General features: G+C 43.0%; 2 protein-coding genes and 1 pseudogene across 4 annotated transcripts; 2 read left to right on the top strand and 1 right to left on the bottom strand.

Annotated features, from left to right (window-relative positions):
- The first annotated feature begins 14,831 nt into the window (after positions 1-14,831).
- On the top strand, positions 14,832-84,961 carry LAMB1 (laminin subunit beta 1). Of its 2 annotated transcripts, none has more exons than XM_064487696.1 (34): positions 14,832-14,981; positions 18,122-18,244; positions 19,348-19,523; positions 22,117-22,252; positions 25,313-25,386; positions 32,158-32,346; positions 32,433-32,496; positions 36,511-36,713; positions 38,961-39,081; positions 40,573-40,761; positions 41,000-41,179; positions 41,314-41,426; positions 43,095-43,174; positions 51,781-51,916; positions 53,203-53,361; positions 54,835-54,962; positions 55,166-55,289; positions 55,719-55,923; positions 56,501-56,644; positions 56,861-57,092; positions 59,814-59,977; positions 61,035-61,259; positions 62,348-62,562; positions 63,297-63,393; positions 71,944-72,313; positions 74,761-74,945; positions 75,887-76,128; positions 78,349-78,552; positions 79,176-79,320; positions 80,715-80,922; positions 81,127-81,268; positions 82,829-83,005; positions 84,305-84,464; positions 84,651-84,961. In XM_064487696.1, exons 1-34 carry the CDS (start codon positions 14,960-14,962, stop codon positions 84,785-84,787), a joined length of 5,469 nt encoding a protein of 1,822 aa, XP_064343766.1. In that variant the 5' UTR covers positions 14,832-14,959; the 3' UTR covers positions 84,788-84,961. The 2 variants fall into 2 exon arrangements, with proteins under 2 accessions (XP_064343766.1, XP_031310542.2); XM_031454682.2 differs by lacking the exon at positions 14,832-14,981 and adding an exon at positions 17,910-17,989.
- DLD (dihydrolipoamide dehydrogenase) lies at positions 79,492-114,127 on the bottom strand. Of its 2 annotated transcripts, none has more exons than XM_031454685.2 (14): positions 113,988-114,127; positions 112,449-112,527; positions 104,682-104,761; positions 104,134-104,202; positions 103,284-103,353; positions 101,796-101,896; positions 101,345-101,488; positions 100,873-100,974; positions 90,974-91,164; positions 90,140-90,310; positions 89,645-89,834; positions 89,086-89,223; positions 88,158-88,247; positions 79,492-85,295 (listed from the first exon to the last, which is right to left on the bottom strand). In XM_031454685.2, the coding sequence occupies exons 1-14, from the start codon at positions 114,024-114,026 to the stop codon at positions 85,233-85,235; spliced, it is 1,527 nt and encodes a 508-aa protein (XP_031310545.1). In that variant the 5' UTR covers positions 114,027-114,127; the 3' UTR covers positions 79,492-85,232. The 2 variants fall into 2 exon arrangements, with proteins under 2 accessions (XP_031310545.1, XP_031310544.1); XM_031454684.2 differs by lacking the exon at positions 79,492-85,295 and adding an exon at positions 87,347-88,068.
- Positions 114,128-128,145: 14,018 nt separating this feature from the next.
- LOC105093057 (protein S100-A10-like) lies at positions 128,146-128,524 on the top strand (annotated as a pseudogene).
- Positions 128,525-134,936: the final 6,412 nt, after the last annotated feature.

Below are 134,936 nucleotides of genomic sequence, written 5' to 3'. Positions count from 1 at the left end.
GCAAACAGCACACGGAATGAACCAAAGTCGAAGAACATAGCTATCACAAACTATGATTGTTCACTCCACTGCAGGGGGAGAGCACACTCCAGCTTTCCCACTAGGGTACTGACTTTCGACTTTGCACAAATGATTTTACAAAAGTGTGGTTATTGGTTTGCAATAGCTACGTTCGATAGTTCTGCCTTTTTCAGGGGGCAGACTGTGCAAGTAATAGGCAAGAGAATGTGGAAAGGGTTAAAGAGACAAGAGTTTGTCCTCTGACTGAGGCTGTTGAGTTCCGGAGAGACAGAAAATTCCCCGGCCACGGCCACGAGGAAAGCAAGTGATCTGGGGAATCGTTTGCAAGGGCATGATAAACCCATCGTCCCTGTGCGCCTCCAGGGACTGCAGTTTGATGAGTTTAGGCAGTGTGTGATGTACTTTGGAAAAACTGCAATTAAAAAGTGGTTATGCTTTCTAAGCTTTGGTGTTGAAAATAATAAGCTTTGGTTATCTTTTTAAAAATGTACATGTGTGAAAAAATCTCATTCTGCAGTAGCGTCAGATAAATCGTCTTAACTTCTGTTCCTTGGTGTATCAGTTGTTCAAGATGTGACCGAGGCCAAGATTCAGTGAAACAGTCTCTCTTATACATTGCAAAGTAACTTGGCAATGGATAGTGAGATCTATCGTAAGACCGCTTAAACCTGTATATTAAGAAAATAATCTTAAACATGGAGGACCTTGTTGTTTGTCTATTTTTTTTAATGTAGTAGTATGTATCTGTGAATCCCAGACTCCCAGTTTAGCCTCCTACCCCTGCTGGCCCCACCTATCAGGTAGCCATGAGTTTGTTTTCTATGTCTGTGAGTCTGTTTCTGTTTTGTAAATAAGACTGTAACCCTCCTACACTGTTGGTGGGAATGTAGTTTGGTGCAGCCATTATGGAAAACAATATGGAGAGTCCTTAAAATACTAAAACTAGAGTTACTGTATGATCCAGTAATCCCACTCTTGGGCATATAACTGGAGAAAACTCTAATTTGAAAAGACACTTGCACCCCAATGTTCATAGCAGTACTATTTACAATAACCAAGACATGAAAACAACCTAAATGTCCATTGACTGATGACTGGATAAAGAAGATGCGGGTGTGTGTGTATATACACACACATACATATACACACACAAATACTACTCAGCCAGAAAATAAAATAATAAAATACATCTCCCTTTCTCTTCCACAGATAAAGTTTGCACCATTATGCAGCAACATGGATGGACCTAGAGATTGTCATACTAAGTGAAGTAAGTCAAAGACAAATATTATGTAATATCACTTATGTGTGGAATCTTGAAAAAATAATAACACATCATAATACATTCTTCATCCCATCTTTTCTTCTAAAACAAGAACAAGTGTTTCCACCAAACATAATGCTTCATTCACTCAGCCGTCTGAAAGCACATCCACCCTGTCTTCAGGGGAACCAGCCCAAGGTCCCAGCACTCAGTGCATCCAGCTCTAAGACCGGGTCTCCAGCTGCACTCCGCTCCTTTTCCCCTTCTGTTAACAAGTCTCCCCTGATGTACCGAACTCATAATCAAAACAGTACAATTCACTACCAACATACACCAAGTATGGAATAGTTGGGCGGGGAAAAGGGAATAAAAAAGTTAAATATATTTTGTAATGAAAAATATAAGTACATATAAAGCATCACATATTGAGAAACACAGATTAAGTTTGCAGACTTCCTTTCTGCAACACCTCAAGGAGCTCCAGCTGGGGTTTATGATCTTTCTTTACTACTCATTCCACGTCCTGTCTTCGGCAAGCACCTCTTTGCCAGGTAGAGTTACTCAAACCTTCCTGAGGATTCTAAGCCTTGAAAGGTCCTGCACGTATGGGGCAGACTGCTCCTACGTTATATTTTCCCCTTGGACATGGCAGGACTAAAGTCTAAACCCCAGCCACACCCCTCCCAGCTGCCACTGTGTACCAGCAGCTCCGTGTCCCTTTAAGAATCAAGATCCATTATGCCACTTAAAATTATAATCTCCCACCCCCTATTTTTTGGCCTGTATCCTTTAGCATGAGGAACCTGAAAAACTAGCAATTGGTATGTATTCCGACTCAGTGGAACAACTGCTGTGTCATGAAGTTAAAAAACATACATAGAGACAAGAGCCCAAAGTCGTAGGTACAGGGAGTAAAATGTCACCTGTGAGTATTTGGCGATAATTGTGAGCAGCAGCACACGTATCTCCACTCTTGGTTTTAGATCTGTAGGATCCTTCACCAGCTTTCATGGTAGAAAGCATGGCTCTGTCTTCCATCTAAGAAAGAGAATTTGATGTAAGTAGCCAAAAACAAGACAAATTAAATAAATGAGAGTGTGTAAAGCACCTACACGTGTTAGTCAACCGAGACTATGATTAGAAGATACCTTTTAACTCCTCCTATAAAATACTTCCATGCATCAACATGCATACATTTCCTTTGCCTCTATTTTAATTATTCCTGTTATTTCCTGAATTTGAGTTGAGTGAATGCTGAGTCAACTACCCAGCGCTGGGCAATCTGTCGAGGTTTATGAGAGACCAACAGAGAGAAGTCTAGACTGAATTCTGATATCTCAGAGCAGAGGTTGAAGAAGGGCAGGAGCCAGGCGCCAAGGTCACTGGGAATAGTGACCAGGCGAGTAGAGGCTGAGACAGGAAGATTCGATAGCGGGGGGGGGGGGTGGGAGGGGGGCGGGCAGAGAGGGCTTAAGACACCGAATGCGAATAGGGAAGGCAGAGCAAGATGGTGCAGCGAGCCAGGCGGGTCACAAGGGATGCGGGTGGGCCAGTAAGTGTGGGGAAACCCTGTTACCAGAGACTGGGTAGAAACATTTGCAACTCATCTATGAGTTCATTATGCAGATCAGGGACATCATTAGGACAGTCATTATGAAGATCAAGAAACAAGTAACTATGAAGTAGCTGCAGTTGTTCATTTAGGAAACAATTCTATGTCTTCTCCTAAATTAGAAGCCAGCCCCAGGAGAAGGGCTGCTCAGGGCTGGTGGGGGGTGGGCTGAGCAAAATTAGCCAAAGCACCTGGGGGCTAAAATGAAGTGAGGGAAAACCCAAAGTAGATCCTGGCGAGAACAAATGAGCCTGGTGGGGAACAGGCTAGAAATTGCTCTTTGACGTCCCACTTCTTTCTTTAGGTGGTGGAGCGCCTCCTGGGTTTCACCAGGCGCGGGGCTGCCTCCTTAGTCTGTTTCTCAGCCTCCTTTGCAGTTCATTGGGACCGTGTGACTAGATTCTGACCAGTAGGACGTTAGTGAGCGTGTTGTGTGCAACTTCAAAGGCACAAGCTTAAAGGAAGCCGTCCTCCTCTGTGGTAGACAGATTAATGCCCCCTCTAAAGGCATCCACAGCCGAATCTCCATAACCTGCTGAGTATATTCTATTACGTGGCAAAGAGCAATGAGGGTTACAGGTGGGATTAAGGTACCAATCTAGAAATCAGCTGACCTTGACAGGCCAATGAGCCTGGATTACCCAGGTGGGCCCAGTGGAACCACGAACTCTCATAAACGTGGAAGGCAGCGGCGAAAGGGAGAGACGCCAGCGGGAGGAGCTCCGGCGTGGGTGTTGGCGGCTTTGAAGCTGGAGGAGCAGGACCCTGAAGCAAAGCAGGTAAGTGGGCCCTAGAAGCTGGTAGAAGTCAAGGAAAGGGATTCTCCTCCACTGGTTCCAGGAAAGAACACAACCGTGCAGCTCCTTGATTTTAGCCCGATGAGACCTGGGGTGGGGCTTCCAACCTGCGGAACTGTGAGGTAAAGCCTTGTTGTTTTAAGCCCCCGTGTTCGTGGTGTTTGGTTGTAGCAGCAGAAGGCAATGCGTATGCCTTTCATTTGTATTTTTCCCAGTCATTTGGGCCAGAATACGGTGAGCGAGACGTAACCATGGAGATGAGGATAACGCTGGTGAAGTAACAGGACCAGTCAGGGTCCCAGCAGGAGACAAGGACATGAATTGAGACCGTTCAGTAAGGACTGTCCGGTAAGGAACTATTTACCAAGATGGGGACAGGGTGGAGGAAAGCCATCAAGCATCAGGCAGGGCTCTCACCGCCCTCGGCGGGGTGAGAGGAGAGGGTAGAAACCACACACTGAGGACGGAGTGTGTAGGAGGGGCCCTCAGCAGGACCTGTGACCCTTGGGGGACAGATGCAGCCAACTCTGCCAGCCCTGCAGGCGGTCTTGGGGCATAAACGCTCTGCTGTCACACTCCTGCCCATGTCCCATCTCTGGCTAGTGCTTCCCATTAGCTAAATCAAGGGAGAAGATTAATGTGACCAGGTAGATCAGCCTCCCAGGGCACAGAGGAGGGGCAGCACCATCTGGAGAGGCCCAATGACCTTGGGGATTAGAGCTGTCTAGGCCTGCCTCCCCTGCGCTGTTTGCCAGCTTGAACTTGTACGTGATAGAAAAGCAAGCCCCTACTATTCATATTACTGTGACTTTGGCCTCTTAAAGCAGCTGAACCAACTTCCTTATTAGTACCTCTGGGATGCTAAGGGGACTCCAGCCCATCTCCGGCAGCTACAACAGGCCCCTTTCTGCCCCACATGATGGGGTCAGCGAACCAAGAGTCCAGTGACAAGTTCAAATCCTGGTTTCTCCCCTACAACCCCCAAGGTGATTCACAGCCTCTCTGAATCTCAAGTCCTCATTTCCTTCAGCTGTTCAATGCCAGCAATTATACCTGGCCTACCCTCCCGGGTCACAGCCAGCTCACGTGAAAGGGCTTTGAGAAGAGTGGGTATTACGAAAATCCTTTAAAACATGCTTATTATCACATTGTATGTGTTACACCTGCATTTCCCTCCTGTAGCACTGCCCTCCTTGAAATCCCAATTATCTCCACTCAACCTCACCTTCCCTTAAGGGAAGCTTCACTTTACCCTGAAGGTCTCTGTTTAGCCTAGCTCAAAGCCCTTTCTCTTACGTTGCTCTTACGAAGCTCTCTTACATTGCCAATTGGCTAAGATACTTTATCTAACCAGATAGTAAGTTCCAGGAAGACCTAGAGTATGTCTTCAGCCACTTCTGTGTCCTATATAGAACTTGGCACAGCGCAGAGCCCTCTAAACACTTGCTCACTTACATATTAGTTCCATAAATTGACTCTAAATTGCGGCGACTCGGGTAGTCCTTGGACCACTGCTGAATTAGACATTTCTCAACCGGAATATGAAACCAGCTCACCATATGATTCAACTCTCTAAAAATGTATCTGAGGACAATTCCAATCTTTAATATGTGGAGGGGAAAAAAATGTCACATGGGAATAGAATACAAAGCCCAAAGAATCCTCTCCCCCATCGCTCCCATGCTCAGTAACAGACCACACTCTAGAGCAGCTAGTAAAAATCCTCTCTGTGGAAACTCTTCCCCTACCCAGTCAAGCTCACACAACCCTCCACTCTTGTGTTCCTTCCTCTTGCCTCTCAAATCTAGTCTCTTCTCTTTGCTCTTGGTCACTCTGGCTTTTCCTCTGCCACGTTTGTTCACAAGGCTGTTAGTATTTTCCAAGTCACACGGCCATCAATTAGGGTGAGCCTCTCCCCCGTGAAGGTCCTGGTTCAGACAGGCAGCAACAGTAGTGTACAGGCTGAGCTCATTGAGCCGAGGTCAAGGACAGCCTCTACTTTCCATTCAGTTAGGCTTTGTCTAGAAAAAGCGATGAGTTCATAACTCACTAAGGGACACGTTTGAAAACATAATTTTATAAATACTCAATATATAGACGTATTTACATATACTTAAGATGTACGCAAAATTTATATAAATGCAACTAGAATTTGTAGGATTCTCAGGAATCCTTAGTGATTAAGCAAATTAGTTTAATCAAACCCTCCTGTGTACAAACTCCTGCACATACATGCCCATTCTCCTTCCTGCCCTGGCCAGCCCCCATCTCCCTAAGTGCTGCTATGGACTTTGAAAAAATTTTTTTCTTTATGCTTCTAACTAAAAATTCTGGGGGACAGGGTAGAGCTCAGTGGTAGAGCACGTGCTTGGCATGCAGGAGGTCCTGGGTTCAATCCCTAGTGCCTCCATTAAGGGGGAAAAAATTAAAAATTTTAAAAAGTTCTTTCCCAGCCCTGACTGTTGCTTCAGAAAAGTGAAGAATTTTAAAACTTTGACCACATTTCTCACAGGCTTTTTCCCTTATAAGCTTTAAGGCTTTTAGTAAAGAGCTGCCTGCTCGTAATTTACCAGGAGACCATCGCTGTCCTCCTTTCCTGTTTTCTCTCTCATGAGAGTAAAAGGAGCATTTTTTTTTTCTGTCCAAAATAAAGCAGCCTAAGCAGAATTTCTCGAAACACCTACTCATCCATCAGCACCTAGCCTTTTCTTTCCTGGGGAATAACTTGAACCTACATGTACTCATTAACTTGACTCACCACAGCTCTGAGTGGCCGTGCTAAAGGGTTCTGCTGCTCTAGCAGCGTGCCTCTGCCTGAGCAGCCTGCCAGCTGAGTGAGCTTTGTTACACAAAGCAACTTACCACAATTGATATTAAACGTACTCATCAGAACATAGAGGGTTTTTGAACAGAGATGAAAGTGTTCTCTTCATGGTCATGGAATTGGTGATTTTTTTTTTTTTAAACAGTCAAGTGTTTGGGTAGTGATATCCAACACCGTTCCACAGGCAACCAGAGTTCTTAAGTGCTAGGGAGGCGAGGGAGAGGCGGTTGGTTGCGTTTTCTGTTACATTCACCAGTGGTAATAGATTAGGAATGACATTTCAGAGTGCTCTCTAGTCATCCCAATGTGGCACCAAGAATTAAAATCTAATCTTGAGTCCTGGTAACTTCCTTGCAGTGAAGACTTTGAAATATTGAGCCCACAAAATGCTCAGTTAATAAAATAAAATAAACAGTAAAACCTACCAGGGGAAGATACTGCCTCTGATGGGAAGAGACAAGATGACAATCAGAAGTGCTAGCCTGTCTCTGGACCTCTCACACATTCTATGCTCCCTGATGCTGCCTCTTGCTCAGGAAAAGGTTTAAGAAATCCAAAATGCAAGGGACTTAAAGAATTCCCTAGTCCCATTCCCTCATTTTCTGAGGAGGACTGAGATGAACTTACCCAGGGAGACAGCGCAAAAATGCCCAGGTTGGTGCTAAGGGAAATAGATCCTTTCACCCCCTTTCCAGACAACTTGCTCTTTTAAGTGGTCTTAGGCTCTATTTAATGGACCATGAAGTACAGCAGGACATTTTCTTGAACTGGACTAGCCCGTCTCTGTATGTAAGTGGCTTGTCTTAGAATATTCATTTTAAAACAAATGAATTTTTTTACAGAACAGACTCACAGACATAGAAAACACATATGGTTACAGGGGGGGGAGGGGGTGGGAAGGGATAAACTGGGAGTTTGAGATTTGTAGATACTAAAATATATAAAATAGATAAACAAGCTCATACTGTATAGCACAGGGAGCTATATTTAATATCTTGTAGCTTACGGGGGAAAAATATGAAAATTAATCTACGTATATCCACGTATGACTGAAGCATTGTGCTTGACTCCAGAAATTGACACAGCATTGTAAACTATATCTCAACTTAAAAGAAGTTAAGTATTTTTAATGTTAGTACTTCATAGAAAGTCCTGCTTGAAAGAAAACAAAGGTCACAGTCGCTAACCAAATAGGAATACTTTATCCTTAATGTTAGTGAACAAAAATGTGTACTCGTTTTGGACTGGTGTGTCTTTTGAGAATAGCCAATTACATGAGCATGTATTTGTCGTTGTTAAAGGCACTCAATTCAGTTATTTTCATTCCTCAACTTTCCATGTGGTTTAAAAAAAAAAAAAGGACTACAATGTAACTTGTAAGTAATAAGGTTAGGCCTGATTTTAGATATGAAGTTTTATATCAAATTTATTATAATATATATTTAATAAATTCATTTGGTTATGTAAGAAAAGAGAATAAACCTTATTACTAACAGAAATACTTGGTTGGAAGCATTAGTTCTCCATGGTAGAAACATTTCTAGGACTCTAATAATAACCAAACAGCCATCCAGATTATTACCTCTCTTAAAGTCAGTATCTAAATTAGTCTGGGTTTTTGTTTTTTTTTTTCCTTGATTCTCAGTGAATTGACCCTATTAAAGGTATCACCATACTGTGAACTTTCTAGAAAGGAGTAGAAGTTAAATGGAGCCTGGAAATCTAGCAACCAAACTGTAGCGTCTGAGGAATTCCAGGGATTCGTACCATGGGAAGAAGCTCCGATCCTGGAGAAGCTGTACAAACATTTCATATCAAAGGATAAGCATTTGGGATCTTTATGACCTCAGGTTTAGCTCTGTGTTGGCCATGACTGCATTATGACTCATCTAGGGAAGGCAAAATATGAATGGGAAAAATCAAATATTCAGGATGAAAGAAACAATCGCTTTCCTTTGGAAAGAGGGGGCTCAAACATTTCTTACAAATCAATGTAAAGAAGTCTATTTATTTAGATAGCTGTCTTTTAAAATTTTTTGAAGTATGATTTACAATGCTGTGTTTAGTTTCTAGTGTACAGCAAAGTGATTCAGTTATACATATATTTTTTTCATTATAGGCTGTTATAGGGTAGTGAATACAGTTCCCTGTGCTATACCATAGGACCTTGTTGATCTATTTTATATATAGTAGTTTGCATATATGATATATTTTGGAGGCGGAAGTAAGTTAATTTTTTTAGGGGAGGTACTGGGGATTGAACCCACGACCTTGTACATGCTAAGCATGTGCCCTACCACTGAGCTATACCCTCCCCTCAGATGTGTTTTTTCTTTTTAAAATCCCAGTTCTGTTCAACCCTTCAGACCACCATCATACATGCTCTACAGCAGATGGAGAAAAATGTGTATATACTAAATTTTCTCAACTGAAATCTTACAACCTACTCTGGGAGGCATATTAATACACAGACAATTTTAAAGATTTAAGCATTTACATAAACACATTCCTCTAAGAAAAAAAAAATCAGTTTTCAACAGAACAACAGCTTACCATATTTTGATTAGAACATAGGAGCCAAGGAAATGGTTAAAAAGCTAATCATGGAGGGGATGGTAATAGCTCAGTGGTAGAGCACATGCTCAGCATGCACAAGGTCCTGGGTTCAATCCCCAGCACCTCCATTTAAAAAAACAAATTCAGTCACTGCTCAGTAATCCTCATGCAGGTTTACACTCTGCACATTACGGGACAGAGCAAGTTTATTTATATTGAGTTATACTGTAAATTTATTAACACTTCTGTCCAAATCACAGCAAACTGCTCGCTTTTTTATATTTCCAATGGAATAAAATTAAATGTACTATGTGCTCTTTTAAAGTACTAATGGGTGTTGAGTATGACTCATTCTGGCTAAAGAACTACCTGTGAATGATTTCTCCCCAGAAAGCCCGCTGGGCATGGTGCCAGGCACTTACTGAGAGAATGCATGCAGTAAATACCCGAGGAGGTCTGTGCTCAGCGCTGGGGAAGGCAGGATGCTCTCAGAGAACTTGGAATTTAGTGCACACAAAATATGTTAATAGACCAACCATTTATTTCATGCATACTCATTTGCACACCCGCAATGTTCTCTGTGCCATGCTGGCGTTGGGGCTATGGCAGTGAGTGAGAGAGAGGACGTGTGTGGCCTCATGCGTGGCTCATCTGTTCTAGAACAATCTAGAAAGACCTGCAATAAGCTCATGTCCTAGTATTGTACCTGGGCAGTGGAATTGAGAAGATTCCACATGTGAAGTAGCATCAGAGGTGGATTTTGAACACAAGTGAAAGCTGGCTTGGCAGAGAAGAGGGAGAAAGCATTGCAGGTAGAAGGACCTGGATGAGCCACAGAACAGGGTTTGGAGGATGGTGAGCATATTGAAGTTAGAGCTTAGCGGGGGTGGGATGCTGATAGGCTGAGAATGCAGCGAGGAGGTTATGTAGGGGCCAGATTACAAGGAGCCTGCGCACGTGCTTAGGCATCTGAACTTTGTACCCCTTTCACAGATAAGGAAATGGGCACACAGAAGTGATGGACATGGTCCCAATTTGTTAACAGCGCTGTAATGTCATTCAGTAAATCCATTAGTGACAAGAAATAATTTTAATTCTATAGGTCTTTGAATTTACATTTCAAGAGAAGAACCCAGACTTACAGATATAGCATACTTGACTCAAAGTATAACATCTTATACTTGCAAAAGAGACTGTTTTAATTGAAGTATAGTCGGTTTACAACATTGTGTTAATTTCTGGTGTACAGAATAGTGATTCAGTTGTACATGTTCATTTTTATATTCTTATTATGGGCTATTACAAGATATTGAATATAGTTCCCTGTGCTGTACCGTAGGACCTTGTTTGTCTATTATATATATATACTATATATATATATAGTAGTTAGTATCTGCATATCCTAAACTCCCAATTTATCCCTCCAGCCTTTTCCCCATGGTAACCATAAGTTTGTTTTCTATGTCTATGAGTCTGTCTGTCTTGTAAATAAGTTCATTATCATTTTCAAAGATTCCATATGTGTGGTATCATATATTTGTCTTTCTCTGTCTGACTTACTTCATTTAGTATGATCTCTAGGTCCATTCATGTTGCTGAAAATGGCATTATTTCCTTTTTTGTGGATGATAAGTATGGCTGTGTGTGTGTATACACTACAACTTCTTTATCCAGTCATCTGTCCATGGACATTTAGGTTGCTTCCATGTCTTGTCTATTGTAAATAGTGCTGCTGTGAACATTGGGGTGCACGTATCTTTTCTAATTGGAGTTTCCTCTGGATATACGCCCAGCAGTGGGATTGCTGGATCATAAAGTAAGTCTGTTTTCAGTTTTTAAAGAAATATACATACTGTTTTCCATAATGGCTGCACCAAACTACATTCCCACCAACAGTGTAGGAGGGTTCCCTTTTCTCCACACCTTCTACAGCGTAAGTCATTTGTGGACTTTTTAACAAAAAAGACTTTTGATTAGATTTTTTTGTCGTTCTTAATTAAACCAGTTATAGACACACATTTTCTTACTAAAAAAAAAAAAAAGACATTACAAATGACGGAGAAGTTCCCTTTAACTCACATCCCAAAATTCTCTCTGAAATTTCCTTCACGTTACCCACTAATACCCATTTGCTCTGTCTCCTAGAACTTTGTCCTTGTCAATTCATGTATATATGTTTACAGAAATAGAGAATTGTAATGTTCTTCCCTCACCTTAGACTTGAACCCTTGTTGATCTTTACCAGTAGTGCCTACGTCCAAGACCACTCTGGCCTCCTCTAAATGTAGAATACACACCATTAGTGCATAGTTGTGCTTGGCACACAATAAATGCTCAAGAAATCTTAAAGAACAACTGATGCATGTCGCTGCTAAGGCTTAAGGTCATAGTCAGTCAGATGGTGGGGTTCCCAAAGTCAAAGGTCAGCCAATTAGTGGGGATTATCCCCACCTGGATTAAAAGGTCCTCTGAGTAGATGACTCCGTTGTCAGCTCCATATTCCACAATTTCCAAACAGGGTCACTGAGAGACCATTCCATCCTGCAGGTTGATAGCATTTATTAGCCTTGTGGAAAAGGGCAAACACATCCTATAACTTCTCTGCTTGGCAAGCATCCCATTATGTGAAGCAGCACCCAAGCCTGGAGTGAGACCTAGTGCTGACTTGTTTCTGACGTGATCAAAACGCAGCCACTCAGCTCTGGGTGGGCCGGCCTGCATAAATCTGATTAGCAGCCTTGGCAGCAGCTGCGGTAAAATAAATGCTCTTTCCAGAAGAGCAGGCTTACTCCTTTAGAGGAGCTGCAGTTGGAACGTTAATGCTTCTAGAAAGCCAAGGGTGGGGGCAATGAGGCAGGACCACTGCTCGGGGAGTGGGGCTGGCTTTTACTAGCATTTCCATCACTTCTGAAATGTGCTCAGAGCATAGAGCTCCTCTTTCTTTGGTAGAAATTCTGGGTTGAGAATTAGGATCTTTGCCTAGTCCTAACCATGAATATTAGCCATGAAATGTGGACCATTTAACTTGCTGATGAAATTCCATTTCCTGGATCACCCTATGTAATAATTAACAACCCAGAACTATGAGATAGGTTTGCAGCCAGAGAGTAGACTAGTTTATCACTTCAAGCCTTTGGTACAGAGATATTTTCTGAACCTTGCTAGGTTTAAAAATAAAGGTTAAATAAGAAGGGCTTTTCCATTCAAGCATTTCCTAAGGAACCACTGTGTGCCAGGGATGGGACTAGAAACCCGTGGGGAGATGTAGCAGGGACTTCAGAGGCTTATAAGGAGCTAAACTTGACTTTTCAAATGGAGAAGGAATCGAGTTTAAAAAAGAGAAAAGGAGGATTTAGAAGTTAAATGACTGGAACACAGGAACTCCTTTTCTCCTCCTCTGGCAAGTGCTGAATTTCAACATCGTTAAGCTGAGGGAAGTAACACCACCAGCTGAAATAAATACTTCAAAATAATCCTTAAAATACAATTTTAGGTAGATTGCTATAAGCAAAAGCGATGGATTGACTTTAATGAAGGAAAATTTTTCTAAAACTTAATAACCATCAACCACTAAGTGTTAGCTGCCTACTCAATTTGACATACATGATTTTTCAATAAAGATTTGTTACTGTTATTTTTTTAATTGAAGTATAGTCGATTTACAGTGTTAATTTCTGGTATACAGCAGAGTGTTATATATATTCCTTTTCATACTTGCTTTCATTATAGGCCATTACAAGGTATTGAATATAGTTCCCTGTGCTGATTTTTCGACACATTTTTTTTTAAAAAGCAGTCAATACATATCATATTTTAGATGCTAATGTGTTTTGTCCAAGTGTCTGATACAAAATATCTTAAATATTTCTGTAGTAAATAGTCATTTCTTAAAACTTCCAAGTACACAAATAAAAGTGTTTGAATATAAATATTATAGGTGACAGAAGCTGACCAGAGAAACAAGCCAAAACCTTTACTTTGGAAGGCCTTAAATCTTCTCTGTGAATTGGTAAGTACTTGTGTTTTTTAAGTTCTTACTGCCCGTCTTTAGGTAGAGCAGTTATGAATTAAGGTAAAGGTAGAAATATGCCAGAAAAATGAAACTTCGGCTCATGAATAATATTCAAGTCTTACGATGTTTAATTGACTACATTTAAGTTAATCCTACTGTGAATCTGATTTTAAAAAAAATTTAAAAGCTTTCCTGAGGCTCTCCAGGCTTACCACCTCAGCCATTAATCTCTCCTACTCATTTTTAAATGAGGTTAGCAACCAGATGCTAAAATCCACAAACAGAGAATAAACAGTGAACTGAGAGAACTTGCCCCATTTAGAGTTGTTTCTATGGCATTCCTGTTAAATATGGATAACAAATATAAACAAAAAAACTTTGCAATTCATGGGCACAGATAGGGAGGCATGTTGTTTCTACCCTCCTCTCACTGGATGTGAACCATCATCTTGCTGCTCTGTTGCGAGATGAAGTGCAGTGGGTGTGCAGCCTTGCAGAAAACCTGTAAAAAGCCTGTGAGGCCTTCTTACCCCTATTTTAGTGACTACCTTAGCACACTCAAACTTGGGGATTCTCTCACTTCTGACATTTCTTTTGAGATATTTAAGAACAGACAGATTTTACTATTTTTAAGACAGTATTGATAAAGACCTGCCTGAACCAATCAGGATAAACTAGTTATTTGCAGTTAAAACAAAAAGAAAAACCTCCCAGATCTCGGGCTAAAAACAACAAAGGTTTATAACTCTCTTCAACTACATAGCCAGAAAAAATGTATTGGCTAAAGCAGTACCTGCTGCCTTCAGGCATAGCTGGATCAAGGCAGTCTTGAAGGATTTGCCCTATTGCTTCCCTTAGTTCTGCTTTCCTCTGTGTTGGCCCCAGTCTCCAGCAGCCTCTACCAGCTCCAGGCTGACATCCATATAATTCTAAGTCCAGGGAGAAGGAGGATTTCTTCTCTCCCAGGAAAATCCCCGTGATGCCCACAAAAATTCCAGAAGTCACTCTAACTGGAAAATTTGAGTTGCATACTCATCCCTGAACCAATTACTGGGAAGAGGGAGATGGAAAGGCACTGATCAGCCTGGAGCCCATAGAGGGATGAGCCCCATCCAGTGAGGTGGGCTGACTGTGCAAAAGGACTGGTCACCTCAAATCTAGGTGGAGGGACGTTAGTGCAAGCCCGCACAGCAGTTTCTGTTGTGTGGTCTGAGACTGAGAATGTCGGACTCAGGCCCTGATGGTTTCATGTTATATGACTGGTGACAGTAAGGACCCCTCTGTGCTCTCTTAATGGTTATGAGTGAAGTTTATTCGATTATATTATTAATGCAACAAGTAGATACTGAGTATATACAATACCCCAGAAACTCTGCCACCTTATAGGAATACAAATTCCACTAAAATACAGTCTTTGCCCTCAAAGAGCTTCTGAGAGGCAAGGACATTTAACACAAAACTACGAATTACTGTCCTACATACTCATTTAAAAAGTACTGTGACATTTGTCCTGAAGTTTACTGGTCATTGAACTTTTCTAGATGAATTCCGAATGTCACAAAGCACACTGAAATCTAATTTTCAAAATTTAGTATTTTTCAGGAGAACAATGTTTACGTAAACAGCCAGGTTTTAGGACCTAACGATCAAAGTCTAAAATGTGACTTCCTTGTTTCACTGTCAACCCAGGATTTAAAATGAGACACACAGGTGATCTTGAGAGCAGTTCTTGGTTTTGTTTTTGTTTTTTCCAAGCAAAAAATAATGCCTCAGGGAGATGATTGTCACACACTCTTTGAGAAGATACAGCCAACAATTTGCAGTCCCATCTGCCGCTCAGAACGCTGTAGGACTCTCCAGGGAAGACTGACTTATGCTGAAGGAGGTGGCGCCCGGTAGGTACCGGTGGGGGACGGGAGGCTTCTGTCAGCAGGAGTGAAGAGTGAACCAGCTTCCCTAATAAAAGTGAGTCGTTCCTCCTAAACTGGTAACATCTTCAGATGTCAGAGGAAGTTATATGAAATAGAACAGCGAGGAAAAATCTGTTCATGAGTGAAATTTGCAAGGATCCCTAACATGAACGCAAGTCTGGTGGTGATAGTCTTCTGTCTTTGACCGGAGATTTGTTAGGTGAAAGTAGACATTTAAGATAGAAGAAACTTTTCAAAGCATGGAGAATAGTCTTTATTTTCAGCCAAGAAACATTTCTTGAGCACATAAGATGTGCCCCATGTCACATTAGACAATGTTTAGACACAAAGGAATGTTACACAACACTGGTCCCTGTCTCACTGTCTGTTGGGGAGATAAGGGCACAAACAAATAGTTAGAGCATTAGGTCACTGATGCTGTGACAGGCTTTTACAAGGTGCTGGTGGACAGAGTCGGGTGGAGAAGGAGGGAGACGTCTTGTTTAAGTGGAGGCTTCAAAGATGCATGGTAGCTCACTAAGTTGATGAGGTCAAGGAGGGGCCACGTAGCAGAAAGAAAAGGGAAGTAGAAAAAGTCTGTTATGTGTCGGGGACTTCAGGAGATTTAACGTGGGCAGAGGGAAACCACTAAAGCCTTTTGAACAAAAGACTCATATAATCAAAGCTGTGCCTCTGAAAAATCCTTCTGGCAATGTGCTGGAGGGTTAGACTGGAGAAGGGAAGGGTTTGGAAATAGGTTCACCAGTCTGGAGGCTCCTGCGGGCTTTCAGACCAGACATGAGGAGAGACTGAACTAAGGGCAATGAGGTTGGAGCGATGGGGCCATGATAGCTAGTTGCTAGTAAGTAGAAAGGACAGGACTTGAGGAGGCAATAGTCAGTGCAGACTATCCTTTCAAGAACTTGGGCGATGAAGTCAAAGGGAGGAAAGGAATAGAGAGTGTGCAGAATAAAGCTTTTTTTCCCCCCTTAAGATGGCAGAATTGAGCAGGTATGTGTGTGAGAGCATTGTTCTCAGGAGGTAAGAGAAGGGGATGTCTTCCAGGACAGGAGTACAAAAGATAAAGGTGGCATGGAGACAGACAAATCCTTAGATGGAGTGGTAGAAGGTGAGTGTTAAACAGACTCCTCCTCTGCACATACACGGGCAAAACCAAAATGGCTAATTTTCTCAATGGTGGTGCCGTTACTGAGACTGAAGAGGTCAGCAGAGCAGCGGGGCTTTAGAAGATTATTGAAGGTAAGGCCTTGCGCTCTAAGAAAGGAGACTGACCAGGGACAGATCCAACTGCCATATAGCAGGAAGGCCTCAGCTGCTGTGAGAACAGAGGCCAGTCTCCAAAAGAGGCAGAGCTGAATGATGCTTGAGATCTGTATGGCTGAAAAAATGTTAACAAGCAACTTTGGACCAGGGTATCAAAAGTTCCACAAACGGGCAAGATGGTGACCTGTGAATATTTGTTTGCAATTAAGTTCTGAAGACTCTCTATCACAGCATTGGACTCTCACAGCAGCACCCTCCTTTCTTAGGGTTTCCCCGCCTGCCCCAAGCACCCCAAGTCTCTGAGTCTGTGCAGGTTTGGTGAATAATTAATGTCTCACCAAGACCTGAGGCCCCTGCCTCCCTCAGTGGAAAAGATGTAGATAAACTCAAAAAGCAGCTTACTCTATGGTCTAATGATTAATCTTCCCTGGGCCCTATTTCATTGCAGCTAAGTTAAAAGCTGACCAACTGGACACTTAAACCCTTCTCCCTGGGTGATTAATTACAAAACAAAACCTCCTGACTGGAGGAACAACTAACTCTACTCTCTCGTGGGGGAGTGGAGGTGGTGGGTAAGGGCAGTTTTGCCGGGAGAACTAAAAGATGAAGCTTTGAGTCCACCAACTGCTAAGGCAGCAGAATTGGGCTAATTCACAGAAAAGTTGATAGACACCCACCACCAGCCTTTGCCCTCTCCAACCCTCAGGAGCTGGGTGAGCATAAATTAACCCCTTATTTAACCAGTCAGGTCACCCACAGTGCTGCTGGAGACCCGTCGCTAGAGGCTCTCTGGCCCACCTCACCGTTTGTACACTGCGGAGTTCCTGTCTAGAATTTGCAAGGTTGTGCTTTGTGCAGATGGTGTGGGTGTGAGTCTCACCAGAGACCTCCAGCTTCGTGGCTGAGACAACTCTTTTAAGGTGAGAAGGGAAAGGTGTCACTAACAATAGTGTCGTTCGAGAAATTACCTGAATTCGAGCCATTGTCTGGATATGGGGGGAAATACAGGCTTTAAAAACAGACGGGAACACAGTGATGCCCTAGCCACCTGTGGGCAGGGACTCCAGGCAGGTCCCGAGTTGGTGCACAAAGGCAGCGTCGGGAAGAACACTTCGCTTCCTCTGAACGAAGGCGTCACAGGTGCCGCGCCCAGCCGGGGCTCAGCAATACCGGGGGCTTGGCTTCTTGGGAACAAACCTGACAGATCAACCCTCTTTCTAAAGGGTTAACTCGTCGTCTCCGTGAGCTCCGTGCGGGAGTTTGCAGCCTTGGGCACCTTTTCGTGACTCACTCTTTACAAATGTAAATGCACGAGCTCGCGGGAGGTCTGGACCAGCCCCCTCGCCCGGAGACCTGAACACCTACCTCCGAGACCAGCCCCAACGCCTCCCGTCCCCCGCGCATCGCTCCGGACGCGCGCCCGGCGGCGGCCCCGCACGCAGCCCAGCGCTGGGAACAGGAAGGGCCACTACCCCGCCGCGTCCGCAGAGGCGGCCTTAAAACAAAAGAGGCTGCAGGGGGGAGGTGGGACCTGGACCTCACCCCCTCCCCGCCAAGTTGGGGCCGCCCGCTACCCGCCCCCTCCGCCCGGCTGCCCGTGTGCGCATGAGCAGAGGCGCCTCCCTCGGTTCCTCCCAGGGCGAAACTTTCTAATTCCCTTCTTTGGGCTCGGGGGCTGCCAGGCGCCGGGAGAGCACTCGCCCCGCCGGGTGAGCAGAACAAAGTGGCGGTGCGATTTTTCCCTCCCCACTCTCCCACCCGCCGCTTCCGTGGGAGCGGCAGGAAATGCGAGGGCCCCTTTCCTCTCTGAACATTTGCCTTTTTTCTCTCCACCTCTCCAGAAAGGAAGACGGGGGAAAAAGAGCCGGGGGCTCGGTGGCTGTGCCCTCCCCTCCTCTGCCGTGTCTTCTCAGCTACGGGGACGGACATGGGGCGGCTCCAGGTGTTCGCGTTCAGTTTCTTAGGTAATTTCGGGGAAACGGTGCCCTGAAGGGGGTGGGATTGGGCGAGGGGGAAGAAAACCCGAGGCGTCGGACTCAGATTCGAGGGAGCCTGGGGGATGGGGAGGGGGACCTGGTGGAAATTCTGCACTGGGATTAATCGCCAGCGCCCTCGGTTGTGGCCGAAGACTGCGCGCGAGGATCGCCGTGGACCACATCCTGGGGGGCTGTGCCCAGAGCTCCGGGTGCTCCCGCAGCCGCCGCCCGGGGCTTTGCACCTTCGGCCTCCTGTTCTCGGTGGATCTCTCCATTGCGGGGGGTCAGATTTCATGGGGCGACGGCTCGCCTTCCGCCGTGGAGGGCTCTCTGGCAGCCTATTTCCCAGGAAAGTGCCTAAGCTGAGCGAAGGCTTCGTCCTGGGAACAGATTGGAACCATGTGGCTTTAATTAACCATCACTGTTTGCCCCCGGATGGCGCCAGAAACAGCTGGACCGGGAGCTTCCCTGGAATGACGAATCGTTGAAGCCAGTCCAAAGCCGCAGGGACTGTCCACTCGCCCCTCGCTCGGGAAAGTGGCGTCTCCCGCGAACCCCACTACTCCCTACCCCTACCCCGCAAAGCGCCTGCGACCTCCAGGCGTGCACGCGCACACACATTAATGCGCCCCCAGGCTCACAGATTTCCGCGCGCACACTCGCACTGTCACACTGAGGATGCACAGGCTGCTGCGTGCACGCGGGTTCACAAGACATACACACGCAAGCGTGTGTGCGGCTTTTGGCCACCTGCCTCCCTCCCTGTGCCCAGTTCCAGGCAAATCGAAGTGGCTGGTCTGCACTTTGGTGATTTTGGTGGCCGGAGCTGCTTCTCAGGGCAGATAAGGGTGGGCGCAAGTGTGGGTGGTTTTCCCTGGAGTGATGCTGTCGGCTGTTGGACAAACCTGATGTATCTGTGTTGCTTTCTGAACCCTCCTCTCCATGTCCTTGCCTCCCTCATGTCTCCATTGTGTCTCTTCTGTGTATTGTGCTTTTTTTTCTAAATCGAATCTGCCCTGGCTCCTGCTTATTCCTTCTGTTGGGGTCCGCTCCCTACTTGTTCCCTACCCGGTTGCGTGCCCCTTCCACAGCCCTGTGCGGAGCCCGACTGAGCGCCCAAGAACCCGAGTTTAGCTACGGTTGCGCGGAGGGCAGCTGCTATCCGGCCACAGGCGACCTTCTCATCGGCCGAGCACAGAAGCTCTCAGTGACCTCGACATGCGGGCTGCACAAGCCGGAGCCCTACTGTATCGTCAGCCACCTCCAGGTGAGGGCGGAGAGAAGGCTCCAGGCTCTGCGTGCGCCTCCTCCAGTCCAGACCTAAGGGGAAGGCCCAGGGGACCTCGCATCCTCCCAGGTCTCCAGATAGGAAGCGCGGCAGCCAGGGAGTCCGGGATTAAGCTGGTAGTTCACTCTCTTGCCCCATCTCAGTTTGCACAGTTGCATCCGCCGAACATTTCCTGCCGCCACCGCCGCCGACACGGTCAGAATTGAAAGGCAGGGCTGCAGACAGACCTGGCCCCTGCCGGGTGCCCTGACCCAGGGCTTCCAAAAGTCCCATGTCTCGTTTTGTTTTGTTTAATCTTTTCTCTTTGGAAATGTGTATAAAAGGTGGTTTATACTCTTCTTCTTTATATACTGAGTAGCAATCTTGGGTTTTTCCCCATCTTTCCTTGGATAAAGGATGTTCCAGCACTGATGCCTTGCAAGGTCACTGCAATTACTGATCCTGCTTTTCTCTCATTTGGTGCCGTTCCCATCTACCTCCATTAGATACCAGGATCAGATGCTCTCTTCAAAGTGCCCTGGTTGCCATGGTACCCCGATAGCAGAGGACCAAAATGAAATTTCAGAGTGTTCCGTTTCTGCAGGTAGACCCAAATCTTAGATTTCGAAGGTCCCGTTTTTAATAAAACTAATTTTAAAAGGCACAAAGCACGAACTACCCAGAATCAGAATCCCTTTCCTTGATTTTTAAAAAAGGAAACTGGTATTTCTGGCCTCTGAAGCAAGCCTAAGGGATGAGGCTCCCGTGCATAGTAAGTTCCAAGACATTTGCTCTGACTTTGGTGCCTGCACCCACCTATGTATCTGCCCTTTAGGAGTGGGACAGAATGTTGTGTGGTTTGCACCCAGAAGCCTTAAAATTGAGTCACTTTTATTGAGCAGAAAGAGCCCATTATGAGACCCGATAAATTAAACCAAAGGAATGCGGTAAAGTGGATTCCACTCATTTGCTTCCAGGTTTACACAGAGATGTCTAGACTGCTTCCTCCTGATTAGATGCAAAGCTATAATTAAACTTTTTTTTTAAGTTCTGGTAATTGTTCTCCAGTCGTAGTTTCCTTGACTACCAGTTAATGAAGGCAGTTTGTTACCTTTTCTAATATTAATGTTTAAATTTTACCTAAAATGTTACACTAACATTTACCTCAGAGGCCAGAACATCCTGTGAATGCATCGCCAGATCCTGAAACCAGCTTTGACCAGAATGAGAATTGGACTATGTATCTTAAAAGCAAGTAGAGCCAGACTCTGGTTTATATAATGAACCTTGAAATGGTGGAGCGCTCTTCACAGATAGCAGAGCCTCAGAAAGGGCTGGGCAGGTACCTCTCACAAAGATTTAACAGGTGTGAAAACTGAGGCAGGATGCGTAAGTGTTTTGTCCAGCACCCCATTGCATCCCTGACTTCTGGCCTCTATTTCTAGTTAGTACATCTTGCCAGTCTCTAAATCCTTGGGGAGGAAGGTGATAACTTGTAGCTAGCTAAGTAAATACAGATGTAAAAGTACAGTAAGTTGACACTGCCCTTCTAAGGATAGCGCTCTTACATAAATGTTGTTCGCAAGATGTATATGAGTTTCTGTAGATTCAGTCTCAGTGTCACTTTCATACTTGAGAATAATATGCATTTCAGAAAATGTAGGTAGAGAGCAAAGCTTCGTGTAGAAAAGGGGACTGCTAAGTGATGCTGTTTAAGATTCACCACGATGGAGTGCAAGGAGGGCTCTTTAACTTTCCTGGCCAACTGCCAGGGTGCTGGGACCCCCCATTTTAGGGCGAATGAAAATGAGAAGAGAGAAGTTCAAAGCTACTCTAAAACCTGAAGTGTATATCTTAATTCCAGTTCAGATCCAGTTGGGCATTCTTTGAATTGGTCCCAATTCACAGAGCTCCCAGCACCGCAGGACAGCCTGGTGCCCCCTTCCCGAAATTCTGAGCAGTTTGTAGGACAGCCTGCTTGCCTCCACACTGACTCACTGCTTGGGCAGAGTAGAAGCTAAGAAATCTTGCTCTGTGGTTCCCAAAGCTTTTTTTTTTTTTTTTTTTTTTACATTTTTTTATTGAGTTATAGTCATTTTACAATGTTGTGTCAAATTCCAGTGTAGAGCCAAAGCTTCTTAAATACTTCTGCCTAATACTTGGTTTCTGCCTTCTATAGGTTTTAGAAAATCAGGCCAATTGAATTGTTGGTTTTTTCCTTTCATTTTCAGTTTGCTTTATGTCAGCAGAAATTCTCTAACACCTCCTCTGCATTTTACTTCAAGAGAAAGCTTCTCTAGCAGCTCATTGAGATTAAGGCTTAAGCCTAGAAGTTTTATTTTGATTAAATTAATAGCTTGTGGAAACAATGCCTTCTTTCACTTCGACCTTGAATTTGCAAGAGCAGAGGAAATTTTCAGGAGTATTTCATACTCAGTAAGTTAAAAAGTGAAAGGCATAGATTATGTCATTTAAGTAATTTTGGCACATTCATTTTTCTTGAAGCAAGTAAGTTTGATTTTTGTTTTGGGAGCTTGATTTTTGGTGTGTATATGATTACTTCCTAGACTCATGAAAGTAACTTTGCTTTCAGGAGGACAAAAAATGCTTCATATGCAATTCACAAGACCCTTACCATGAAACCCTCAATCCTGACAGTCATCTCATTGAAAATGTGGTTACTACATTTGCTCCAAACCGCCTTAAGATTTGGTGGCAATCGGAAAACGGTACGTGGTTGGTGTAGGAACAAGTTCCGTGGAGTGACTGGTCACTTGGAAGGAGGGTTCTTGGGTGTTTGTAATTACGATTGGTTTCTCTATCCTGGAATTATGGTCTTTGACAGATTTACTGCCCGAAGCACTAACTTCTCTTGTTAAAATCTGATCCTTCTTCCCAAAGCATGCACTTCCTGTAAGAAAGCAGTTTTTCATGCTCGACCAAAGGAGTATTTCGTAGTCTTCATCCTGAGGGGGGCTTTAGGGAGCGCGGGCATGTGCTGGGGGCTGTCTGGGGAGGGCGTGGGAAAGCCCTGCCCTATCTCAAGCTCTTCTTCCACAAAGCATAGCATCTTTCGTTTTGATCAACCCTAAAGGAAAGGGCAGAATCAGCGCCCACCACCACTACCACCTTTCTTCCATCTGGAGAACATTTAATAATCGTACTATGAATACACATTCAATGTAATTCTTTAGACTCTGTCATGACGGATAATGACCCCAAGTCGATTTTCCCAGTGAGTGGGTGAATCCAACCCTTTTTCCTTTCTTTGCCTTTTGGGTTTTGGTTTCATAAGTTCATCAAAAAGGATGTTGCTGCTGTGGTGAAACTAAGGCCAGATTCGTTCTGCATTTGTTCCAAACTTGGATGCTGAAATTTGGAGACTAAAGGTAGAGTTATTGTGCTTGTTAGCTAACAATGTACCGTAAGGTCTTTTTTAAAAAGCATTTATGAGAAAAGGTTCTCAGAGAAGTAAGGCTTAGTCTGGCCAGAGAAAGCATGGGCACTACTGGACCCTTTTATTATAAGCCCTCCACCCAGGAAGCTTTTGGATGCTTGTGGTCACTTGTTCTGTAGCGAGGAACTCCCTTAATAGATATTTTTGTCATCAATTATGAAGTCACACATGGTTCCTAGAAGACTGCTGGTTTCTGGAGAGTGTTGATTATTCATTGGCCTTGGGACTCCACTGGCGATCAACTTGATTGAGGTAGTCTGGGCTTCAGAGGGCGCATATCCATTAGAGCCTTGTTATTTCTCCTAGGAGGGCTTCTTGGTTGATAGTTCAGTATCAAAGAGAAGGTTCTGTAAACCTGCACTTGAATCACAGAGGACTTCTGAAGGAGCATAGAGTGGACACTGAGAGTTAGTGTCCACGTCCTTCTAGTGGGACAGAAAGACAATTCCAAGAAGGAAGGAGCTGATAGACAGTAAACTAGTTTATCATGTGCTAGAGTTCTAGAGGCGGGTTTGTCTTGGTTACATAAAGAGTCAGTCAGTTTCTATAACTTTGAATTTGTGGGGGCAAGAGAGTCCAAATGCCAGAAAAAAGGGACTTTCAGATGGAGGGGCGTGAGTGCTCTGTCACTGTGTCACAAGAGATTAGATGAGATTAGGCTGATGGAACTTAGTCTCTGGAAAGCCAGACCCATTGTTACTGTGCCCTGTCATCTCTCTGTCGTCTGATCGTTCACAGTTGAAGACTTTCTTTATGAAAGTGGTTTTTTGCCATTTTCTGTGTGTTCTGTCCAAGTTGAGCTGAGCGCAATGATGTTAAATTGTCAGTGTTGAGGCACAGAAATGGGCTTGAGATACGCAGCTACTTTAACTTGCCCTTCATAACGCTCTTCCTCGGTTTGACAAATCAAATACGCTGTAGAAGAATCGTCTTGTTTCTTTTCTCCGTGGATTTTTCTTTCCGTATTTAAAACAAACAAACAAACAAACAAACAGTGTTGCTTTATCAGGTCAGAAATCTAAAATGGAATGTGTTTTAAAGTCCACATGGCCACATACATTCTTACGTTACCGAACTGGTCCTAGGCTTGCTCGTGCTTTACATTATTTTGTTATCTCTTTATTTTAAACAAACAGGGCAGGTTTTTAAAAGCCTGAGAAAAGAGAGAAATATAGTTGCTTAGGTAACTTTTCACTCAGAAAGAACAGTCCAGCATGGGCTGGTAATATGGTCCTTTGTAACAAGTCAGATAAGACTGGTCAGTATGATTATAGTGTTTGGCTTTAGCATTCCAACTAACTCATATCCGTTCCACTGACCGCCTTCCCCCATCCCCCACCCCCACCCCCAATTGACCTGGCAGTTTTCCAGTGGGAGAGTTTTTCAAAAGTCCTACTGATTTCCTGAAAGTACACCAGCCTGTGACATGATTCATCCTGACACATTCCTGTCTTCCTGCATGTTAAGACTTCTTAGGCTTCGGGAGGTGGACCCCAAAAGCTCTCTCAAGCACTGGAAACAGGGAAGGGTCTCCTTTACCAAACAGGCAGGCTCGAGGGCCCCGGGGATTGGGGAGGAGGTAAGCTTTCCGCCTCTGGAATTCCAGTGGCCTTTTTAGCCTGTTAACGTGGGACGATCGACCCCCAGGGCATAGTGCAGAGGCCCATCTGTTTGTTCAGGCTTTCCCCTGAAAGGGAAGATGTTAGCATTTGTTCTGGGCCGGTTTGTTTACTTGACCCATTCTTTGTCTCTTTGGCATTACTTCTTGATTGTGGAAATGCATCCAAAGGTTTCTCCAACAGGGATCAGTTTTTCTAAATTGGAGTGTAATTAACATAGATGGTGGACTCTGATTTGTTTTCTTGGCTGCATAGAAAAAAAGGAGTATTTGTGTTTCTACTGGAAAAGGACCACATCCCTGTGCCTCAGACTCCAAGCTGAACCCCTACTGTGCACAGGAAGCGCCCCCTCTTGTTTCCCCTTTGAGAGTCCCTCAGCTTAGAGGGTTGGGAACACTTCATTTTTTTCCTAAGCAAAAGATGTCTTTCTGAACAGCAACGAAAGATTTTCTGCCAAATGTCTTGTTCCAGGGAGCAGATTCAATACGTTGAACTCCAGAATGATTTGTGGACCATTGATTTTGCTATGTGCATTATCCCCTCAATCAAGTCGGGGGTTTATTGTTGTGTTATCTTCAGCTCCAGCTTAAGATAGACCTCAGAGAGAATTTCTATGAGGAGCATAAAAGATAGTTTAAGAAAATGGTCTCAATTGTTCACAGATGTTCCTGTTGACTGTTTCCTTTTCTTTTCTTTTTTTTAATCTCCTATAGGCGTGGAAAATGTAACAATCCAACTGGATTTGGAAGCCGAATTCCATTTCACTCATCTCATCATGACCTTCAAGGTAAGGAATCCATAACTGTCTCACAGATGAGAACACTGGGTCATTCCCCTTTCAGAATGGACGACTTTTGTGAGTTCGCCTAAATGGGAACTTAAACATGATTGTTGTTATAAATTGGGATATTTGAGCAGTTTTTAATCATAGGCGTGATTAAGTCCGCTTAACACTCTATATCTCCATGGCAATAAGTAGAGAGAGCCACTGTTTTAAGGTGATTCGACTGTAAACTTTTCATTAGAAATTTTTCATTTCCCCACGGAGAGAGGCAGCTTTGACTCGCTCCCAAACCACAATAAAACGTCTGGCGAGTAAGTCCCCGGCGCCTCATGTGGATGTGTTACTGCTGAGTTTGGTGACTGACGAGGAAGTGTGTTATCATTAGTTTTCAAGGTTTTGCAAAATTTGTGGGAAACTTTTTACGGTTCCTTAAGAAATGTGCCTGCCTCCTTAAATGTAGAGTTTTCCCATCCTTTTTCTTTTCGAGATGTAAAATGACTCCCGGACTAGGGAATGTCTCTGTACAAAGTCCCTTTGTTTCTTCTTAAGCAGCTGCCTGGAAATGACAGACTTCACAGGGCTTAAAGTACACGTTGCTGCACAGAAAACCCATAATTTACCTATTGCGTCTCAGATTAAAATCACTTCTGAATAGTTTTCCATTGGAGTTGGGGGCCTTATCTGTACCCTCTCAGGTTGGGGGAAGGTGCCGGGTAGGTTTACCATGTGGGCAGGTAGCCGTGACAGTCTCGCTGGTGTCCTCTGCCGCAGCCCGCGAGGCCAGGGGGCAGCACTGGGCGTGGAAGTCACGTGACTGGGAAGGATGCTGGACTGCTGGTTCCCAGGCCTGAGCTCTTCATCCTCTTGCTTCTCCCCAGGAAGCTGCTGTTGCTGCTGGGGGCCTGGTGGTGTGGGAGTGGCCCGGGGGAAGGTTTACCTGTGACAGCTGCTACTGAGAGGGTTAAGGAGGGCATTCACGAAACACCTCCTTGTTCCTTCGTGGGCCATGCACTCAGTCTGGCGGTTGGAATTGGAACTCAGCCTGGGATGTTGCCTTCACGTGATGCATCACCTGCAAATACTCAAAGGCATCTTTATTAATGTTGACAGTCCTACCTTTTGCTTTGGCAAGGCATCTGTTTGCATCCATGGGTAGTTCTGAGTCCGTTGACATCCACAAGTCATGTGGACATGTATTCTGTAGCTGAATACTCATTCCAGTGAATACCCTGGGCCAAAGATGACAATCTGCACAGACGTGCAGGAAGTCAGAGGAGGCGGTGATTAAACCGAGATGTGAGGACTGGCTACGAGTGGTCAGACTTTGTGGGAGAGAACTCAGCCTTTGGGTTCTAGCTCATGGGTGAACAGCAACATCTGTGTATGGGGTTGCACAGACCTGGGTGTGAATCCTATTCTGCCCCTTGCTGGCGTGCTGGGCCAGAGCTCTGACTTCCTCCTCTGTAAAATGAGAAGAGACCACTTACACTGCAGGTTGTGCGACACACCCCTCTGCTCCGGGGGGAGGGATGGAGGGGTGATCTTACTGCCCTGACAGAGGGTGGGAACGTAATCGCTTTTATAAATGTTGATGCTTGGCATGTCATAATGGCTCTGCAAATATTTACTGAATGAATAAGTGGCTAAATGAATTCAGCCATCTTCTGTTTGTAAGAAACTGCCTTAGATTTTAAAGATAGCTTGTGACTGCTCTCCGCTGTCAGAAAGCTTCCAGTCTTCTAGGGGAGAGACCTAGGCTTGGAAATAACTTAAGACCCAAGACAGGATGGCTAACTGGTAAAGCAGGAGTTCAGACTCTGTCCATCAGCATGGAGGAGGGGAGATGAATTTTAGCCTGGGATAAAGGACAAAGCTTTATGAGGAGAGGGCTGGATTGCAGTTGACCTGGGTCAGGGAGAGTGAGCAGGATTTTAAGGGAAGGAGGTAGAAGAAAAGCCGTTTTTGGCAGAGGAAACAGTTTGAGAGCAAAGTACCAGTGGTGGGATGGTCTGGGCAGGGTTTGTTCACATTGCTATGTAGACCTGCCCGGAGCTTGGGGTACTTAGGGAAGGAAAGGGAAGTCGGATGGTAAGGACCTTGCATCCTTGCTGAGGAATGTGAACTTGATGGGAAACAGGGAGCCATCTGTGAGGAAATGAGACCGGTGTTCCAGGAAGGGAGCCAAGAGGAGATAGATGGGCCTGGGGATGGAGGAGAGAGGACGGAGCAGTGGGTGGTCAGCATTAAGGCAGCGCTGACTTGGGAAGGGCTGGTGTTCACGCACAGGCTGGCTGTGCTGCTCAAGGAGGAGGGGGCTGCCTCCTGCAGCCCGGAGCCTGGCAGTCTGACTTGGAGAACTTTTTCAAACCCCACGTCTCCCCTTGCTGCCAGCCTCTGAAACTCTCTGCTACGCTTGCCTTAGGGACCTTTTCCAAAAGGAGGAGCCCCTGTTTTCTAAGGGAGTCAGTCCAACCCTTTAGAAACAAAGGTTCAGCTATGAATTGGAGAAAGATTAGAAGCAGAACGGTGGAAGACAGGGTCAGGAGGGGGATGAATCAAAGACTACTGAGATATCCCAGCTGTGGAAGTAGGAAGGTGGTGATACCACGAACGGTGGCGAGGACAGGAAGGGGACAAGGATGAAGAGTGCGTTCGTCCTTCCCCATGTCTGTGTGGAGATAGGCTGGTGGCTAAGTGGACTGGGTTTTCTTAGGCTGGCAAAACCCATTTAGCATACTCACAGTATGTTTTTTGAACATAGCCAGATATTTCCAAACTCATAGCTCTTTTATTTAGGATAAATTCAGAGGCAGCTCTGCAGCCATGTGACGCCAAGATTTGACGAGTCAGCAAAGAGCGTTGGAAAGGCATCCGCTCTGTAGGTCAAATGTGTTGTCCTGGTTTCCAGCAGCTTCTTAGCTACACAGGAAATTGGATAACTGCTCAATGGCCCTTTGGGACTCAGAAGGTTCCAGAAGGGAGGGAGAAGGAAACACAGCCCAGACGGGCTGTAGGGCTTTTCCTCTCTGCTCCATTGCGACACAGAGACATCAGGCTTGTCTCTCTCCAAGTGTCGCCACCCAGGATGCAGGTCCCTTGGGGAGCTGACCCTGGTTCAGTTAATTATTGGGTTTTTCCCTCCCCTCCTTTAAAATTCTTAGTCTGATGCTCTCTTGGGATGAATAAAGTATCATTTTCTCATGTTCCTGAATAGGTCACAAAATAAAACTTGAGCAATGAGTAAATCTATCAGTCAAAGAATCTGTCAGAATGTAACCTTCCATTTCCTTCCCTTGTTCTCCTTTGATCAGTGAGGAAAACCATTGGGATGATTAAGGAAAGCACAGGGAGGTCTGGGCAGGTCCTGGTTGTCACCATTAGTCATCACCCAGGTTTCTGTCATGCATGGGTTTTCATTCAGAAGTGAGTATCTTTCATGCACCCCAGTGTTCACAGCAGCACTGTATACACTAACCAAGACATGGAAACAACCTAAATGTCTATCAACAGATGACTGGATAAAGAAGTTGTGGTAAATACATATAATGGAATACTACTCAGCCATAAAAAAGAATCAAATAATGTCCTTTGCAGCAACATGGATGGACCTAGAGATGGTCATTCTAGGTGAAGTAAGCCAGAAAGAGAAAGAAAAATAACATATGATATCACTCATGTGGAATCTTAAAAAAAAAAAAAAAAAAGACACTAATGAACTCATCTATAAAACAAACAAACTTGCAGACAGTAAACAGTCTTATGGTTACCGGGGAAATGGAGTAGGAAAGGATACATTTGGGAGTTTGAGATTTACAAATGTTAGCCACTATATATAAAAAATATATTTAAAAAATTTCTTCTGTATAGCTCAGGGAACTATATTCAATATCTTGTAATAACCTTTAATGAAAAAGAATATGAAAATGAATTTATGTATATGCATGACTGGGACATTTTGCTGTACACTAGAAATTGACACATTGTAACTGACTATACTTCAATTTAAAAAAATTTCTTTTTAATACACAAAAACGGACCCCTCCCCAAAAATGAGTATCTTTGTTCAGATTCTGTCCACTGGATCACCTGAACTTTCTTGATCTTCCTCCATCGTACTCTGCCACCTCCCAAAATGCACTTGTCCTGTTGAAGCATCTGCCTAGTTTTAGTGCTCATTCTGCTTAATCTCTTATTTCCAGTGGACCCTACTGGCCACATCCTCCTAAGCCTCCATCCTGCCTCATTTCCAGGATCCTTGTCTTTTTCCTCCTTCCTCTCTGACATCCATTTTTCAGGCTTCTAGTATGCTGTTAGCCAGCGAGGCAGAAAGGTCTTCATTCTGCCTGGATTGAAATCTCTCCACCAAGAGCTAGCAAGTTAGTCATCACTCTGAGCCTCAGTTTTCTCATCTGTCAGACACATGGGTTGTGAAGGTGTATTTGTGCGCTCAGGCTGCCGTAGCAAAGGACCCCAGACTGGGTGGCTTCAACAACAGAAATTTATTTTCTCAGGGTTCTGGAGGCACAAAGTCTGAGATCAAGTTGTTGGCAGAGTTGGTTTCTTCTGTGGCTGCTTTCTTTCCTTGGCTTATAGACGACTGTCTTCTCCCTGGGTCTTCAGACAGTCTTTCCTCTGTGCATGTCTGTGTCCTGATGCCTTCTTATAAGGACGCCAGTCACATGGGATTAGGGCCCACTCTAACAACCTCATTTTACTTTAGTTACCCCTTCAAAGACCCTGTCTCCAAATCCAGTTTTACTCTAGGTACTGGGGGTTAGGTCTTCAACATCAGGACGTGGGGAGGACACAGCTCAGCCCGGAACGGAAGGTGACATGAAACCCCGTGGTTAAAGTTCCCGGTGCTGCTCTCTTGCCTTCATCTAGCCCTTGGCTGATGCATTTTCCTGGACCACCGACCTGGGCTCTTTTATCTTGTCCTTTCCCCTCTCTTTTTTGTTTTGGTGGGGAGGAGTAGAATTAAATCTTTGGAGGTTTCAAATATTGTACGTATACAGTGACTCCCAGATCCATGTTACAAGCCCCATTCTCGCAGCTGTGTCCAGACCACTGTTTCCAGTTGTCCAGGGAGCGTCTCCATGTGGAGTCCTTGCACCAACTCGTCCAAAACCAAATGCCTTCACTTTTTTCTTGCGTCTCTGTTAGTAGCAGCACCACCTTCCCCTCCAACTCCCCCACAAGCTACCCAAGCTCAGGGATTCCTGTTTCTCTCCTCTCCCTCCCTTTCTAATGAAATCTGATTGATCATTGAGTGCAATTCAACGTATTTTACTTTCACTAAATATTCAGGGCCATCAGTTTCATCCCTTTCTTCCAGCTATACTGTGATGCTTGAGTTAAGACCTTCCTCTTTTTTTTTTTTTTTTTTTCCCTATCACTTGGTTTCCCTGTCTCTGGTTTTTTCCGTGTCCAAGAACTTGGCCAGAGTTATTTTTTTTAAAGTGCAGTCTGATCACTTCATTCTGTTCACTTAAATGTTTGTGTTCCCCTTCTTTGCATAAAAATGAAGTAAACCCCTCAGCAAGGCAACTAGTTCCTTTCTGCCCTGCCCCAGACACCCCTGCCACCTGCAGCCACCTCTGACTGCTGCCTGGAAAACACCCAGTTATGTATTCGTGACCCAATTTGAGACTGTTTCTCTCTGAAGCATTCCCTAGCTATGGGGGTGTGTATGTGTGCACTAAAGTATACACAACATAAAATCTGACTTTTTAACCATTTATAAATACAGTTCCAGTGGCAGTAGGTATATTCACAATGTGTGTAACCATCACCACTATCAACTTTCAGAACTTGCTCATCACCCCAAATAGAAACTCTGCCTGTGTTGAGCAATAACTCATCATTGCCCCCCGACCCCAGTAACCCCTAGTCTACTTTCTGTCTCTATGTACTTGCCTATTCAAGACATTCCATGTAGTAGAATCATAACATTATTCTTCTATGTCTGGCTTATTTCACTTAGTATGTTTTGCAGGTTCATCCATGGTGTAGGAAGTATCAGAATTTCATCCCTTTTTATTGCTAAATAATACTCCGTTGCAGGTATGTACCACCTTTGGTTTATCCATTCAGCCGTTGATGGACGCTTGGGTGGTTTCCACTTTTTGGCAGTTGTGAACAATGCTGCTACGAATGTTCACATCTGAATCCCTCTTTTCAGTTCTTTGGGGTACATGGCTGGAATTACAGGTTTCTCCAGCATCTTGAGTTAGTAATTCCTTTCTCTTGTTTTCCCAAAGCACACCACATGTAACTCTCCCATGGTGTTTGACATATTGTATAATAAATGATTTCTCGCCATACCTGCACCTCATGGGACGACTTCCAGCATGTAGACCACTGTCTGGTACTCGGTAGCATTCATCACACGTCTACTGAATGATTAAGTGAACGAATGAAAGAACGAGCCCTCAAACTAACCAGTCATGCCGTGGGCATCATGACTGAATAGACCAAACCTTGTCTGCGATGAGGGCTTGTTTATAATCAGCTTCTAAAGAGAAGCAGCTTACTGATCTCTGTTAGGGCGGGAGAAAGTACAAAACTTAGAAGCTGGACACTTTCCGCACAATAATATAGATGCTCCATAGAGCAGCTTGAAGGGTTTGAAATCCACCACAGTGTGAAATCCCAGCCACGTGAAGTCGGGGTTGGTAGCACACAGTCAAATGATATTTTCATCTGGGATTTTTAAAAATACAGATTACCAATAGAAAAAAAACATCAAATGCATCTTTTCCACTCTGCCTTTAGACATTCCGTCCAGCCGCCATGCTGATAGAACGATCGTCTGACTTTGGCAAAACCTGGGGCGTGTACAGATACTTTGCCTACGACTGTGAGAGCTCGTTCCCCAGCATTTCCACCGGCCCCATGAAGAAAGTCGATGATATCATTTGTGATTCCCGATATTCTGACATCGAACCCTCAACGGAAGGAGAGGTTTGTTTGCTCTGTTTTCCCTTCTACTTACAGATCTAGTGTTTGAACACTGCGAAAATGCCCATTACTCCTCTGTCTATTTTTAGGTGATATTTCGTGCTTTAGATCCTGCTTTCAGAATAGAAGATCCTTACAGTCCGAGGATACAGAGTAAGCTTGTTTTCAAATAAAAGCATTGATGGAAAATAGCAATCATGGAAGAGCTCTTACCCAGAGCCCTGTACCCAGAATCTAAATATCCACTGCTGAATCCACCCTCTTCATTTCCCTCTTTGTCTGCAGTACTCTACTGGAAGCTCTTGAAATTGTCAGTAATCAGAGTCCTCACTGATGGGGAACACGTTTTGAAAACAGTAAAAGATTTATGTCATAAGTACTCAAACAATTATGCTAGCCAGAATACCTTGTTTTGTTGCTCAATATCACGTATGCATATATATATATATAGTGTGCGTATATATATGTGTATGTGTATATATATATAATAAATTAAGGTGTAGATTAGGCTGTTGTAACAAAGTAACCCCCAGAATGCAGTGTCTCAAATAAAATCGAAGTTTATTTCTCTCTTAGGTAATCGCCCAGAGGGATTTCCAAGTAAATAGACAGTTCACTTGCCATATGCACGCTCACCGGATAAAATACAGGGTGACACCCAGTTCAGTGTGAATTTTTAGACAAACAATACTTTTTTTTAGCATAACTATATCCCATTTAATGTTTGTGACTAATGCACATGCAATATCTGTGGTTGGTGTAACTACGTCTCGTGGGATCTTTGGGACATACCTGTACGAGAAAGTGATGATTTATCTGAAATTCAAATATAACTGAGCACCTTGTGTATTTATTGCTAAGCCTGGCAGCCCTAGCCTTTAAGTCACCCAGATTCCCACGTTCCTTCTGTCTTATAGTCTGTTTCCCCATAGCTAGAGCTGGACCAACACCCTATCCTTGTCCCACCCTAGGGGAGGGGACGAGTAAAGGGCGGGCAACCTGGAAGCCGTCCATCACTTCTGTTCAGACCCCATTGGCCAGAATTAGTGCCATGGCTGCTCCACAGGAGACGCTGGGAAACCTCTCTAGCTAGGTGGCTGTGTGCACTCTAAAACTCTTGGCTAGGGTTCTTATGGTTAAAGGAAGAAGAGAAGACAGAATCCTGGGAGAACATCAGAAATCTCAGCCTTGCTCAGTGTGCTCAATAAGGTGAGGTTTGTCATTCCATTTCACAAAATAGTCAACTGAGGCCCAGGATTGGGATAACATGGCCAAGGTTACGTGGCTACTGACTGTCAGATCCTGAATGCCTGTTACGATTCTCAGTACAGAGCTGTTTCCTGCATCCCGCCACCATGATTATGTTTTTACAGAAATATGTTTTGATTTTCTTGGGAGGCAGAATGCGCTCAAATTCAGAGAATGGGCTTTGGAGCCCAACAGAGCTGGGTTTAAATCCCACTTCCAGCATATGATAGCTATGTGACTTGGGGCATGTAAATGACCTAAACTAGAGGCTAAAAAAAAGTTTTCTCGTCTGTAAATGGAGATAGTAATACTGACCTTATGGTTGTTAAGGAAGGGAAAGGAGTTGATGGAGATAAATGACCCACCAAGCGCCCAACACGTCGGAAGTGCTGGACCCAGGAAGCTGCTGGCGCTGTGGTCGCTGCAGTCAGCTGTCACTCAGGTCTCTTGCAGACCAGCCCCGCACCTCCAAGTGGGAGGAGGAGTCCCTCTCCAGCTGCTAAGGTGCCATCAGTCCAGCAGAGATGGGGCGGGGTCTGGCTGACCTTGAGCTTGGCCCTCGTCTTAACCAAGGCCCCATGCACTTGCAGGCTTGCAGCGTGGTTGCATAGAATGGAAGAGGTCCAGGGCATATGACCAGAAAAGTGAAGTTTCCCCTCTCAAATTAATTTTACGTGTGGCCTGGACCGTCTCTGGTCTGTAATTTACTAAGTAAGACAAGTATTTAATGACATCTCCAGCCCTGTGCCATATGAGTGAGTTCTGGGAGGCCTGCCCTCCCTACTCTCCAAATCCAGTTGCAACAAATATCCCCATGGGCTCTGTGACCAACACCTCCTGGGTTCCTCAAAGGACTCAGGGGCTGCCCCTTTGGGGTGAAATTTGTGGGACTTGGGGAGTATGCTGCTGTGACAATTCTGTTGTCTTTGGCTGTTAAGTGGCATTGGACATTCTATTTCTTTATTTTTATTCTTTATTGAAGTGTAGTTGGTTTACAGTGTTGTGTTGGTTTCTGGTGTACAGCACAGTGATTCAGTCATACACATGTATATATTCGTTTTCAGGTTCTTTTTTATTAGAGTATTACCTATAGATAATGTAGTTCCCTGTGCTATACTGTAGGATCTTATTTATCTATTTCTTTTTTTTATTGAGTTATAGTCATTTTACAATGCTGTGTCAAATTCCAGTGAAGAGCACAATTTTTCAGTTATACATGAACATACACATGCATTCATTGTCGCATTCTTTTTTGCTGTGAGCTACCACAAGATCTTGTATATATTTCCCTGTGCTACATAGTATAATCTTGTTTATCTATTCTGCATATGCCTGTCAGTATCTACAAATTTTGAAGTCCCAGTTATCTATTTCTATATTAAAGCACCCACTTTAACTGATAGTGCTTTGAATGTCCTTTGCAATCAAGGGGACAATACCTCTTCAGTTGTCCGTGCTGTTTTGACTTCTGAGACTCACTTCAAAGGTGATTGTGCCTCTTAGAAGAGCAGGCAATACGAGGCTTCGTTGTTGTTAAATATGGCAGGAGAGAGTGGGGGGAGCGTATTTGCTCTTCTGAGGGCTTCCACAAAGATCAGCTCGAGGGCTTCTAAATACTCCAGCTGCTCTTCAAGTTTGTTGTCTGGCCTCATGTCAATGGGCGCTTGTGCTCACGCTGTGCGGGAGCGTTTGTGCAGGCGAAAATGTTGGCCTTCATAAATTCCATTCAGCTAAGCAGGACCACGGGGTCTCTGTTTAGCTCTGGATTTTTTACAAAGAGCCTAAGTATCATGCATGGACTCATGGACTTTGTCTTTCAACCCACAGCTGTTTCGGTCATCTTCATTGTAAGCTCTGCATACATTATAAGTCTTGAAAGTTGTCTCTGGGCTTTGAAATTATCCGATGCATTGGGCCAATGCCCTGTTGTCCTGTGTTGTAACTGAGAGGAAGTCATCTGCAGAAATGCAAGTAAAGCTTAGAAGCTTAGGGCAAGTGGACTCATCCATCTTTGGGGGCCCTCTTCGGCAAGAGCAACTTAGCAATTAATGAACACACTGGTGGAGAAGGTTGAATGACTCCTGGTTTATCAGGTAACTGGAGGAATTCACTGATGGCCCAGCCTTCTGTAATGAGCTTAGGCCTATAGAGGCAGGAGAAAGAAGAAGAGATAAAATAAGAGAACGTGGTCTCCAAGTAATTTCTATTTAGGAAAAAGTCATTTGCCCCAACATCCCAATACTAAGCTTCTCTATCCTTTCACCACTGTATTATATTGTAAATTATTTTGTAAAACTAGGACAAGAGAATTGTAGATTGTAATGCTGCCTAGAAACTTGGTTAGGATAGTCCATCCTGGATTGATTGATCCACAGTGTTGAATCTATTTTAGTAACTTGGATTTCATCTACGTGGGGGGAAATTTCAGACAGTATTTTCCTGTCCAAAAATGGACACCAAAGTGTTTCTAACTATCTTACAATAATAATGAGAATTGGAGGATTTTGATCAACTTTGTCCCACCTGGATGGAATCTTCTGATTTTGAGACTAACGCTAATTGCCATGGGAACCAGATGGTGTTGCAATAGTTGCGATGACTCTGTGCCGGTGGGTTCTGGCAATCACGCAGCTGCCTTCTTAAATTTCTCCGCTTTCACACTTCTTCCTGAAACATCAGTCTGCAGACAAATCCATCTCAGGACAGATGTTAAACTGATAAGAAGGGAGTAAACTTTTTCTTCCAGAAACTGTCACATTATGTTCAACTTGACTGTTCTGTGCATCTAGGTCATGCAAGGGGAGTAAACTTCACTTAAGCCATTTTTATTCATGACGCCTTTTCTATAAAAGATGTCTAATCGCAGAAGAAGTCTTGCTTGTTTGATCAAACTTGTCGTCTCCTTGGTGGCTTTCGTAGATCTCTTAAAAATCACCAACTTGAGAATCAAGTTTGTGAAACTGCATACTTTGGGAGATAACCTTTTGGATTCCAGAATGGAAATCAGAGAAAAGTACTATTACGCGGTTTACGATATGGTGGTTCGAGGGAATTGCTTCTGCTACGGCCACGCCAGCGAGTGTGCCCCCGTGGATGGCTTCAGTGAAGACGTGGAAGGAATGGTAAGCCCAGCGCACGCTCCAGGCGGCTTTCTTCTCGTCCAGGGGATCCTAAAGAGCAGATCGGAGCTTGTCTTACCTTCAGCCTTGTTTATTTGGGGTTTTATTTTCCCAGACATCTGCTTTCACCCTTCGTGCCGTTCTGGTGGTTGGTTTTGCGTTTTTCTCTTTGCTGACTTTCTTGGACCGGGAGGATGTCAGGACTGCTCATTTCATAGACACCGAGTTAATTTTTAAAGATTGTTGCTGCAGTAAATATTTTAGTCAGCGAGGATTACAAAGTTTTCTAAATAACAATCACATCTTCCTTTACTTGAGAGAACATTAAAAACCACAAGCATTCCAGTCTTGATGCTGGAAGGCATAAATTGATCCCAGCTTAAAGACCCTGGAAATTTGAACCTAGAACCACGGGATACCGTTTAGGGATCAAACGGACTTTTGTTTCTTGGAATCTTCGAGTTTCATTCTTTTCCCACTTTTATGCAGTGTTTTCAAATTGAGTACTTTTAAAAGTTGGGGGTTTGGATGATTTGCAAAGTGGACAAAGTTAGGATATTTTGCCAATTTCTAAGTGAATTGATAATTCTTGTTAGAAGAGACAAGGAATTAAGTAATTTGCCAGAGGGCCGTAAGTAAGTACATGGCAATGGAAATTCAAATCTTCCTCTTCTGACTCTGAACCTGGGTCTCCGTTGGACTGTGGGCCTCGCTTGTTTTTAAAAAAATTCTTTTTTGGGGGGAGGTAATTTTAAAAATCTTATTTTTATTTTTTAGTGTGGATGATAATTAGGTCTATTTATTTTTATTAACAGGCACTGGGGATAGAACCCAGCACCTCATGCATGCTAAGCACTCACTGTACCACTGAGCTGTACCCTCCCCTGAGCCTCCCTTTTTGATGAAAGGTGTGTCTTGTGCAGTTGCTGTTTGCCTTTTCAAAGATTATTAGTCTTCATCTAAGAAGGGAAAGGTGTGGAATTGAGTGTATTCAGCTGCCTAAAACTTCTGCCTTCCGTATACTCCAGCGAGAACATTGATTGCACAGATAAAGTTGAATTTTTACCCGAGCCTAAAGGGAGAATGAATGTAGCCTTACGATCTTTTTGCTCTATCATCCAGAGAATGCTGGGTAGATTATATTTAATTCCCAGTGTCATAAATTCAGTGTGTAGCTAACCTCCTGTAGTCATGTCACTAGTCTGCGTCTCGCAGTACTTTATTTTGTCTGTTCCATCCCTTGGTATGTGCTTTGGGATGGGCTCAGTCTTTGTAAAACCACCTTGTAATGAGAGGATTTTAGGCTCCTGTTAACTGCAGTCCTGTCAAGATGGGTCCAGGTGGACCAGTCTGTCCTGTTTGTGAATTCCATTCTGTAGAAACTAGCATTAAGGTGAGGGCCTCGTGTAGGTGAATATTTGCCAGAGCAAAAGAATTTATTTCTCATTTAAGTGCCCCTGGGGCTTAAGTGTGTCGGGGGCAATGCAGACGAGCCCAGCGTGGGCCCTTCCTAAAGCAAAATCATCTGTATCTTTTTCTGAGAATTTATATTTCTTTCCATTAAGGGAGAGAAAATGTCAATACGGTAAATGATTAATTATTAAAATCTCATTGTGGGTTGAAAAAATAATTTTTAAGGGCTATGCCTGAAGTCAAAAACCAGAGCAAGCACACGTACCTTTCTTTTGTGTAGGACAGTAAGAAAAGTGACAGTAATGTGAGTTGGTTCCCACGTGGTCTCTGCACACTTAGTTCCCTGTTATAACTTTTTTTGATTTTTACTGTAATAGATATTTTTAAACCCTTAAATAACTAGTTTTTAAAAAAATTCTTAAGTGACTGATTTTGTTCATCTGTTCTTTCCATTGATATTTCAGTAAAATATCTATTGAGTATCCATTATATGATAGGAACTATTCCTAGAGATGGGAGTTAAAGCCATCAGTAGGACAGAAGGACCCACTGGGGAAAGGGACAAAATGAAAACAAAAAACGGGGGAGGCGGGTAGAGCTCAGTGGTAGAGTGCGTGCTTAGCATGAACGAGGTCCTGGGTTCAATCCCCAGTACCTCCATTAAAAAAATACATACATAAACCTCATTACCTCCCCTCCCCCCAAAAAACCCTCATGGTGAGCTACCAATTAGAATCAGCACAAAAAGAGGGGTTTATATCTTCCATTGATTCTGGAAAAAGTCTGGCCATTAGTATATCTCTTACTTTGCTCTTTCCTGTTTTTGTAACTTTCAAGGTTCATGGACACTGCATGTGCAGGCATAATACCAAGGGCTTAAACTGTGAGCTGTGCATGGATTTCTACCATGATTTACCTTGGAGACCCGCTGAAGGTCGGAACAGCAATGCCTGTAAAAGTAAGTCTCGGGCAGAGGGACGTTTTTGAATCAGTTCAGACTCCAGTAGCCACTCTCTGAGGAGAGGTGCTGTCATAGTACACTATTTTGCAAAAGGAAGAGAAGTCCCTACACTTCTCCCAGCCTCCCCCTGATACTCTTAGGAAGTCACTGACCACTCAATTAACCGACTCGATTGGTATTCATTGAGCAATAGCTATGTGTTTCGTAGATTTGGGAGAAGATGGAGATGTGGGTCCTGGCATTGTGCTTGTTTTTAAGGCAAGATGATTGTGAGAGAAAAGTGAGTGAAGATGATGGCATGGTAGATCAGTGAGGTCTAGGAGAGACAGAATAGTTTTCAGCCTTTTTTCTATGCCAGCCCAGCTGTAGCCTGTGCATCCTTCCGTCCATCCCTCCACCCATCCATCCCAGGGTGTGCTCTGGGCAGAGGGGTAGTTTGGAGCACCACCACCCTCCCCACCGCACACAGCGCCTCTGATATCATCTCCCACCTTTGAGGTGTGCCTGCCTCTGCCCCTGCTGAGAAGGACTGTTCTGGGAGCTCAGAAACCAGTGAGGGCTGGACTGGCCAAGGTTTTGTTAGTAAGTCCAACCAGCTGGCCCTTACCAAATAGTTCCAATTGTTTAGGTAAAGAGAAGAAAGCAGCAGGAAGTGGGAGGGAGTTCAGATAAGGAGAACACAAAACACAAGGCTCCAAGGACACTCTCATGACACCAGAGTCTGTGCTGGGAAGTGATCCCGGGGGTTTTATTCAGCCAGCATACCTAGGGCAGTACTCTGCTGAGCACCAAGGGGATGTCGTGATGAGACAGTCCCTCTCTACGGGATGTTGTGGTGCAAAGGGGAGACAGATGAGGCTAGCGTGTAGAGCCCTGGGAGGACCAATTTGAGTTAAGCTTCATTGTGAGAAGACAAGAGGAATTAATTGCTAGAGGAGGGACAGACTGGACCCAGATGGCCAGCTAGAGGGCTCTTAAGGTCTGCTTAACAGAGCCTGGCCTGATGTGGTGGGAAGAGGGAGGTAGGGAATCTGGACTTCGTTCCCTGCTCCTTGAAGCTGGCAGCCCAAACAGGCTCCCCCAGGAATGAACGTATTGCCTAGAAAATCTTCTAGAGCGATGCATTCCCGCCCCTCCTTGAGCATGACCCAGCTGCATCCTCCATGCAACGCAGTCTTCCCGTCGATACGCCTCCAAGGGGACTTTCCCCAAAGATTTCCAACTTTTCACAGCCCATTCTCTTACAAAAAAAGGCAAATTATTGAGGTTATTTCATAAAGGCTACACATAAAGGTTTCCAGCATGATTTAAGATTTAAACTCACGGCATAAGCAGACGTGACCTTTTCACCACCAGCACCTTCTTGTTAATTGCCCTGTTGCCTGAACTTTGTCCCCAGTTTCCAAAATGAGCTTCCTTCCTATCGACCCCATGCTTTCTTGAAAGTGGATTTAAAAGGCTTTTCCTGACACGAGTCTTGTCACGCAGAGTGTAACTGCAACGAGCATTCCAGCTCATGCCACTTTGACATGGCAGTGTACTTGGCCACCGGAAATGTCAGCGGAGGGGTGTGTGATGACTGTCAGCACAACACCATGGGGCGCAACTGTGAGCAGTGCAAACCGTTTTACTACCAGCATCCGGAGAGAGACATCCGTGACCCTAATCTCTGCGAACGTACGTAGGAGACAGTCCCGAGGAGGGAACTATTTAGGTCACCTTTCAACGTGAATATTGAATAGTCTTTCTCTCAGGACTCAGACCCAGCATGATTTTTGCTGCTATCTAAGAGGCTAGGGGTAGAATTTACCTGTTAATCCAGCCTTTTTTAGACTATTTTGGTGACATTGGGAGGGATGGAGGGAACACACATATTTCTCAACACATTGTGTGACCTGACACTTCTCATTCTTAGAATGTACCTGTGACCCAGCCGGTTCTCAGAATGGGGGGATCTGTGACAGTTACACGGATTTTTCTGCCGGTCTCATTGCTGGTCAGTGTCGGTGTAAATTACACGTGGAAGGAGAACATTGTGACTTTTGCAAAGAAGGCTTCTATGGTTTAAGTGCTGAAGATCCATTTGGCTGTAAATGTAAGTACATTTGTTTGAAAAGTTGGAGAGTGTCCTAGGTATGTAATTTGCATCTTTGCAATTCTTCATCCAGTCTACTGCTTTGGACTGACGTGGTTCATGCTTCTTTACTTCTTTCCATCTTTTTGATAAAGCTTGTGCCTGCAATCCTCTGGGAACGATTCCTGGTGGGAGTCCTTGTGATTCTGAGACGGGTTACTGCTACTGTAAGCGTCTGGTGACAGGACAGCATTGTGACCAGTGTCTGGTAGGTAAATCCTAACTACATGCGATGGGAAGTTTGTGCATATGACGTGTTCCGATAGAGAATGATCCTCACTGTTGTTAGGTTCTACAAAACATCACCCTTTTAGGTAAATATGAAAAGCCACGAGCAGATAGTTCACAAAAGAGGAATTACTAATGAATAATTTTGACAAGATATTCACCATCACTGTTGGAACTATAAAACGAAACCACAGTGAAGTGCCATTTTTACAGGCAAAACTAACAAAAAGTTTTTAAAACTGGGAATGCCGGAAGGAGAGGATATAGCTCAGTGGTAGAACACATGCTTAGCAAGCACGAGGTCCTGGGTTCAATCCCCAGTACCTGCATTAAAGATAAATAAACAAATAAACCTAATTACCTCCCCCCCATAAAAAAAAAAAGTAATTAGAAAAACAATAAACTGCAATAAAACTGGAAATGCCGGCAATGAAGTGAGGACACAGCAAGGGGCCGGTACTCATGTGCTTCTGATGGAAACACAGACCGGGTTAGACTTTGCAGAAAGCATTTGGAGACAGGTGTCAGGAGCCTGGAGACGTGTGTGTAGCCTTTGACCCAGTCATCCCACTTCTGGGAATCTATCCTAATGAAATAATGAGAAAATTGGACAAAGGTGTATTCACCAGAAGGCTTGTTCCATCTTTTATAATTCATAGCAAAAAAAACTTGGAAGCAACAGTGGGGAAAATAGTTACGTTTGGGGGCTTCTATACAATGTGATATTTGGTTGCCATTGAAAATGACGGTAACATGAGGAAATGCTTATGCTGGGGTGAAAAAAAATCACAGGATGTGAGTAGTATCTTGATTATGTAGGGGAAAAAGAATTGATCAAGAAAAACAAACTCTGGAAGGAAACAGACCAAAAAGTTCACTATAGTGATTCTGGATGGAGTAATGAGAGTAATTAAAAAAATATTTTCTGTATCTTTTATAACATTCTTGTAATTCCTTTCATAATTTGGAGGGGGGGGTCCACCAACCGCACATTATGTTGATGACCAGTAAATAGGTATATTTACATTTATGCTGATTCTTAAAGTAAATTTCTGGAAGTCTGATTTCAGTTGGCAAGCCTGGTTTTTTATCTGCTCATTAGGGAAAATACTTAGGGAAGTTGTTGAGGTGTGCCATTTGTCAATTCTGTGCCATTTCTTTTTATTTCCATCTCCAGTGGTCTTGGAGCTCAGCAATCCCCTCAGCTTTGAGCTGTGCAAACAGCCCTTGCATTAGTCTGTGTTTCTATGTGGACAAATCCTTGGAGAGCTTTCACGGAGTTTACGACTTAGGGAAAACACTAAGTCCTGCCAAATATTTGCCAAAACTCTCACTGCCAGCATAGTTCTAAGGAAAAGTGGCATGTTTGCTGCTAGCTCATATTAATTCTTGGGTGAAGGCTATTTGCAGGGCAAGGAAACTACTCTGATCTGGGCTCGTCAATACGCAACCGCCTCTGACCCCAGCGACCTGCAGCTTGGGTTCCGCATTCTGGAATACTCATCCTCGTGCCTTTTGTAGGCTTTCTGCTTTCATGGTGCAGATGAACGTTTGGAACACCCAAAACACGCCGCGACTTGTCTCTTGCTGAGTCTGTTGTGTAATTACAGGAACCCCCCCTTTAGACATTTAATCTTTTGTTCTGCAGCCAGAGCACTGGGGCTTAAGCAACGATTTGGATGGATGTCGACCTTGTGACTGTGACCTTGGGGGAGCCTTAAACAATAGGTGAGTGGAGCTGCGCGGACACTCTTGGACCCCGTCACCTCACAGAGTCCTCGTGACCTCTAGGACGAGCAGGACGCTCAGGGTAATAAGCAGGGTGCATTCACCTTGGTTTGAATGCCTGATAATGACTTTGACCTGTGCTCTTAAGATTCTCAGACTTCTTCATTATGAGTTAGCTCTGAAGCCTTCCCTTGGATGTTTGTTTCTTGGTTTTTAATCGTGTTAATTTGTTTCATATTTTACTTTTCAGTATTTTTTAAGTTATGGAAACTATGTATGCTCATGGTTTTAAAACAGAATTCAAACAGTTCAGACAGGCATTGTGCCCTTTTTTCTCACCCAGTTCCACTGCCGTCAATTGCTGCTGTTGAACGTTTCTTGTGTCTCTCTAGAAATTAATAATAGTGCTCCGAATACTGGGAAAAAATTAGTTTCTTTCCTCTCATTTCTTTTATTTTTTTTTTAATTTTTCTGATGAAGGGAGGTAATTAGATTTATTTATTTAGTAGAGGTACTGGGAATTGAACCCAGGACCTCATGCATGCTAGGCATGCACTCTACCACTGAGCTATACCCGCCCCCTCCTCATTTCTTTTTAAATAACAGGTTAGGTTTTGTTTTTTTTAGCATGTAGGTAGAAAGAAAGAAAAATAATCCGTGATTTCTTACTTAGATTTTTTAGGGACATTTTTTTAATAAATCAAAGTGATATGTGTATGGCTAGTAAGCTGCAACTTTTTTTAATTTGGAGATCTTTTTTCATATCAACATGTATTCATCTAGCTCTTTTTTTTTGTATTCCATCATGTGAAAGTGACATGATTAATTCCTTTTTGTTTTTTGCTTTTTAAAAATATTGCAGTGAATATCCTGCAGATACATCTTTTTTTATTGAAGTATAATCAGTTACAATGTGTCAATTGCTGGTGTACAGCACAACGTCCTAGTCATGCATATATGTACATATATTCATCTTCATATTCTTTTTCATTAAAGATTATTACAAGATATTGAATATAGTTCCCTGTGCTATACAGAAAAAATTTGCTGTTTATCTATTTTTATATATAGTAGTTAATATTCGCAAATCTCAAACTCCCAAATTTATCCCTTCCCACCCCCTTCCCCCCACTGGTAACAAATTTGTTTACTAGGTCTCTGAGTTTGAGTTTTGTAGATAAGTTCATTACTGTCTTTTTTCTTTTTTTAGATTCCACATATAAGTGATATCATATGGTATTTTTCTTCATCTGTCTGACTTCACTCAGAATGACAGTCTCCAGGTCCATCCATGTTACTGCAAATGGCATTATTTTATTCTTTTTTATGGCTTAGTAGTATTCCATTATATAAATAAGCCACAACTTCTTTATCCAGTCGTCTGTCAATGAACATTTAGGTTGCTTCCATGTCTTGGCTATTCTCGCAGATGTATCTTGATGAATGTTTGCAGACATATCCCCAGATTAGGCTCTCCATGGTGGAACTCCTCATTGAAAGTGCATGTGCATTTTCTATTTTACTAGAGGACATCAGATTGTCCTCCAGACAGATGGTGCTCATCTGTTTGCCTCCTGACTATTACAAAGCCCCTTTTCCCTTGTCCCCACCAGCAGTTGGTATCATCAGACATTTTATTTCCTACCAATCCAACAGATAGAAAATGAAGTCCCGTTTTGATGTGTGTAAAGAATTTTTTCATTTCCTCCTTCATGACTTTATTTTTTCCAGCTTCCAAGCACATTCATGAAAATTACCTATGATAATTTTAGTTACTTGAAAATGTTGGTATTCCTTGAATAGATGAGATGTGAAGCTCTCACAAAAATGATCAAAATACACATTTTGGCAAGATGTTAAATGTGTGGGAGTTTGATGAATCACCTTTGAGTCAAAGAGGATTTGAGACTCTGTTACTGGATCAGATTCAGAACATCTGGTCAAAAGAGTGTAAGTGACTGTTGGGAGGACAGGCAGATGTTTCCTTGTGGCCAGAGAGAGCACGCTGGGTTCCTTGAGCAAGCTTCATGTGCGTGAAAACTGACTCTTATGAGAATGATTTCCCAGCGCTGTGGTAGTCTGCTTGGGAGGGAATAAGAGTTTAGGCAGCAAGAACATGTTCTCTTTGGCCTCTGGATTTGGGTTTGTTCTATTCAAGATAGTGCGGGAAATGCAGTACAGCACGTGGCCTCTGAAACTCCAGGGTGAATTTCTGTTCTTAGAAAACCTCCGAAGGGGAGGGAGCGAGGATAATCCCATAAAAATGGGAAGGAAGACCAACTGCTATCCGCTTATGGAATCATGTCTGAGACTTTCCATCGTGATTCCCAGAACACATGCTGACTCCTTTAGTAATTGATTCATCAATTCCAAGCTGTCATCCCTCCAAAAATCCTTCTTGATTAGCAGAAAGCGGCATATGTAACTCTCCAAATTATGTCCTAAACTCGGGAATGTCCTGTGTTCCTTGATCCTCAACGGTTTCTGTCACTTACACTCCCTCCCTCTTTCTCTCTCTTTCTCACACATGCTTCCTGTCCCTAAATCCACCCACGCACAGCCCCCAGCCTGCCCCCTCATCTCTCCTGCAAACATGTGTAAAAACCAGAATGTGCTAATCAAGAGAGTTTATGAAGCAGAACATTTTAGTGAAGATTTTAAAGTGGGTCGTTATCTTTCTAGCATGATTGATGAGATGCCTTACCTTTTGGCATCATGGATGGGAGGGGAAAAAAAGAAGCTTTAAAGATGCCTCTAGTCTTGTGACTCCACAGTGTTTGGCAGGGATCCTTTTCAAGGCTGTTTTTCCCCACGAGGACTTTACGTGAGAGTCCCAAAGGGGTGATAGAGGTCCTGTCTTCTGAAGTACCGATTCCACTAGAACGCTGGGTGCATGGCAGATACTCAGAATTCACTTACTGAATGATTTCTTGCGAACACTTGTGAATATCTCCCACCTGATAATATTACTTTGCTTTGCCTTGGCCACTTGTTGAATAAATGTTGATAGAGTAAAAGAATTTGAGAAACAAAAGATTTTTACGATATAAAAACTAAATATGCACTCCCATTGCCTTGGGAGAGGCAATCTCGAAATCAGTCCCAAACACTCCTTAGTTAAGTTGCTTTGGCCAGGGACAGATGAAGTGTAAAATCACGAAGTGGAAAATGTTTCGTTTAATGAGCCGAACGGGTTTTGGTAGAACAATAAAAGTTTAGTAATCCATGTCTATTATGTTGACAGCTAATCTGAACTTGCGAATATTTTAAAGTAAGACTTAATTGATTTAAGTAACATGACTCAAGCCAGGTTAATGAAGTTTTGCCCAGTAGATAACCTGCTTTCATGAATAAGTAAGAGTGGTTGCTAAGGAAAATGCTGCTTGCCAATGTTTAAAACCATTGAAAAATATAAACAACTTTGCAGCATCCTTTAAAATCATTTCATCAATTAAATTTAGGACTTTGATGTCTGGTTTGAAGCCCATCACTTTTTTGAAGAATTCTCCTTCCCAGACTGAAGTCCCCAACCCTCCCTTGATGTGAAAACACATTCACAACAACACGTCACTTCTGTATCTCTGTCCGTCCTGCTTCTGCTCGATTCTGCTCTGTTGTAGCTGTTTGTATTTCCAAGGTCTCTCTGGACAGGGATTGTGTCTCACCTGTTTTTGCGTCTCCCTCTGTGCCCCCAGCACTGTGGTAGGTGCTCAGTAAATGAGGAACTGAAATTTATCATACTTTGAAACCAGAGCAGAAGTTAATAGATATTTTCATCGGCGTATTGAATGATTATCGCGTATCTAACCTTTTGTTAATTGCTATGGCAGCTGGACATAGAGATTTTGGAATATAGCTCCTACCCTTTAAGGAAGTATTCCAGTTGTAGGGAGGTTGGGGGGAGGCAGGAAGGCTTTGGAAAAAAAAAAAAAAGTATGGTGCTGATTGCTCATCAACGTGGAACCAACTCTTACTTGTAATCAGAATTATGGAGATGTCAATGTTGAACAGAGTAGTGGTCCTTAGAAACGATGCTTTAAAAAAAAAAAAACTTGGTGGGGGGCAGTAATTAGGTTTATTTATTTTTAGAGGCAGTACTGGGGATTGAACCCAGGACCTCATGCATACTAAGCACGCGCTCTACCACTTGAGCTGTACCCTCCCCCAGGAATGATTTTTATCCTTTAATGGCTTTCTTTTTCTGAATTTCTTAATAATAGAGAAGTTGAGTTTTTACAGTATTTTCCCCTGCTCATCACTGTTTAAATGAAATGGTCTGCCTTGCAATAGTTGCTGATTTCTATATTGATGAGAAATCTGTTTTTGAAAGATACCCTTGGCCTTCACCAAAAAAACTGCGCCTGTGTTAGTTGTCTCTCATTGCCATGACACATTACCACGACTTGGTGGCCTGAAACAACATAAACGTATTATCTAACAGTTCTGATGTCAGACACGATCTCAGTAGACTAAAATCAAGATGTCAATAGGGCTGTGTTTGTACCTGAAGGCTCTGGGGAGACTACCCTGCTCATTCAAGTTGTTGGCAGAATTCAGTTCCTTTTGGATGTCGGGTGGCATCCCCATTTTCCTGCTGGCCGTCGGCTGAGGGCCTGTCCTGGCTTCTGGAGGCTGCGTATGTTCCTTGACTCATGGCCTCCTTCTTTGACCTTCCAAGCCAGCACCAGTGGGTCAGTACTTCTCATGGCACAGCTCAGGCCCACCTAGATAAGCCAGGATAATCTCCCTTCTCAAGGTGCTTAACTCCAGTCACATCGGCCAAGTTCCTTGTGTCACGTGAGGTCACACACCAGAGACTCCGGGGATGAGGATGTGGACCTCTCCACATAATGTGAGAGCCATTATTCTACCTGCCCCAGGACCTGATTTATTGTGTTGGACGTCCTCACCCTACCTGACTGAGCCGATGAATTGAATCTGTATCGAATTACAGGGAAATTGGTGGGAGGAACATATAAAATTGTAAAGTGTACCATTTCTATCCAGTAGGATTTTTACATGAACACAGGAAAAAACAATGACAGTTATGTAATAAATTGATAAATGTATAATGAATAATCTTTCTTCATGCTGTGGAGGAGGTGGAATTTGAACTTCCAGGTGAAGGCACAGTAGGGCAAACGTGGCTTGGTCCAGGTCAGACCAGATCTTGGTCTGATCTTGACCATCTCTGCTCACGTTCCTCTGTTCCCCCTCTTTGTTCTTGTCTTCTCGTCTTCCCTGCCTGGCAGAGCCTCTGTCTGCAACCTTCAGGGCCACCCTTTTCTGGCGCCCCTCAGCCAGATGAATGGTGTCTTCATCTCACCCCTAGTTCTTTGCACTTAGCTCTGAAAAGGCACCTCCTGCATTTTGAGCTGTGTCTTGGCCAATTGCTCGATTGTTTATCTCCCCAATTAGACGGGGAGTTCTTTAGGACAGGGGCTATTTTTTCCTTCCATTTTGTTCTCCATATCAGTTAGCTGGAAATAATGGACTTAACGAGGACGTAAAGACTGGTTCAGAGGGAAGTTGACAATGGACTAAAATGTGAGAGTATTGACACTGAAAGAACAGCTTTCAGGGCCAATATTTGCTCAGTAAATATTTGTGGAAGAGGCTGAGGAGTGTGGCTGATCTGAAGCCAGGGGCGGGCACGAGAAAGAGAAGCAGTTGCTTTCAGAGGATGGGTCATGGAGGCTGCTGGAAATTGGGCAGAGGCACCATGACTTGATGAAGAAATAAGGGGTGCGTCCTTATAAAGTAATGAAGGCGGTGCTGTGGAAAGATGGGTTTGCCAGTGTAAGTGGATGGATTGGGCAGGGGAGAGAGAAAAGCTAGAAAGGTCAGTTTGGGAGGCGGCTAGAGTAACAGAGACGGAATGATGATGTGCTGGACCAGGGTCGTAGCAGCAACAACGGGAGGAAACCGCCGAGTTGAGAAACGTCTTGAAATAACACGTGGGTGTCATTGAGGATAAGGGACAGGGAAGATGACGTCTCCCCTACATCAGAAGAATTTAAATCTGCTGACAGATAGCAGAGGTGAAGATACGAAGTCAGTGTGTGGTGATGAACGCTTGGGGACAAAATGAATTAGAGGTGACAGCTGGGCAAACCATGGAAATGTCCAACCGGAGCACAGCTGAGGAAGAACTAAGAGCTGTAGGCGTGAGGGCCGTCTGCAAGGGGCAGGGAAAGCCACAAGAATGAGTTCATCAAAGGGGGGAAACGCTGCACGGGCGCCATGCCTGCCGATGGCAGCAGTTCAAGTGTGAAGACCCAGGCGTGCGAGTGGCGGGGCTGGCGCGAGGGGAATGCCTTTCACACGATCAGGTTGTCACGAGTCCAGTCCCCTTTAGAGCTGTGCTGCGGGTCAGCGGGCAGCAGGAGTCTGCCCACCGTCTTCATCCTCACTCTGCTTTGCTTGCTCTCCTGTGATGGATGGCAGGGGGGCAGAATCTGGGTCTTTTCTTCCTTGGTTCATGTTTTGGACGTTTGTTCCCTCACCAGACATCTGCTGGGGAGGAGAGAAGGATTTTCTTTAGTCCGTATGATGTCATGTCTGCTGCGTGAATTTGGGAAAATGACTTTGGTTGGTGGGTTGAGCCAAAAGAGGGCTAGGTCCTAATTGGAACAAGCTTTCCTCCTCGGGGAATCAGTGACGGGACGTTAAGTATTCTTATCCCTGTAGGATAAAAACTATTTATGTGACACACAGGAAGAAGACTTCAGCTGGACCAGGACAGGGCTGTTTGGGGTGTTTTTAATAAACCTCTGAGTGTTCAGACTTCCTGTGTGTTATAACTTGCCTTAGGTACTTGGTTTAAAATGAACTTTGGGATGAGAGGAGAAAAAAAAAAAAAAAGAACTCTGGGAATAGGTTTAAAGTAACAGTTCCAAACCACATCTTGATTTTAATGAAGTAAAAATGGGTGCGTGTAGTTCAGTTTTACCTTGTCTTAGAGTCATGATACTGAGGAAAAAGACAGGCTGAGAAAAAAACGAATACATTATAGTTTATCTGAGGTCTTTGTTACCTAAAATAATGAGTCATAACAGAAGAGTGATTTATATTAAATCTCCTATTTTTCTTTTTTTCTATTTTATTCAAAATGCCTGTCCTTCACACATTGATCTGTTCAGCCAACGTTGGAGTGTGTCTGCATGGAGAGCATTGGTCCAGGCCCCGGGGGAGGGCGACTGAGGTGACTGAAGCACAGTTCAGGGCTTCAGGGACTTTACAGCCACCGAGGGGGTGAGGTAGTTCTGTCAGTAATTCTGCTGGAAGAGAGAAAGTGATAACTGTCTTAACAGTAGAGATAAAGACCAGTGGAGACCTTAGAAAGCACCACTTGAGAATAGAAGAGGGAGGGGACCAAACAGGACTTTGTGGAAAGGATGACAGTTGAGCAGAGCTTTAAAAAACAGGTAGGATCTGAAGGCACGGTGCCTCAGCTGTGATGTGAACACCTGCTTGGTGATAAGCTTTGCTGTAGATGTTGTACATACATCATTTCCCCTGCCAGGAGGTGGTGGCGTGAAGGAGAAGGAGGTTCTTTGTGTGGAATGGGGAGTGATGGTGAGGAAATATGACAACAGGAGCCACTCGTGAGCTGAATCTTAAAAGAAGAATGGGAAGGATCTTTGATGAGTAGATAAAAGAGCAGGGCATTCCAGGCTGCAGAAACCACACGAGCAAAGGGAAAGGGTCGTGAACAACCCAGGGCTCGGAGAAACTAAGTAGTTGGGTGTGGTTGGAGAGGCAAAGGGGAGAGGGGAGGCTAGAAAGGTAAGGGAGAGCCAGGTGGTGGGAGGCCTGGTGCACCTCCCCAAAGCCATCGTCCTTGGAAATGATAAAGTTGATGGATCTTAGAAAGGTCATTCAGGCAGCTCTGGAGGAAGGTGGCTGTTTAGGTTGGGAAGTTGGAAGACTGGCAATAAAGATATCAATTAGAAGAGTGTCACTGCTTTTACTGTGAGCAAGAGAGAGAAGGGCGTAGCACAGCCATGGAAGGAGGGGAGAGAGACACAAGATGGCAGGAGGGGAAGTCAGAACTGGGTTCCTCACTGGATGTGAAGAAGGAATCTAAGGAATAACTTCTAGGTTTCTGACCAGGTTGACTCGGTGGGCGGTGATGTCTTCTCCCCAGCAGAGAACACGGGAGGGAGTGGGTCCTGCCCTTTGGGGTCTGTGGTTCGCCTCTGGGACCGCTGACTGGGAGCTGTCCTTCCGGGAGTTGGTTATCTGGGTCCGAGGCCCAGGAAAGGGGCTGCAGTTGGAAATAAGGAGGAAGAGATAAGATCTCAAAGCAAGAATGTATGTGATACCTACAGAAAACCCCCAGCGTGGCGCTGATGGAGCACAGGAAAGAGGCGGCAAGGGAGTTAAAACTGAAAGACCAGGTCGCAGAGAGCTTTCAACCTTGAAGTTTGGGATTAATTTGGAGGCAGTATTTTTCCCACGTACTTATTTTCTGAAGGAAGTAAGAAAAGCCTCCCTGAATATTTCACCCCATTGAATGCTTAATGGCAAATACAGACCTGCATCCAGGGGATTCGTTTATGAACGTGGTGAGCACAGCTGACCCGACTCTCGTTCGTTTCCAGTTGCTCTGCGGAGTCGGGCCAGTGCGTGTGCCGACCCCACATGATCGGACGTCAGTGCGACGAGGTGGAATCCGGTTACTACTTCACCACCCTGGATCACTACATCTATGAAGCAGAAGAAGCCAACTTTGGGCCTGTAAGTAAGGAGGGGGCGCGCCAGATGGGTAAAGGAGTGTTTCCTGGAGCGGTAATGGCATCTGCACATTGTGTAAAGAGACCAGTTAAGAAGCACCTCGTCAGTGAGCGTGGAGAGGGGATCAAGACCGTGCCTTCCTGAGAACAGTCATATTTAAAGCTAAGTACAAAAAAATTAAAAAATAAAAATGAAGCTAAGTACGTCAGTAACTCAGAAAGAGACTTTGGAACACTCAACAGTAAGGCTTTTGGTGTTTTTTAGCGGAGGGGGCTTGTTTTCTCATTTCATTCTTCCCTCTACTGATGCTCCAAAGTTATTGACCTAATACAGTAAATGCTCAGTGAAGCTACTGTTTGTTTTCTATTGTCACGTGACAAGCCACCCCCAAAGTTAGTGGCTTTAAAATACGTGTCTGACACTTCAGCTGGGGTGACGGGGCACTTTTCTCCAAGCAGCCGTCTCGAGCTTCCTCACAGAGTGGTGGAGTCAGGGTAGTGAGACTTCATGCATGGCTGCTGGCTTCCAAGAAGGAGGAAACAGAAACTGCCAGGTCTCTTACGGTCTGGGCTGAGAAGCCCCAGAATGTTGTTTTCTCACATTTTGCTGGTCACAAGTCTCAAGTCCAGACCGGATTCAAGGGCAGGGAAACATGGGTTCCCCCTCTTGATGGGTAAGGCCACACACATACATTACAAGGAATGAAAGACTTCATCTTCGGAGATGACTGATCACTGGCGTTGTATATAATCCTTTGGACAAACCTGAATGCAGGTTTGAGTTAAATAACTCAGCTTGATCCATTCTTGGTCTCGGTGACAATCAGAATTCACTCATTAGTTGTGAACATGCATGATTGTACCAAGTTTCCTTACTTGTACTTGGAGCTTGAAACAAATGCCAGTGAGAATGACAGACAGAAAGACAGCCACGAGATAGCGGACCAGCCTCGTAGAAATCCAGGACCTGGTCCTAGGCTTGTAACCACGTCTGGGATGTTCTCTCTCCTTCCTTCATGTGCACTTCCCTGGTTGTATCATAGAATCTGTATCCCAAGCCTAGAATCCCATCCCCAACGTCCCAAGACCCTCAACCTAAGAACTAAAAAGAAACTGATTCCCCGTTTATATATCAAAAGCTTTTTTCAGTGTGCTGGGAAAATGTGATTGCAGAAAGAGGTATAATGTCTTCAGTTTTGGACCTTTGGGTGACTGCAGGTTTCTCTGACTGGTTACATCGAATTGAATTGCATTTCCAATAGAGTGGCACTACTGTCCTCTCGTCCTCAGGGGGTCAGCATAGTGGAGCGGCAGTATGTCCAGGACCGGATTCCTTCCTGGACCGGAGCGGGCTTCGTCCGGGTGCCCGAAGGGGCTTACTTGGAGTTCTTCATTGACAACATACCGTATTCCATGGAGTACGAGATCCTAATTCGCTATGAGCCACAGGTAAGCCCTCAGTGGACTAATGGGGTAGGGAATATTGGTAGAAAAGCCCTTCTTCTAATGGACACGATGTCTTTGTGAAATGTGGTTACATTAGAATAGGAAGTTGTCTGACTTGCCATCGTCCATGGAAGTGAAAGTGTACGTTTTTCTTGAATTCAGCGTCACCAGCGTTTAGTGATCTCCTTGTTAGGCACCCAGCCTTGCTGAGAACTGAGGTGGTGGTGAGAAGGTATCACGTCCTCTCCTTGTCCTGACGACTGCACTGCCCAGGGATGGACACGTGCCCCTAACTGTCATCAAAGGTGGAGGGTGGAAGAGCAGAGACACAAACGGTGCTGGAAGATGAGAGGTTCATTCCAGCCAGGCTGGACCAGGGGCTGCCGTGTTTCCTAAAGAATCAGGTGTAGACCTTAAAATCTAGAAGGAGTTTTGCCACAAGAGGAAGTGAGGGATAGCATTAGCAGCGCAGAGAGAGTGTTTAGGGCGTCCTTCCACAGGGCCGGGTCACGGCTATGGTTGGAGATGCTGTTAAGAGAAATGCTAGGATCAGTAAATGAACTTGGACTCTGTATTAACAAGAAGCTTACAGAGGATTCTGGGCAGGGGGTTGTCCTTATCTAAGCTGTATGTTTTGTTGATGTTGTTATTTTTTGTATTTTTAAGTCAAAGAAAGACAAATATGTGGTATCACTTATATGTGGAATCTAAAAAAAACCATGCAAATGAACTTATTTGTAAAACAGAAACAGAGAAACAGACTCACAAACACAGAAAACAAACTTATGGTTACCAAAAGGGGAAAGATGGGAAGAGATAAATTAGGAGTTTGGGATCAACAGATATACACTACTGTATATAAGACAGGTAAACAACTAGGACCTACTGTACAGCACAGGGACCTATATTCAATAGCTTGTAATAACCTATAATGGAAGAGTTTGAAAAAGAATATATGCATATGTATCATTGAATCACTTTGCTGTACACCCAAAACTAATGCGATACTGTAAATCAGCTGTACTTCAATAAAAATAAAGAACAAGGACCTACTTATAGCACAGGGAACTATATTCAATATCTTGTAATAACTAAACATGGAAAAGAGTCTGAAAAAAGGGTATGTATATGTGTATAACTGAATCACTATGCTGTACACCAGAACCTAACACAGCGTTATAAACTGACTATACTTCAATTTAAAAAGAAAGAGCTGTGTTTTAAGAAGGATGGAAAGGGATGTTGGGAGAGGCCTGGAGAGCAGTGGGAAGGCTGTTACAGTGTCCAGGTGACAAGGGATTTGGGCTGGAACTGGGGTAATAATCAAGGAAATGGTAAAGAGGGAAGGGAAACTTCACAAGTGAGTGTTTTCCATTTCAACTTGGCTAATGATCAATCTTGAGAGGTTTTTACAAACAAACGGGCAGTAGTGGGTCAGCACAGAGGGTCCTTCTGATTGTCTGTTTCTTCCTCTAGCTCCCCGACCACTGGGAGAAGGCTGTCATCATGGTGCAGCGACCTGGGAAGATTCCAACCAGCAGCCGATGTGGAAACACTGTTCCTGATGATGACAACCAGATGGTGTCCCTGTCGCCTGGCTCCAGGTCAGTGTGACGGTGGTTTGCACCCCAGTGGAACTAACATGCAAATTCAGTTTTTTTCTGGTGTCTCGCCCTGTGAGTTGTACAGCCGGAGCCAAATGTGGACTGGCGACTTCCTTCCTTTGGGCTGACCAGTATAGAGCTTTGATAGATCAGATACGTAAAGGTGGACCTTTTGTCGCTGTTTCTCTTTTGTTTCGGGGCAGGTATGTGGTCCTCCCACGCCCCGTGTGCTTTGAGAAGGGCGTGAACTACACGGTGCGGTTAGAGCTGCCCCAGTACACGTCCTCCGACAGCAGCGTGGACAGCCCCTACACGCTGATCGACTCCGTAAGTGCAAGGTCGTTGCTGGCACCAGGGGAGGGCTGGGCAGAAAGTGTGCATCCGCCCTCCCGGGGCTTCTGCTGAGGGCAGTGCTAGGCGGTGAGACAGAGTCACTCTTTCCTGCCTCCAAGGCCACTTTGCTTATTTATTTTAAAAACTCTGCCGTCTGGAAAGGATCTCCTCAAGCTGATCCTTCCTAAGAATATGAAGTACCTTAACAATGATATTTCAAAAATCATCACACGATGTAAGGGATATCTAAACCTTTTCTGGCAAGTGTATTTAAGAATGGGAAGATTTTCACGTGACTCCATGAGTCTTTATTTTTTTTCTTTTCAAGAGTCTTAGAAGCACTTCAGGGTTTTATGTGTTGACTTGGTTCATGGGTGACCCAGGACATGCCCGTAAGAACAGTGTGTTCTTGTTTCTTCCTAGCTTGTTCTCATGCCGTTCTGTAAGTCCCTGGACATCTTCACCGTGGGAGGCTCGGGAGACGGGGTGGTCACCAACAGTGCCTGGGAAACCTTTCAGAGATACCGATGCCTGGAGAACAGCAGGAGCGTCGTGAAGACGCCCATGACCGACGTTTGCAGAAACATCATCTTCAGCATCTCCGCCCTGTTGCACCAGACGGGCCTGGGTAGGTATTGCTGTGCTGCTGCCCCTGCTTCCTCGAGAGCACGAGGACACTTGGCATCACGAGGTGCGCGGGCAGGTGTGCCCTGCGGTTCCTGTGGGGCAGTTAGCACGAGGGAGATAGTCTCAACTACAGTTGGTCTTGATTTTTTCTTTTTTAAAGTGTATTAGTGAAAGAGCATGACTGACAATGGAATCGTCATCCAGAAACAGACTAGGGACCAGGGAAAAGTCCCTGAGACTTTCCACTCGCAGGGTGGGGAGTCAGAATGAAACTTACATTTTTCACTTTGAAAGGTCACTTGGCTTTTGTTGGAGGTCCTGTGATCCCTGAGCTTTGAAGGCAAGGGGAGAAACCCTTCATGACCTCCTTCCTAGAAAAACTGCCTGTATCTGTCAACCCCGGCTCCTGCCACTTCCCTCACACCCCTCTGAGGGATGTTACTGTTCTAAATGGAGATTCTGAAGGAGCGGAGGTGGTGCAGGTGGGGAGGGTCCAGAACCGGGCAGGACACGATGTGCCCATCGCTGTGTGGGAGCGGCTGCCCTGTCTCACAGGCTCTCACCTCTCTGTCCTGCAGCTTGTGAATGCGACCCTCAGGGCTCGTTAAGTTCCGTCTGCAACCCCAACGGAGGCCAGTGCCAGTGCCGGCCGAACGTGGTTGGAAGAACATGTGACAGATGTGCTCCGGGCACCTTTGGTTTTGGCCCCAGTGGATGCAAACGTAGGTTCATGATAACAACCATACCGTGTTCGTTCAGATGATCTGAGTCATGCTAGTGTGGGGCCCTCAGCTTCGGAAGGCGTGCTCCGCTTCAGAAATTGATCACAGGGGGCCCGAGAGTGTTCTGCCGTGGGCACGAGGGGCTGGTATCTAGACGGGATGTGTTTGCATTTACTGGGCTTCTCACCGTGGTCCCTTGGTTGCCTGTTTCTTCAGCTTGCGAGTGCCACCTGCAAGGATCTGTCAATGCTTTCTGCGATCCCATCACCGGCCAGTGCCACTGTTTCCAGGGGGTGTACACGCGGCAGTGTGACCGGTGCTTCCCCGGGTACTGGGGCTTTCCGAGTTGCCAGCCCTGCCAGTGCAACGGCCACGCCGATGACTGCGACTCGGTGACAGGAGAGTGCTTGAGCTGCCAGGACTACACCACGGGTCACAACTGTGAAAGGTACGTGGACATGACCTCTTGAAATTTTGGGGACGAGGTTGTTTTTGGCTGAGCAAAGAGCATCTTAGACAAACTACAGAAGGAATCTTGTCTCCAGCTCCGGGTGGCTCATTTCTGACCACCTCAGTATCTTCTAGGAACTCATTCATTTCACCAGTCCGTATTTAGTTTATGCCTCCCATGTGCCAGGCATTGTTCTGTGCTGGGGATACAGCTGAGAACAAACCTGATGTGAATCCACCCTCTTTGGGAGTTAGCCTGGAGATCACCTTAAGGCTGGACAGACATCATCTCCCTGTCTCAGCAGATTTTTGGCCGAGGATGAGACTTGTGAAATGTTAAAACTGCCTGATTTGGGTCAAAGTGGAAACCAAATCCAAATGGGGATGAGTCATTTTCAATGGCTCTGTTTTCCGAAATGTTTTACGCAACTATAATTTCTAGGAGGCTACAGAAAATGAACAAAAGTGGATCTGTTCTCCAGTCAGCAAATGTTAATTGAGTAATTATGGATGCCCTGCCCTGCAGTAGGTGTAAGAATGGGACCCAGAGTGGGCCTCGAATAACATGACAGCCCAGCTCAGTACATAAGGAAACATTCATGTGAAAAAATGACATGCCCACTTAATATTGTTTGTTAATAATGAAAAAAGGCAGACATGCTATTAAACCTGCTTGTTTTGGACTCAGTCTCTACCTTTAATGTCAGAAATCTTCTGTCTTCTAATACCCATCTGCACTGTATGGGATTTTTGTTTTTAAAAAATTCAGCAAATGCTTCAGCCGGTGGGAAAGTTACTCATCAGATGAAGGAGAAATTGTTAGTGAAAAGTGAATATGTGATGATCTTATGGCAGGAAAATGTGCGTGGCAGCAAATACCGGGCTCTTGGCTCCATGCTGGATGGTACTCGTGTGTTTTAGGGATTCCAGTGACTCCTCAGAGTAAAAGTCAGTCCTTCCAACCGCAAAATTGCGTTGGAAGAAGACAACAGGAAAACAGTTACACAAGATCAAAAGGGAGAAATTAATATGTTAGTGTCATCTTTTGTTTTCTGTGTTGTTTTTCATTACTATTCTTTCAATGGGAAATGGAGAGTAATTTCGAGAGAAAGAGACAGATGAGAAACTCAGATGAAAAGTGGGAAAAGCGCGGGTAGGGAACAGATAAACAGGTCAGTGTCCACCAGGCTGATGTGAAGTCAGGCACACTGTGAATTTGATCTGTCAAGCATTTTGATTTCTTGCAGGAGAACTTGAAAGGGTGTAGAAGAAGAAAAGATTTTTAGCCCGAGGTGGATGATGAAGTTTCATTTAAGTGCTTTTGAGATTCTGCTCTCTGGTTTGAGCCGATTTCTCATCATTCTTGTCCTCATTCTGGGATGTTGAGAGTTTCAAACCCAGGAATTTAAAAAGAAGCTCTAGGCTCAAATTGGTCCCAAAGGGGACGGGGAGGGGGAGGCAGGAAATGAACATTCTGTTTCTTTCATGATGTATTTGGATTTATTTCACCCAGAAAAGCCTCATAGAAATCTTTCTCAGAAACCGCTGCACTTCGTTGCCTCATCACTGCTGAGTCTTCCAGCACGTAACTGGGGCATGTGTTCTTGTATGATGTCTGTGTCTAATTAAGTAGAAGGCTAATTTCCTCCGAAGAACTTCCCCTTCTATTTCTTCATCCTCTCTGCACTCCCTTTTAAAAATATTACCTCTGCCTCAAAAAAAAAAAAAAAAAAAAAAAAAAAAGACGACACTGAATTAGAAGTTCTAGGACCAGTTCCGCTTCTAACCTGCTCCAAAACCTTGCGTGTGTTAGCTCACCTCTCTGAGTAGCCAACTTTCTGATAGTTGAATATGGAGGCTGGGTTAGATGATCTTCTATTCCTTCAAGCTCTTATGTTGTAGGAAGTAAAAAAAGTAACCTAATTACCAGTCATGTTGAGAAGCAGCATGACATAGTAAAAGAATTCCTTGCTAAAAGTCAGGAGGCTGAATTCAGATCCTGGCTCATTACTAACTAGTTGTAGAAGCCTTGCAAACCATGTAAGCTCCATGGATGCCTTATCTGTTGAGAAGAGATGGGGACCTGTTGGGTTGGGGAATTGATAAGTAACATCTCTCATCTCTGAGAAACAGACACAAGAGTCATGCAGGTGGAGAGCATCCTTATCAGCTTTGTTGCTGGTAAAGGCTGGATTGCAGAACAAGCCGCTGTGGCTTGCCAACACATCACCCATCCCAGGCAGAGGTGGAGGCAGACAATCACAAGCTCTCTTTCCCCTGTGCCCCTCTCCCAGACTCCTTAATGCAAGGAGGGGGCTGACCATGGTGCTCAAGGCAGGCAGCTGATAGGACAGTAGGGTGCACGTGGGCAGATGTGCTTCCTCTGGGGAGGAGTGAATGAGGGTCTGGGTGAGGCGAAGGGTGTCACCCTAATGCAATGGTCCTGCAAGTGGGATCCCCAGACCAGCAGCATCAGCATCACCTCCTGAGTCAGAAATGGGGAGAGGAAGCCCGCAATCTGTGTTTCAGCAAGCACTCCAGGGAATTCTGATGGGAGCTGATGTTTGAGCCACGGCTCTGCTGGAAAGTCCTCCATGTGGAAACGTGAGGAACAGGGAATGATGTTCCCAAATAGAGGACATGGATTTTTGGACTTTTTCTTGTAGCAGTTTTCTCCTAACTGTGGTTCATGACCTTCTCTCTCCTGTGGCTGCTGTAGGTGCTTGGCTGGTTACTATGGAGACCCCATCATTGGGTCCGGCGATCACTGCCGCCCTTGTCCTTGCCCGGATGGTCCCGACAGCGGACGCCAGTTTGCCAGTAGCTGTTATCAGGACCCTGTTACTTTACAGCTTGCCTGTGTCTGTAATCCTGGATACGTTGGTAAGTAATGTCCAGACTTTCGGAGGAAAAGGTGTGTCTTTATGAGGTTAGTTGTCAAGGAAGAAAAAAAGATGGAACAGTGAGCCAATTTAGTTGTATTTTTACAATCCTTAATTAAAAATGAAGGGAATCCAAAGTATAAAAGATGCTCTTTTCCTGTTTGTCATGTGGGGTTAGTCAATTCCTGTGTCTCTATGATAATAACGTTATAACACAGAGCACAGTAGCAAACTCATTTAATCCCTAAGTTCCTGTGCACATTTTTCTGTTCTTAGCCAGTAGCAAGATTAATTTACATTTTACATCTCCCTTCTCTAATCCAGTTCCTAGTGGAAGAGTCTTAAAGTAGTAAAATGCCCAATAGTGGGCAGAAGGGAAGAGAAGAATGTTGTGGGGGGACGCCCAGACGACAGAGTCGGTCAGAGCTGGATATAGTCTTTGCTGTTCATTGTACTCGCATTATCTGTCCACGTTCACAGAGTGCAGCGGGTTGGGAACGCAAACTCCTTTTATTTCATCCTTGATGCCACTGTTTCAAATACTCATTATGCTTCCACATCGTTTGGCCAGTTTGCATGTCATTTGAGGACTTCTGAAGAAGAGAAATTGGGGGGGAGTGGGTAGAGCTCACTGGCAGAGCACGTGCTTAGCGTGCATAAGGTCCTGGATTCAATCCCCAGTACCTCCATTAAAATCCCCTCCTTTAAAAAAAAAAAAAGAAAAGAAAAATTGATCATCACGAAGGGTCCCATTTTTCAGGTTGCTCGTGTAGGCGCAGGAATTTTTCAGTTCATAGAATCCTTAGGATTTAGCATTAAGCCCAGCTTTCCACTGTGAGCTGGTCTTTGCGCTCCTAACCACTCCATCCCTGGGTGATGAGGAGCTGAAGTCCCCGGTGCTGCTCGGCAACCAGGACTGCGCTGCCTGGGCTGGTTCTCCGGTGGGCGGGGATGTGGGGGGGGGGGGGGCGGTGGCGGGACCCCTCCCCTCCCCTCCCCTCCCCTCCCCTCCCCTCAGGGGGCGCCGGAGGCTCCAAGCTGGTCTTATTGGACGACAGGCTCCAGATGCGACGACTGTGCCGCGGGCTTCTTCGGGAACCCCTCGGACATGGGGGGCACGTGTCAGCCTTGCGAGTGCCACCACAACATCGACACCGCGGACCCGGAAGCCTGCGACAAGGAGACGGGGCGGTGCCGGAAGTGCCTGTACCACACGGAAGGCGAGCGCTGCCAGCTGTGCCGCCGCGGGTACTACGGGGACGCCCTCCGGCAGGACTGCCGCAGTAAGATGCTCGCTGGAGTGGCTTCCATCCTCTTCCTCCTCGCCGGGGGGTCGGGGGGGGGGTTAATTTGGGTGTTTGTTTCATCGCTTGTTCAGAGAGGGAAAATTTCACTCTCGACAAAGGAAAGATGAGGCTGTGTTGCTTTGTTTTGGTTTTTACGTCGTTGCCTGGCAGGGCTGAAGTGTTGAGCTGCGCCCACAGCCCAGGAGGGAACTAAAAGGAAAAGCTGAGTAGCTGTCACGGTGATCAATGGCACCCAGTAGAGTGTATTGATCTGATGTTCTACCCTTGAACTTGCTGATTGCCTGGGACTTCTGCATCCTAGATACCCGCTTTGGTCCACACCTTTTCTTACATCACTGATGGATAGAGCCTTCCTACTTAAGGGAGAGAAGGAAGTGACATCTCTGAAGTCTGTCTTTCAGTGTTTCTCATGGAGAGACCAGCCAGCATTTCCTGGCCCCCAGGCCTTGTCTTTGTTTATACAAACATGTGTGGAATGTTGAGGACTAGCAGGATTGGATTCCTTAAAGCCTTCCTGGCTTATAGGGGAGGGTGGAGCTCAAGTGGTAGAGTGCATGGTTAGCATGCACGAAGTCCTGGGTTCAATCCCCAGTACCTCCATTAAAATATATGTATATTTTTAAAAAAGCCTACCTAGCTTAAAGGGCTTTACCTGCTACGTTTCACACATCCATCACTGCTGCTCCCTGCCAAGAGTTCAGAATTAGGTATCTCCACTCCCACAGCATAGTCTTCATTTCCAGTTAAATCCTCAATTTTAAAATAATTCACCGGCAGCTTATTAAATCACGTATTTTGAAACACTGCTGGGCAGAATGTGTCATGGTGCCTGTCTGCCTGAGAAATACCAGAACTCTGTAGAACACCATAGAAGAAGATGAAGAACCACGGTTTTAGATTTTTCCTTCTCATCCCTTCTGTTCCTTTCCCTACTTGTTTGCATTTCCAGGTCGAAATCTGGGGAGGGAAGATTGCAGTCGGTTGATGTAGCTAACTTTTGCATTGTCCGGGTATTTTCTCAGGGTGACTCCATAAGTCAGCCTGGCCATGTGGTTTGTTTGCAGAGTGCGTCTGTAATTACCTGGGCACAGTGCAGGAGCACTGTAACGGCTCCGACTGCCAGTGTGACACAGCCACCGGGCAGTGCTCGTGTCTCCCTAACGTGATCGGCCAGAACTGTGACCGCTGCGCACCCAACACCTGGCAGCTGGCCAGCGGGACAGGGTGTGACCCGTGCAACTGTGACGCCGCCCATTCCTTCGGGCTGTCTTGTAACGAGGTGAGGTGCTGTGGCTCCAGGTTGAGGGGGAAGGGGGCTAGTGGGAGGCCCTCCTGGCAGAAGGAAAGATAACTTTGAGTCCCTGTGACAGCTGTTTGGCAGCTTGGCCCCACTTAGAGAAAGTCACCCCTCGTAGTCACAGCTTTGTACCAGGGTGCACAGCTTGGCAAACCCAGCACAGACTGGATAGCTGCCCTCACTTATCCCCCCTCAGCTGGGACCATAAAGCTGTCTGTGCCCAGGGGCCCCATCAGATGCACCCAGAGCGCTTCAGCCCAGTGCCCCCACTGCAGATGCAGCCTTGCTTTAGAATGGATGAGAATCAGGCTTTCTTCTCTTAACCACACAGTCTGAAATGAACCATGTAACCATACCCAGCATCATAAAAAGTGCTCTTGTCTCCTGACACATGCACACATATTCTGAAGTTCTCCCCCACTGCAGGTGAGTCCCAGGTGGTCCAAGCTCATCCGCGCTGCGTGAGGGAACATGCGAATTAAGTGGACCGTGCTCCGGGCCCTCCAGTCCCAGGTGCAGGAGAGCAGTGAGGAGATGCCGGCATGGGGCCCTGAGCACCCAGGACGGGAACAAGATTCCCTTTCGCTGGTCAAGCTGTGAGGCTTTCTTAGGCCCACAGTTCAATCCCACTTGCCCTAACTGGCAGCTGAAAAAGGAAAAGGAGCCTGGCCTCTGCCCGGCAGCTGGTTTGACCGAGGTGTGTCTTCTGGCCGCAGTTCACGGGGCAGTGCCAGTGCATGCCTGGCTTCGGAGGCCGCACCTGCAGCGAGTGCCAGGAGCTCTTCTGGGGAGACCCCAGCGTGGAGTGCAGAGGTGAGCTCTTGGATCGGACGGGAGAGGATGGATGTCTGCAGGACATGCTGTCAACTCTATAAAGTACAGCGCAAGTGAATTGCCCTAGAGAAACTATGCTTGATTACAAAGGAAATTTATGCTCATTGTTTCAAAAAAAAAAAAATCGAACTCAGTTAGCCCTAGAGACAGGTAGGTAGTAAAAAGTGGACCTGTGTGCTTCCAGCTCCGTTCCTCAGGGGTGATGTTTGTTTGTCTCAGCTTGGACAAACATACCTACGCACCCCAAATACATACTCAATGGCTTTTTAAAATGCTTTTAACCCAAATGGGCTCAGTCACCCTATAGTTGTGCAGATTGATTTTTTTGCGCCTCTGAACAGTATTCTATGGCCACTTCCTTGCCCGCACGCGCAGAGCTGATCGGTGGTTCTGGTAGGACTGTTGGATCCCAGTGTATCAAGTAGGTGATGCCGATAGTTAAAGTCCTTGGCGTGAGTGTTGGGTCCCCACCAGCGGGAACTGGAGGATGACATCCTAGAGCCCTCGTGTCCCCACAGAGGAATAGGTGGCAGGAGCTCCACGTCTGACACATGCAGTTAAAACCCAGATTCCCACTTAGGCTTATGATTGGGTCTGTGAGGGAAAACTTGGTGTTTTCTTACGAGCAGAAACTTGTTCCGATCACGTGAATCAGAAGGATTGCTCAATTTTGATGCTGTTGCAGTTTTTTTGACCTGCCATATTATTTTTCAGATCTTAAAGCACTTATGAAAAGGACTTTAATAGACCATTTCTATATCATTTTCCTTTTCTTTCTTTCCTACTTGGATTTTCTTCCCCATGTTTTAAGTTTATATGGATATGGATAAATATCTCCTGTAGTTTATTTGCTCTCTGATATGTTTTCTTCATTGCATACCTGGAATCCTAGGTCCCTGTTGGACTCTACATTTAGAAAAAAAATGGTCATTTTCTCTTGGATTCAACTGTAGTGAGAAAAAAAAAAAAAAACAGATTTTCAAACTAGCGGTTTGTCAAAAATCGCTAACCTATGTATGTGTTCCTTTAGAGTCAAACCGTCTGTTCATTAAGGGCCAGGAAACCTCACACAGTGGACACTACGAGAACAAACGGCGTGTGATGTGGTTTTCCATACGAGGTGCAGCCAGAAGGGTCCGCACCAACATCTGAGACGAGATGGAGGCTTGTTGCACAGGCGGGGTGGTGTCTGCTGTGTTGACACACCAGCGGGTTTTCACTCATCATCCTTCAGTCCAGATGTTGGTTCCTAATGGGATCTGATTTCCTCACTTCGTTAGAAGGTCCGTGACAGTCAGTGGACTGCTTGCTCCAGGATGTCTCCTGCAAGTAAAATCCTGCTTACACTCTGATTTCTCCGGGGCTCTAACCACTATTCTGTGAAATTCCTCAATCCTGTGCTGCTTCAAGGACTTGGTTTTATTCAGATAATGGTTCTACCATTGTTGATAGCCCAATTCTGTCAGCGTGTGTCATTGGCAAAATGGCCTGGGCTGCAAAAACTTTCCGACCTTTTCCTCCATCCAAGCTTTGTTAGCATGAAAAGCCTGTTGCCCGGAGTTGGAGTCAATCAGAGGATTGTTCATTTAATACTCAGAACTTGACCCCTCCCCCTTTTATCTTTAAACTTTCGCCTCTAAATCTGCCAGAGAAATCGTGGCTTATAGGAACAGTTACCAACTTGTTGAGGTCAAAAGTTAGATCATGTTTTAGAAACTTTGCAGGAACAGAAATCCACAGCGCTGAGGTTCACCAGCTTCCTTGTTCATTTCATCTGGAAGAAAGGTCAGCCTGTTAGGGACCCAAATGCTTTTGACTCCCCTTGGAGGAAGCTTATAACTTACAAAGCACCCAGAGAGGGTGGGAATTGACTAACAGTGGGGGGGTCACGGCCAGCCACGGGCCTTGTGCACACAGGATGGCTGTCGGAGTGGGACCAGGATGATTTGAAGGCGGCAGGGACAAGGATGCAGGTGCAGACGGAGTTCAGGGCTCTCGATACTGGAACATAGTCACCAGTGGTAACGAGAGGACCAGAACTTGAAGGGACAGGGTCCAGCGACCAGCAGGGACAAGAATAAGTGTCACCTGACCTTAGATGGAATGATATGGGGAAAAAATGTGACCACTTGGCTCAAATTATGTAATGAATTGCGCAGAAGTCTTTAGCTTCAAATCATTCAGCTGAACAGGGCGCAAATGTAGCCCCTCTGGGGCCTCCTCACTAACAATATGCTTATAGAAAGACTTAGGTCATGGCCAAGTATTCTTCTTATGGAAAAAACCCAGAGTTATGTGAGAGACAAATGAGTTGGGCCTCCAGCTCATGAATTGTTGAATGTTCCTATTGTCCAGGCGGGTGGGGTCTCTGGGCCGACGGTGCCAAGTCTGAACAAGCCCCCCACTGTGCTGGCTGGAGAGCATCTCGCCCACCCTCTCCTGAACGTGCCTGGGGAAACCTCTGCCTTGTGCTCCAACGAGTCAGGGTCACAGGAGGAATCTTGTTGATGTGGAGATAGCAGAGGGCCTCTGGCTTTTGGGAAACGCTAGTGTCTCCTAAACCTGGGCCAATTGGAAATGTGGGCCAGAGGTGAGAGGCTCTGGAGGGGGGCTGGGTTTTTTTGTTTGTTTTTCATCCAGCTTTTCTCATTTCAGATCATTTTTAGTAGAAAATTTAAGTACATTCCTTTGCTCACACATCCATTCTTTTTAATGCTTATCTTTTCTGTGGCTGGGATTCATTTACCCACCTTACTCTTTATTTCCAGCGTGGCTCAGGAAATCAGATGGCATGGGATTCTTTCAAGAATCACAGATATTATTGTTAGTGGAGGGAAGGCTTGTCTGCAGCCCCGTGCCAAATCCAGCTTGCTGCCCCTGTCGGCAAATAAAGTTTTATTGGAGCCCCACCTTGCCTGTTTGTTTACGGACGGTCTGGGGCTGCCTTTGTTCTGCAGTGTCAGAGTCCAGTAGTGACAGACCAGAGGGCCCACAAAGCCGAAATATTTACTATCTCTTATAGAAAATGTTTGCCAGCTGCTAGACCAGAAAGCCAGCTCATTTCTGCAGCTGAAATTCCATTCATTCTCCAACTTCCATTTCCAAACTGAAGTTCTATTCCTGAGGACAAAAAAAAAAAAAAAAAAAAAAAAAAAAGGCGGGGCTGGAGGAGGTAGAGGATGTAAATAAAAAGACAGTCCCATTGAAGAGATTAAAAAGTATTTCAATTTCCCTTGCTTAGAGTGAAACAGAAGGGCCTCGGTAAAGTTAGAGTAGACCTTTGGGCATTACCGCACCTCCGGGGGTCCCCTGTTGCTGGGAGGCAAGGTCCCTGGCAAAAGCGAAGAGACCCGGTCACCTGATTTTAGGATATAGTACTTTCTCGGTTCCCAGGGAGGTTCGGGTTTCAAAAGGAAAAGCGGGTGACCAGCAGCACCCTGAGTGACAGCCCACTGGCGCCTGGGGCGGGGGTGGATGCAGCAGGGGGAGCTGCCCATACGGGCTCCGCTGGAGACAAGCCGTGGGGACCTTTCAGCCGCCAGCAGAGGGGAGTCCGGGAGGAACGGGAGTCATTCAGCAGGTGTCATGTTTTTACCAGATGATGAAAAGCCATTGAGGATGGACTCTCTTCAGTGGCCAGCGGAGGTCCGCAGGGGGAGAGGAGAGGATATGGAGAAAGCAGGAAAGTTGCACGTACTGATAAAGAGGTCCACAGGCCGGTGGTTCCCACTCTGGCTTCGACTCACTAGCCTTTTTCTCGAGGTCTCAGTGTGTGTGAAGTGGGTGCAACATCCTCCATTGACCTCCCTTGTAGAGATCATGTTCTTATTGTTTGGGATTTTTTAAATTGAAGTATTGTTGCTGTATAATATTCTGTAAGTTACAGGGTACAATACAGTGATTCACAATTTGTAAAAGTTATACTCATATTGTAAAATACTGGCTTTATTCACCATGTTGTACAGTAGCTCCTGGTAGCTTATTTTCTACCTAATAGCTTATCTCTTATTTTTTTATTGAACTAACACTTGATTTACAGTCTTGTGTCTGCTCTATAGCATAGTAGTTCAGTTATGTATTCTTTTCCATATTCTTTTTCACTATAGATTATTACAAGATAGTGAATATAGTTCCCTGTGCTATGCAGAAGTTTCTTGTTGTTTATCTGTTTTATATATAGTAGTTTGTATCTGCTAATCCCAAACTCCTAATTTATCCCTCCTCTTCCCTTCCCCTTTGGTAACCGTAAGTTTGGTTCCTATGTCTGTGAGTCTTTTTCCATTTTGGAAATAAGTTTGTATCATTTTTTTAGATTCCACATGTAAGTGATATCATATGATATTTGTCTTTCTCTGTCCAACTTCACTTAATATGATAGCCTCTATTTCCATCCACGTTGCTGCAAATGGCATTATTTCATGCTTTTTCATGGCTGAGTAGTATTCCACTGTATAAATATACCCCATCTTCTTTATCCAGTCATCTGTTGATGGACATTTAGGCTGTTTCCATGTCTTGGCTGTTGTAAATAGTGCTGCTGTGAACACTGAGGTGCGTGTGTCTTTTTGAATTAGTTTCTTCCAGGATGTATTCCCAGGAGTGGGATTGCTGGATTGTATGGTAACTCTAGGTTTAGTTTTTAAGGAATCTCCATACTGTTTTCCATAGTGGCTGCATGTACCCCTTTGTTTTAAATGAGGAGAAAACTTAGTAAAAATAGAGAGAGCCCACTGACCACATAGCTAAGACTATACCTACAGATGAAGGTAGAATTCTCCTGGCTCTTTAAAATGATTACTGTCTCATTTTTAGATTCCTTTTCTCCATCTTCATGAGTGGTTCATCTCAAAGATCAGGCAACAGCTTTTGTATTATTCTTCTTTCCAAGAGAAAGTTTTTGATCCTCTGCCAAATAATCTCACTTCTTAAAGCCACACTGAGCCACAGGTCCACCTGGACTTCTGTCCCTTTCTCTGCAGAGAGGAGCAGACTCATTGGACACTGTCAGAGACGGTCTGCACAGTTAGGTGATAATTTTTCAGACCCCAGTGAAAGAGATGACTGGAGAGTCTCCTTCACAATTTTAGTGTCTGTGAAGTTTTCAAATTGAACCAACCTTTTTGCTTCAGTAGAAAGGAAAATACTCTTAGGCAGGGTCTTTTTACAGGGTCGTGAGTGCAGGTCTTCCAGAGCTGGCCTCCAGGTGACCCCATCGGAGAAGCTGTTCTGGAAACTCAGGCAGGGAAGGGAGCACTGGTCCACCAGCACTTGAGCGGTTTCCCAGCTTCAGCTGGAAATGGAAACCTGGTGCGTCTTAGAGGACAGTCACCTGGCCCCCTTGCAGAGGAAGGGCAGGGTCGCCTCTTGCAGGGATGCCACTGCCAGCCCGCCGTCTGTGACATCTGACCCTGCTTTTCAGATGGAGGAAAGGAATGCTGTCAGCTGAACTGGGCCTGGTCTCTGGAGAGTGCCAACGCTCTTCCACCCTTTGGGATGCTGGTCTTGAAGGGACAGGGTCCAGAGAGCAGCAGGGACGAGAATGGGTATCACCTGAAATTAGGTGGACTCTGGGAAAAGAATGTGACCGCTCTTCTAAAATTATGTAATTAACTGCCAAGTACGTCCCCCACTGCAGATCTTTGTGTTGGGGTGGTTTGTCAGAGGGTACGATTTTAGGTGTTCTGGTACTGCCTGGTACCAGATGTAGAATTTCCCGACCCCACTAAATCATGGTACTCTTACCTGCAGGAGCACGTCCTAAAGCCGAGGGTCTAGGGAAAACACTCAAAGTTACCTATCCACAGCTCACCTAAGCTGTTTCCTAATTCATGAGAATGCCCCCAGAGAATACAGGAAAAATAAAACATGCCTGGAAAGAAAGAATATGCTTGAGGGAAAAAAAAAGTTGAGTGCTTAAAGAAAGAAAAGTTTAGTTTTGAAAACCTAAGGAACCAAGAAAATGCTACAGGTTTTAAAGCCTGAAGGTTGAGGACCAGAGTATTCCAGGCTTCAAATTTTTTAAATAATCAAGAAGTTACTGGCAAATATATAAAGAGAAACACAAGGCCATGACAGTTTCTGTCTTTCCCATGGAAATGCGGTCAAGCAGTGCTCAGGGCAGGGAGCACCAGACCCTTGCCTGGACACAGTGAACATAATGAAAACATTTATTGAGTGCTTACTGTGGGCCACACGCTCCTCTGAATACTTGAGAATTAAGGTGTATCTACCTGCAAGCAAGCCCGGGAGGGTAGGTATCATCACCCCTTCTGCAGACGTGGGCACCGTGACCCAGTTCTGCAGCGCCCCGAGTCTCACCGGTGGGTGCGGGGAAGGCGGGACCCACAGCCAGGCAGCCCGGGCTCTTCCCGCGACACTGTGCCGCCCCAGCTGGCTGCCTAAGAACTTGCAGCGTCATCGTAGGTGGCAAACAAAGGCAGTGAAAAAGCTCGACTAGCAATGCAGGCAGGATGCAGGGAGGGTCATGTGGATGGGATGGGCCACACACACGCGTCCTCCTGGGTCTGGAGTTGAGACATGCTGTGTTTCGCAGGACCATCCGTGACACTGGTTCTGGAAGATGCTTTGTTCTTCCGTCTTTCACAGGCAGCTGGAGCTGCGGACTCGAGGAGGTGTCGTAAAGCTGCCCGAGAGAGTCCTGCTCTGCTGTGCTTTGCCACAGCTGACGTCATGTCTTAGGATTATTTTCTTTTATGGGGATCGTGTCTCTGTCTCCCGGGTGCCTCTCCCAAAAGTGAGGTTAGAGCCTCATTTGGCAAAGCCCGTTGGACTCCAGTTTGCAAGTTTACCCTGTGCTCAGAGCTGAGAGTGGAAAAATGGGTTAAGGTGCGCGTACCTGTGCCCCTGGGGGCCTCGTCTAGTCAGGGAAATAAGATATTTGTTTTTATTTTTACCCACATTTTCTCCCAAAAGCATTTCAGGCCAGAGGTGAGATGTGGGTTCCAGCCCTTTGTTACTCGAATACGCTGCAAGCACTGTGAAATGTCACGTGTCGACATGAAACTGGCCGAGTCACCTGAGCTTCGGGACTCTAAGCCGGGGTTCAGTGCCGCAGCATCTCAGCCCCAGTCCATCGGCCAGCAGTGCCAGTTTCACCCTGTGTTCCTTTGCTTCTGCCTAAGATGCCAGCCCTCTTGGGCCAGTGAGCGGTGGGGACCGACGGGCTCCGAAGGCCCCTTCCATCACGTCTGACGTTTTCCGAGCCTCTGCTCTCAGTGCTGGGAGTGGGTATCACAGTGGCAGGTGCCCACGAGCTAGATTATACTTATCGGGAAGTCTTTCAACCACATACTTAGAATTCCTGAGACTTCTTTCTGATTTCGTTTTCTTTCTATCAAGTTGATTGCATTGCACCAAGTGTCCGCTGTTCTGCTCTGTGACCAGGAGGGGGAGGTGTGTAGGGAGCTGCTGGTTACTGCTGTATCTCAGGCCAGGGGCCTCACGTCATCGAGGGGGTCACCTGAATTGTCTGTCCTGACAGGTTGCACAAGCAAGTCAGATAAAAGGGAGGCAGAGGCAGGACGGAGCTTAAGAGCACGGACTGGAGATGCAAAGTGCTGAATTAGAATCCTGGCTCCGCCATTTCCTTGCCGGCAGACTTGGGGGCAGTCGTGTGATCTCTCTAAACCTGTTTCCACGGCTGGGAAGCTGATTATGATGACACCTGGATCCCGTAGGGTTATTGTGAGGATCAGATGAGTTGATGCATGTAAATTATTTGTACACTAAATATTCACGGGGAGAAAATGATTCTAATTAAGAAGTGAGCTGGTGGCCACAGCCCCAGGGAGCACCCTTGGGGGCCCCTAGGTTCTTCAGAATGAAATCTAGTGGCCTCCTCTGGGCCCACCACAGCCTCAACTGCCTTCAGCCTTGGTTCCCCCCTGGGGGAGCTGCTGTGGCCTCTTTGGGAACCTCGTCGGCCCAGGGACAGCCCATCTAGGAATGTCCACCCAGCCATTCTGGGGTGGCCCATCCTTCCTCGAGTTGTCACCTGTTAATTTCTACTTTCGTGGATGGCTGGTTGGAAGGAAGTTTCCAGGACAGTTTTTCCTGTTGAGGACCTAACAGTAGGGCAGGAAGGATGCTCGATGTTGGGAGACCTGACCTGAGCTGTCTACCACAGCGGCAGGGGGCGGAGGACGGTGGTTAGAGTGGACAGAACTAGCCAAGGCCAGGCCTCCCGTACAGAGCTCTGCCCGCTGCCTCGCCCTGAGGCTCCCTGCGTTAGCTGACTGCCCCTGCAGGGCTGTGGGGACGTCAGGCAGGGTCCTTCCTCATTCTGGTTATTTTTATAATGAGACTGTTGAATAAAATCAGCTCCACTCTTTTGCAAAAAAAAAAAAAAAAGTTAGCTGGGGTTGAGGTCATGAGTGTTCTGGAAGGAGCCTCTGAGGGTTGTTGGCAAGTTGTCGTGGACCTTTTACGTAGTTTGCCATTGTGATGGCGGCTGGAGATTCTGTGGTCTGTGATCGAGTGGATCAGCCAGCATTGCTCTTCCCCTTCTAGCCTGTGACTGCGACCCCAGGGGCATTGAGACGCCACAGTGTGACCAGTCCACTGGCCAGTGTGTCTGCGTCGAGGGTGTGGAGGGTCCACGCTGCGACAGGTGCACTCGAGGGTACTCGGGGGTCTTTCCCGACTGCACACCCTGCCACCAGTGCTTTGCTCTCTGGGACTTGATCATCGCTGAGTTGACCAACAGGACCCAGAAGTTCCTGGAGAAAGCCAAGGCTCTGAAGATCAGCGGCGTGATCGGGCCTTACCGGGAGACCGTGGACTCGGTAGAGAAGAAGGTCCATGAGGTCAGAGACATCCTGGCCCAGAGCCCGGCCGCAGAGCCGCTGAAAAACATCGGGAATCTCTTCGAGGAAGCAGAGTAAGTAGCTGATGAGCCCGAGGGAACAGCTCGCGGTGTGGTTTGAACTTCATGAATCAACAGCTCGGTGCTTCCATCGGGAGGCGGGGTTAGTGCTTGGTGCCGGGCGTGCACTTTCCACAGCTGCGACCCTGGGCATGTGGGTAAGTGAACGCTGGCGTGTCGCTGGGGACCACAGTTGTGGGGACTGCAGTGCAGGATGGGTGCCTGTCACATTCTTCGTCAGCACCCTTGTCTGCAGACCACGCTCTCTGGCAGTACGACGGTGAGGATGCCGGATTCGGGGACGGAGGACCCCTCATGGAGTTGCTGCTCTGGTACTTGCCAGGCTGGTGAGCTTGAGTGACTCACCCATGTCTGAACCTCCCTCTTCTTTCCTGCGGAGGAGGGGAGGATAATATTTGCCTTTCCTTTAGAGGAACAAAAGGATTCGTCTCTCAAATGATCATCTAATTGCCAAAAAAAAAAAAAAAAAACCACTGTAAATTTACGTTGTTATCATAGTGATTCCCATCGCCGAGCTGTTGGTCCATAAAGCAGAGCTTCATTCTCTAACTGTAAGAAATTTTCTACAATGAAAATTCCTCCTCTTAGCCGTTCTCTGGGTGATCATCGTCTCTCTGGCTGCAAGGAGTTTATTTTGCCAGAAGAAACAAGAGAACCGAGCTGAGGGATGCAAACTCCCCGTGAGAGCCTTAGCTCTCCGGCTCTCAAACACTGCCGCTCCCTTTGCCAAAGAGAACCCCTCACCCCTCAAACCAGCATAAAACCTAGGCTAAAGGACAAAACAGGAAAGGGTGTGAAGCCATTTGTTTCCCCAAATACTATGGGTTTTTTTTTTTAACTTTTTTTTTTATTGAGTTATAGTCATTTTACAATGTTGTGTCAAATTCCAGTGTAGAGCACAATTTTTCAGTTATACATGAACATATATATTCATTGTCACTTTTTTTGCTGTGAGCTACCACAAGAGCATCTATATATTTCCCTGTGCTATACAGTATAATCTTGTTTATCTGTTCTACATATGCCTGTCAGTATCTACAAATTTCGAACTCCCAGTGTGGGTTTTTTTATTGTAGACCTGACATTTGGCACAAGTGGGGGCACTTAGCTAAATTATGTGCGCCGAGCTGCTGTTACAGCAGGATGGAACTGCAGGGACGTGTTTGTGTGATGGGGCTTGAATCAGCATCTCTAAGAAGCCAGATGGACTTTGCATCTCAGCACTATGTGTGAGAAGCAGGAAGCTAAGAGCTGACACACCAGCTCAAGTACCTGGTGGCGGGTTCTTCCTAGACCTTCTAGACTGAAAGTCCCTGGTCCCCTGATTTCAAGCCTCAGATCTTGTGCCCAAGGTCACGTGGTTGGCCGGGGTGTTAGGAGATGTCTGATGCAGGGCGATGGCACAATGAGGAGTGTCACCTCACTAAAAAGTCTGATACAGCTCAGCCTCCCTGTATGTAGTGATAACAAGCTTTTGGAGGCTGTGGTCTGAGGGCAAGGCCATTTAGGAAGTGATTTCTTGGCCTTGCTGTCATGCACCTAAGGTAGAACAAAATAGTCTGGTACCCTTCCAGAGTCTGCCGGAAGAGAGGTCGCACTCTTGAAACAGCCCTGCTGCTACCTGCACTGCTCATCTCATCAGACAGATTGTATTGTAATCATCTCAGGAAAACTAGTTTCATTAATCTTTTTTCAACACAAGATCCAAGGATGTGTGTTTTAGGATCCAAAGTGGCATTATTTAAAAATATACAATATTAGATGTGATTTTTTTTTGAAGTTACGTTTTATGAGACCTGAGAAAAAATGAAAGCCTTCTGTGAATCAACAGATGAATCAAAGCAAAGCACTGATAACAGAAACTAGCTTCAGGAAGAAAAGCCATTGGGTTTATAAAATGTCACCTAACCTACAAATCCTTGAAGGAGTGGGGGCATGTACGCAAAGCCCCTTTGGGGTGGTGGCTGTGGGGCTTGCTTTCTGTGTGTCCCATCTTGAAGGAGATCCCTGAGGTTCAGATGAGAGTATTTTTGGCTGGTGGCTGGGAGGCTTAATTCTACACTGGAGTCACTTAGGTCTGAGTGTATGGGATTGTGCAGGCTGAAGCTGCTTATGCACAGAGCTGGATTCCATGCTCTGAGTCCGTGCTCATGTTGCACCAGGTATTCGGAATCCCTCAGCTCACCCACCTGCCACATCACAGCTGAGTGGCATTCCTGGGTTTTTCTTCAAAGTCTTTGAAGAAAGAAAAATTATTAGATTTAATATAGTCTCTTAATGATAAGGAGACTAAAAGCAGTACTTACAGGTGAACTGTTACAAATGACTGAGTTGGTTTGAAATCACAGAGTGGTGGATACAGTATTAGCAGAAAATGTGAAAATGAAACTTCATGTTTTCCCTTCGATTTTGCGCAAGTAAATTGACCCTTCTCTTCCCAGGAAGCTAACCAAAGATGTTACCGAAAAGATGGCTCAAGTAGAAGTGAAATTGTCTGACACAGCTTCGCAAAGCAACAGCACAGCCAGAGAGCTGGACTCTCTACAGGCAGAAGCAGAGAGCCTAGACAACACGGTGAGAGAGCTTGCTGAGCAACTGGAATTCATCAAAAACTCGGACATTCGGGGTGAGTACGTGGGGTTGCGAAGTCATAATCCTGAACAATGGATTTAACTGTCTGTCTAACCTTTTGTAATAGAGCACTTTCGGAAAAAAATTAAGTGCTTTGTAATCATTTTAAAGCCTTTTCTCATTGAGTCTGGGGCACAAATGAGGATTAAAGTCCGCACTTGGGACGTGGGGCACAGACTGACACAGGAGGGGTCGCCTGGAGCGAGCAGTGCTTGTTGCATTCGGATGGACTGTTTCCTGATTCGTTTCCAGCTAGTGGTTAACCTCCTTGGCTTCTCTTGGAAAGGGGCCTTTGTGAATAGTTAAGAACTTAACTGTTAAGAAAAAAGTTGATTGGTCTGCAAATCCTTTTATATTCAAGAATGTTACTTGATCAGGAAATCACATTTGCAAATCCTTCTTGTATTGATATCGTAGGCCCTAGTAGAGGACCCTCCCCCAAAAAGCAAAAGAAAGTAAAAACTGTCAGATCACCCTGTCCATCCTGCTTTATGCAGGATCGCTTAATTTTTTTTGGCTAGATTCTTAAAGCCAAAACATGGCGTGCTGTTTTATGTATATGTATCAGCCATTTGAGTGGATCTAAACAGTTAAATGAGAAAAAGGAAAAACTCATCTGGACATGTTGACAGCCTGCCTGACACTAGCTACTTAGAACTGGATGCTTGCCTGTGTGTAGACACAACATCTGCATGATTGACTTAATGTTTTAATCCAGATGTTTGGCATCTTCCACAGCCAGATTACGTGCTGAAGGGGACTCAGTATATTCATGGATCATGAGAGGAAAGTTACATTTTTTCATAAAAATCTTATTCCTTGAATTTTAAAACAAAACTATGCAGTCACTTCAGGGCTGGAACATACAGCCATCGCTTGATGGGGAGATTTGGGTCCATGGGGATTAACTGTGGGCAATCTCATTTCATGCCCCAGGTGCCTTGGATAGCATTACCAAGTATTTCCAGATGTCTCTAGAGGCGGAGGAGAGGGTGAATGCCTCCACCACAGATCCCAGCAGCACTGTGGAGCAGTCGGCCCTCACTCGAGACAGAGTCGAAGACCTGATGATGGAGCGAGAGTCCCAGTTCAGGGAAAGGCAGGAGGAACAGTCCCGCCTCCTGGATGAACTGGCAGGCAAACTTCAAAGTCTAGACCTCTCAGCTGCTGCCGAAATGGTAAGGTTCGAGGGTTTGGCCTCAAGGCTGTCTTGCTGCAGCGGGGAGAAGTGCCCTGCTTTGTCTTTCACTCTGTCCGCTCTGCAGATGAGTCAGCAGGAGTGAAGCTCTTTGCTCTGGTCTCTGGACCCCAGTGTGGGGCAGCCGTGACGCCGCCAGATTCTAAACAACAGCATGTGGGTTTCCAGCCCTCTCTCTCTTCCAGCAGTTGCTCTGTGGTTCCGCCAAAGAATCCGGGCTCCTCTCCCACACTGCTGAATTCACTCGGTGACTCCTTACTTAAACCCCATCCTTTTTAGACTGTGCACGTGTCTTTTATACTTTGTTCTGATTGGAAGTGCAAACTCCGAGTGGAGCAATTCAGAATCATTCTGGGAGAGACTTCCTAAAAAACTCAAGGGAGCTAAGGAATTTTTCTCACTGGTGGGTGTTAGTTAAAATGTGCCTTTGTCCCAGTGACTTCACCTGGTGAAGATTAACCCGGTCCAGCTGCTTTCTAGGCTCAGGTCCAGCCTAGAACGTAGATTCATTTCCCAGAAGCTTTTAAAAAGTAACTCTGGAGCCAAATGAAATTGAGTATTGAGTTTAATGAAAATCAGGCAGAAAGCCAAAAAAAAGGGGGGGGGGGAGCCAGACTCAGCCTGCTTCTTCCTCTTGCTTCCTTATTGTTTTTCATGGCCGGGTACCTATCGGAGAGAATTTGGAGGCTGTTTTTTATGTCCCTTTGTAAGGCTTATTTGTGCTCCCTTAGCTTAGAAACAGGGGAACAGGACAAGAAGGGGGAAGGTGGGTGCACAGGAGGCTGGGAAGAGTTCAGATGGATTACAGTTCTCTTAGTGACAGTCCCCCTCCCCGTCTTCTCCCTCCCTCTGGCTTTCTCTTTAAATAGGCAAAAACGTACTGTATCGCGACCAAGTTAATTGATGCCTCCACAGTTACATACTCATTACCTTAGGACACTTGTTAGCAGCTTCCACACTGTCGCCACTCATGGAGAGATTTTTGCCCCTTTGTGTTTTTCACATACCTTCACTGCTTTGCCTTTGTATGTATTTAGTTAGACCCGTGGTGCTTTTTCTCCCCCCTAAGCCTGCCAGTCTGCTGACATAACGCAGATATTCTACTGTGTCTTAAGAAAGCATCCCTAGAGATAACGCTTCTGGGCTTAAGGCTCATGTGATTCTGCAGCATGCAGAATAAACTTACTTCCTGAAGCTTTTTATGTGCTCTAAACCAGGTATGTGAAAGACTATTTTATTTATTACTTAAAGATATAATGGGATCATAATTATCACAAAATTATTAAGTTAAAACTGTCCTGATTCCAAAAAAACTTAAAAAAAAAAAATACTTTCCTTGTTTGGGAGTGTCCTGTGAACTCTTAACTTTTATTCACTGCAGGGTATCTTTTGCCTCTTCTCAGCCTGCGCATTGTTCACAAAAGGATAGCCCCAAATAGTTTTTCCTCCTGCTCAGGCTTTTCCATCATATAGCAAACTTTTTTCAATTTGCCTTTTATATGCTACATCCAAGTCTTGGTCTTTGGAAGTTTCTGGTAGGTAATAATGAAGTCATCCGTGGGGGATTTGGGTGGGTTGTTTATTTGGAAAAAGTAGGACCACCTTTATTTTCTCTCTTCGTTTCCCATCTGGACTATCCCCCCACTTCCCCTGCTCAGATCCCAACAGCCAACCCTCCTTCCCCAACTACAGCCTTCAGTGGTCACTCCTTGGTGTGTTTTCCCATAACTTGCTGCTTCTGACCTGTTCTTGCCTGTTGTGCATAGTGATCCTGTCTGCCTAACTAGACGGGAAGTTACTAAAAGGCTGATAATGGGCCTTTAATGCCACCCTTTTCAGAACAGTTAACATGGTGCTACGTCAAAAGAAGGTTCTCAAAACTTTTCCTCTTGGTGAACCCAGTTGGTTAGTGGAGAGGGGAAGCATCCTGTGGCTTCCATACCGGCGGACTTAAGCCCGACAGAGCGCAGGATGCACGCACCCCGCGCAGACCCCATATGGTGTTCCAGGTCGTTAGGGCAGAAGGCACTGATGGAGGGCTGTAAGCAGTCATGGGTTCCTTGGAAGCAGGCAGGTTAGCTTATTCCTAAGCTCTCTGCTCCTCGCTATCCTGAACGCTGTTCTCAAGCACCCTGGCTGAGGAGCTCCTGCCCGGCTGTGAGGCTGCCACGGACTCACTCCCCACCCCTGGCCCTTGCAGACATGTGGGACGCCTCCAGGGGCCTCCTGTTCCGAGACGGACTGTGGTGGCCCGAACTGCAGAACCGACGACGGACACAAGAAGTGTGGGGGGCCCGGCTGCGGAGGGCTGGTCACTGCTGCGCACAGTGCCTGGCAGAAGGCCATGGACTTTGACCGAGATGTCCTGAGCGCCCTGGCGGAGGTGGAGCAGCTCTCCAAGATGGTAAGTCAGTGCGTGGCCTGCTGTGGTTGTTGGATTTCAGTTAGGGACTGGAGGATCTGAAAGGGAGAAGTTCATTCTACATGTGGACTAAAAGGAAAAGAGCGTAAGTTTTTCTGAGGGCACGGAAAGAGAGGGGCTTTTATTCATAGGTGGCTTAAGAATCTGCTTATTTCTCATAATTGAGATAACCATGTTACTAACCAGGGGTCCAGGGTTACGAATGCACCCAGCTGTACTTCAAAAGTTCTGTACTGAGCAACTGAGCCTTTAGTCTTGGGAAGTGACAAGTATTAACCTCATGTTAACTGAAGTATCTGTTGGTACCCAATAAAAAGACTTAAAGCAATTTTATAGGTCACCAAATGTTTTGGAGGAGTGAAAAACCAGAAAAAAACGGTTACACGCTAGCCCTAGCTATAAGAGAATACGCTATAGGCATCTGTATACTGAATACTTCCAGTCTACACTAAAATACATGATGTTTAAGTGGGAGACATCTGTTTCTAAAAGCCGTGATTCCCAGTGCTTAGGTTTTCAACATCACTTTCTGGACCGTGTATGATATTCTCACTGCTTCAGAGAGAGTGACATTGTTGAAGGGGTAATTCATTCCTCACATCCAGGTCTCTGAAGCAAAACTGAGGGCAGATGAAGCGAAACAGAATGCTCAGGACGTGCTACTGAAAACCAACGCTACCAAAGAAAAAGTGGACAAGAGCAATGAGGACCTGAGGAATCTAATCAAGCAAATCAGGAACTTCCTGACTCGTAAGGAACTTTTCCATTTTACTTTTACACATTTCTTCCTATCTTGACATACACAGGTTTTATAGGTGGCTGTGTCTGAGAGACCATAACTCACATGAGCATTTTAGACAAAATCATCTTCAGGCAGGGAGTAAAATACTCCCCCCCACCTAAAAAAAAAAAAAATCCATCTTAAGAAATGTTTTTATTGACTTACAAACACATGTATCTGTGTGTACATACTGGCTGTTTATGCAGGTACAGACACACTTGAGGTGATACCCATGTAGCAAAATCAAGAAGTCGAACATAGGAGAATTAAATTAGGAATGTGCGTTAGAGACGTACATATAATGTCAGAACCATAACTCGAAGGAGGGACTTTGTGTCATTGTCCCCAAAGCTTTGTGATGCTGTTACATACAGGATCTTACACGTATGGATAGACAGTTACATACCCTAAGTGTTCTGTACACAAATAGAAAATAAATAGACACAGTACTTGCTCCATCATCCAACAAAAAGACAGAGACTGACGGAGCCTGGCTTGCTCCTCCAGACAAAAAAATACATGGCCAGCGGCACCAGCCTCAACCTCCTCCCTCCACACAGAAACACACTTAGACACTAGCCTTCTCGAGACACGCAGACAGGTAGAAAGATAGAGACAGAAGCCCCCTTTTTTCAGAAAGAAACATAGGCAGACACTAGACTCCTCCATTAGAGAGACACACTGACCACCTTCTCCTCAGATAGACACACTAGCCTCCCCCTACTCCATTGGATAGACACTAGCCGCCTCCTCCATTAAATAGATAGACAGAAAGACAAAGAGACACACAACCCTCCTCCTCCACCTCCAGTAGACAGGTAGCTGACATACAGATAAATACAGACACACTAGCCACCTCCTCCTCCATTAGACAGATGGACAGACAGGAAGACACTAGCCTCCGCCTCTTCCTCCAGTAGATACACATAGATAGACAGACTAGACCGCTCCTCCTCCTCTAGTGATACACAAACACATAGACGGACAGAAAGATACAGTCACACTAACCTCTTCCTCCTCCAACAGGTAGATAGACGGACAAAGATACAGACTCACTAGCGACCTTGTCCTCTTCTATTACATAGACAGTGACGTAGACACACACACACTAGACTCCTCCTCCAGTAGATAGATATACAGACAGACATACACACTCTAGCCTCCTTCTCCAGTAGATGGACACACAGAAGGAAAGACACACTAGACTCCTCCAGACAGAAAGATAGATAGATTGAGACACTAGCCACCTCCTCGTCAAGACAGACAGACAGTCAGACGCTAGCCCCCTCCGCCGTACCGTGTCTGAATGGGGGAGCCACCCACGGTTTCCACCTCTTCACGGGAACATCTCTACTTCTAACAGAGGACAGTGCTGATCTGGACAGCATTGAAGCCGTTGCTAATGAAGTGCTGCGAATGGAAATGCCTAGCACCCCCGAGCAGTTACAGAACTTGACGGAAGATATTCGTCAGCGGGTTGAAAGCCTTTCTCAAGTAGAGGTCATTCTACAGCAGAGCGCTGCCGACATCGCCCGAGCTGAGCTGCTGCTAGAGGAAGCTCAAAGAGCCAGGTATCAGAACACAGCATGGCATCTAGGGGGGCTTATTTCATGTATCCAGCAGGGAGTGAAAAAGCGTTTCTTTAACTAGTGAAATTTCTACAAGTGCTCTCTGAGTTGTGAGTCTCTCTGGGAAGCCTGTTCTTCAAAAGAAATGTTCTCTTCTGAGGAGAAGTACTTTCATGTTCACAGGTATTGTCTCATTCTTTCACTCAGCAAAAGCGCAACAGATGTTAAAGTCACGGCAGAAATGGTGAAAGCAGCTCTGGAAGAAGCAGAAAAGGCCCAGGTTGCAGCAGAGAAGGCCCTTAAACAAGCAGATGAAGACATCCAAGGAACCCAGAACCTGCTGACTTCAGTAAGCGCTGGCAGTCACTTGTGTGTGTGTCAGAAAACAGTCACGCAGTCTGGCACAAGAGAAGTGCGCTCGTCAGTTACTACTGAACATTGACGGAGCCCTTTATAGCTAAACAGATGCTAAAAGTGTTAACAGTTTCGAGGAAGAAAAAGGACTCTGAAGACAAACATAAGCCCCCTTTCATTTTCAGCTCCAAAAAAAGCCTAAGATAAAAACATAATTTCCTATTCCTTCAAGGAGTCACACAGCCTTATTCGGTAGTATGATCCATAGTGTTAATTTCCAAATCCAAGTTAGAAAAGTCCTGCTGTGTTATTTAAAGCAGCCCCAAAATAACTCTATGATTAAGACCAGTGTCTCAAGACCTACTGGGTGCTCATTCACAGAAACATTACTATAGTTTTGAAAACCACTGGAAAGCAACAAAGGTCAAAATGTCTGCTTCCAATACCCAGTTTTGGAGGAAACTACCCGAGATCTTACAGCTGAACAGTCTTGTTCAGAACGCACTGAAAAATTAATTTATAAGCAAAATATCCTTAGAGTCTCCCAGATATTTAAGATCCCCACTAAAACTTTTCACATGGATTTAGTCTGCTGTATTCTAAAAATCTCATCTCTCAAAAGTAATGCAAACATTTTTCAAAACTGTTCTGTAGGCAAATTTTTCCTTCCAATTTTAGGAAAGTTCATTTGTTACGAAAACAGGTAAAAATGATGACTCATTTCATCCACACTCACCTCCTCAGAACGTACTGTGACATTAGAGGCTCCTGTTACTTGGTGTTTATCCTTCTCAAGCCGACAACCCCTAATGTTTAAAACCTGGGAGGTGGGTTTCAACCTGCTTTCCACACCATTAGTTGATACAAACCCATCTTCCCCTATTCTATTTACTGTCAGTAAACTAAGACCAGACAGCTCCCCAGCCACTTTTCTTTCTTAAATTTAAAAATCAGTATTTATGGAGTACTTTGAAGAGAGATCAAGCATGGCTCCTCACCAGCTGCCCAGATGAGACACTTTTTCCCTAAATAATTTTGAGTATCTATAGCTTCCAGCTGTGACTTCCCAGGCCACATGCCATCTCACAACCCTACAGTAACCTCTCAGTTTTAACTCTCCAGGTAGTTTCAAAAGTTGTATAACCGCCACTACTGGAGTTGATGGAAAAAAACTAATGGTGACTGGGGAGTTTCCCCCCCCCCATTAATTTAGAAACTTAGGTGGAAAAGCCGTCTCCTCACCCACATCTGCTTATTGGTGAATGCTGTTTAGCCAAAGGTTGCAGGTGCCCTTAAAATGCTTTCTCAACAGATCAAGCTACCTGGGCCTGGTTCAGTAAGGGAAAACTCTACATGAGAATTACCAAAACAATAAATGTAATATATGAGATGTAGCAATAACTAACTGTTCTTGAAATGGTATTTTCTTTTTAGTAATTCTTTTCCAGAGCAGTGGCATAGAAGCATTTGAAATCTTCCTCTAACTTGTACTCAGAGCACTTCCTACCGCTTCTTGAATTAACGTCTTACTGGATGACTGACCTTATACTTTCAGATTGAATCTGAAACCGCAGCTTCTGAGGAAACTTTGTTCAATGCCTCCCAGCGCCTCAGTGAGCTAGAGAGGAACGTGGAAGAACTTAAGCGGAAAGCTGCCCAGAACTCCGGGGAGGCAGAATATATTGAAAAAGTAGTATACAGTGTGAAACAAAGTGCAGAAGATGTTAAGAAGGTAAGGAAATCTTTCTAACTTCATAGGTATGTTGATAAAGGAGCAACTATTCTCCCCTTTGACTTCCTTGGAATTAACAGGGGACATGGACCTAACATGGTTATTCATCAGAAACATCCCAAATGACCTATTGTGAAATAGCAGTCTTCAGAGAGACAGATGGGAAAGAACGGGAGTGGATATTAAAGTATCCTTAAGTGTGATGTAAGCACTTAAATCCCAAAAGTGGCTAAGAGTTTAGAAAAATGAAATTTAACTTACCGGTTAAACAGGCATACTGAGCTTGTATTTCTGTATTTTAATTAGGAATTCTTAAAGCATTTTCTACCCTACCTTTAAAGATTTCTCAAATGGCCAGGTAATTACTGTTTGCCATAAAGATCATCCTCACAGAACAGCTAGGCGGCAACCACATCTCGCCTCTTCTGTGTTCATTTGGAATTAACCACCCCTGGCTTCTCATAGTGTATTTTGCAGTGAAAAATCTCAAACCCAAATTTTTCACTAGAAGCCAGGTAATCATTAAAACACATTTAATTTCTTAATTTGTATAAGCAAATACTTCTCTCTAAAGAAGCTTTTTTAAACTTCTCAGGGGAGTGCTGAAACTGTTAAATGAATACAGGGAGTTATAAATTAAAATGAAGTCAAGATTTTTCCTGGAAGTTACTATAGCTTTTAGGCATTACATACGGGTGACTTCCTTACACTGCTGGGTTGGAGAAGAGAGAAAGAAAAGTTCACTGTCACATCTGTCTCTCGTTCTTTGTAGTTTCCTACAGGTCTGAAAGCATAAATCTCCCAAGTAGTCTTCTTACAGAGCATTCTGCATAAATAATAAAATTTGAGTGCAGTTAAGAGGAACAAAACCCGTTGACATGAAATTCCTCCATCAATCGCTACTATTCAGTGTCTTTCAAAAGAATTACTTGCAACCATCTTTCCAGACCCACACCAACCCTACATGTGCTACAATCTTGTCCTTTTCCCTCTGATTTCCTGATTAGTCTAGATCCAGATGGTCCTCCCATTTTTTCAAAACTTTTTTTGATGTCTAAATATTTGGATCTTAGCACACCTACCTTTGAGAAAACCTGCTTCTCTAACTCTCCCTCCATACAATTCTCTTACAACACCTTGGACAAATACCAAGCCTGTGACCTAATACAACCCCAAAAGCAGAGTCCTCTTGGTGGTGGCCTTTAATTCAGAATGCTTACCAAGCAAGTTCTATCTATACTACTACTATTAAATGTCACTAATAGTATTACCTCTTTGTGCCTAAATGTGGAACTTCAGACTCTCGACGGTGAACTTGATGAAAAGTATAAGAAAGTAGAAAATTTAATTGCCAAAAAAACTGAAGAGTCGGCTGATGCACGAAGGAAAGCCGAAATGCTACAAAATGAAGCAAAAACGCTTTTGGCTCAAGCAAACAGCAAGCTGCAACTCCTGAAAGGTAGATTTTTCTTTTTCACTTAGGCTCATGATTTTATTAAGCATTTTAAAATTAGGGCAGCTTACTTAAAAGGCAAAAGTCGATTCACTTTCTCTTAGGCACTTAACTTACAGGCAGAAAGGATCGGTATTTGATCTCGAGGTCTTCATAGTGTAACTGCTCAGACCTCTTCTTTTTATCTTCCAGATTTAGAAAGAAAGTATGAGGACAATCAAAAATATTTAGAAGATAAAGCTCAAGAATTAGTAAGATTGGAAGGAGAAGTCCGTTCACTCCTAAAAGATATAAGCCAGAAAGTCGCTGTTTATAGCACCTGCTTGTAACACAGGCGGCGGGAGCTGTAAGTATAAAGGGGCTGAAGTAACCAAAGCCAAATCGCTACGTTTTAAAAACTGACTTAATGATCTTCAAAATAAAACTCCTTATCTATTTAATGTTTTTAATCACCACTTTTTGTATGGAGTTAAAATAAAGTACTGTGCTTTTATATAAATATACATTTAGTACAATTCTTAAATGCATTGTTACTTTCCCTGATTTAGCATTCATGAATCCCTTTATACTGAAAATAACAGTCTTTGTTACAGATGGATTTATAAGCAAGTGGACTGCCTCCATGGGGACCCTCCCTTCTGTTATTTCTGCAAACAGGCTGTATTACCCTTCTGTTTGGTAGGTCAGTATCCTCCACAAATCCGCCCCCAAAATCACCTCCCACTTGGAGTCCAAGGTGGAGATTAAGGAGGAAGGATGCGGCCTGAGCCACCTTCACCATTTCAGTGGCTGTTCAGTTGCTCCAGTCTCCAGAACTCCTGTTATGTATTCCTCGCTCTAGGAAAGAGAACAAAAAGCAATTTTTAGGCAAGCATGACTTCTAAGCACCACCACCTAGAACAGGGCTAGGTTGCGGAGGTGGAGCATTTAAATTAAACTGAGCCCAAGTTTGGGGACACTGCTATGCCAACTGAGCAGTGCTACACAAAATACAGAAGGATGCTATGATTTCTGATTTTGTTATATTTTATTTGATTTCACAATCATATACCAACCACTTATTCCACAGGCTAAAGAAAACAGCTGGAATACAATTGCCAAGCTTGTGTCAACTTTATCGCTGAGTGAGCTGGGTAACAGGCCAGGCTCTCAGTGGCTTTTTCACACATTCTTCTTGCAGCAAGGCTGTCCTGCGTACTACTTACCACCTACCTGCAAATCCGACACAGCTGCATTTGAAGCGAGAGCCGAACAAAAGAACAGTAAGGCAACTAAACTTCCGCCCAGTTCCAGGCAATTAATTCTGTCACTTTTTTTAGGATTCCTACCTAAATAGAAGTGGTTGTACATCCTCATCTGCTGGAGCAACTAAGTCTTCCCCCTTATCCCTTGACGACAAGTATTTTACTTAGAGTTAAGTAGAAGTACAATTAAGTTCACTACTCCTCATTCCCTTTCAGCTAAACAACTGAAGATCTCACTTTGAAATTATTAATTTTAATCTGCTCAATGACTGGACAGCTAACAGCCGCACCCTTCACAAGCCAAGAAATTATTTAGAACTTAGTAAATAACAGTAAGTGAACATTTATTTGTTTTACACCCAGGACTTCATTCCCAACCAGATATATTTCATTCTCATATTGAGTAGGAACGCTTAAAGTTATTTAACTATTACTTTGTGTCTCTGTAGAGCTAGGACTTAATGAAATATAGTTTAATACTGTTCTCTAATCAGAAACTTTATCTCCCTAAAGCAGGGGACGTGTCTAAGGTTTAAATAAACTAGCACTTCACATAATACTGGGATTTCAGATTTTAAAAAGATGCAGAGTCTGTTAGCAATAACGTCAAATAGCACATATCAGACCAATACTGCTATACATAACTGAAAACCCTGAATAAAACACTTGGTACTAGAGAACAACCAGAATTGGTGGCGGGGACACTCGAAGAACAGCACTAAAGCCAAGTTTTGACTGGTGAAGGAATCAGAGGACAGAGTTTGGGGCAACCAATAGCACCTGAAATGGGAGGGAACCCCAGAAAAGAGACACAAATTCCTTTGGACACACACACACACACACACACACACACACACACACACACACACACACACACACACACACACACACACACACACACACACACACACACACACACACACACACACACACACACACACACACACACACACACACACACACACACACACACACACACACACACACACACACACACACACACCCTGCCCTAAAAAGAAAGTATGTTTCGCCTACATAGCAGAATCCAGCGTCTTTAAAATATTATCCCTTCATAATGACCATAAAGGAAAATCGGAGACACACGCACATATATAAAAATTAAAACCTAAAGACTACTAAACATTTCCCTTTTATCTATGATCGACTGATGGTATCTTATTCCATACAGCTTTCTACTAAAAAACTTACATTCTCCAACCTTCATTATGATTATATAACCTTTAAATTGCAATCAAGTGAACATCGGGTTTGCATATTTCAGTACTTTAAGAAAGCCTACTTAATGAATCTGAAATGATTTTTAAATTTACTTCTCATATGCAAAAGCCCATTTAGTACTTAATACTTTGTCATTAAGTGTTTAAAGACATAGCCAGCCAGAATACACGGAAATTCACTTTTCCCTTATGTTGTTTCTCCAATAATTATGCTAAACATTTAGCTGGTATCACTAAAACAGGTAACAGAGTAACCTTTTAAATGCCTTAATACTGTCCTACACTGTGGAAAAAAGATACACCCAGACATATAAAAGTAATTATAAAAAGTAATAAGAATATACACACTAGAGATAGTCATAAAAAATGAGGACCATCTAGACATCCACTCAGAATAACCAGTATGTGAGTATTTAAGACGTGTTTATTTCCCACTGTGATACATTGGTTCTCCATTTAATATTTGAATTTTATAGATATGCCACCTTAATTTGGTTAACTGTATGTAACAATACCTCAGACTGTGGACCTCGATGGAATCTTAAAAATCTAAACACATAAATTCTAGCTCTAAACTCCAAGAATCTGGGGATTAAATAAAAGAGACCATTTTTTATTTACAAGTTGTTGATGTATGTTTTCAACTTATTCTAATGACTGCTTCCAATGTGAAAACCAAGTTTAAAATAACTTGATCACCTTGCTTCAAACACAGCTGTTCACATTACCATACTCCAGCTCCATCCATGTAAGTAAATCCAACTTTACTGTATCAGAAACAAAACCTAGTTAACATAAACTGAGTGAAGTTGAACCATTCATAAACAGCATGAAATTTTCCAGGATGCTACTATACATAGCTTTTTTCTGCAATATGAATGCACTGAAACAAAATATTTAAAATAGATGAGATTATTCCATTCTGTCCAAGCCTATTAAATACATTCCAAAAGTTTCATAATTCAGTCCTAGAAATTTTTGGCGCTCTGAGCATTTCCTGTTCAGAAATGTGACCTCTACAAAAAGCTCCTGGGAAATTTCAGAAAAATATAATCTTCTAATTTAAAAGTTGATTGATTTGCCAAATGATGCCGCCAGGTTTGCTTCTCTGAAAGCTTCTGATAAGGTCTGCAAGGGAAGAAATTCAAAATTAAAAACCAAGGGTCTGTGGGTCAGAAGACAATGTAGGCAGCCGTTAACTCTGGATGCTCACTTACCGGATGTGCGTGACAGACTCTGGCTATATCTTCACAGGACGCTCCATATTCCAGTGCAAGAGCGGCTTCATTTATCATTTCACCGGCACCCTTTAAGATAATACACCAAGAAGTAATTTTGTTTCCATGGCAAAGACGACTACCTTCTGATAGGAGAGACTGTAACAGTTAAGCTTTTCCTGACTGGAGGCAGTTAACAGATAAAGCAGCACACAAGTTAAGAGCTTGGGACCTGGAGCCAGGTGGCCTCGATGCCAATCCTGCCACTTACCACATCAACCGCTTGCTGACTCTGTGCCTCATTCTGTTTATTCACCTCCAAAATGGGAACAGCAACACTTACCTCACAGGGTTGTGAAAATTAAAGTTAATGCACATATTTAGGGAAAAACTGTTCCAGAGTAAATGTTCTGTTATCACTACTGACACATCAGACACCCAGTAGAGGGCACACTTCACATGCAGCGGTAGGAAAAGCTTCTCTTAGAAGGTAACATTGGAGCAGAGACCTGAATAATCATCCTGCCATGCAAAGATCTGGAGGCAGACGATTCTAAGCAAAGGGTACAGTAAGCACAAAGCGCACACACACACACACACAAAATGGGTGGAGAGATGACTTCAGAGAAAGATAGTCAGGACCAGATTGAGGGGGGCCTTGTGTGTAAGTCTGAAGTTCAAAGGACCGCTAGAGAGTTTTAAGCAGGCAAGTGGCCTGGTCTGCGTTTTAGAGGAATAATGGACAATCTGAGCTGCAGCACAGAGCAGCCCATCTGGTGGGCAGGACGGTGAGTGCTGGCGGTACTGTCCTAGAAAACGATGCACAAAGAGGCCACATTCAAACCTTTGCTAGTAAGTAACAACCTCAGAAGGTAAACGCCAGGTGGTTTTAAATTAATCTAAATTGCACTGCTTTCCCAGTACTCACAGGTCCGAGAATATGTGCTCCCAATACTCTGTCTGTCGACTTCTGCCCAATAATCTTCACCATGCCGTCTGTGTCAGCATTGGTCTTCGCTCTGCTGTTAGCAGCAAATGGGAATTTCCCAACTTTGTACTCAACACCCTGTGAGAGAGAAAATGAGAACCTACATAAACTCTGAAAGAGTTCGTTCCCCTTTGGTAAAATCTTCTACCATTTGTTCAGAAAACCAATCCCAAGAAGGCAGTTCTTCACAAAGCACACAGAAGGAAAGACCAAAAGGCTTGTTACTGATAAATATTTTGGATACAAACACAAGCAAATGCAAATGTCAGTCCCCAGGGATATATTTCAAAGCTAAAGAGCTCTAGAATGACTCGTTTTTAAGGAATACAGGCAAGTGAGTGAGCTCCTTGATGATACTAGCAAAGTAAAAAACACACAAACTGACCTATAACGTTCTAGTTATTAAAATGCATTAATGCAATACCAAAAGGATTCTCAGCCACCTGTGTCATTAACCCAGTTCCCACATTAGAGTGAAACCACCTGCGTTCAGGATTACCTCTTCTTTCAACTGCTCTTCCGATTTGCCAACCCAGGCAACTTCAGGGTGTGTATAGATCACCGACGGGACACAATTGTAGTCAATGTGCACGGCGCCCCCGGCCATCCCTTCAACACAGATGATGCCTTCATCCTCTGCTTTGTGTGCCAGCATTGGGCCGGCAACCACATCACCAATTGCATAGATGCTGCCACAGAGATCAAAACAGTGAACTTCTGAAATCACAGACACTCATCTTCAGTTACGCCATGGTAACAAAAAATTTAAGTTTCCAGTTAAGCCACCAAAAAAGCCAAATAAAGCTCTTCAAATATCTATGAGTTCAGGTTTTAATCTTGGGTAATGAAAAATTCAACTAATTTTTGCTTTCACATGCTAAGTTTAGTTCTTCCTTAAAGCCAATGCATTTTTTAAGCATGACAAAAGTCTTATTTTCAAAACAGTGTCTGAAATTTTTCAATGACTGAAAATACAGATAAATATCCAACTTACTTTGGAATTTTAGTTTGGAATCTAGTATTCACTGGAATTCTACCTCTAGGATCTAGTTCAATTCCAAGTTCTTCTAGTCCCAAATTCTGAGTAAAGGGTCGTCGGCCAATGCAAACCAGGAGTACATCACAAGTGATAACCTCAGCTTTACCACCAGAAGCAGCTTCAATGCTAGACAGTGAACAGTACACATCTGTTAGACACACATCTCCGTGAATAGCTGACAGACTTGGGAATTTAAGACCAGACACTTCTCAGGTATTGATGACACTTCTAACAATGTAAGTTTGTTACAAATACAACAAACATAAGGGTCAGGCAATAAAAAATGTACATAATCCTCTAGAGGTCCGTCATTAAAATCTCACAACAGGCAGGGGAACACGGGTTAAGAACACAGGTCTTAGAGTGAGACAGACCAGGTTCAAGCAGTGGCTCTGTCCCCACCAGCAATGCGACCTTAGGCAAGTTATTTCAGTATTAAATAAACAGAAAGCCAGGCACACAGTAAGCAATCTAATTATTACTGATTTCCTCATGTATCTGTCAATAAAAATATGGAGTTATTTTATTGAATACTGAATATTGAATAGTTTAAATTTTTCTAAATGCATACTATGAAAAAGGACGTTACACATGAGAACACTGGATTAATTTTTCTAGCATCAATGTGATCATGAATTTCAATGGACAGATTTACCAAGCAATACTGAGTTACATACCATGCAATAAAATGGTATTAAGTTATTTAAAAATCTGATTCTAAAACCTGAGTTTCTTCTTAAAGAAACACACAGCAAGGCATCCCATCAAAAGCAGATGCAGCACACTTACGATACATCGATTTTTCCATCTGACTTCTTCGTAGCACCAGTAACTTTCGTGTTCATTTTAAATTTAAATCCTTGCTTTTGAAGGATGCGTTGAAAGTTTTTGGATATCTCCATATCAATTCCAATCCCACCAACATGACCCAAAAACTCAACTGCGGTCACGTCTGCACCAAGTCTTTGCCAAACTGAACCCTGCAGATAATTTTTTAAAAAATGATCATAAAAATAAAAGTTTCTATAGCAAATGTTTGAAAAAATCATCTTAAATAATTTATTGTAAGATTATTTTCCTGTGTTAATGTCCCTATTAGAAGCTCCGAGGTTTAAAACTGTGGCAAGTATGTATAACTTCATATATTTATTCACTCACTCAACACTTACTGGGCACCTACTGTACGCTAGGCACCACTTTAGGTGGTAGGCATATATCAGTGAACAAAACACCGCCCTGAGGGACCCTGAATTCTGAAAGGAGAGACAATTAAGTAAAGTTCAGGCAGAGGATAGTAAAGTGCTATGAGAAAAACAAAGCAGGAAGTAGAACCAGACGACTGAAAGGAGAGGGCTTTCAGTTTTAAACAGCGTGGGTAGGGAAGACTCACTGGGAGTGACATCTGCACACAGACTTGGAGAGAGGGAATGAAATACACAGGTAACTTGTCCAGCAAAAGGAACACGTGGGCAGGACGGTCCTTAGGGGAAGAAGTAACATCTTATTGCTATTACTGCTATTTGCAAAATATTAAACTGGTTTAAAAATTTCATGAGTTTTTGGGGTGAGAGCTGAGTTAACTAGAGGCAATACAGCGACATGAAAAATCCAGTAACAAGCATACACAAAAATTAATTCAAAATGGGTCACAGAGCTAAATATAAAACCCAAGACTACAAAACGTCTAGAAGAAAACACAGGAGAGAACCTTTGTGACCCTGAGTTAGGCAAAGATTTCCTAGCTACACCACTAAAAGCACAATCCATAAAATTAAAAAAAGGAAAATTAGACTTCATCAAAATGAAAAACCTCTCTCCAAATGTCAGTATTACGAACACAAAAAAGAAACCATGGGCTGGGAAGAAATATTTGCAAAACATCTGATAAAAGATATATTCAGATTACATAAAGAATTCTCAAAACTCAGTAACAAAACAAACAAACCCAATAAAAAAGAGGAAATATTTATGCAGGCACTTCACCAAAAGAAGACAGAGATGGCAAAAAGCACATATATGTTCGACATTACAAGCCACTAGAAAACTGCAAATTAAAACCACAATGAGTTACTACTACACACCAGTCAGAACAGCTCAAAAACAAACAAAACCACCACCAACTACTGGCGAGCAAACGGAGCAGCTGAAATTTACACTGCTTTAGCAGTGGGCGGGTGTAAAATGATGTAGCCATTTTGGAAAAGAGAGTTCCTCTAGGGGTTAAACACAGAATTACCATCTGACCCAACAATTACACTCCTAGGTATATATTCAAGAGAAATGAAAACAGATGGTCACACAAAAACTTGTACACAAATGTTCACAGCAGCATTATTCATACTAGTTCCAAAGTGGAAACAACCCAAATGTTCAACCAATGAACGAGTAAACAAAATGTGCTATATCCATAATACAGAGTATTACTTGGCCATCAGGAGAAATGAAGTATACATGAACCTTGAGAACAATGTACTAAGTGAAAGAAGTCAGATACAAAACGCCACGTGCTGTAGGAATTCCATTTATATGAACTGTCCAGAACAGGCAAATCCACAGACACAGCAGGTAGATGAGTAGTTCCCAAGGGCTGGGAGAAGGGAGGAATGGAGAATGACTACTAATGGGCACAGGGTTTCTTTCTGGGGTGATGAAAATGTTCTGGAGTTCGTGGTGACACCTGCACAACTCTGAATATACTAAAAACCAGTGACTGTACACTTCAAATGGGTGAACTATATGATATGTGAATTATACCTCAATAAAAATGTTTTTTAAAAAAGGAACCACTCTTCTGAATCTAAATCAGAATAGTAAGAGTGTGGAAATGATAAGAAGCATCATCTCAAAGTGTGTAATTCAAAGTGGGGAGTCAGCACAGCCAGACAAGTGTCCTGCTCTTCAGGAAAGCTGACCTTGAAATCCCTAGAGATAGGAAAACTCCAGTAACATCTACCATTCACTTAGAGCTTATTAGACGCCAGGCACTATGTTATGGGTTTTAAACGTATTAACCTTATTAAATCCCAACAAAATCTTATAAGGCAGTTATTCTTATCCCCGTTTTTATAATGAATCAACTAGTTCAGAGAGGGTAGTGAATTTAACAGGGACATAAAGTCATTAAGTGGCAGAACTGAAATTCATTACATTCTTTAAAGCACTACATTAAATTGTAATGGAGGAAGATAAACTATAAAAAATAAGTCATACAAATAATCTTTATGAGAAAGTAAAGAGATATATAGGACTACGTAGGAAGTTCTCTATTAAGCCTAAATTTTTAAAAAGACATGTAAAAAATTCAATATAGTAACAGGCACATAGAACACTGTGTCAAGATGCTTGAAATGATCAAAGGCTTGTACAAATCGTAAAGCAAAGCTGAATTATTGCTTGGCGATATTATTCTATTGACCAACAGAAGAAGGGAAATCTGTTAGTCCTTTTTTCTTGCTTGTTTTATCCATCTATGAGAAAAATTTTCAAAGTAGAGTGAATAGGAGAAATACCACTAAGCAAGAAGTGAAACCCAAGATCAGAACAATTAGTCATTTTGGACAAATTAATTCCCAAATCAAATAAGTTAGATTACAGAACTTAGATAATAGAGACAGTCAGTGAACTCTGGGAACTTAAGTAGTATTAGAAAATTGCCAAAAGGTAGCAGACAGGCAAACGTTGCCTAAATTTTCAAAAGTGGAAAAGAAGAGATTCTAAAAAGAGAACAGATTCTGAAATGTGGAGTGGAGGTCAATCCCTGCTAAATACTAGAAGAGACTATTAAACAGCCAGTTGGACAATCATTAGACAGTACCACAAATGTTTCAAACGGGTCATGTAAACTGCCTATACTTTAATTTCTGAAGATTCTTCTGGGCTGGTTAATGTAGTATACCTTGATATCAGCAAGGTGTCCAAAAAAAAGAAAGAAAATCTCATCATATCTTGTAGATGTGATGGATCAATGGAGACTCAAATACATTTGTAACTGGTTAAAGACTGCAGTATTAGATGGTTTTTCAATACTTAGTACTGACAGTGGATGACACCAGAGAATGATCGATTAACCAATTTTAGATCAGATGATGGACTATGTGCCTTAGTTAACATGCTTCTCCAATTTATGATTTACATAAAGCAAGAAACAGCAGTTAAGTGTAAGCGACAGAATCAAGACAAAGAAACAGACTGGAATAATGTGTGCAAGTGAACAAGATTAAAGAAAGGATAAAGGTCTTGAATATGTGTAAGCACATCTGACTGTCCTTTATGACTGGGTTACTGCATTCTGTTGTTTCTTATTTTGTAGTTAGTTTTATTCCTTTGATAACTATGTAAGTTTAAAAAGCTAAAGATCTAATCTGTTCTTAGAAACAATAATTAGTACACATATGAAAACTGAAAAAATGTGCACTATACTGTTTGTATGTATTTACACGCAATATAATGTTTGTGCAGTCAAATTGTAATAATTTTACATAATAAAACTGGAAAAGAAGAAAAAAGAGGTGAAAGAGGGAGATGAAAATAGTATTTTTATTTCTGAATATTAAAAGGTATTATCACTTAAAAAAAGATAAAAGTTCAAAGACCTTTATTTACGTTTTAAAAAATTAGAATTCCTCAAGCAAAAGATGTGAGGTTTTCATCTGACTACAAGTCAACATATGCTTTAAAAAAAAAAAAAAAACCCTCTTAAAGGATTACATTAAAAGTATATTATACATATCAAAAGATGAAAAGACATTCTCTCCAAAATAATCCAATCAGAACAGCATGCAGAAATTGGAAAAAAAAAAAAAAAAGAAATATACAAGATCTATGAGATAATATAAAGCATGCCAACGTACACACAATAGGGGTCCCAGAAGGAGAAGAAAAAGAGAAGGAAATCTAAAATGCATTTGAAGAAATTATGAACAGACAATATTAACAGACCAATTACCAGTACTGAAATTGAATCAGTAATTTTAAAACTCCCAATAAACAAAAGTCCATGACCAAATGGCTTCACAGGTGAATTCTACCAAACATTTAGAGAAGAGTTAACATCTATTCTTCTGAAATTTTCCCAAAAATTTGCAGAGGAAGGAACACTTCCAAACTCATTCTATGAGGCCATCATCACCCTGATACCAAAACCAGACAAAGACATCACACAAAAAAAGAAAATTACAAGCCAGTATCACTTATGAATATAGATGCAAAAATTCTCAACAAAATACTAGCAATTAGATTCTAACAATGCATTAAAAGGATCATACACCAGTGAGTGGGATTTTTCCCAGGGATGGAGGGATTTTTCAATAGCTGTAAATCAATCAATGTGATACACCACATTAACAAACTGAAGAATAAAAACCATATGCTCATTCTCAATGCATGAGGAAAAAGCTTTTGATAAAATTCAACATCCATTTATGATAAAAACTCTACAGAAAGTAGGCACAGAGGAAACATACCTCAACGTAATATTAAAGGCCACATATGACAAACCCACAGCTAACATCATTAGAGTGAAAAGTTGAAAGCATTTCCTCTAAGATCAAGAGCAAGACAAGGATGCCCACTCTTGCCACTTTTATTCAACATAGTTTTGGAAGTCCTAGTGACAGCAATCACAGAAGAAAAAGAAATAAAAGGAATCCAAATTGTAAACAAAGAATTAAAACTGTCACTGTTTGCAGATGACATGATACTATACATAGAAAATCCTAAAGAAGCGACCAGAAGACTACTAGAACTCATCAATGAATTTGGTAAAGTTGCAGGATATAAAATTAATACTCAGAAATCAAGTGCATTTCTATACACTGACAACAAAATAGAAGAAAAAGAAATTAAGGAAACAATACCATTTACTATCATACCAAAAAGAATAAAATACCTAGGGATAAACCTACCCAAGGAGGAAAAGACCTATGCTCTGAAAACTGTAAGACACTAAGGAAATTGAAGATGATATAAACAAATGGAAAGATACACCGTGTTCCTGGATTGGAAGAATCAATATTGTTAAAATGGTCATACTGCCAAAGGCAATATATAGATTCAATGCAATCCCTATCAAATTACCAATGACATTCTTCACAGGGCTGGAACAAAAAATGTTAAATTTGTATGGAAACACAAAGACCTTGAACAGCCAAAACAATCTTGAAAAAGAAGAACAGAGCTGGGGGAATCATGTGCCCTGACTTAAGACTATACTACAAAGCTATAGTAATCAAAATCATATGGTACTGGCACAAAAACAGACACACAGATCAGCGGAACAGGATAGAAAGTCCAGAAATAAACCATGCACTTATGGTGTATGACCATAGGAGGCAAGAATATACAAGGGAGAAAAGACAATCTCTTTAATAAGTGGTGCTGGGAAAACTGGACAGCTACCTGTAAAAGACTGAAATTAGAACATTCTCTAATACCATACACAAAAATAAACTCAAAATGGCTTAAAGATTTAAAAATAAGATCAGATACTGTAAAACTTCTAGAGGAAAACATAGGCAGAACACTCTTGGACATTAATCACAGCAATATATTTTTGAACCAGCTCCTGCAATAATGGAAATAAAAGCAAAACTAAACAAATGGGATCTAATTAAACTTAATAGCTTTTGTACAGCTAAGGATACTATCAACAAAACAAAAAGACAACCTACAGAACGGGAGAGAATATTTGCAAATGATGTGACCAACAAGGGACTAATTTCCAAAATATACAAACAACTCATACACCTTAATATCAAAAAAAAAAAAAAAAAAAAAGCAACCCAATCCAAAAGTGGGCAGAAGACCTAAACAAGCAATTCTCCAGTGAAGACATACAAATGGCCAATAGGCACATGAAAAAATGCTCAGCATCATTAATTGTCAGAGAAATGCAAATTAAAACTACAATGAGGTATTACCTCACACCAGCCAGAATGGCCATCATTAAAAAGTCTACAAGTGATATTGCTGGAGAGGGTGTGGAGAAAAGGGAACCCTCCTACACTGTTGGTGGAGTGTAGATTCGTGCAGTCACTATGGAGGACAGTATGGAGGTTCCTTAAAAAACTAAAAATAGACTTACTATGTAATCCAACAATCCCACTCTTAGGCATATACCCAGAGAAAAATATAATTCAAAAAACACATGCACCCCAATGTACACAGTAGCACTATTTACAGTAACCAAGATATGGAAACAACCCAAATGTCCAACAGATGAACACACACACACACACGAATATTACTCAGCCATAAAAAAGAATAAAATAATGCCATTTGCAGCAACATGGATGTACCTGGAGATCATCATTCTAAATGAAGTGGGTAGGAAAGAGAAAGAAAAATGCCATATGATATCACTTATATGTGGAATCTAAAAAAATAAGGGACACAAATGAACTATTTATTATTTATAACTTAGATGACTGATTTCTTGAATATGTGTGAGCACATTTGACTGTCCTTTATGATTACTGCCTTCTGTTGATTCTCATTTTGTGTTTGGCTTTATTCCTTTGATAACTATGTAAGTTTAAAAAGCGAAAGCTCTAAACTGTTCTTAGAAACAATGAACAGTACATACATATAAATTTTTTAAAATATGTGCAGTATATTGTATATATGTATTTACATGCAATATATTGTATATATGCAATCAAACTGGAACAAATTCTACCTAATAAAGCTGAAAAAAGAAAGAAAAAAAGAAATTATGGCTGAAAACTTCCCAAAATAAAAGGAAGCAAATAGCCAGATACAAGATGAACCCAAACAGACCCATACCAAGACATATGAATAAATGATAAAACTTAAAAAGAGGATTCTAAATATATATATATACACACACACACACACACACACACGCACTCAGCCATAAAAAAGGATGAAATTCTGCCATTTAGAGCAAAAAGGGTGGACCTAAAGAATATCATACTAAGTGAAGTAAGTCAGACAGAGAAAGACAAATACTGTATGATATATCACTTATATGTGGAATCTAAATACAAATGAATGCATATATAAAACACAAACAGACTCAAAAGATTTTTGATACCAAAGGAGGGGGCAGATAAATTAGAAGTATGGGATTAACAGATACAAACCACAATACAGAAAACAGACAGGCAACAAGGATTTACTGCATAACATAGCAAACAATATTCAGTTTCTTTTAATAACCTATAATGGAAAATAATATGAAATATATATATATATGAAACATTGAATCACTTTCCTGTACACATAAAATTAACACAATATTATAAATCTACTATACTTTAAGAAAAAAAAAAAAAGGAAAGAAAGAGTTTGAACTTATCCTAGTGCTATTTTGAGTCACTGAAAACTTTTAGCAGGGAAGGGACATCATTACATTTGTGTTATAGAAAAATCAATCCAGCCACTCTGAGGAGAACAGATTAGAAACTGGAAAAGTCAGAAAAACCCAGTTTAAGATATGATCCTGGCCTGAACTGGGTCCTAAGCAAATGCATGAAAAAGGGGATACACACATGAGGTATCTATCAGGTAGGATCACACTAGGAAGTAGACTGACTGACAATATGGGGACAAAGGCATTAGAAGAGTCACATGATTCCCAAACTTGTTTAGGCCTCTAGATGGATGACAGTACCACTCACTGTTGTGGGAAATGTTAGAAAAGAAATAGGTTTTGTTTCATTTTGTATTTTGGGGGCAGAGGAGGGAGAGAAAGCTTAAGTTACACACTTATTGAACTGAGTGCCTGTGAGACCCACAAATAAGAGTAGCTAGGAAGCATTCAGATATAAAGTCCGGAAGCAAGGAGAAAGGATTAGGCTGCAAATATGTAAGAGTCCTTGGGTAACTGAGATAAGAGTAAAGAGAGTACCCTGTGGAAAGACAAAAAGGATCTGGGCTAGAACCCTGAGACAGAACCTAGAGTAAGACTAACAATTAAAGGGAAGGCTGAGAAAGGGAACCCACACAGAAGACGGAGAAGCCAGCCCGAAGGGGAGGTGCAAAACCCTGAGTGTGGTTTGGTTAGAGAAATTAAGGGAAAAGTTTCAAAGGCAAGCAAGTCAGCAATGCTGTTTGCTACCAAATAAAGCAGTGAAGAAAACAGTCAACTGGACTGAGCAATAAATCCATTCATGGCCTGTCAAGAGCAATCTGACGGCACAAGAAGCCAAGGACTGCAATGAAAGGAGCTGATGAAATACAGCGTCAACATCTCTTTCAAGAAGTCTGGGTGTGGAGACAAAGTGAGAGGGCAATTAGCAACTGGAGGACACAGAATCAAGAGAAGGCTTATTTTTGTGTACACAGCCTGTGTCTGTGAGTGCAAATGCATCTTGGCGTGTATGGATGCACACAGGTGCCCCAGAGAGGGCTCAAAAGTAGGGGAGTTTGAAGACTAAAAAAAATACAAAAACCACAAAACAAAATCCCTGAAAAGGCAGATGACGCACCACCAAGTACAGGGCTCAGTCTTAGAGAAAAAAGCAATTCCAAAGTTACAGGAGAGAAGATCAAGAGAACAGGTGGAACAACAGGCAAAAATCTCTTCAAAGCTGGGGCATCAGGTTGAGGGAGTTCTCATCTGATGGTTTCTCTCTTAGGTGGTATTTAGGCAACAAGGTCACCTGCAGGGAAGGGAAGACAGTGTGCTGGCAGAAGTGTGAGACAGGTGGGAAGCGAAACAGCCAGCGCAGACACCAGGAGAGTGCACCAGCTAGGGGAATAACGGGGTTGTCAGCAAGGCTGAGGTTCCTGTTGAGATTTGTGCCCAAGCGTTTACACAGGCACTCATCTGCAGGATGTGTGTTTTTTTTCCTGGTATAGTCAATACCCTGAGTATAGCATAAAAAAGGCAGACAGCTGAATTCAACCAGGACCAGAGTTCTGCCAAGCAGGTACGACAGGACAGCAAGGCAAGGGACTCAAGAACACCTGTAAGAAAGTGGTTAAAGTGATGGACTAAGGAATCGACGTTGATCGGGAAAGCAGTCAAGATGGGAAAGGGCAGACAGCAAAAACACAGAGGGATCTGTGGACTAGAAAACTTGATAGTTACTGAGCCTGTCTAACAGGAATAACTGAGTAAGAAAGGAGGTTACGGTTAGAGAATAAAATGTCTGAATTTGTGATTCCAAACTAGATCAATTCTTGGTGATTACGAGGTAAAATGGCCCTGGAAAGGTACCTAAAATGTAAAGAGGTCACTGGACATACAAGAAAGTTGCCAGATGGACAAGGAGGGACAAGAAGGCAGGCAGAAGCCTCAAAACAGCATAGTACTCAGAGAACTGCAAGTATGTGACATCTCTGAAACTTAAGGGGAAGGGAGAAGAGGACGGAGAGGCAGAGAAGAGCCAGATCATGTCTTTATCTGAAATGCAGTCTGCTCAGAAGAAGAGCTGTCTGCTGAAGGGCTGGCAGATTTAAATATCTGAAAGGCTGGCAGATTTTTAAAAATTAGTCCAGTTCTAGGGAACAGGAAGAGTGGAAGATACAGGGAAGCAGATTTCAAAATAAAAGAGAATGTTCTAATAACGAATGATTACATAAATAGACTGTCTTGATAACTCTTTACTACTAGAAGTGTTTAGGTAAACAGTCTGATCTACTTGTGATGCTATGTAAAGAGCATCATTAAACCCTTTCCAACTCCACGGGAATATAAAGAGGCAGAAAAAAACATCACTTACCAATTCTACACCAATTACTCCTGCACCAATGACAACCATCTTTTCCGGAACTTTTTTTAAAGACAAAGCACCTGTAGATGACACTATTGTATCTTCGTCAATCTATAATATGAAAAAGAAAAGAAAAGACACTAAGTCACTTATTTGTTTTGACCTATTTATGACTTCTATCCGTTTACTCATTTTTATCAAAACCCATTAAAACTGCTTGCCTGAAATTTTATCATTCAGCATTTCAAACCAAAATGGTCAATTTTAACTTCACACTGAATTCAAATATATCTTAATATAAAGTGTTCTATTTCTGGTCAAGATCACTGCGGAATAAAGACGGGCCAATTTCCTAAAGCTGAATGACTGTCAGCATATAGTACTTCAGTCAGAAATCTCTCAAAGTCTATATACAGCATAAAGTAGTTTATAAAATACATTTCTGAAGGAAGGGTGTGAGAGCTATAAAACGTGTAAATACCGTAATTCCAGGAAAAGGAGAAACTTCTGAACCTGTGGCTATAAGAATGTTCTTTGTGTCAATAACTTGAGTGCTGCCATCGGCTTTCGTAGCGGTGACCTGAGTTTTCCCAGTTATCTTTCCATAGCCATTCACATGAACAACCTTAATAAAGTAATGTTTATAAATTCACAAAGTTTAAAATGATTTTTTGGATAAACAAATACGATTAGTAAGAAAAAAACTGTTAAATACTTTACAATACAAAATGCTGCCTTCCTTAGTAATGCTATACATGGAGCAGCAAAGATTTTGTTTTATGTATCAGGGAAGTCATTTCAGGTTAACATGCTGTTTTAAATTAAATAAATATCCCCCAGCAGCCAAGCTCTAACAGCATCACTGTCAGCGTAAAGCAATGTTCTATGTGAATATAAAATAAAGCAAAAATCTGAACATTAAACACACTGACCTTATTCTGTTTGAATAAGTGGGCAATTCCACCCGTTAAAGCTTTTACTGCATTATTCTTCTGCTCCATCATCTTCTCTAAATTCAAGCGAACTTCAGACACTATAATTTGTTAAATAAATCTTTAGTCCTTGGCTAAATTCCTGAAGCAATGTGTGATTATTTTTCACAAATCAAGGTCTGAAAAATTAACCTAATGCCTACAGAACTGTACAAAAGACAATATTAAAATGTTTTAATTTAGTAACTGATATAGTAATTGTAGTGGACAACAGGCCAAAAGCATCCTATCACAGTAACAGAATCTACCATACCCTGTAAAAAGTCTACCTTCAGGAAAAACAAAGCCCAAAATAAAACATTATACCCCACTGTGACAACGTATTCTCCAAACACCTTATGATGATTAACAGTCTGGAAGAGATTTAAGTAATAAAGTAAACCATCACTGGAAATTTTAAATAAAAGGAAATGCTCAATTTCATGAAACAAAAACTACTGAAAATACACATCTGAAAACTTCAAATACAGAAGCTTAGTATAAAAGAGTTTAATCAACTAGATTTTAATCATTCATTTAACTCAGAAGAGAACTCTGAAGCAACAGTAAGATAAAGAAGCTCAACTCAATAGAACTTCAGAAGAGTATCTTAGAAATCAGCTCATGCAACTAACACGTATCTTAGAGAAGAGGAAACAGCCCCTGACAGATTTGATTAACTATGGTTACAGAACTAGAACATCAAGTTTTGCCTACAATGCAGGTCTCTGACTAACCCTGTCTCTTCTTTCTTTGGTGGATAAGCACAGATGGTTTTGATTCAACTTGACATCTAGTTTAATGTATTTGCTTTAATGTCTATACGTCACCCCTATACCTATCAGTCTGCCTACACTACAGACCCATCTTTCAGAAACCTACTGCTACAAAGAAACAGATGAAGGAAAATTAACACCTCTCACCCCTACCCTGCCAAGGTGTGTTTTGGCCCTTCCTAGAACAGACTACCCTCATGGACGGTTCTGCCAACAATACTTGGGAGAGAAAGGATGAAATTAAAACAGCCCATAAAGAATGGCAGAAGATACAACATACCACATTAAAATGTTACCAAGTGTCCTTTCCCACTATGCACGTCCCTCCCTCTCTCCCTGCATCTCCTTCCACCACCACCAACTTAGGCAGACCTGCCTTCCTTCACCGGTATCTGCCCATTGCACTCAGGAATCCGGTGCCCCTTAGTGATCTCTAGGTTTCAGGGAATGAAAACTGACTCCACACACACACTCAAGTTGGCAAAGGAACAGATGTCACAGTAGAAATATGAAGTTAAGCCTTCTTTCTTAAATAAATGTCTCCACATTTTTTAGATTTTTTCTTACTCTTTCCTCACTAAACATATTACACACTCATTAGACACACGTAAGTCCTTAACCAGAAGACTTAAAGTTAAGTGATAACATTGCTGAATATGAAAGATATACATACTTTCAATTCCCCTAGATGCAAAATCTTTTCCATGGGCCAAATGGTAATAATGAGAGTTATTTAATAAAGCCTAAAGGAAATAAAAAGACTAAATTATCAAACATTCAGACTATATATAATCAAAAAACACTTATGAAATGACATTCTCTACATGAAATAGTACATAGGACTGTACCAATTCAGTTTCTGTTCTTATGTAATGAATCTAAGACAAACAATAACGACTTAAACATTCAACAAAAAAGAATGAGAAACAAAACATCTTTTTTTAAAGATTTGCATTCTTTTTTATTGACATCTACTCAGTTTACAATGTTTTATCAATTTCTGGTGTCCAGCATGTTTCAGTCCTACAAATACACACCTATTTTCCTTTTCATATTCTTTTTCATTATAGGTCACTACAAGATATTGAGTATAGTTCCTGTGCTATACAGAATGAATTTGTTAAAAACATCTTTACTTTTTTCTTTGAAAGCAAAAGATTAAGTACACACTTCAGAACAGCAGGTGAAAAAGGCAGTCACGTTTTCACACATAAAGGGCTTAAAAGAAGAATTTACCACCTATTATCTGTTTCACTGAAAGGAAAGCTAGAGAAAAAAATGGAACATCAGAGACTGTTTGAATGGAAAGGCTAGGCATTCTGAGACAAGAAGTTATTTCAGGAATGTATGGCAGACTGGTGACAGTCTTACCAAGGAAAAACATACATTTTTTTAAAATCATCTATGGGTTATTTTTTTTTATAACTGTATTAGCTTAATTAGCTTAATATTCTGATCTCAATGTAACCTTCTAGTTGGTGGCTAATGAAAAGATTTCTGCACTGTATAAAACATATGCTCACCTTAGAAGGAATACAACCAACATTCAAGCATGTTCCACCAAGTGTTTCATTTTTCTCAACGCAGACTGTCTACAACCAAAAAATACATTATTTACTGCATTATAACCTGAATTGTTTCAGTTCACTAAAATTCCAAATGTATCTGTCTTAATTGTACAAAGCACACTACTCCAGCTGTGTTTGTGAAAATGAGATACAGATTCCTTTATAATTTATTATTTGAATAATACTAACCCCAAAGTGAATTACCCTAAAAGATTTAACAACCAAATACATACTTTTAATTCTATTATTGTATCTTCCAAAGTGTGATTAGAAGCCAAAACGAAAAGTACTGGGGGGAGGGAAAAAATAATGACTTTTCTTTCCATTTCATGAAAATACTTCAACCGAATAACCCTCAATCTTCATTAGTCTCAGGCCTAAATATAATTTATAGAATTAAAAAATTAGTTTCCATTATTAATAAGCAGCAAAGTATTTTGTAACTATGATCAACTCTTCCCAAATGAAAATGAATCAACACCTAATGTGAATCTAAACCTTACCCTGAAGCCTAACTGGGCAGCTTTAATAGCAGCGACATATCCTCCAGGACCAGAGCCTATCACTGTTACATCAGCATCAACTGCAATAAAAGCACATCGATATAAAACAGTAAATTACTTAATACTGACCCAAAACAGTAACTTTGAAAAACAAACAAAAAAAACTCTTGCATTTTAAACCTCCAAGAATGTGCAAGTAACCAGCATTTTTTACACAGTACTTTTTATTCCTAGGTACCTGATGCTCTTTGCTGTACCCGAAAGCAGCTCAGGACAGGCATTTAGTGACACGTCTATACACAGGAAAGAGCCTGAGCTCTGGGATGTGACATACCTGGCTTCAAATCTCAGCTCTTGCCACTTAGCTCTGTGACCACGGGACTTAATTTTTCTGTCATTTACTGGCTTAAATGACTGACGTTAGGGTTAGATAAATTAATTTCGTATAATACCTTGGTACTCTCAACAGATTTAAGGCTGCTTACACCCCTTTCAGGTACTCAACTGCTAAGATATCAGGGGAAGAAAATCTGCTTCCCTCTAACACATGGCAAATACCTTTTGGACTGTATTTGAATAAAGATAAACTGTGTAGTTTAAGATAACAGGCTAAACAGAACATTTGATGAGCTATTCTGGACATTTATCATATAAAGACAAGAAACTGAAAATTAACTTTGATTAGCAGCTTTAGGAATACAATAATTATGATACAAATGTAAAAATAAGTCCAAGGTATTCCCACTCGCAATTCAACATTAAATAAAGCAACAATAACTGTTAAGAGTTAGAGAAGCCTCCTTTCTCCTTCCCCTCCACTGTTCTTACAACCTCAGTTACTCCAGCATTTAGCAGTTTATAACACACTTTCACATATACTATTGTGGGAGACTAGGTTCTTGCCTCACACAGGAAGAACTCAAGAGCAAGGCACAGTAAAGTGAAGGGAAGTTTATTCAGAGACGTATTTCACAGGAAGCAGGGTCTGTCTCACTCAGAAGGGTAAACAGCTTAGGAGATACACACTCCATAGGCAGAATGTGGGCCACCTCAGGTGAGAGGGAGAGAGGCTGAGAGGTGTGGGAGTGTGTACTTTAAAGCAGAAGTAGACGCACACTCCATAGACAGAGTGCGGGCCTTCTCGGAAGGTGAGAGAGAGAGCGAGGTGTGGAGTTATTACATTTTATGGGCTCAATAATTTCATATCCTAATGAGTAGGAAGATTATTCCAACTACTTTGGGGAAGGGGTGAGAATTTCCAGGAAACACCACCAACCCCCTTTTTGCCCTTTTATGGTCAGCCTAGGAACTGTCACGCGCCTGTGGGTGTGCCAGGAGGCTCAAGGTCTACTGAAAGTCAGATCTTCCGCCATCTTGGTCCTAACCAGTGTGTCCTGTCCTCAGCTGCTGTGTCATTCCTTCAATGGTTGTGCCCTGCCCCCTTTCCGCCCACTTCACTGTCACGTTTGAGTCTCAGGACTTCCTATGAGAAGGTAAGGACTGCATACACCTGACATTCTACAGATAAAAAACACTAAGTTCAGAGAGGTCAATTACGTTGCCCAAGGTCATCTGGCTACTATGCGGCAGAGACAAAATTAACTTTCTGTCTCTCCTTCCAGTGGTCTTTCCATTATTCAATACTTCTCCATTCCTCAATTTAAAACTATCCCGGAGAGCAATAATCAAGCTTTCTAATTACCAGCTATCTGACCTTCGGTGCGTAATTTAACCTGCTTCACTTTCAGATTCCTCATCTGCAAAATAAAGAGCACAAAAAACCTATCTGGGGTCATAATACAGAATAAACAATGTATGTAAATGGCTTAACATAGTACCTGGAACGTACATAAGTATTCGCTATATAATAACTACATGCTGACCTACAAAGACGGCAATTTTAACTTATCACCCCCTCACTGACAAAACACAAATGCAACTGTAGTATCATTCAAAAGACCTTTGCTGGCCTGAACAGAATCACAGAAGTTTTGTGTTGGAAGACAACTAACAAGTTATCCAACCCAGTTATCCACAAAGTCTAAGAATCTTCCTACTGAATAAACCAAAGTACTGGTTATATCAGTTCTCCTTGGTTACACCACGTGATAATTGAGAATACTCGATACGTGAAAAAATACAGCTAGTCCAATTCATGATGAAACTACTGCTTCAATTTCTACTGATCCATTTGTGCTTTTTGGCTGCACTGCTTGGTTCACTCATTCATGTTCAGAATTAAGTATATAATAAAATGCATTTCTATTTTCAAACCTTGAACCAAATGATGACCTAAACAGTATCCCTTAATTTGGGTTCTAATTTTTAATTTCACAGTAATATAAGTAAAAGCTACAAAATGGGTTCCTTTGCTGAATTTTTAACACCTTTTTAGATTAGATTTACTCAATAAATCTGTATATTATAAACACAGAAAAGCAAAAAAACTTGTATTTTATTTCCCAATTTACTATGTAATCTTAGATCTTTTTAAATAGTATTTAAAAAATATCAGAAAAAAGTTCACTTTGCACTGACGATACTGGACGTACCATGCCGTCAGAATCCCACTAACGTGCTAGGAAACACAAAGATGAAGGGAAAAAAGTCTTCATCTAAAAATTTGTCAGCTGCAAGTATAGGAGGCTATGATCCAGTGCAAAGCTTCAAAAATAAGCCATTATTTAGGAGAAATATACCAATGTCTACAACTTACTTTGAAATGCATCAAAAAAGTAAGATGAATGGATGGATACGTATGTGGAGAACAGGTAAGTCACAATTAAGATGGTAAAATATGAAGAATCTATGGGTGTTCCATGTAAAATTCTTGCCAATTTCTAAATGTCTGCAATTTTTCACGATAACATATTAGAAACATAAACCAGGTAGCTCTCACCTTTACCCAAGGCTGCCTGCAAGTGAAAGTTTACAACACGTGATTCTGACTCACCATCTCCTTGTCAAGAAGCATTACTTAATTTGGTTCCCATACATATTTTTAAAAATTAGGATACAGTAAAGTAGTTAAACATACATTTACTTAGGGACATCTCATGGAAAATTTTACAAAATTAGCATCAGCCTTTAAAAATGAAAAAGAAAAACTGAAAAGAATATACCAATTGATAGCATAAGAGAAGGATGACTAAGCAAAAATGGCAAAAGACAGCTGGATAGCTGTCTGCATTTCAGGTGGCAATAAAATACTGGGAGAAATCTATCAGGTTCATACTTAAAAAAATCCTGGGGTACAATGAGAGGTGACTGACTCAATCAGTCAATGCCATGAAATACACTGAAAAAGTAAGAAAAAGTGCTCTGAAAGTTACTCTAAATCTGTTACTTAAACCATTATAGGGAAAATAAGGACACCACATTACTAAGGCTGCCACTGAAATAAAGGTGTTGGGTTACAAATCAATTGTAATCATCAAATTATACAACATTAAGAAGTTAGCCTGCAATAGTATCTGCCACTTGGGTAACTTACTACAGGCCAGGCAGTGAGCTAAATGCTTCTCGTTGTCTTATTTAAGCCTCAGGACATCTCAGTTACACGGTTATTACTGTCACCTGACAGGGAAGGAAAAAATAAGGCCGAGGGTAACTAAATAACTTGCATAAGGTTGCACATCTAGTAAGTGATCCAGCCAGGATTCAAACCAAGTTCTTGAGATTCAAAAGCCTATGCTCCTACACAACCATGCCTTCCAATCACTTGGAAGATCCCACACTCTCCAGGGCAATCAGGAATTCCAAGTAAGATAGCAAGAAGGTCTCCAGTATCAGAATGAAATCTAATGTTCATGAATGCCTACCCTATGAGGAAATCATCACTGCCTTCAAAAACTTTACATTATAGTTAGGGAAAATAGGCACATATCAAAATGGACATAAACCAAGATTATTTTTAGAAAGAAAAAAAAAGGGAATAGGGAAAGAAACACCCTAAGGCAATAATCATTAATTACCAAATTCACTAAATGAGTATAAGAGCTGTTTGGTAAGGTTTATTTGTCGTTGTCTTGTTGGGGGGTAGGGGTGGTGTTTAAAATTAACAATAGCCTTAATCTTCAGTCTGTTTCCGTAGTCACACCCTATACTTGTGATCACCAAAAACTGCTCGGCTTCTAAAATCTTCAATCACTTTCTCATCATAACCGTACAACCTCCTAGTTGATAAGGAAAGAGAAACACAGTAAAAGAAGAAAGGATCTGAAGTAAAACAAAGACTTCAAAAATGAGCTCTACCATCTCTTAAATTCTTGGGCAAATTATTTAAATCTCTCTGGGCTTTGACCCAACACAGGGATAATAGTGATGGTAATATCTACACCCCAGGGTTGAGAGGTCAGAGATGAAGTATGTCAAGACCCTGGGAGGATGCCAGGTGCATACTAGGCACACGATAAATGCTGCTTCTCTCAGATCCACCTCCAAACTTCAGTCCTGCAGCCTCCAGTTCATTCCCAGCCTCCATAATTCCCCCACACTGCTAGCCCCGCTAAAACCCAATTCAGACCTCATTCTCTTGCCCTTCATTGGTTTCTCTGTCTCTTTTTATGGTCCAAGTTCCCAAACACATCATCCAAATCTCTTTAGTAACGATTTCTCCAGCCTCATCTCCCACCACATTCTGCCCACCCCACCAATACCAGGCAGCAATAATGCAGCACCAAATTTTGCTGGTCCATCCATGCACATTCTGTCCCATCTCCCTAGAAAGAAATGCTGCAGCGTGCATTTCACATTGCAGACACTATTCTAAGCTCCTGGGCTACCTATAAATAAATGACAGAGCCCTGGTTCCTGTAGTCTAATGAGAAAGAAAAAGCATTACAACAAAAATGCCAATCTGCAACCAGAATGAGCTTTAAAAACAAATTTGATCATCTCACGCCCCTGCTTAAAACACTTCAGTGACTTCCAACTTCCCTTAAAAAAAAGAATCAGGGTCTTTCACAATCTGGATCTCCAACACATTTCAGTTACACGGGCCCTTTTCAAGCTCCTCAAATGCACTACCCTCCTTCTCACACGAAATATCCCCAAAGGCCGTTCCTTCTACCTGGAACACTTCTGCCCAAACCCACTCCCACCTCAACCCTTTTCAGATATCAACATCATTTCCTTAGGAAAGTGCCCGTGACCATTCCCAACCGTGTATAGATTTCATAGCTCCCTATGCTTAGTCTGTGGAGTCCTTGTCACAATTCTGTTCACTGAATGTTTATCTTTCCCAAATGTACTGTAAGCTATAAAGCTGCATCTTGTCTGGCTTGTTCACTGCTGCATCCCAGCAACTAGCCCAATAACTAGCACACAGTAGAAATTCCGTATTTGTTGAAATAATGAATGAATAAATGAATGTAGTAAGTGTGACTAGTGAAGTGCTGTAAGTCCACTCCTGTCTTGAAATGGATCGTATCAACAACACCACACAATACTTTTCAAATCGTGATGAACTTGGTGCATATTCAAACATCTCCCAGATGCTGTAACAGGGACTGTATCATAATAAGCTTCGAACTCCTCAAGCTGGTCAGCCAATGCTCATCTAAGGAAGCAGGCCAAACAGAAACGGGATCAAGAGTCTAAGCTCTAGAGTCAGAAGACTTTTACCAGCTCTGTCGTTTCCTGGCTAACCTCTCTCGATTCAGCTCCTCCATTTACAAAATGGATAAAATAGTAGCTCACACCTTGCAGGATGGCCACTAGGACTAAAGGCTGTGCCTGAGACAGAGTAAGCCCTCAGTGCATCAGTTACTGTTACTGTTGCTGGGTACTTAACTGTGTACCAGACACCACACTGGACGCTTGTGATGGAGCATTAATTACAATAGATGTGGTTCCAGGGTTCATTTATTCAATAAATATGTATCGAGTACCCACTGTACCACTGTCAGTGCTAAACAGTCACAGACCTGGCCCTAAAGAAGTGTGCATTCTTGAGGAAAAGACAGCCACTAATTACCTGCCTCAGATGAATATAAATATGTATAGAAAATGCTTGTTATTTTGTCGAAAGACTTCACACACTGCACCTGCACAGGTACCAAGGGATTTATACTCTACTAGATGTCAAGGATCACTAAAATGTTTGATTCATGAGTGCTCAGTTATCCTTGCTCCACTACAATCTAAGCTCCTGCTCAGGGACTGCCTGGCAAACAGAAGGTACTGAATAAATATTTGTTGAATACATAATACCACAGGTGTAGAATTAGCCATGAAGTCTTTAATTGTAGGTTTTGGAAATGAAAATCTAGTATTTCTCCTGTTGAGTTGAGACAAGTAAGTAATATTCCCATTTAACAAAAGAGACAATATGCCTTATAGCTCAATAAAGCTGGGGGAACAGGGGGACAAAGGGTATAATGGGTCCAACTTTTTCTCTTATCATCAAATTAGTATTTTTTAAAGGACTTGACCTGCTCAAATCCAGAATAAATCCCCCATTGTTAGTCATTAGTGACCAGAATCCTCCTACTCTTTCTTCCAGGAATAAAATATGCAAAATGATAATAGTTTGACAACAGCTTAAGGATACAGGATAAAATTATTTCACATGCAGAGAGACTCATGGCCACAGTTCCCCCCAGCTAAAGGTTTCTACAATGAAGGTTTAAGACATGTGCAACTTTACTTATGATTATATGGGCAAATCCAGTAAATGTCAAAATAGATCATTTCAAATAATCAATAGCCTTCATACTGGGAGGCCAAAATATCTTACTATAAATCCATTAACTTCCTATTTTAAATACCTTAAAAAACACAAATCCTTTAGAAACTTCAAAAATAGAAAAAGGTATAATGAAGAAAATATCCATAATCCATAGCATCCTTTCAGGGTATATCTTTCTCGTCTTTAAAGTGTGCTTCTCGGGGGTGGGTATAGCTCAGTGGTAAAGCGCGTGCCTAGCATACACGAGGTCCTGGATTCAACACCCAGTATCTCCATCAAAAAAAAAAAAAAAAAAGTAAACCTAATTACCTCCCCCCAGAAAATTAATTAATTAACTAATTAATTAAAGCATGCTTCTCTAAGCCCATCAAGATTTCCATTTAGCACGCAAAAGTCATCTCACCATTCCAAAAAGTGTTAAGCAACTAACACACTCAATCTTACCCAGTGGACAGAAGTAACTTTTTAAGTTCAAACTTACAAAATCTCTGCCTTGCTCAAAACCCTTCAGTGGTTCCGCATCACACCTCGAGTAAATCCTGGCCTGGCTCCTAAACCCTCCATGATCTGATCCCTGCCTACCTCTCTGATTTTACACTCTAGGGGTCTCTGCTCCAGCTACACCAGCCTTCTTGCAATTCCTTAAACCTCACAAGCTAATTCTCATCTCAGACCCTTCTCACTGCTGTTTCCTTCTGCCTAAAATAAACTTTTCACTCCCTCACTTCACTCAGGCCCCTGCGTAGAGAAGTCCTGCCACCCTACCTAAAACAGCCTCCTCTCCTCCCAATTACCAGGTTTAATTTGCAGTCACTTCCCAAAATATCTCCCTGTTACTTGTGTACTGCTTGTCTTTTACCACCGGGCTCTAGGTTCCAAAAGAGCAGGGCTCTGCCTTGTTCACCACCTGGAACACATTAGCTGCTCAATCAGCATTTAAGTGAATGAATATGTGAACAAGTGAATTCTACGGCTGCTTACTTTATTATTAGTTATTCTAATATTCACTTGCTTTTACATTTCAACACAAAGGAAATATGAGCTATTTTGAGGAAAAACTTTCATTGAATACTTACTTGGTTGATCTGCATAAGTTCTCAGCGGCACTGCAGAAACTCCTTGCAGACCATGAGATATTCGACTGAAATGGCCTCTCTGAAAGAAAGAAAATGTTTCTATTATGCAAAATAAAAATTCAAAACATAAAACTACTGAAGGTCCATGAAAACAATGATTTTAGGCAAATGAAGCAAGCAATGATTATTAATGTATCTTCCACTGCCACACAGGTTACATTAGCAATTTCTCCTCTTCCATAACAATCAACTTGCCACACTTATTACTATGAATATCCAACAAACCATCTCATATTTAACCTAACTAAAAAATGTTACTCAATGGTGCTAAGTTTTCTTAAATTTTCAGTAAGCATGGCTAGGTTTTTAGTGCCAAGAATCATTTTAATGTCGTAATTAAAACTTTCAAAGCTCTAGCTTAAGTAGTCGAATAATCTGCACTATGATAGTCCTTTCACACGTAATTATTGTTTCCTAACTCAACTCTACCATGTACAATCTATGAAGATGAGACAAGATACCTCAGGAAAATGCAAAGTGATGTACTCGTATTCAAGAGCTACTACAGTTTTACAAACTGCACCATAATCTCCACAACAATCTCTAAAAATGGATGGCTACTATTTCAAACTAAGACAGTGAGGCACAGAGAAACAGAGCAAATAGCAGGTAAACAGAAGGCAGTGACAAAACCTACACTGATCGAGTTAACTTTATCCATTCCAACGCAATTCTTGCACCTAAGGTCAAGACAGCAGACCAAAGCACAGCAGACTAGATGTCAGTCCTGAGCTTTAGTCCTAGCTCCGCTTTTCACTAAAAGTATGACTTCTAGCATGTGACATTAACTTTGGGGAACACAGGCAACTCATCTTTGGAACAAAGAGTTGGATCGCTGTTATTATTCCTAAGGCCTCCATCAGTATAGTATCCTGCCACAATCCCACATACATACAATCTGGCTGTAACTGATACGTAGATGAAAAGGTAAAGCTGTCTTGACGATAAGCCGCTACAATTAAAAATACAAGCTTCTAAGAGGGAAGTCAACGGACACTAGCTTATAGCTGCAAACACCGAAGGCACCTTTGAGGATTTGCTAGGGCTACTTGTTAGGGCTGACTCGGTCTAGGGCTTTCAAGCGCTGGCCCCAAGGTTACCTGCCCACTACGGACAGGCCACGCAGGGGCCGGGATGAGAAGTAGGAAAAGGTGTGAAGAGTCGACCATACAGGGCAAGGGCGACTCAACTTCCTCCAAGCTGGAAAGGACTCCGTGGGACCCCCAGGTCCCACGGCCCAGGCTTGGAGGGGGCTGTGAGTGACTGCTGACCATCACACAACCGGCGGGGCCTCTCCGCAGCCCAGGCCTCCGCCTCGGAGCCGCCGCCGGGGCTGAGCCGGTTCAGGGGCGGAGCCGCAGGTGGTCCAGGCCTGGCCGCCGGCCTCTCCCACCCGCACCAGTCAGGCCGCACCCCGGACGCCGTCAGCGGCCTCTCTGTGCCTCTGGCTCAGCACGACTCCACCCAGTCTGCCCCCACCTTGGCCAAAGAAGAGTACACGCGACTCCAGCTCTGCATCTCGCCGCTAGACTTTCCTTTCCGCCAAGGTTTTCACCTCCGCTCACCGTCGCCGCAGCCTCGCCAAGGTCTCCCCGCCCTGCGCATGCACAAGCGCGGCTTACGTCATTGGTCAGGAGCAACGCGATTGGCCTGCGCGGTGCCGGGCTGCCAGGCTCGGCGTCGTACACTGTCGTAAAGAGCGTAGTGCTTTGTGGCAGCGAGGATAGAGGGACCATTTTACGGGTAGTAGAGTGTCCGGAATTGCAGTGTGACATTAACCCTTGGAAAACGAAATAAATAAAACTGTTGTTGGCTTAATGCACGCTACAGAAAGTAAACCTTCACAAGTTCTTGATTGTGCTAGGCTGAGGAATCTCAGCATTTTCCAGGCATTGTCCTTAACTGTATGAAGGATTACGAGTATTTCCACTTCTTGGATGAGGCCCTGAGAGGTTAAACAATACCCTCAAGGCCTCCCAAGGGATAGGTAACTGCAGCCCCAGGTCAAAGCCTTTTGTCTTAATTATTACTTTATAATCTCTCCCTGGGATCAAATGCCGTATGAGAGATGGGGTCACAGACTTAATCACTAGCATCGTGCTCAAAGTAACTAAGCTAACTGGCAGTATGTAGAAAACACCTTCTACCTCCTCAGTTAAGAAACACACCTCCCTGTTAGAGCACATTAGAATGGGTGGGATGGTGGACGAAATTAGAGGTTTTTATAAGAGACACTGAAAAACACTGTCTTCAAGATTGAGCACGGAGGCTTAACTTCTGGTTCTTGCTTTGCTTTTTGACTATACAGTATGAATAAAACTTATTCTACATTTCTTGTAAGTTTACTGCCTAGGCACCATGCTGGGCTCCGTGGATTTAAATACTAATTAGAAATTACTCCTTAACCAGCTAAGCTGTTTTAGGGGAGAAGATATGAATGATAATCAGTGTTTATATGTTATAGAGGCTTCTACTTGTCATTCAGAATCCATTCTCCCTGTTTTTCCCTCTGTCCACGAGCATTTTGGCCAACTTAACCATTTTCGTGGCTTTAGCACCCACCTGTATACACTGAAAACTCCTAGATCCTTGGCTCCTGTCTCTACTTCTCTCCTGGTCTCCGGTTCCCTATTTTTAGCTGTCTACTGAACAGTTCAAGTGGGTGGTCCTGCCATCACTTCAATTCAATTGTCTAGTATCTGAAATGTTAAATGCATATTTTCTAGCCATTGTCAACTCTTTCCTTTATCCCAGTATCTAAATAGTCACTGTTTTAGTTGATTATGCCTAGAAGCAAACCTGGAGACAAGCATTTGAATGAGCACCAACAGCCAGAGAAATTGCTCAGGCAAAGAGCCCAAGTGCTTCCAGGCAGAAGGCTTTGGGTTAGCCTGCAGAAGAAAAGTGAGTGCTAAAAGGATGCAGGTGAGACACCACTACGGTCTGCTGCAATCACCAAGTTCTGTCAATTCTGAATGTGAAAATAAGACTGAAGGAAACATTGATGATGGCTCCAAAGTTTCTACCTTAGATGGTGGGGTAGTTAGTGAAACAAATACAGAAATAGGCAGACAGTACAGAAATAGGAGGGAGACCAGCTTTGGAGAAAAGATAATGAATTAAGTTCTTTGAATCTGAGATGCCAGCTGGACAACCCAAACCCAGTTGAGATCTTCAATCATTACTAGAAATACAAGTCCAGAACTTAGACACTTCAGGGATGTACTTGAAAGTTTGCTGGCATATGGATAGCAGTTGACACTTTTAGGAATTGATGAATTTGCTAAGGATAACACTTTTAAAGGAGCTTATGAGGGGGAGTGAGAAGGAGCCATCAGAGATTGTACACTCAACAGTGTCCGGCACAGAGCAGGTCCCAGTTACTATTTGTTAAATTACGTTTAGTTGAGCTCTGTGGCCCTCTAGAAGAGACTGGTGCACAAGTAGAATCCCCCATGTACTGCCACTCTCCTCCAAACTGCCTCAGACAAGGGCAGAATTGGGGATACCCTCACAGTGAGATTTAGGGGATCCTTAAAGAGCTCTCTGCCTTGAAATATTTCTGCTCTACACAACCACTGCCCTAACTCCTGGCCTAAAAGTTTCCCATTAAGAGATTCATTCCTGTGGTTCCTTTTCCAAAAATTCTCTATTAAAACGAGCTATTGGTTACTGGCTACAATTCTCCCCTTAGGGAAAAGAGGGTAGGGAATTAATGTCTGTCAAGCAGATACTCTAAACACTGTGCTAGAGGCTTTTCATCACGTCTGCATTTAATTCTCCTCTCAGCCCTGGAAACTGGTTTTTCAGTGAATCGTCTTCTGGATGGTCGGTGAAAGAAATAAGATCCTTGAGTGGGTGGAGGGGTTATTCTGGAGGGTAAGAACCTTCCCCTATTGGGCAGATCTGGGATGAGGGGAATGGAACAGAGTGGGTGACAAGTGGACATCAGGTGAAGGGTATAGGCATTTAAAAAAAAAAAAAAAAAGGAAGAGCCAAAGTAGATCAGAAGTCAAAGATTTGGGGTGGGGGGATAGCTCAAGTGATAGAATGCACGCTTAGCATATATGAGGTCCTGGGTTCAATCCCCAGTATCTCCACTAAAGCAAATAAATACATAAATAGAAAACCTAATTATCTCCCCCCCAAAAAAATAAATTTTAAAAATTAGTCATTAAAAAAAAAAGTCAAAGACTTTCTCCCGATGATCGCCTTGAGCATGAATAGTAACCACTGTAATGATGGTAGTAACAACTCTAATAACATGGGTTTTCTTTATAGTCTGCAAGCTCTCTTTATCCACGCACTTCTTCACTAGGCCAATAATCACTGAAGGCCCACTGCGTGCTGGACATTGTGCTAAACGCTGGGGAAGCAACAGGGGGCAAGCCTAGAGCCAGTCCGTTTCCTTATGGAGCTTGTCCTAATGGGGACATAGCATCAACCAAATACTTCCCTAATTAAACAGAAATGTGTAATTATGATAAGGTGATTGAAGGAGAGACACGGACCAGTTTGACAGGTTGGAGACAGAAGCCTCCCCTAAAAAAGTGATGCTCAAGCTAAGATCCAAACAAGGTGAAGGAGTGCTCCAGGCAGTAAGCGTTATCATCACACTCATTTTACAGTTGGGAAAGAATGCAGTGAGAACTGGAATGACAATTAGGGGACCAAAGTTCTAGTCTCGAGTGCTCTTCACTTTCTGTGTAATCTAGCAGAGGTCATCTCTTGGACCTTGACTTCCCAAATTTTAAAGTGAGGGGCTACAAGCTCCCTTTGAGCTATGGAGCTATTCCACTGAGTTGCAAAAAGTTGGCTTCCAGAGAAGCATATAATAGTCACACCTGTAGTAGATGCTTGTTACTTACTTTGGGGGCTGATGTCTACTGTAACCCTCATTCTGTGTTTGGGGGATCCACTGCAGGGTGAGATCTCACTCCACTGGGAAGCCCAGGTGGCTGTCCCTGGCTTTCCAGGTACACAACCTAAACCAATCAGATGCTCCTTCCTACCAGGACCAAAGTCAAAAGCAACGGCACAACTGACAACTTAGAATTCATCCCACTGGCAGCTGCAGTGACTCCGGTGTCAGTGGCCAGTGGTGACAATGGCAGTGTTCTATTCAGACCCTTCCTGTGGAAAATCTCAGCTGGGGCCATCTATAGCCTCCTGCTTGCTTCTTAAAACTTCACATTGTTTCTTTCACCATCAGATAGCCTCCCAATGAATTGCCTCTTGCAGGAGTGAACCAGAGATTATTTCTCAGAGACTGCTTGCAATCTAGAAACATGACTGGTACATTGCCATTTATTGAAGAGCTGCTGTGTACCAGACACGTTCAATGAACTTTAAAAAAGGAAACCTCATTACATTGCAAGACAGGGATCATTAACCCCATTTTTAAGGGAAAGAAACAGAGGTTCAGACAGTTTAAGTTACATACCTAAGGTCATGCAGTTGATAAGTGGCAAACTCCATTGTGCCCCGATCTTTACACTATTCTGTGTTACATCTGTTCATGCTGGACATGGTACTAACTGTTGAGAAGTTGAGTTCATTGGCTCTTTTTCTCTGCAACCTCATACTCTTGTAGGGGAAGACCTCATCTCTGGCATTAGCCGGCTGATTGTTTAACTCAAGTTTTACTGGGGTTGAATTTCTCCATCTATTAGGAGACAAATCAGCCCAGTCTCGGAGGTAGTGCTCCTAAAACCCTCTCCCCTGGGTATTTTGTGGTTTTTGTTGAGGAAATAATTGTACTTCATTTCCCAATCATCTCCTTTGTTCCTGAGAAGTTTCATTTTCTTAGGTGATGCTTAAGCCATGACAACAAAATTATATCAAAATGCTAATTTGAGCATTTGTGGTTGATTGAGCAGCTAATGATCAGTCAGAGTCAGGACAGTATGTAAATAGAATAATTTTGAGTCAGAAGCCGCCAGTCCTACCTGCCCAGCAGGGGGCAGTGTTCTCTCCTTATGTCATTCACTCGGAGGTAACTCGAAAAAGCAGGGACCTCCATGGGGGAAATGTGTCTGTTGGGGTAGAGATGGAGAGATTCACCACTGTATGCGTCAAAACGGCTGTAAGTGCAAAGATACTTGTCCACAGCACTCACCATCTTCTAAAAGATGGTGGTAATTCCTTAGTGGTGTTTATAAAATTTTCTATGGCTCCGTGAGAGCTACGATTTCTGCTTTGTTCAGTGATAGTTCCCCCAAGTCTACAGCCGTGCCTTGCACGTAATAAAAACTCCAAAAAATTACTGAATGCATGAAAGTAGGTAGAAAAGATAAGAAGTGCTGGAGGAGTTTGGAGGTGGAGAGATCCTCGTGGGCTGGGGACCTGAGGGATGTCTTCATGCAAAATATGAGATTCCTTAAATTGGTCTTAGAAAAGTGTATAGGATTTTGACAGAGAAGAGAGGGGGGAAAACACAAAGAGAACATGATTTCAGAGGCATGAACTCTTCTGGGCAAATAGAAATAAAGGACAAAAAGGCATCATAGTTTACAGCATGGTGGAGGAAAAAAGCATAGACTTCAGAGTCATGAACCCTCCCCTTCTGCAATTCACTTATTTGCTTATGCCCTTGGACCAATTTGCTAATCACTAAATCGTTCCTTCATCTGTAAAGCGAAGAGAATGATACTTACACTGAAGATTGTTTAAAGGATTTTTTTAAGCTTAAATAAAGCACCTAGCACATAGTAGGTCTTCAGAGAAATTACTATTACACTGCTCTAACACATTGAGACTTATCAAGAGTATTATTTGGTGGGGGGAGGGTAGAGCTCAGAGGTAGAGCGCATGCTCAGCATGCACAAGGTCCTGGGTTCAATCCCCAGTACCTCCATTAAGAAAAAAAAAAATTTTTTTAAGCATGTTTGTTGAATTTACGTTCAAAATAGTACATTTTGAGTCACTTGGCTTGACTCTCTGCAGATGTTCTAGTGAATCTTTCATAAAATGGATTAAGGTAGTGGTCATGTGTATGAATCTTTAAGAATCTCTAAGAATGAGTATGTAATGCCATTCTAGCATTCATAAAATTCCCTCTCACATATACCAGCGCTGTGTGACCCTGAGCAACCCTGACATCAAAAGTATTAGCAGCATCATTTCTGACGATAAAAAAAAGAAATTCCTGCTTCAGTGAGATGAAGGTACTCGTCCAAGTTTACAAATCTATTAAAATGACAAAAGCAAGACTCACATCCGGGATTTCTGACTCCAAGTCTGTGGCTCTTTTTGAGAAATGATTCTCCATTTCTAATCATTCTAACGGATTTGAGCCACAAATTATACTGTTGGTCTGTTCAATCAATTGAAAGATCCCTTAAGCCAGAAAGAGAAAGAAAATTATCATATGATATCACTCATACGTGGAATCTAAAATAAGAAAAAAGACAGAAATGAACTTATCCACGAAACAGAAACAGACTCCCAGACATAGTAAACAATCTTACGGTTACGGGGTTGGGGAAGGGGGTGGAAAGTGATAAACTTGGGAGTCTGAGATTTGCAAATATTAACTACTATATATAAAAACAAATCTCTTCTGTAGAGCACAGGGAACTATATTCAGTATCTTATAATAACATTTAATGAAAAAGAATATGAAAATGAATACATGTATGTGTATGTATGACTGGGACATTATGTGGTACATCAGAGATTGACCCATGGTAACTGACTGTACTTCAATTAAAAAAAAAGAAAAGAAAAATCCCTGATGCTTCTTAAATCTGGAGCTGCGGAGACTTCATTCATTCCCATTCCCATTCTAATTCTAATAATTGTAATTCTAGTAATTCTAATTCTAATTCTTCTCTCTGTCTCTATCTCCCTCTCCCTCTCTCTCGTTGACACTGGGATAAGAGGAACTGGAGTGTAACTCTCAAGGCCACTTTCTGCCAACTTATGAAAGATTTCCTCTTCATAGTTTTCATCCTCACAGAATTAAAAACCCCTTCAGGTAGAAATGGTACTTGAGGGGAAATGAGTTGGAAATACCCTGTACTTTATGTCATTCAACATGTTTCATCGGATGATGTTTCCAGTTAAGAAGGAATTGAGCCATTGAGAGCTTGAAAGAGAAAGCCGCTAAATGACCAAAACACTTAGGGTATGTGAATAAACACACCTTAAGGTGAGAGGGCTGTTGGCATATCCGAGGATTCACAGAGTAAGAAATAATGTGGGAGAAAGCTGTGGTAGGTCTTAGAAAATCCATTAAGCAGAGAGGACCTGGACCTGTGCAAAGAGGGACATAGGGGCAGGTTTATGAATTTATGAATGAACTTGATATAATAGGGTTAGATGAAGAGACTTGGGAGAAACATAACTACTGTAGAAGTACAGTGACCCCTCTGACTGAACGGGTTCTCTGAAATACTATACAAAAGAACATAATCATTGTCTGTACAAAACAGGCATTTCTTTGGTTGCTGTCCACGGGCTAAGGAGGATATTTTGTTTATTTATTTACCAGCATCAAGAAGAAAGCTGCTCAAAGAGGTAATCTCTGCAATTCATTCTTTCTGCATATCTTAAAGAGCTGCAAGTTTCCCCTGTGCCAGTGGTCTTATCCTTTATCATTATTTTTCTGACAAAATGTTAGAATATGTTTCTAACATTCTTTAATAACAAATATTTATTTTCTTAAAATATCCAATCACTGTTTGAATTTCCAATGAAGACTTGTCATCACTTATTTAAATTGAAGTATAGTTGATTTACAGTGTTGTGTTAGTTTCTGGTATATGGCAAAGTGATTCAGTTATACACACATATATATATTCTTTTTCAGATTTTTTCCATTATAGATCATTATAAGGTAATGAATGTAGTTCCCTGTGCTATACAGTAGGACCTTGTTTATCTATGTTATATAGAATAGTGTGTATCTGCTCATCCCAAACTCCTAATTTATCCCTCCCTCGCCCTTTCCTCTTTGGTAACCATAAGTTTATTTTCTATGTCTATAAATCTGTCTTTGTTTTGTAAATAAGCTCATTTGTATCATTTTTTTTAAGATTCCACGTGTAAGTGATATCATGTATTTGGCTTTCTCTAAGACTTGTCATTATGAAAATAATATTTACAGAGTACTTCATATATGTCAGTCACTGTGCCAAACATTTTATAAACAGTCTGCAATTTCACCTTCATCATGACACTGTGAAGGAGCTAGGGGCATTAGCCTACATTTTACAGCTGAAGGAACTAAAGCTTAGAGATGGCAAGAAATGTGTTCTGGTCATTGCCTTCAGAAGGTGTACAAGAAAGGGAGAGAAACAACCTGCAGAAACAGAAAGCAGGACCCATTACAACAGATTGCTGACTTACACAGATAAAGGTATAAAGGAGGGAGAAATCTATGTGTCTAGCAGAGAGAAACAAACATCACCCTGGTAAACATTGTCATGAGAATACATTATACAAACTATTAAGGCTTTCCATGCTCTGGTATGAATAGGAATTCCAAAGAAAAGTCATTTTATGATGAGGCTGAGGAGTGTTGCCAGAAATGCCTAGGACTCAAAAATGATCAAAGCCTGTCAGGGGTTTCTGTGACTGCAATATGCATGACCACCACCAAGTGGCAGCAACGTGCAAGCAATATGAAAAGTCGCCAATACCATCCTTGATCTAACCAGTAACAACTGTGCCTTCGATTCTCAAATACTAGAAAGTATTTCAGTAGATCTCTCAGTGTCCCCACCATTTTACGTATGATTTGGGGAACACAAAAGAAACTGTATGACAGTTTTCCTCAAATTATGTTTTATAGACACACTTCCCCTTATGTTATCACCACTTGAAAGCCTTGTTAAAATGCCGATTTTGAAGTTAGTACAAGGAGGGTGTAAAATATTTCATTAGAAAATGTTTACATTGACTAATGTTGAAATAATAGTTCATATATACTAGATTAAATTAAATCTATCACTAAATTTCATTTCGCCTGTTTTTACTCTGTTTTTGCCCTTCATTCACGTTTTTTCACTCAAAAACCAGAATTTTATAACTGATAAAAACATTTCCATTGCATCAAAAAACAACTAAATACCTAGAAATAAACTTAACCAAGGAGGTTACCTATACAATGAAAACTGTAAAACATTGATGAAGGAAATTAAAGATACAAAGAAATGGAAAAGATACCTTGTGCTCTTGGATTGGAAGAATCAACATTATCAACATGGCTGTACTACCCAAAGCAACCCACAGATCCAATGCAGCCCTTGTCAAAATATTCACGACGTTTTTCACAGAACTAGAACAAACAATTCCAAAACTTATATGGAACCATGAAAGATCCCAAATTTCCAAAGCAATCTTCTGTAGGTCTTTTTGTTCTCTCTTTTTTTTAATTTTGTATTGAAGTGTAGTCGATTTACAATGTTAGTTTCAGGTGTACAGCAAAGTGATTCAGTTACACATATATACAGATATTTTTTCTTTTCAGATTCTTTCCCACTATATGTTATTACAGGAAATTGAATATAGTTCCCTGTGCTGTACAGTAGGTCCTTGTTGTTTATCTATTTTATGTACAGTAATGTGTGTCTGTTAAACTCCAATGTTTTTTGCTTTTTTAAATGTGGCTACTAGAGCATTTAAAATTACATAAGTGGCTTACATCTGCATCTCACATATATGTTTCCCACTATATTTTTCTTGAACATCTGTGCCCCAAAGTCTAGAAATAGAGCATGTGACTCAACTCTGGCCAATCAGAGTGACACATTCCCATGGCCACAGTGATTGGTTCAGGGATTCAGGATGCCGTTAAAAAGTGAAACACATCCTTGCTCCCTCTAGATGTCCATCTAAGTGGATACAGGAGCTGGAACCATTGCAACTGTCTTACTCCCACGCATGGCCCTAAGATGGAGCAAACACCAAGGACTGAGAGTCAAGAAAGGGAGAGAAATGACATCTTCATGATATTTTTTAAGTCCTAGATGAAGCCATACTTGTCCTTAGTTCTGGACTCCTCAGATACAGGAGCTCATACATGCTTTTTTGCTTCAGCCAGTTTGGGTTGGAATTGCTATCACTTGCAACAGAAAGGTCCCTGATTGTTACACCTTTGTATTTGGCACTGGTCATCTCAGAGAGCAAATTCAGTCAGAGGAGGAATGGGTGAAGGGGAGGGATTTCTGTTTGTTCGGTGTATTTTGTTTGTTTTGGCTTGGGGAGAACAGGACTGTCCTCACTGCCTGGCTTCCGGCTTTGCTGTCAACAGCAGCCGGGAGACTGCTCCTGTCACTCTCTCAGGAGTGCAGGCTCAACGTCCGGGCTTTCCTCACCCCACAAGAAGGACCTCTTGAAGTCACCCAAGCAATAAGTTATGAATGCTTGAGGTGAGGAGTAGAAGAGACTAAGAATACACAACTAAAGGGCTAGTGGTTGACTGGATGTAAGGGATTAAAAAAGAGAAAGATGACCATGACGCATTGTTTCTTGCTTTGGAACACTTGGTGGTTCATGGTGACATCTGTCACCTACAAGGATGCACAGGAGAGCGAGCAGACATGATGGAGGGGGTGTTAGATATGATGGTTAGTCCATTTCTGTGGTCTCCAAGAACCACAGGAAACTGGGGTGAGGATGCCCCCTAACCTTTTCCTCCCAGTCGCATTACACTTGGCCCTTCGTGCTCTGCCCAAGGGGCTACTAAAAAGCTCTCAGTCTCAAGACCTTGAGACAAGAATTAGACACCAGTCTCCATGATACAGGCCATCCCTCGCCCTTAGAGGACTCTCACCAAACTCTCCTAAAAAGGCTCAGCTAATTCTCCACCCATAGCAGCACCAGAGTGGGCTGCATGTTTGGCTACCCAGCTAGCATCCGGCCAGGGATCAAGAATTGGCCTCCCATTCTTGTAGGATCTCCAGTCTCTGTGAGAGATTCTCTTGGAGACCCGTAGCACTTTGCCTCCGGGGGGGGGGGGGCGAGGTACAGAAGAAACTTCCCAACAGGTAGGACAACTCACCAAACAAGGCTAAGAAAGAATTCTTTTTTTTTTTGGCATTCTTTTTTACTGAAGTATAGTCAGTTTACAATGTTGTGTCAATTTCTGGTGTATGTTCTGGTATAATGTTTCAGTCATCCGTATATTCTTTTCCATATTCTTTTTCATTATAGGTTACTATAAGACATTGAATATAGTTCCCTGTGCCGTACAGCATAAAATTGTTTATTTTATATATAGTGGTTAGTATCTGCAAATCTCAAACTCCCAGTTTAACCCTTCCCACCTCCTTTACTCCCTGGTAACCATAAGTTTGTTCTCTATGTCTGTAAGTCTGTTTCTGTTTTGTAAACAAGTTCATTTGTGTCTTTTTTTTTTTATTTTAGATTCCACATATGAGTAATATATAGTATTTTTCTTTCTCCTCCTGGCTTACTTCGCTTAGAATGACGGTCTCCAGGTCCATCCATGTTACTGCAAATGGCATTATTTTGTCATTTTTATGGCTGAGTAGTATTCCATTGTGTAAATATACCACACCTTCTTTATCCAATCATCTGTTGATGGGAAGTTAGGTTGTTTCCATGTCTTGGCTGTTGTAAATAGTGCTGCTATGAACACTGCTGTCCACGTGTCTTTTCCAGTTACTGTTTTCTCTGGATATATGCCCAGGAGTGGGACTGCTGGATCATATGGTAAGTCTGTTTTTAGTTTTTTAAGGAGCCTCCATACTGTCCTCCATAGTGGCTGCACCAATTTATAGTCCCACCAAAAGTGTAGGAGGGTTCCCTTTTCTCCACACCCTCTCCAGCATTTATCATTTGTAGACTTTTTAATGATAGCCATTCTGGCTGGTGTGAGGTGATATCTCATTGCAGTTTTAATTTGCATTTCTCTGACAGTGATGCTGAGCACTTCTTCATGTGCCTATTGACTATTTGTATGTCTTCATTAGAGAACTGATTGTTTAGGTCTTCTGCCCATTTTTGGATTGGGTTGCTTGTTTTTTTGATATTTAAGCTGTATGAGCTGTTTGTATATTTTGGAAATTAGCCCCTTGTCGGTCACATCATTTGCAAATATTCTCTCCCATTCTGTAGGTTGTCTTTTTTGTTTTGTTGATGGTATCCTTAGCTATTGCAGAAGCTTTTAAGTTTAATTAGGTCCCATTTGTTTATTTTTGCTTTTTCCCATTACTCTAGGAGCTGGTTTGAAAAAAAATACTGCTGCGATTTATGTTATTTGTTGCTTTTCTCTTGCTGATTTTAATATTGTCTCCTTATCTCCAGGTTTTGTCAGTTTGAATACTGTGTGCCTCGGTGTGTTCCTCTTTGGGTTAATCCTGTATAGGACTCTCTGTGCTTCCTGAACTTGGGTGACTGTTTCCTTTCCCAAGTTGAGGAAGTTTTTAGCTATTATCCCTTCAAATATTTTCTCAGGTCCTTTCTCCTCCTGAAGGAGACGTCCTTTGCATCGCAGCAGCGCACTCCCCTCTCGTCACCCTAGGGCCAAGAGCCAGCAGGGCCCCAGGGTGGATTCTGGCCTGCCTTTGCAGACTCCTTCCACCTGCTGTGGAACTGCTGTTTTCTTACTTCTGGTATCTGCCCCCTGGTGGGTGAGGCTGGACTAGAGGTGTGTGCGGGTTTCCTGGCGGGAGGAGTCGGTACCTGCCCCACTGCTGGGTGGGGCTGGGTCCTGGCCCTCTGGGGGACAGGGCTGTGTGTAGGGGCGTGTCCACAGGCAGCTGTGGGCTCAGCTGAGGGGTGGGGCTGGTTCCCACCCAACGTGGTGTTTGGCCTGAGGCGTTGCAGCACTCAAGCCTACAGGCTGTTGGGTGGGGCCAGGTCTTGGCACCCATGACCCAAGCAAAGTGTCAACCTCCAGGAAAGCCCATGTCGATGAACACTCCCCAAATGCCTGCCACTGCTTTTATGTCCCCAGGGTGAGACACAGCTGCCCCCAGGAGACCTTCCAAAACCGGGTCCCTAGGGAATCACTGCCTCTGCCCTTGGTCCTGGTGCACGGGAGCCTCTGTACACTTCCTAGAGAGTGAAGCCTCTTGTTCCCCCCCGGTCCCGTGGGGGTCCTGGAGTTGAGCCCCACTGGCCTTCAAAACCAGACATCCTGGGGGCTCCTCCTCCCAACACTGGAACCTCAGGCTGGGGAGCCTGACATGGGGCTCAGAACTCTCACTCCTGTGGGAGGGTCCCCACAATATAACTTTTCTCCAGCTTCTGGGTCACCCACCCCGGGGATGTGGGGCCCAATTATATCTCGAGCACACCTCTCCTACCAACCCGCTGTGGTTCCCTCTTTATGCTTCCAGTTGAAGAGGATCTTTTTGCTAGATTCCAGTTTTTTTTATCCACGGTTGTTTAGCAGTCAGCTGTGGTTTTGTTGTGATCATGAGAGGAGGCGAGCTTGTGGTCCTACGACTCTGCCATCCTGACCGGAAATCCTCAAACAAGGCTAAGAACTCTTGACCCTGCTCTCCCCTAAATCATCTCCCCTTCCCCAGCTTTTCCTTATTTAGAGGGTGAGGAGTGCAGGAGTGGCGGCTGACGGCAACAGGGCTGTTTAGGTTGCCTCAGATCACACTTATATAAAGTTGCATACATATATCTATAAATATATTTATACATTGTAAGATACCTGAAAGTTTATTTACCAAAATACTAACAATGATAACACCCCTCTGTTAAATCACTATGTTTTAAAAAATTTCCACTGGAACAAAGATTTAGATACAATAGTATAAAAAGTATTCAAAGCAATATAAGTGCAATATTTGAATGTATTCTTATGCTTTGTATCTTAAAAAAACTAAAATCATACAAGAATAAATACATAAGCCTTTGAAATTTCTATATGGGATAGAAGCCATAAGCATCACTGAAAGGCAAATTAAAAGCTAGGAAATAAGGGACAGACTGGGATTTCAAAATGTAGAACAGATAAACAAGATTATACCGTATAGCACAGGGAAATATATACAAGACCTTGTGGTAGCTCACAGCGAAAAAAAAAATGTGTGACAATGAATATGTGTATGTTCATGTTTAACTAAAAAATTGTGCTCTACACTGGAATTTGACACAACATTGTAAAATGACTATTACTCAATAAAAAAAATGTTAAAAAAAAAAAAAGCTAGGAAATATTTGTGATGCACATGACAAAGTTTTAGTATTTGTAGTATTCAAAGGGCATTTAGAAAATAATTTTTAAAAAAACAGTACATCCCAATAGAAAAACTGTTGAATAACACCACTAACAAAAAAAGGCAATTCACAAATGTCAAGAAACAAATGGTCAGGAAATACATGAACCTCCTACCAAATGAGAAACCCTAGGAAACACACCAGGAATTCAAAGTTACTGATTGGGGCTTTTTTAACTCGTTGTAAAATTAACTCATTCAATACTCAAAACAATTGTTCTATGGTATTGTTTTTTATTATTTATATTTATTATATTATGATTATTTGTCTTCATTTTTTTTTTTATTGAAGCGTAGTTGATTTATAATGTTGTGTTAGTTTCTGGTGTACAACAAAGTAATTCAAATATACCTATGGCCCGGTCACACGCCCCCGCCAGCTGAGCATCCCCGCCACACCTACTGCCCAGGCTTCAACAGATCGCAGCAAAATGCCATCTAGAATGGAACCAGCCATGGAAACCATGATGTTCACATCTCACAAATTTGCTGGGGGTAAATGCTCCTTAACAAAGGAGGACCTGAGAGTACTCAAGGAAAAGGAGTTCCCTGGATTTCTGAAAAATCAAAAAGACCGTCTGGCCATTGACAAAATAATGAAGGACCCGGACCAGCGCCGAGAGGGCGAAGCCGGCTTCCAGAGCTGCTCCTCGCGAATCGCTGGGCTCAGCACTGCATGCAGTGACTCTCGCAGTGCACGTGAAGCCAAAGGGAAATAAGCAGGCGGCTTTGAGCAACTATTCCCGCCCTGATAAGAAGTCTCCCAAAGGGTGGCTTAAGCAATCTGCCCCACAGCTTCCCTCTGTCTAAGGATTCCCTGAGCAGATTGGGACCCTTAGAAAATATACAGATAAAATCCAACTCCTCTTTGAGAAGCAGAGAAAGGAAAGTCAATTAAAGCCAGATAAGCTTTTGATTTTTATATGGCTTACATTCTCTTGCCCCCAATAAACAAAATCATTTTTTAGTTCTGAAAAATACGTATATAATTTTTATCTCAATTTTTTTCCCCATTTTATAGACAAGGAAGTGGAGATATAGAGAGGTTGACTAACTTGCCAGAGGTCACACAGATAGTAAGTGATGGGGCAGGGATTTGCATCCAGAGAGTCTGGTTCCAGAGTTCATCTCTCACTATCTTGTTATATGTAAGCACAGATCACCAAGCAACATCTGATAATACTGCCTCCCTCTCCATGCTCATCTCATGTCACCGCTCTCTAGTTCCATGATCTCCAGACACACAGGCCTCTCTTCTGACCCCCAAACATGCTAAGACCTTTCCTACTGTGGAATCTTTGCACTGTTGGTCCTTCTGCCTGCAACACTTTTTCCCCAGCTCTACTGAGGTTGCTTGCTTTATTCCATCACTCATTCATCCTTGAACTCATTCATAGTACATTCAAACTGTCCCAGGCAGTGTTCTAGGGACTAGGGTTACGACGGTAAACAAATCAGAAGAAAATCCTGGTTCTTTCTTATGCTGTAGTCCAACTATTATCTTTTAGAAAAGTGTTCCTCAGTCACTTCTCGGAAGAGGTGCTATGGATGAAATTGTGAGGGTGGGGCCCCTGATGGGCCCTGACAAAAAAAAGACACCAGAGAGCTTGCTCTCCTTCCCTTTCTCTCTGCCCCCACCATTTGAGAACACAGATAGAAGGTGGCTGTCTACAAGGCATGCAGAGAATTCTCACCAGAACCCAACCATGCTAGAACCTTGATCTTGAATTCTAGCCTCTAGAACTATGAGAAAATAAAATTCTGTTGTTTATTGCCACCCATTCTACGGTATTTTATTACAGAAACCCGGGCCTATTAAGACAGATTTTGGTACCAAGAGTAGGGTGCTACCTTAACCAATACTTAAATACATGGAAGCAGCTTAGGAACTGGGCAAGGAGTAGAGGCTGGAAGAATTTCAAGGTGCATGCTAGAACTTTGGATGTTTAAAAGGTGATTCTGGTGAAATCTCAGATGGAAATGAAGAACGTGCTACTGGAAACTGGAGTAAAAGTGATCCTTGTTTAAAAAACGGGGTACAGGAGGTGAGGGTGTAGCTCAGAGGTAGAGTGCTTGCCTAGCATGCAGGAAGTCCTGGGTTCAATCCCCAGTACCTCCATTAAAAACAAAAAAAAATTGGGTGCAAAGAACTTGGCTAAGTTGTGTTCTAGTGTTTAATCAAAAAAATGAAATTTGTGAGTGACAAAATGGGATATTTAGCTGAGGAGACTTCTAAACAAAGTGTCCAAGGAGCAGCTTGGTTTCCCTGACTGCTTATAGTGAAATGCCAGAGGAGAGAGAGGAATTGAAGGAGGATGTTGTGAGTTTGTTTCATTAAAGTTGCTCAGCTGTGCCCCAGAGTGGCAGAAGGTGAGCCACAATTCAAAATACTGCAAGGGTAAGAGAAATAGAGAAGTTTATCGCTCGCAGGTCCTGGAGAAGGTACACAGCCTCTCAGGGAGGTCATGGCAGGGTGTGGGTAGAGAGACCCCTCCAGAACTGGGAGCAGCTGCCTTTATTAGGGTGGAGGGCTTTGAGGTTCTCATGCTAAGGCGAGAGTGGTTGGTTCAAACCAAGAGCGAGGTTTTGGTAAGCTTTGCAGGAGTCTTATCTAGGGAGGGTACAAAGGGAAGGCCCTGGGCTGTGGGGGACAGTGCTTATCACAAGCACTGTGGGGGGAGTCATGCCAGGAACTCACATTTACTTGTGACTGCAGGCTGCGGTCTAGGGAGGGGCTAGAGGCTTGCCCCCCCCGCCCCCCCTCCAAATGATGCTGACTCGGCAATATTATGAGGTAGTTTAGCTAAACTCTGAACAATGGCATTGTTAAGTGAAAAGGCACCAGAACTTAAAGATTTAGAAAATGTGCAGCCTAGCCACATTGTAGAAAATGAGCTCATTTTTTAAAAATTTTTATTTTGTATTGACATGTAGTTGATTTACCGTGTTAGTTGCAGGGGTACAGCAAAGCGATTCAGTTGAGAAAGCTCATTCTTAAGAGAACGCTAAGGGCGTGGCTGAACAACGCTTTGACAAAATGAGCGTGACCGCGAACCACAGATCTCATCATCCATCTCAGCAGAAGCTAAGAACAGGGCTGGGATCTTTCCAACAGAAACTGCCAGCTGAGACGAAAGGAAACAGAGAAAAGGGGAAGCGTGAAGGAGGGCTGCAAGCTCGTGCGATCCTTCAAGAAAAGGAAAAAATGAAACCAAAGGTGAATCAGAGCTCAGGGAGCTGCCACTCCCACCGCGGGCCAGGGGGCAAGGCTGCTTCCTCCTTTCAGAGGGTGAGGCCCTGGCAGGGAGCTGCTGCATGGGAGGTGGGAGGGGCCCGCTGGGTGGAAGGGACTGGGTCACCTGCAGGGCCATGAGGGTGATAGTGCCACCCCGGCGAGCCTGAACCCAAGAGGGCTGTTCTCCAGCCCTAAGCTAATGCAATTTTGCCTAGCTCAGTTTTGGATTTGCTTGGCACACAACTCCCTTTTTTCCTGTTTCTCTCTTTTAAGAATGGGAATGTCTATACTATGTCTGTCCCACCACTGTTTTGGAAGAAACATTTGGCTTTACACAGCTGGAGAGGAATTCTGCCTCAGAATGAACATACTTAGTGTCTCACCCGTCTCCAATTTAGATGATACTCAAAGATGAGATTTTAGACTTTTGAGTTAATAAAGACTTGGGGAGCTGTTTGGATGGAATGTATTTTGCATGTGAGAAGGACATGGATTGGGAGGACCAAGGGTGGAATGCTATGTGTTGAATTGTGTCTCCCCAAAATCATATGTTGAAGCTTGAACCCCAGTGTGATGGTGTTTGGAAATGGGACCTTTGGGAGATACAGCCATCTCCCTTTATCTGCAATGTCACTTCTCATGGCTTCAGTTACCCATGGTCAATGGCAGTCCAAAATTACTCAGTGAAAGATTCTAGAAATAAACATTATAATGTTTTAAATTCATGCCATTCTGAGTAGGGTGATGAAATCTCACACCGTCCTGCTCTGTCGAGCCCAGGATGTGAATGTCCCTTTGTCCATCCAACGTAGCCCCCATCCCTTTAGTCACTTAGTAGTCACCTCAGCTGTCAGATCGACTGTCATGGTATCTCAGTGCTTGCATTCAAGTGAGGCTGGCAATTCAGATATGACAAAGAGAAGCTGTGAAATGTTTCCTTTAAGTGAAAAGGTGAATGTTCTCGACTTAATGAGGGAAGAAAAAAATTGTTATGGCAAGGTGCTAAGATCTATGGTAAGAATGGATCCTCTAAAAAATTGTGAAATTGTGAAGATGGAGAAAGAAATTCGTGCTAGTTTTGCCCCTGCACCTCAAACTGCAAAACTTATGATCACAATGCATGGTAAGTTAAGATGGAAAAGGCATTAAATTTGTGCAGTAAGGTATTCTAACAGAGAGAGAGAGAGAGAGAGAGACCACATTCTCATGACCTTTATTGTAGGATAGTGTTATAATTTTTCTATTTTATATTAGTTATTGTTAAGCTCCTATCATGCCTAATTTCTAAATTAAACTTTATCATAGTTAACGTATTTACAGGGAAACTCATAGCATATATAGAGTTCCATATTATCCTTGGTTTCAGGCATCCACTGGGGCGTCTAGGAACATACCTCCCACAGATGAGGGAGCATTACTGTGATGAGATTTAGATGAGGTCATAAGGCAGGGAGGGGGCCCTCACAATGGAATTGGTGCCCTTATAAGAAGAGATTCTAGAGAGGAGGGCAGGGGTCTTGTCTGCTCTATCCCCAGAGTCTAAAGCAGTGCCTGGCTTATAAAAGACACTCAATAGAATTTACTGAATGAGTGAACAAGGAGAGAGAAGAGCTAAATATCCTGCATCTTTAGTTTTTTCAGAAATTTTTTTTAGCTTTTTTTTTTAGGTTGCAGACTCCCCACAGTCCTCAGTTTCCTCCTTTCCCCATTCCTTCCTCTTCTGTTTTCAAGGAAAAATTTAAATCAGATTAATTTGGAGTGGTTTTAACTGGGAAGAAAGAGGAAACGGAAGTGACATCCAGGATCACTTGCACCGCTTAACATCTATGTTTGATTTTATCTAATTAGAAAAAATAAAAATTCCAGTCCTGCAGAAAGAGAGCAAAAGTCAAGAGTCAGGAAAAAGCCAAAGATTACAGGTTACATAAGGCCCCAGCACAATGTAGTTTTATTTTTACTAGAGTTCCTACTTTGTTAAAAATAAGATCAATAAACATTCAACCAAAAGTATACTTCTTCTTTACACTTTGCACTAAGTACACAAAGGCTAGAAAACACAATGATGTTATTTAAAGAAGCAGTAGCTCAGAACTTTTTTTTTTTTTCCCTTCTGGGTCAATCTTGGCCAAAGGGGACTCAGAACAAATGAGAAAATTCTGTGCTTTTTCCAGTGAAATTTCAAGAAGGGGCTTAGAAACTGACAGACTCAACCCATACAGTTGTTTTTCCCAAAAGATCCAAATTTTGAGATTCTTTTCAATGTGCATTTCCAGTGGCAACGATCAGCTGGAACTAAATGGGTCCCGTCCTCTGTGGGTGATTGTTGAGCTTTAAAGTCTGAGCGGATCTCACTACTTCGTATTTGTCTTACCCTCCCTTCCTTGCCCTTATTTATATCATTTGCTTGGTTCTTGTAAGTTTTAAGTTTGAAATCTCCATCTTAAAATAGAAATCAAAACCACCTAGTTTAGTACCAACTAAAATCAAGCCAGTGTTCAGCCGGGACACAGTGGAGTGGTTGTACCTTTTATTCCCAATGATCATTTTGATTGTGCCCATGTTGTACTGGTTGTTAAATATTTTCAATATAATCCTTGCCTAAAATTCTTCTGGAAAAAAACAGTCTTAACTTGGAAATATGTGTATCTATTTAAGCTGACCGTTGTTTGAATTGGTATTATGTATATTCAAGTAAATGAAAAACTACTATACAATGGAGGCAAAGAAGTTAAACTTGTAGGCAGACAGTTTAAACCCTGTTAGATTTGGCCTAAAAAAATGTCAAACCGTGGATGAGTAAAAAATACTTCTTAAATGGCAAAAATCCAATAATATACTTATATAATTCTTTAGGTTAATCTTGTGCATGTTTACCAAGGCAATAAATGTTACAATTTAGGGTGTAACTGATAATTCAATCTTGAAAAATAAAACTCATAATCACAAAATATTTTTAGTGATACACATTGATACACCTACTTGGCTGGGTTTCATTACTGTGATAAGATTTTTTTCATAATCAACAAATCTGTGCCTTTGTCCCTTGTCTTTGCTAAATGAGTTATGTCCATGTCTTTGCTGAATTAATTGGTTTGAAAGACAGATATTCTCAGCCCTGTGTGAGTCACCATAATCACAGAGCCGGTTTCAGAGCAAATCCCAGTAAAAATATTCTCATAAAATAATGCCAGAGCACCTCAAGTGGGCCCCTTCCATTTCGTCCTTCCCTGGGATCCACGGAAGAGCTGGTGATGACTGGCCCTGGAGGATGGCATCTTAGACCTCTGCCTGTTTACTGCTTGGTCCACAACAGAAATCCAATCACTCTCCTTTCCCTGTTCTGTCTCGTCTGAAGATGCAAACAATTCAGGGTGAGGGACTTGGGCCTATTTACAAGTGGGTGCAACCACTGAATTATGGAATATTATAGAAGGAAGGAGCCTTTATAGTTTATTTAACCTGCTCCATCTCATTTACAGTTGAAGAAACAGAGGCTCTTATGAGGTCCTACGGTCAGTGAAATGCAGTCAGTTTTAAGAACTTATCCCCATCATTTCTGGTGAGCGTACTGGTAGTGCTGCTATCAGCATAAGGAGATCTCCCAATGGCAAATATACCATATTTCAAAGAAGTTCTACATTTGACTCTAGGATTTTGTATGCCACTGTCCTGCTAAATAACTTGAAGGCATTCTGAAATGCTAGGACTCTCATTAATATTGTGCTCAGCTTTAATGTTGACAGTCAAGACTTTCGGGGTGAGTTAGAAGAAATGTCAACATATGCACACAGTCTGTGTGAGGAAGTGAAAAGAAATTGGCTGTGGTCAGCGTGACCTACGCAGAGGTGCAGCTGACAAAGGAAACTCCTCGTCCCCCTCGCTGGCTTCTCATCCTGTCACCTTTCTTGCTCTGTCCTCTCCCCTAAGCTCCAGATTAAGGCATCACTTGCTGGACATGTCTAGTTGCACAACCACATTAAAAAACCA

Source organism: Camelus dromedarius, chromosome 7 (genome assembly GCF_036321535.1).
Source record: "Camelus dromedarius isolate mCamDro1 chromosome 7, mCamDro1.pat, whole genome shotgun sequence".
In the NCBI taxonomy this organism is placed as follows: domain Eukaryota; kingdom Metazoa; phylum Chordata; class Mammalia; order Artiodactyla; family Camelidae; genus Camelus; species Camelus dromedarius.
This window is presented reverse-complemented; position numbering and strand designations above follow the sequence as displayed.

Coding starts and splice junctions, on each gene's coding strand:
- LAMB1 (XM_064487696.1), top strand. CDS start 14,960: ATGCTGAAGGAGGTGGCGCCCG. Junction 32,497..36,510: donor TTACAGTCCGAGGATACAGA/GTAAGCTTGTTT, acceptor TGGCTTTCGTAG/ATCTCTTAAAAATCACCAAC. Junction 78,553..79,175: donor TGGAGCAGCTCTCCAAGATG/GTAAGTCAGTGC, acceptor CCTCACATCCAG/GTCTCTGAAGCAAAACTGAG.
- DLD (XM_031454684.2), bottom strand. CDS start 114,026: ATGCAGAGCTGGAGTCGCGTGTACTCTTCTTTGGCCAAG. Junction 101,897..103,283: donor TGCATCTAGGGGAATTGAAA/GTATGTATATCT, acceptor AACAAATTATAG/TGTCTGAAGTTCGCTTGAAT. Junction 101,489..101,795: donor ACTTATTCAAACAGAATAAG/GTCAGTGTGTTT, acceptor TACTTTATTAAG/GTTGTTCATGTGAATGGCTA.